Below are 129,949 nucleotides of genomic sequence, written 5' to 3'. Positions count from 1 at the left end.
TGGAGATTTTCAAGAAGAAACAGCGACATCAAGTGGTCACATTTTAGATTGCAGCGCTCTTTCACTGAAGTCCCCAACTGTGTACCTTCCCTCTCCTAAACTTGGCAGTAAACTACGTTGGCCTGCAAGCCTAAATACAAGATGTGCTTGTCAGGCAGCTGGATCGCTCACACTGGGCTTTCTTCGAAATATGGTGGTGCAAGATGGCAGCTAGTTGGGAGCGAGGCCCCAGGTGTTCCCAGGGTAGGGAAACCAAATCAAAAAAAACTATCAAAACTACGAGTATACACTTTTATTTATGTATTTATGGGCTGTATGTTAAGCTTTTCCCAATTTTACACACTGGGTCTTTAAGTGGAAGAGCATTTGAAATCCAATATATCAGCCTGTTCTTGTAAATAGCCCAGTGGATGGAGAGGCGAGCGCTTCCTTGTTTTGGATGTGGGTCTCTGCGGGCGGAAACTCCGACTTGCTCTGTGAGATGTTTCCACAAAGAGCTTTTGTGTCTAATGGGCTCTGGCATCTGCCCGTCAGACGGCGGCCTGACTGGCCTCCTGCTCGGGTGAGTGCGGTTGCATGCGGATGCCGCTGACAGAGAGCTCATCAGCACAGCTTTTATTGATGGCATGTCAGGCAGACCTTTGAAAGAGCACTTGCCACAGTCTTCTTCGCCCGGGGGACACGCCTTTTCCCCACTGAGAGCTGCGGTGCTGCAGGAGCCCACGTGGATCAGAATGCACTCCACACCCTGAAACCTTTGAACTGCCCAGGGCAGGGAATGGGGCGCTTTTAATTAAAATGCTTTTGATTTGAGTCAGGTATGAATGAGGCCTGTGCGTGACGCCCTTTCCTCATCGTGTGTGTTTATTTTGCCGCTGCCTCGGTGGTTGTGTGTGAGTGTTTGCAGGGGCTCCGGCCTGGGTGGGGCCGCGATCGGGAGTGGCGGGATTTGATGGAGGAGGAGGAGGATTAGCGGAGTGAAGTGGGACAAGGTGGAGAGCGGTGAGCGGGCGGAAGACGCGATGATCCACGCACAAATCACCGCCCCCTCACTTGACACACACAAGTGCCGCACGCTAACGCAGCGCGCGGCAACTGCTGATGAATGTGGATTATGAGGTAATAGATGCGATCGTTTCCAACCCACACGCAATGATGGAGAAGGTGTTTTTGATTTTATCCAGATACTATCACTTCAATCAGGAACATTTGCTGCGCACGTGTTTGTATGATAAAGCAAAGCAACACAACAAACCACCAAGTGGCCGTGACAAACTCCAGATTTCTTTTTCTTATTTATGTGCCAGTAATGGCAATGTTTAATCGATTAAAAGTTATTCAGAGAGAAGAGGTTTTTGTCAGCGAATATATAAAACTGAAAATACTGAACCACAGTGGCAGTGTTATTTTTCTGTCACGAAGACTCTAAATGTTGTGTTGTTTTTTTTTAAATAATAATAATTAAAAAAATCTGGAGGCCCTGTCAGCTGAGCAGTCCAGGTTTTACTTGATTACTTGGAATTCCGGCCCTGCTCTCACTTTGACACAAACAACAATAATGAGCTAGAGCAAATCCCTGCGACTTTAAGATTGCATTCAATCAAAACAGAACGCACAAAATGTGTTTTACTCTAATCCATGTGGATGGAATTAAAGACAGACATGCCACAGGACAGACAATAGTGGAAGACAATAGTATTTTCAATCACTTGCTGAGAACGTTCAACTCTCGAGTTTGCACAAAAACATTTGAAATATGTTCTCCTAGTACATTTCACACTGAGCATTATCAAAGGATCACAAGACTTTGTTTGTTTGGCAATTTCATTGTGTCGCTCTTCAAACGCAGATAGTTGATTTAAAAAATTTGATCCAGCTTTTCTGTAGTTTTCTGTAGGTATTTTGTTTTTAATATTCGTTTAGTGTTTTGATTTTTTTTTCTTCACGTGACACCACCCTCTCGTGGCCAGATAGAGTAACAACAGGTGATAAAATAAATCTGGTGACTGTGGGCCATCTCAAGTGGGTAGCTTGATGTTACATTCTTTTAGAAATGCTGACCAATTGCAGATGGAAGCACAGGTGAGACCACCTGCAAGGCATTCCTGCCTGTCGCACTTCCGCCAGTGCCAATGGTCCAGCTGCAGGGTCGTCAGCCGGGAGCCACCCTTCCTTGATGTTTCGCTCCTTCAATCCCGGAACATCTCAGGGTGGTGGAGCAGCGGCAGGGACGTCTCCCTGCCGCCCCCTGCAGCCGGCCCTAGGATCCATCTCTCCCCCAAGCCTTGTCTTTTCTGCGGAGCCAGAGCCAGAAGCTCCCTTTCTCCGCTTCTTCTGCCAGGTCTTTCAGTGCCCTTTCCAGCTTGGCGCCTCTGATGCCAATGGTCTTGAGGAACCGCTGAGTGGAGGTTCCAGTGAAGCCTCTGCAGCCAACTTCTACTGGGTAGATGTATGCTCTCCAACCAGCTTGTGTGCATGCAGCTGCAAGTTCTGCATACTTGTGCTTCTTCCTCTCGAATGCGGCCTCCAACCCATCCTCCCATGGCACAGTCAGTTCCACCATAATGACTGTCCTTTTTTTAAGTGGGAAAAGTGAGATGACAACAAGATTGAAAAAGCTCTTTTTTTACACTCCTGATGTTCTGCTATATAGTTATATAATAGGTCTCACTGCGTATAATTAGCGACTTCCCTTCATAAAAAAATAAATGAACTACAGAATGTGTTATGTTGGCTAGGCATCCGTTTGAACACCCCTTGTGTCCTTGTCCTTTTCCAAACATGTGGACGGTTCAGCAAAGCATCGGTTGGGGATTAAAATAAAAAATGCAACAATGAGTACAATGGCCCTGCGATGAACTGGCGACTTGTCCAGGGTGTCCCCTGCCTTCGCCCTAAGACAGCTGGGATAGGCTCCAGCAGACCCCCGTGACCCTGACCTCGGGACTAAGCGGGTATGGAAAATGAATGAATGAATGAATGAGTATAATATGGGACCTTTAAAGTTGATCCCAACACATGTTCTGAAGACAGGCCTGGGGCAACAAGCGAAAAAACACAATGCTTTTATGTGACAATGTTAAACATTGCCAGATTTCAATGTAATTGTGGAAACCACATCTGATTCGCTAATTGAGTAATTAATTTACTCACGTAGTAACTGGGGTTTTGCCATGCCAACGTGTTTCCTATTTGTTCCTAACAATCATGTTTTGTTTTGTTTTGTTTTGTTTTTTCTGCTGAAGCAGCAGCAGCAGCAGCAGCAGCAGCAGCAGCAGGAGTAGTTTGTATTTCCATGACTCTGGGAGGGAATGAATAGAACGCCTTCTTAGGAAATGAATGAGACAAATGATAAATAAAAGGTACATAAACAAGTTGGAACACCTTCTGAACATTGCTTTTATTTTGACGGCTTCGGCTGTTGACCTAAGCTGCTCAGAGGACGACTTTGACAGATAGTGCTCTTTGTTAGCTGTTGAAACAACACTGCTCCTTTTCCTGCCGAGCATACCGCAAATTCTCCTTTAAGTATTTTCATCACGACCTTCTATCAACCACTCTCCCTGAACTTAATCCACTCTGACATGATGATCCCCCCACAAAATGCCAAAACCAGTCAAGTTGAGCCGCGGCAGCATGACTCATTTACAAGTCCGCCTTTTGTAAACAAGCAATGTCTCTCAGGTGATAACAAGTTTTAAAAATGTGGTGTTTGAGGCAGTAATTTGACTTCCCTTTTTTGCTGCTCTCAAATTGTATGAGGAAAAGGAATTAGTTCTGCATTAGCAGGTGTAATTTGTTCCCCGCCAGGGATACTTTAAAGGAGCGGCTTAAGTAATGACACCACTGGCTCGTTCTGGGCTTCTCGCCGTTTCAAAAAATGCAAATTAGCTGCTTCTCATTCTGACATCATGACATGTGTCAGCTTGAAATTCACCGGAGTGCACCCAAATTCCGGAGTTTGCCATGGTTGAGGGGTTATCACTTTACAACAGCTTCCACCTGGTCTGAAGTAATGCATCCCTACGCTACGCCATTTACACTTCACAGGCAGGAAAACAGGCTGAATATTCATATGACACACAAGCTTTTCCACTGGCTTCATGCAGAAACAGAGAATGGAGAATTCATTTGAGCTACAGGAAACAAACCACTTCCTTTCTTAGTTGAGCTTTTTTGTTGTTGTTTAAATGTAGGGGACTCTGTTTTTGTGTGCGAAGCATACAATCAAGCCTGACACGGAAATAAAGACGTGAAGAAAGAAGAAGTAGAAGAAAGAGAAGAAGAAAGAAACTCAAAGTGAAAAATACTCAAAGACGTGCAAATGTTGTGCAATGAGGAATAAAATGCTTTTAAAGATTGCAAGGCCAAAGTGAATCATCTTGTTGTTCTGGCAAAAATAAATGGATTTTAATTTTTAGTACGTCCTTCTAATACATTTGGGAAATATTCAACTATTAAGTTATCTGACTGAGTTTAGAGCACTGTTTCTCAACTGGTGGGTCGTGACCCAAAAGTGAGTGGCAGAGTTGTTTTGATTTGGTCGCAGCTTTGTTTCCCCTCTTTTCTTTTTTTTCCTTTTTAAAAATATATACATTTATAGAGAACGTTTTGGGGCATTTATTTCGCAGGACACCCAATTCAATTCAATAATTTCAATAATTTATTTACTAGACATAAAAGAATGCGGGTGAGTTATTTTTGTGGAATAAATTTGGGTTGGGACTTCATCATAATCCCCCAGCTGAGAACCACAGGTTTGAGAGGATATATGATGTGAGGGAAATAAGAATGGACTTAGCACGTCTGTCAGTTGGGACCTTCACATAATTCAATTAAAGTTTTCCAGCGACGCCTCAACTTTTGGTCTCACGCCCACACACATTAATCTTGGTTCCGAGATAATAAAGGTCATTGACACAGGAAAATAACTTTAAACGAAGATGTATACCCTTTTTTTTTTCTTTTTTTGTGCAGGTGAGGTCCTGGGCTAGATACAGGATACAGATACAGGATAAATGCAGGATAATAATCTGGATGCTTCACATCCTACATCATACATAATGACACGTAAATCAGACAGATGAATCAGCCTGCTATACGTCCCCTCTGGGCCTCCTGTTGGAGCATTTTTGTTGTAAATCTTCCCTTTTTAATATCAAACGTTAAAATGTGAGGCAAATCACGTCCTGTAAATTACTGACAAATGAACATGTCAGTGCTGGCCTCAGACTGAAGGTGATCCAAACAGCCCATGAAGAGACACATGTGTTACTAATGTTAAACAATTAGCTGGATGGATGGCTGTGGTGAACATTTCCTAATCCATTCCCGGTATGTGGAATACTGTGTTGACAAATATGTTTTGTTCGTTCAGTCATTCCTTACACCCGCTTTCTCTTGCACTCAGGGTTGCTATTTGGTGGTTGCAGGAGCCAATCCCAGCTGTCCACGGGCAAAAGCAGGGTGACGCCCCGGCCGGTTTATCGCAGGGTGACATGAAAAGACAAACAACCATTCACACCCAGACCTACAGCTAATATAGACTTCCCAATTCACCTCACATGCATACTTTTTAAATGTGCCATACTCCACCAAACGGAGTGGATAGCTGAGTGGGTTAAACTGCTGCCTCTGGTCTGAGGGGTCAAGGTTCAAATCCTGGGCTAAAGGGATTCAGGTCTCTGACATGCAGGAGCCACAGATTGAAAAAGAGCTTTATCACTGCATGGCAATCAGAATCTCAAACTCCTCTTTTTAATCACTGCTGGTTTTATGTTATGTTTTCATTTAGTATGCACTTTATAGAGGATGCTGCTGCAATGTCATCATGCACCATGTATGATGGCAATAAATGAAATTCTATTCTGTTACATTCTATTCAGATTACCTCAAATTTATTCCACTGTTTGCCAACGAAAAAGTATTTACACTTACACACTCTACAGTCTTGAGCGTGTTAAACCACTGAGGCCCACGTGAAAAATCCTACTGGACAATGATTGGTAATGTTAGGCCAAGTTCTTTACTTGGAGGCCCAGGGACAAACAGACATCATCAGTTCAGTTTACAGATACAGTATTTATTTACGTCACAGGTAAAGTACAGCAGCGCGGCACTCAGAGTGACAAGCAGGATCAGAGTGAACTCTGATGTTCGTGTGTAATTCACAGTGATCTTCTTGGGCTGAGACTACCTGGACTGAACAGGCCAATCACTGAAGTGTTACCATGTGAGTGTTACCCTCGAGGCGTGTATCTATTGTCACAGTTCAAGCTAACAAACAAGGAAGAGCTTGTGGTTAATGGATCCTGTTTATTAAAGGTCACAGAGTGATGATTTAATGGTGACAACCAGGAATCTAAGAAATGGACCACAGAAAACAGACAATAACTTATTGAGTTGCTTAAAATTTGGGAGAACAATACACATTACACATGATTGTTTTTGTACAAAACACTTTATTGATGTTCAGACAGCAAGTAAATTACACAAAAGACAGTTGAGTGAACCCGATTGTGACACACAACTTAATCAATCAATCAATCAATCAATCAATCAATCAATCAATCAATGATTTCAGCAAGTTCTATTCTTGAAATGCTAAATCACATCCAGGGGCCCTTGGAGCCCAGGAGCTGCTGAGGTGGAGTCTTGGCACGAGGATGTTCAGTCTCGCTGAAAAGACAGTTCAGTTAAAACAACAACTGTGACATGAACAGACGGCTCAAAAACACGAAGAAAAGACAGCTCAACAAGTAAAGACCAATAACTTCCAAACTTAAATATACACCTTAACAAGAGGGTAACTTGTCCTGGGGAAGTACACACAAAATAAAACACAATTCAGTGAGTGAGATTTGAAAAAAGAGAAAAACATTAGGAAAAAATTGAAAGCAAATATAAGAGATAGATAATAGATAAAAAGTCAACAGAGACCTTAAAAAAACGAGATTCAGGACTAATTTGATGGAACATTGTGTTTCTTTAAAAGGAATCCATTTCTGGAAGAATCTGAACAAAGAAACCAAAGAATTCAAATGAAACGCTGCGTTTAAAAGAACCATTAAAGCCAGTTTGTTCAGGAAATACAATGAAAGCTGTTAGTTACATTTGATTGCCATTGTTCCATGATAACTTGGGAAATAAAAAGGAATGTGACTGTCTTGGCAGGCAGCTATTTTCTGATTATTGTGATCTCCTGTTGTGTAGTTTATTATAAAAGTGGATGATGTTTTAGAGGGAGATTAGTTTAGAGTGTCTTGGCTTTGGGGTCACTCTGGTCACTTCAGTCCAAATTATTCTGTCACAACTTTTTCATTCTTTTCAAAATGGCAGAAAAAACATTATTATTATTATTATTATTATTATTATTATTATTGTAATTATTATTTCTATGTTTTACTTAAGTACAATTCAGTACATGTTCTTAGTTGAATCAGTACTTTCACATTTACATACATTTGTGTCTCACCAGGTCAGAGCTGATCCAAACCAGTTGTTTTCTATCAGATGACTCTGTGATGGGGCTGACTGAACTGGGACGGAATGCCTGCTTTTCTTTAAGTAAACCCAGTGTGTGTGCGCAGAGTGTGTGGTCTACTACTGGGCGCACTGCTTGCTGTGGAGTCTGACGGCTGCTGGAAGGAAGGACCTGCGATAGCGTTCCCTCACACACTTCAGGTGAAGCAGTCTGTCGCTGGAGGAGCTCCGCGGTGAAGTTAGAGTGTCCTGCATGGGGTGAGAGTCGTTGTCAATCATGGACGACAGCTTAGCCATCATCCTCCTCTCACATAGTAACTCCACTGAGTCTATGGGATGTCCCAGGACATCCTGATCAGTCTCTCAGGTGTCTTCCTATCAGCTGTCGAGATGATGCTCCCCCAGCAGACCACCCCATAAAAGATGGCTGATGCCACCAAGGTGTCATAAAAGGTCTTCAGGAGTGCCCCCTCAGTCTCCTGAGCAGATAGAGTCTGCTCTGCTCTTTCTTGTACAGTGCAGCTGTGTTGTGGGTCCAGTCCAGTTTAGTGTGTGAGTGAGTCAGATCAGTCCCAACCAGATGTGATGAGCTCCGTCCTGTTTGTTCTAAAGTGTAAACGGAGGGCAACAAAACGCACACTCTCAACTCCTGATTTTCTCTGATGCTATTCTATTGCTTGATAACAGTATATTTGTCAGCAAATGCTTGATATGATTGTTAGTGCCAGGGGAACACAGAGAAAACAACAGCAACAAGCACTTTCAGCCCCTTCATGGTGCACTTTACAAAACCTCTCATTCACCCAAACACACACAAACACACACACACACACACACACACACACACACACACACACACACACACACACACGTACGCATACAAATGGGTGGCTGCTGCCATGCAAGGCGCTGCTCGGCCCATTGGGAGTCTTGCCCAAGGACACTTGCACATGTGGGCATTTGGAGCCGGGACTCCGCTGGCCCAAAGTTAATAATTCTCTCGTCTTGCAAATGTTAGAATGCTAATTGAAGGGGGCAGACGGGAGATACATTCAAAATAATATAACAATATACGCAATTTGTTTTTGTTTTTGCTTGGAAAGAGGATGAGTGGACTTGTAAGTGATGGAGGTAAACTCCAGTCTAACCTTAATCCTAGACTCCTGAAGCTAGGCGAACCTTTACCTGACTCTCTAGTCCTAAGTCTAATGACATGAAAATGAAACTCGGCAATGTTGTGCATACGCAAAACCCAACACCTGTTGGGTTGGGAGTTGAAAAAAAATATATATTTTTTTTTTTCTACAGTGCTGCTTCGTTAATGGTGATGCAAGGCAGCTGGTCTTGTCCTCATATGTTTTAAAATAATATATTTGTCAGGAGGTCGTGATTAGCTCTGAGAGCTTCAGGCAAAAGGCAATATGGCATATTGTCTTTTATGCAATTAGCCACTGCCGGCAAACAACTGGAAGGCGCATAACCGCCACCTTCTGGGATGGATCAGTGCATTCTAGTTTAAAAAATAAATAAATAAAATAAAATAGTCTCCATAACAATAGTCTTCTTGAGATACCTAAATAAATACTTTAACAGACCCAATTTAAATGTAAAATTAATTCCCAGTTAAATTAGCTTCCCAAATTAACTGACATGTTTGTGTGTTTGTTTTTAATTATAGATTTGCCTAAAGCTCTCTCTTGGCATGAAAAGGGGATTTAAAAAAAAAAACGCAAAGTTTTGAAAAAAAAAAAAAAAAAAAAAGTAAAATGAGTGCCACACATATATATATATATATATATATATACATATATATATATACACACACATATGTTTAAAAAAAAAAAAGGAGCATTGGGTCCAATCAAACAGTTTATTATCTATTCATCTACTTATGTACTTACTTACTTGAACAGTGCAGTTGTACGAGGCTGCCGCTAGAGGGGCCTGACAGATAAAGGTGGGTAGGAAATACAAAAACAATGCACCACGTGTGCATAGTAAATATTAACGATAGCATAAAAAAACAACCCCTCATTAAACTTGTGGTGCTTGATGATCACACCTTCTTTTAACACATCAGTCATTTACAAAGAGCTTTGAGGATGAACATGATGACAGTGTTATTCAGCCATTAACAGATTTTAAGACGAGAACTAATTTCCATGTTTAATTAACTTGGATAAATCAGACTATATAGCAAGAATCGCTGTCTAAGAAAAATGGACCATAACTTCCAATTCCTGTTCTGCATCATCACATGTTTTCTATCTGCCTAGTGAACTGTGTGTGTGGAGGACTGAGCCTTGTTTGGATGATCCTTTCACACGAAAACGTCAAACTGTGTGGTTTTTTTTTGTTTTTTGTTTTATGAGTTTTCCATAAAATGTTAGAATTCTTAGAATTGCTTAAATTTCTCCAGCGTCACGTTTACGCGGTAATCTTCAAAGTTTTGGGTCATCAAACTAAGGTGAGGTTGATTTCTTTTTGACTTTCACAGCGGTCATTAATAATTTAGGCGGTAAAGTGGCTGAAAAACAAAAGCAAAAACAAACCACCCCCCCCCCCCCACACACACACACACACACACCACAAACTCCGATAGGGAGCCAGTCAAAGTGGCAGCTATGTGCCTGTAGCTTGATGTATAGCGCTGTATCGGACTATAATGAGAGGTACATGCATCAGATATTCACGACCTTGCCTGGTGCGTGGCATACACAAACAAGTTTCGCTGCGACTCCTGGTCAGGACAGTCGGGGGACGGCATAAATCAACCTTTGGGGCCACAACCGATGCATAAATACCAAACAGATGCTGCGCTCCGTGGCTCCGGCTGCATGATTTAATGCAGCCACAGAAGACAGTGTTAAATTATCCTCCTCCCGGGATGTCTCACTCTGTGCTCTGAATTCGGAACCGGTGCGGGCGATAAGCCTTCAGGAGCAGAATAAAATCCCCCCGGGTGTCAGTCCAAAATGGTTTATTTTGTAAAGAGGGCAGTTGGAGGAGATGAGAAAACATGGTGCGCTACTAAATGATAATATATTCAAATGTACATGGCATTCAAAAGGTATTACAGTTATCACTCAAAATGTTCACACATGAAGTTAAGTTTTCAGTCTGACATGTTTTTTTTTTTCCCCAAACGGATATGGATAAAAACCATAACTTTCAAAAATAATTATAAAAAAAACATAGTAAATCCTTGGGACGCTGAAAGGAAAAAAACAAAACAAAAACCGGTTAAACAAATGTAAACTGCCAGGGTTTTTTTTTTTGGGGGGGGGGGGGGGGATTTTGGGGGAGACAAATAAAAACACAAGGTGAATGACTAACATCTCATTAATTTAGAGAAAATTTAAAGGTGAAGTCTTCTTCTTTTTTTTAACCACCACATAAGCAGATAATGAATTGTTTCAGCCCCTTATTCAGTATACACTATAGGTCAATAAGAAATATAAGAAACTGCTATTAATGACAACTTGAGTGTTGGCTAGCCATTACAAACAGCACAAATGTGTTGAGATGTCTTGTGGGGAAAAAAAAAATAAATTACATTTGCCAAAACCTAACGTGCAGACTTGTTGGAATTGGGGGGCGGAGGAGGGGCAGGGATTGGGAGGAGGCAGGAGGGCTGGACTCAAATTGGGAACACATGACAGATGACTTGTCAAATACACTGTGGATGAAGCTCTGGACGCCGCACATCCAGAGGTTACGACTGTTGAGTGAGTAAAAAGGTCCCAAAGTAGAAACTGCAGTCTTAACATGTGCCATACTTTAAAATGTAGAGGAAAACACCCTTACACTCATCAATATGATGAGCAGAAAAGTCCCAAACCAAAGCTTTGAAGTCTTTATTTTTGCTATCGGGAGAGGAAAAAAATATATTTACTCGAAAACAAAAATAAATCACAAAACAGGAGAGGGAGGAAGAAACGACTCCAGATATTACGCTGAATGCAGAGAAAAATGAACTGCACGAGTTGGGTGAGACACTCCGGCACGAGGGGTTATTTCCTGGAGCTAGACTTCTAATATCCAAAAGTACTGGTCTGGATGACCCACGTTGGTCAAATGGTGTCCATGAAGATGCCTGCATCAACAATGCCGCAACAGTTGGCGTATTAGCAGGCGGTCCAAGAGTGACGCTATGTGCTCCCAGCTGCTTGGCTCTCTCCTCCCTCTGAATGACCTACAGGGGGAGACAGCAAAAGTGGGCTCACGGAGGTTCTTCTGGAATGTAAATATCACAAAAACAAACTGCGGCTGAGGCACCGCGTGCAGAGCAACACAAAAACAAAAAAAACCCACAAGCACTCCATATTCCTTCATGCGTGTGTGGCTTCAGGCTAAACGGGGGGGAATGCTAACCCACGGATGCACCGCCCCCAAAGGGAATTACCACCCAGAGGTTGTGTTGCTCCAACCATCAGTCAAGTTGAGGCCTTAAATGTTTCTGTCTGTCCACACACGTAAGGCAGGCAGTCAAGGTTTGGGAAGAATTTAGTGCGATGTGAGTAAGTGTGTGTGTGTGTGTGTGTGTGTGTGTGTGTGTGTGTGTGTGTGTGTGTGTGCAGTAAACTCATGATGCCATGTACGATATCAAAATATTTTGTGCCAACGTTGCACAAATGACATTTTCTATCAATTGTATTGAAATAAAAAAAACTAACAAAAAAGCAGTGCCACAAATTAGGCTGAAAATGTTGTTGAATGTTAACGCCAGACTGATTTAAACACTAAAAATGTCTTTAAAATGAAAAAAAAAAAAAAAAAAAATCAACTAACTTGTCGCAGGAGTGGAGGCCGAGGCCGAGGCGTCGTCCTCGTCGCTGTCGTCCTCGTTGGACCGCGGTACCTCGGCCTCAGGGATGCTCGTCGGCGGGGTCTCGGACTCTTGCTCGGCCCGGCTCTTCAGGGCCAAGATGCGATGATGCAACGCCGCAGCCAGCTGACCTACGTCCTTCGAGCTACCCTGAAAGTGATGAGACACACAGCGACAGGATGCTCAGCCACACGCCGGCCGTTCAGCATTAGCCAAGTGTGCAATCGGAGAGAAGAGTGCAACTCACTGATATTAAGAACACTTTGACCCCCTGGTCCTCTGTGTCCATGGCAGTGATTCGTACACTCTTCTCGCTGGCCTTGTCCACTTGCATCCGGGGCCAAAGTTTAGTGTTGAGGATCAACCGGAGGCTGCCCTGGGTCCTCATAACTGGAGAGACGTCAAAACACACACGACGGCAATTAGCTACCTGCCCAAGCAAACACTTTATGAAACTGGTCTTGATTTCGCCACATTAAGCTCCTTCCCAACTCGAGTTGGCACGTGAGGTTTGGTTTGCTGCCAGTGATGAGGACAGTTGCGTTATGCTCTTAAGAGAGTTGTCCCCAATAAGAATGATAACAATTTTAAAAGGAGCCACAAACACCATCTCAGTGTACAAAGCACCGGGCTGGGGTATTCAGTTCAATCTGTACTGGGGCTTGGGCTCCTCCTGGTGTTGAAAGTCAGGTAATGCAGTAATAAGAATAGAGGTTCTAAAGTCTAACCATGGCGTGGCAATAGTGAACCACCGCACATTTCTTTCATTGAATGGTGCTGAGATGTGTCACCTGCTGCTTTTTTTTCCTCCTTCCTTGGAGTTTCCTCTAATTCACTCATTGAACAACCGCCCCAGCACAGGCCATTGCTGGATATTGCCACAACGTCCAGTAATGGAATCACAAACTGAACACACTCAGGAAATTGATGGTGTTTGGCAGGTTTGGAGCGTGCGTGCGTGCAGTGAACGCGCACACAAGCGCCATTCTTTTTTTGGCATTTACGCACAGCACTGCTCACAAATGCCTCGTTTTGAGTTGGGTGCAGAAAATGAGTGTTTTTGCAGGAGACTTCAAGCTGAGGGCTGATAAATCTCCAACACTTCTCCACTTCAGTCCAGAATGAAACGCAAAGGAAAAGAGGAAAACCAACTGAAACTCAACACAGGAGGATCCAAGACACGGGGACCTTGGATGAGACTTGGTTCTGCAGTGCAAAGTGTCAAGATTCACATTGTGGGTGGCGTGTGTTTACCTAGACGTGACTGCAGCATGCCGTCATCCGTGGATGCCATGTCGTTGAGTCGCAGCAGCCCTCGCCCCCTCTCTTTCCACGACTGCGCAGTCTTCTCAAACACGTATAACTTGCACTGCATCTGAGGGGAGAGATTGCATGTTGCAGCGCTTTCCTCTTTCTGCAACATTTGTGTGACTCAACTGTGTGTGTGTGTGTGTGTGTGTGTGTGTGTGTGTGTGTGTGTGTGTGTGTGTTTCACGCAGAGAGCGTGTCGTCTACCTGTAAAACATTGCTTTCCGACTCCTCTCCAGTCTTGACGTTGACCTTCTCTAAGATGCACTTCTTGGCTGTGGCTTTGGTGTAGGCTGCTGCAGACTCCTCCAAAGACTCCGACACAGTGTTCCCTGGGAGGATTCAAAGTCATGGGACAGCTTGAGTTGGCGAGTCGGGAAGCTTCGTTTGTTCTCTCTCTGCACTTGACACAACAATGAAGTTGCACCAGCAAGCAGGCGCTGAAGTGCCATCTCAAAACTCCAGGAATGGGTATCAATTCACTCTTGTCAGTGGAAACAGGGACACCTTTTCTGAAGGCGGCTAACTGGGGGATCGACTAGCAAGGCATATTAAAGCCGCTCCAAACAGTCAGTGTGAGAGGGCCTTCTATTCATCAACACACGTGCGTGCATGCTGCAGCAAGACAAGGTTTTCAGAGGACAGTGGACAAGGTCGGTCACTAAAACCTGCGCTTCAACTGCAAAAATATCTGCACAAACTCACATGGAGACAAGTTTTGCAATTTGAGGACACAAAGTATTAAACGCTGAAGGAGAGTTCATTTGGCACAAAGACGGATGTACGAAGCCTAAAATAAACTGAGCGGAGTGGTTTTGAGTCTTTATATTCCGCAGCTGCTAATAGGAACAGCTTTACACACAGCAGGTTACAAAGGACAACGTTTGCCATCCTCGCTGGAGAATATGGATATGGACATTTATTTCTTTTTGAACAGCAGGGTCATAATGAAGTGCTGCTGCACTCGACAGGACCCCTACTAACTACAATAAATGGCATTGTCCTTAAGGTGCTTTCAGTTTGGAAGCAATACATTAAAGTAAGAGAAAAGCTGATGCAGTAACATTAATATTAATTACAGCTTTTATTATTATAGACATGTTAATCGAATCAGGATTACACATTTAGAATCTCTAATGTACATCGTGTCATTCATGGAAAGACAAATGGCCGTTTGATATCGTAATACTGATATTTCTACTGTGTTTTAACCTTAACTTGAAGCGAAGGTAAAAGTGTGTGTGTGTGTGTGTGTGTGGGGGGGGGGGGGTGAATCAATATGCACAACTCTCTCTTACTAGCACTCACTTGCTGCCTACATAGAAATTATATTATGAAGAGACTCATCCCAAAGAGCACCATTTAAAACTTTGGGTGGAGTGAGATATCGGAGTCCTTGCCTTGCTTTTATTTTTCTCTTATCACTGGAGGGCATGCAAGTCACTCCCTGAAAGCTATGGACAGTTCATCAGCCCCTCCTGTGTGCTTACCCTTCTCTTGGGTGCTTTCCTGTGGTGGGGGCTCTGGAGTTGGGGCAGCTGAAACTTCTTTATGTTCCTCACTTGAGCACTCGCCCTTTGGAGGACTCTGAAAGGACAACAAAGCACAACCTTGCTGAATGAATCCAGTCTGTGCACCAGCTTAACAGGCTTCGGGTTTTGTATTTTTTTTTTTTTTTTCACTTACCAAAACTCTTTCAGACATGTTCTGCCCAAAAACAAATTTTGCTTCGCCGGCTGCACTGTTTGCGGCATTTTTTGAACTGAAAGAGCAGCAGCAAAATAAAATAAAAAAATAAATAAGAGAAATTAGTTGATGAGAATGAAGAAGAAATGCTAAAACTGGTCAAAAGAGGAGAATGCTTCATCACCTTGGGGTAGCGATGTACTGTAAGAAATAATTAGTGGCCTCTGATTGAGAGTCCAGTGGTGCACCATCCTTCGACTTGTCTTCTGTACTGTTCTCTTCCACCTGAAGGTAAAAAACAAAAACAGAAGTTAGCTGAAAACTGGGGTTCATTTCGTTGACAAAACTGCTTTGTCAGCAATGACGTTTTCCATGACCACGATGGGACGAAGCAAGAAAGAAATAGATCTCCACTGACACAAACCGTGACAAAATAAACATTGTTTGAGATGTAAATCTAAAATGTAAATAAGAGGTCGTGCAAAACTAAATGTTTTTTCTCTTAAAGTGTGGATCCTGGATGGGTCTTGGGTCGGCGTGCCGTGCTCATGCATGTGGCGTGCGTGCGATGTGTGTGCGATGCTTGATGATCAAGCATCATCTTGATGCCGAGAGTGAGGCGAGGGGTGATGGGCAAGAGTTCAGCCCCGAGCATGACCCAGTCCCAGATCTGAGAGCAGACACTCTACCACTGGACCTCATTTAACAGATAAGCAAAGACTCAGTAGCCAATCGTACGGCAGCATGTTCTGACCAAGCACTGCGATTGGACAGGAGGTGCAGTACTTAAAGAGTTTGGACTGAGGATGACAGCCCTGGGACTTCTACCTTCAGAGGTTTCCGATCACGCTCACACCCAAGGGTACCAGTGCTGAACTCAATCTCCAGACAGTTGGGGTCCCCCAGCATAATCAACATGACAGGAGCCATTGTGCGACGCTCAGTTATGTAGTCCACCGTGTCTGTGTTGGTGTCCAATTACTGGCAGACATGACTGACAGCCACAGCTACACTCAGAACTACGGCAAGAGTTGAACAGCCCCAAATTCAGGCTCAGGTCTCCAACACGGACATTAGAAAGAGAAGCAGTCTGCAGCCACTGCCGTTGCTGACTGCAGTGCCTCTTCACCAAGAACGCCACTTATTATCAGATCTATTCACCTGAGTGAAAGAACTGCAGGCAAAGCACAATCTGCTTGTTTGCTTGAGTTTCTTCATCCTTTCACAAATCTCTTTCACCGTTGTGCGCTCGACGTTGAGCTCTGCCAACTCGAGGGCCGCTCTGCAATTCACTTGGCCCTTTAGACTCGGCGCCTCAAAATCTGCCTGGATTCTTTCATTGGCAAATACAGAACGAAAGCTTCACGCTCCAATTTGGTCAGTGCAAGAAAAATAAATAAAAAAAATCAATCAGCACAGTTCATTCGTGGAACCTCATGAGTAGAGACAAACGCAAGGCCCTAATTGGCCCAGAGTGAAGTTTGTACAACTGTGTAAAATCACCATCAGTGACCATTCACTGCGATCAGTCACCTTGAGCTTGTGCGGCCAGAGTAAATACCAAGTGTTCTGATCTTTGCCACGTATGCACCCATATGCCAACAACCTTATCAAACCTGTGGTGATTTTCAGTACATCAGCACTACTTTCAAACTTACATGGCACTGATATTGCCCGATGACCACAGCCAGAAAGAAGGTCAAATGTAAAAACCCCAACTTCATGTTTCTGAGGCTAACGGGACGTGAGGATGTGAAAGTCGCTAAGCTAACAGGGTTTATGTGAATAATGTGTCTCAGACTGTGGTGAGGACCATGGCGAGGGTTGCAACGGTCTGCCATCCCAGAATGAACGGCGGAGGGAACACATCTGATTGCATCTGTGAAGCTTGCAAATTCACTGCGACTCCACAAAGAAGAAGAATACAACAAACCTTTGCTCTCTCTTTGATATTCTGGCCAAATACAAAAGATTGCGCTACATCCGTCTCCTTTTCTCTTCCGTTTCCGTCTTTGTTCCCGCCGGCTCCATCCTCCTGATTCTCAGGTTGCTGAAATGATAAGAGAGACTCAGGGCCAACCCAAAATCTATCTATTTTTAAATAGCGACAGTTCTATGACAATACTTTGAACAAGGCCCTAAATAGAATGAAAATACTTTACGAAGAAAAGTAATGTTATCTGACATAATATATCCTTTCTTACAAAACAATATAAAAATAACCACAAATCTGACTTTCCATTTAATTTAATGTAAACCTAAAAACTATGAGAACCACTGTATCATCTTATATAAATTCAATTAAGGGATTATTTACCACCTTGTTGCATTATTTTTATTTATTTATTTTTTTTTTACAATTTTGAATCAGTAGCGATGCCGTAAAGCCAAATATTGCTATCGTTGAGTTTATGAGTGTTACTTTTCTCATTTGTAAGCTTATTTGTTAAGTTGCTTTGTCAAAATATAGCCTATATGAAATGTTTGCACCGGAAATCACGCTTGCATCATCGCCCATGGCCGAATTGTTTGTGTGCGTATATGTCAAGAAATAGGTGTGCATTACATACAGTGCAAGCGAGTTGGGGAGCAGGGATGTTGCATTATAGGTTCAGCAGAGTCTTTTTTTTCTGCGCTACTCTTCAATAATTGGTTGAAACTTGTTCACCACACCGGTGCATCGTGCTGGGTACTGCACGAGTGCATTTTCCACAGAATTTGCACGTCTGCAGCTTTTTTGCATAGTTTAGAGAGGCGACTTGTACCAGTGTACTGCCAAGATACTAAACTGCGCACAGCTTGACGGGTCTGGAAAACACAAAAGGAGGTTGTTGGTTTTTTGCCTGCTCTTACCTGTGACTTGGCCAGGGGTGTCGAGTGCTCTGTGTTGTTCAGAAACAGGGATTGGGCACCAGGTGTTTCATCTGATGATGATTTTTTTACACCATTGGTTCCACAAGTGGAATCTAAATGAATGAAAGGGACAGCAAGGGATGGAGAAAAATGAAAAACAAACAAAAAAAACGATTGCACAGGTTTTACATGCGAGTGGCTAATTGGGCAAAATACACTCTTGACAGTAAACGGTAATTGATAATAGTTTCTCTTATAATCTTATTCTACTACTTATTCCTGCTAGACAGAGATTTGAGTTGCTTACTAGATTCTAAATGTGATTTTGAGGGTGGCGCCTGCAGAACAGCTGGGCGGAGGACACTGCGTTGCTGCTCCTTGGGCTTTTGACTCGGGATGCCTGAAACAGACATCAGCCGCATGTTGTCAAATAAAAAATGGGTTGAAGCCAATGTTTAAAACAAAAAACAATGAAGTCAGTCACAAAGACTTTTTCTACACTGACCTGAACTTGGTGCTTGACCATGTATGAGAGTTGGTGGCTTTAAACGGAATCCCACAGGCTTTTCCTCTGAGCAGAAAAATGAGAGTAGAGAGAGAGTTACAGTGAAAACTTTCCCTTCAGTTGTTAGAGTCTTCCAAACCAAAGCAATGTTTCTAGAGTCCAAGAGCTCAAATTCAAATACTGCACAGCAACATTGGGGGGGTTGAAGTAAGTGTCGTCTAGGATCTATTTCTATCACGAACTCTCCACCTCAGTGGTTTTATTAGCTTTACATGACCTGGCTCTGATCACTGCTAAAACAAAAGACCTTTTCACACTGCCCAGCCTCGTTTTTGCCCCTGCAACATTTAAAATAATAAAGACTTTGGACAGCCATTCTCTATACAGATGACTACACAATAAATGACTTGTGCCATGTTTTCTCAAAACCACATTATTTCCTCTCCATGTGACATCAACAGTTTGCACGACAACCTCCTTACAACACATTCATTGCTTTTCAAGTCCCGTTACACGACACGTTAACGACCAAACAAAACCGGGAGACTGCGGATTCTTTGAGCAATAGGAACACACTGTTGTTTCTAATCATAACCGATCTTCTCCTTCATTGCCATGCGTAAAATTGGAAGTTGCTTCCAAACGAAAGCTACCAAATCATCATATACAGCCGTGCTAGCAGCTCTGTCTGTTGTCTGTTCAACTTAGAAGTCAAGCAATGTAATGCTTGTCATTGCAGGAACTGGAATGCCTGTATTTTGTATGACAGCAGCAGTTCAGTTTATTGGGGTTGAGCCCGATGAGAAGCAGGTTTCCAGCGTGCTCCGTGCCACTTGTGGCAAAAGACCCATTGTTTTCAAATGTTTATTATTACTATTATCATTATTACTACTGTTGTTATTGCTGCTGCCCTAACGTGTCTTTCCACCCAATTTTGACCCCTTTCAACCTCATTCAATTTTGACGAAATTGGGCAAACAGGTCAGTTGCATTAAAGATCAGTTTAACATTCAAGTTAAAGAGTTCCCACTGAAGCCGTTTACTCAAGGTTCTTTAAACTTCAGTATATGACAAGAAATACTTTGATGAACTAAAGTCTCCTTAGGGTAATTTCACCAAAACACAGTTTCCATTTCACAGCTCATCAAGGTCCAGACAGCAGAATTTGAGCCCGTTAAGACACAGTCCCACTCCGAAGCTGTTTACTCAGTTTTACTCAAAAGAAGAAGTCTGTGCGTGTGGCACACACCTGCACATGCATGTGGGGGCATGCGCGGGGACTGCTTTTGGCCCGGGGAGGTGGTGGCGAACGCGGGCTCAGCCCCATCAGCCCTGCTTGCAGGTTCAATTGTTTTTCCCCCTTTTTTTTTTTACACACACACTGCGAGATACGACACCTGAGACACAGTTCAGACCAGCAAAACTTTTTGTTTCTCTGTTTGTTTTTTCTGTAAATAAAAGCAAAACTACCTGGGTTGTGGCGCGATCGTGCGATCCTCACGTGAACCGATGGCACTGAACGCCCCGCTCGGAAATGCGTTTGGTGTGAGAGGGTACAAAGCGGTTTGCACCCCGCAGCGCCCACGCACTGCAGATGCTTTTGGTGTGAATTGGGGGGTAAACCTTGTCAAACGGTGCCATGTTACTCTGACGGCCTGTCGTGCCAACAGCTCAATGGCTAGAAATACGTCAAGTTGACTCGAGAGGTTTGTCCTCCTTTTCCCGGACCATCACCGCTTCAGTTTAGACTCTTCACGCCAACCTCTGTCTGACCAATGAGCAGTCGGAATGACTAGCGGTTCCTGTAGCAAGCTAACGTTCATGCATCAGCTGGAAACTGACTGGTGACACTTGTTTTACTTGCCTGCATTTGTCGAGCCTGAACTGCACAACAATCACAGCTGTCACTCACACTGAATAATATTTCACCATATCTATGGTTGTTCAATAAATACCTGTGTCTACAGTTGGTCCTGGGGCTACTGCTTCATCATTTACTTACTTCATTTAAATGTTATTGGTATAAAACTGGCTTTAGAGAGTAAGAGTGTCGGCTTATAATTACACTGCTCGTTCATTAAGCCAGTTGATGTCACAGGCCCTGATCTTCAGCCTGGTGAAAGATCTCCCCTTGCTGAACAATCCATCTAGTTTTAACAAATGAGCTGAACAAATATATGACGGGAATTTTGAAACTTGAATGCTATTATTCATCCTCAACGTGCAGTTTATCTTAGTGTTCTAACATTAAAAAAAAAAAAACTACTTTTATGGGCTTTAAACAAGAATGTATTTTAGGCAAAAGCATACATTTAAAGAGTTTTGTGTTTTCCTATTGTTTTTTTTGTTTCACCATTTCAACATCTCAGGGACATTTGAAACAATGGCATGTCGTGGCACAGAACATTTCAAATCATTCATGAATGTTTTAAGTGCTTTGGTAAACACTGATCCGTCAACTAATTAAAAAAAAGTGGACAGATTAGTCAGTTATGAAAATAATCCTCAGTGACAGCTGATAAACCACACATATGTGACTTTTTATCAAATTTGCCCAGCAGTAATGTTGGCTATTTTAAACATTTGAAGTATTAAAATCATTGATCTTAACCCGAGCAACGCAAGGGGCCTTGAAGTCATGAGTGCAAAACAATGGAGAAGAGATCTCACCTGGCTCAGAGTCAGAGTTCCCAGTCGGAGACTGGCAGAAACTTGAGGGCATGAACACATTGTTCTTGGGAACTGCAAAGGAGCAAAAATGTGTATTGCGTTCAGCATACCAATCAATGTGTACACTACAAGCATGAGAACAGAGAGGAACCAATGCACTGCTACGTCAACAAGTGACCTTACCTGAATGTGGGGGTGGAAATGATGAGGTTCTTTCCCTTTTGACTGGAGGGCAATAGGTTCCTTCTTCTTTATCTGAATCTAAAGGATGTACAAAGAGCTTGAATATCACAGTAGATGGGTTAGATGGACAATAGCATTAAATGCAGGTCGTTTACCTTCTCCATCCTCTGCACTTGAGCCCTCCGCAGATCGCTGCAATAGAATGCAACATAATAATTAGTCCTTGCAAATCAATCATAAATGCTTAGAAAATGCATGCAATGTGCTTTACATAAAACATGTAATGCAAGGAGCTGAGCAACAGTTGCAACTTCCTTCACATCAGTCCTATCCAGGCAAGGAATTAACAATGTGGAAAGACCCACAAAGTATGTAAATGACATTAGATAATTTAATATGGACAGACTTTATGTTTGAAGGGTTATGGCTAGACACTGTTCTAAAGTCTTATCAATAAAGTCCAGACTGAACCAACATCAGCCAAGTCTACAAATTCAGCTTACCTTCTGTGCTTTATCCTTTTGAAAAACAAACACAGGAGGTGCTATGGCAGGCTTGTCTATTCGGGGGAGGGAAAAAAAAGAGTCTGGTCAGTCAAGCATGCAATAGGTGGAGTGATTGGTTTGTTTTATGTTTGACAGTAGGCAATGACAGTTTCTGCTAGGACACACACACACACACACACACACACACACACACACACACACACACACACACACACACACACACACACACACACACACACTTAACTCTATTGTGCACAAAGTGCCCTTAAAACAGAAATAAACATTCAGATGCATGCTAATATATTTCACAGCCAGCAAGACAGTCTTAACAATTTTGTAAGAGTCTCTACATGTCAAAGCTATCTTTTGTAGTTGTCACAACTTGAGAAGATGCATTTGCGGATGATTAATTCCCATCAATTTCAGCCGTTCACAAGACACAACTTCTTCATCTGACTGCACTTAATCTGAAGAACCCATTAAGAGGAGAATGAGATTTATGAGGAGGCCTTGTTTGACACTTCTCACATACTGAAAAAATAAGAAATTACATATAAAACTGGCTACAACACCGCCTGGGTCCCAAAACCATTACCAATAAAAGTAAATATGATATGTTTATATGCCCTGCAATTCAATGTGATGTAAATAAATAATAATAATAAAAAACCAAACATCCCTTTTAGATGGCGTTGCAGCTGAAAACTGCTGTCACAACCAATCATCAATTGCCTGGCCAGTTAGTAATTGATTTGGCCTCACCAGTTAATGAGTCCACCTTCACACTGTCCTCCATAAGTGTAATCCTATAATGTAGCAGACAAAGGTTTTTCTCCGTCTGGGTTGGGCCTATCTCACTGAGCAGGTGTAGGATCACTGGGTCTTGTCAGAGCACCAATGCATGCGGTGGAAGCCAAAAAAGCTGGCAGCACACAAAAAGGATCGCCCAGACATTGACAGACGTTCGTCATCCCCAACCCGACCCCCTCACTGCTAAAATTAGCCAGTTGTCTGTAAACCACAAATAAGTCCGAAAATATTAAAATGCTCTGTGACCTACATTCAACGTCCGGTTTTGCAGCTCTAATCGTCTTGTAGCCGGCAATCTGGCCAAAGTGATGTGAGAATTCTGCCATGCAGCAGTCATTGATGAGATTCAAACAACCACAGACGTTCCCGGTTTATGTGTAACCCACTAGCACTTGCACTACAGAAGCCCTTCCAGCATGTAGTCGGCGCCGCCGGCAGTTCTCAAAAACGTAGCTTAGCTTGCTGGCTAAAGTTAGCTTTGCGATGCAGAACATCCCGCATGAGTCATCTCATCTAAGACGCAATGACACAAGGCTTTTTCCTTTATTCTCGCACAATTAAATGCTCAACATAAAGAAGAGCAAATCCACATTAAACACAAGCAGCAACTACAAGATAAGCTTTGTCTTTTGACAAACGTTTCTCTGCGCGCCTAAATGCACGTCAAGCTACCGTACATCCACTACGTTAAACACCACGGAGGATGTCATACTGCAAACCTTTTACAACACTGAAAACATGCTGTCAATTTGAAACTACACACGTATGCACAGTCTAACGTTGTAATGCCTCGTAAAATTCGTCTTAGAAACCCACTCCAATAGGCTAATACGATGTGTTTATGCCGATAAGGATAGGTTCAACCTATAAATAGCAAGCTGCTAGCGTCGGGCGCTACACGAGCTAACAGCAAGCTACATTGGAGGGCGTTCCGTGGCATTTCAGATATTACCCACATCCCAATCCTTAGCATTGTTAGCAACTTTGCTAATGTTTTAGTAACGGAAACGCCACAGAGCCACCAAACAACCGAACTAAGGCGCTAAGCGCGGCCACGCAGCCTGACTTTAATTTGTTAAATGTTGTGACAGCGTAATGAAGCTCTTTGAACAGACACAGCGACGGTATTGTTTTTTTTCTTACTACCACTTACTCACCTTCGTTTGCCAAGTCCGCCATTTTACTTCGACGCTCACACACCCACAACCCACCGCGCAGATAATACAAGTTGTGGCAAAGATGTTTTCACTGGCGAGGGGAGGGCGACACACCGCCTCTGTTTACTGTGGAAGAGAGCGACACTCTATAATCTCTGTTGCCCTTTCACAAGGCAAAAACATGCAGTCTGTGCGCGTTTGCCATTAAGCATGGGACTTTAAAGTTAGTCCCAAGCTCGATCAGGTCGCTCCTTGACGCTGATGTGATGCTAGCGCCAAAGATTTAAGCAATGCTTCTTAATACACAAAAGCCCCAACACTGTTTTGTTTTTTTTGTCTTGTTAGCTGTTTTTGTTGTCATGGGAACAAAGTATATGATATAAAATGAAGTAAGAAAAAACCCTTAAAGCTCCACTTTATATATTTTAAATGTAAATCTATGACTTTAATCCGTTTCTCTCTGAGCGGTGTCATAGAGAATGCTTAGTATGCTAAACTGGCCATGAAAATAAAAGTGTTTAAATTCTGCTTCAAATAAGTAACGGTTAAATGCTGTTAGATGGTGAGCGTATATATATATATATATATATATATATATATATATATATATATATATATATATATATATATATATATATATATATATATATATATATACATACATACATATATATATATATATATATATATATATATATATATATATATATATATACACTGGCGGCTCAAGATCTGAAGGTAAACAAAAGTGGCACAGTTGCAGTGTCATGGATTCAGGCTGTTGCCGCCTTAATCAGCTTGTTGTCATTTAAACACCTAGTGGTGAATTTCTGCCTCGTATGAGAGCGATGAGAAACACGTTTTTACGACAAAGATTCATCATTTAGATAAGATAACTATGCGTTTGTATTTTATTCAGACAGTGGACAATAAAACAGGTCCATTCTTTGGCAGTGTTTGGCCAGCGGCCAACAGAAATGGTCAAGAATGAGTAATTATAGCAAGCAAACTTAAAGTAAGCCTGTAGTCTTTGCTCAGGGGCAGTTCCTACCAAAACACTTAGATTTTATTTTATTTTATTTTATTTTTTTAGGTCCTTCACACCTGTGGAATACATTTCCGTCCTCATAAACTCTTTCCTAAGCCCTCATGTGAATTACTGGGGGGGGAAGCATTTTTCATCCCATCTTGTTCTCTCCGTCTTTTAGGTGAGTTAGAAAGCAGTGAGTATGCCAAGGGACTGTCCTGCAGAAACTCATTGAATATCAGAACTACTAACAATGGCGCTGCTACCCTGATCTATAGCAACATCTTTTGGCAGAGGCTTTTGGTTAGACCCAGAGCATGAACAAATTTCCACTTCATTTAGTCTCCCCCGCCCCCCGCCCCCCCCACACACACACACCATCACCACCACCGACCCAACCTCACCCCCGACTTCCTCCGGATAGCATTGCCTGGTATTATGTACTATATGCCTGGTTGTTTACTTTTATGTTTTGAGCTGCCAGGCAGATTTTGTAAAGCAATAAAGTCTACTTACCACTAGAGGGAAACCTTTAAACCAGAGAACTGCTTGCTATGTTGCACAACTGCGACATCTAGCGGTAATAGAATTTTGCTAAAAAAAGAAAATACACAAAACAAAAGAAGGGGAAACAAAAGGGAATTGTTGAGAAACTCAACGACTGGCAAAGGTTGTAATGCATCTAAAATAAAAAGTGTGTGTGTTGTGTGTGTTTGAATTACTATGTAAACGTAAAAAAAATAATAACTTTGTGAAAACATCACAATTTTAAACAAATGCACAAGTGATTTGTGTTGCTAATTCACATATGGCCAAAGAGGACTCAGAGGAAGAGGAGAATGTGAATTTCACAATAACAACCCAAAGTTGTTGTTTTTTTTCTTTTTTCTTGTTTTAAAGAAACGCACTGCCAGTTTTGCTCCAGGCTTTTCTCAAACAAGTCACTGCTTGTGTGTGATGCTGTTTGCCACAGGCTCTCATCTGTCAAGAAAGCTTGGCTTGTGCTCCCACTCAAAACACTTTCACTTCTTCTTCAATCAATCAGTGTGGCCCCGTTTAAAATCCTCTGAAAAACTGCGAGTCAACGTTTTTATTAGTAGCCAGCTGGGGCAACTCACACCATATCGTAATTATGCTACATCTAAAGGTTAGCACATTTAGTTGTGCCTTACAATATTGCCAAAGATTCCACGCAGTTTAATGATGAGAGGGATCACAACAACGGCAAAGAAACGTTAGACTTTTGTTCAACTCTTCACATTACATTTGTTCAGCTCTATTGCTAATGTCTGGGACACAAGATGAATTTTTGGCTCAAAAACAGACGTCTGTGGTTGCAACTTGAATCTTGAGCTAAGTGTGACATGTATTCATCCACCAGCACAAACTGGACCCCTTCCCAGAACACTTTGCTTCTTACGTGATCAGGGTGTTATTTATTCTATGTTTATAAGATATATTTTGTTGCCAATTTTGTTCTATACAATTTTGTACTCCAAAGACATCTTATATTGCAGTCTTCATTAAGAGGTTCAAGTAAAAAAGATCTTGTTTATCTTGTATGTATCTGCTTTACCACCTTGTCCCTTTAAGGCAGCTTCTTGTGTCACTCTCGAAGAGCTTTAATGCAATGCAGACATAGGGTACACACACACACACACACACACACACATTTTGTGTGTGTGTGTGTGTGTGTGTGTGTGTGTGTGTGTGTGAATTCTTTCATCCTTTTTGTCCTCTCCTCTTTACCATATTCTAAAGGTGACTGGGGTGTCTCCAAAAATCTGATAAAATTAAATCAAATATAATAAAATAGAATATAAAAATAAACTGATTATTCACTCCATCTTCAAGTTTTTTTTCTTCACTTTTACCTTTTACAGCTGACTGCACTTTTATTAGTGGTTCCTCTGAACACAGCCTTTGAATTCTTTAAAAGACTAAAAGAGCTACAAGTCACATTAAAAAGAAAAGGTTTCTCTATAAATAATGACAATAATACAACAAATTACTCCTACAACTTCTACTACTACCACCACAACTGCTACTACTTAGCACTTACATAATAATAATAATAATGATAATAATAAATAATAATAATAATAATAATAATAATAATAATAATAATAATAATAATAATAATAATAATAATAATAACAACAATGAAAGACATTATTATTATAATTGTGTTTTTATTAATGGTAGTAGAGGTGTTGGTGGTAATATGTATTTTTCTTTACTGTAGCCTTTTTTTCATTTCCTCCAAAGTCCAACATCAATTCATTTGCAATCACCATTTCTCTTGTACTCAACGTTGCAAGGTTGCTGGATCCAATCCCACTTGTCTTGGGGCAACAGCCTGGACAAGTCACCACTTCATTTCCTGTCTGCTTTTATAGACACGCAAAGTGATTGCAGCGGTAAATGGATAACAAAACTCAACATGTCATTCATGGTCTGCTAAAGACAACACACTGTGTCATCACTTGACAGTTGACCATCATCATGACATGCATTCAGTGCCATTAATCCTGCAGGATATTGTTTATTCTTTTCCACTGTCAGCTGTCTTGCTCTTAAACATCTATTTCGTAATAATAATAGAAGAAAAAAACTCTCAACAGTTGTTGATAAAGCCCAGTGATTTGAAGTGCTTTCTACAACTCACCAGTATCCCGCAGGCAAAGGAACTTGGAATTGCAGGAGCATGAAATACCTCACTGAACATCATCAGAGTGTTTGGACATGTACCCGAGTGAGACCATAAACAGTGAACAGTGATCTCAGATGTCCACTCAGGCACTCCAAGCTCGTTAATATCTGTCAAAAAGTGCTCAACAAAAAGCTGTGTGAACACGGTGGCCTGTTTTCAGGAAATCAGAGAAAGCCCGTTGGCTGGATAAGCGATATGGCAAAGCTGACATGTGTTTTTACTGCGAGGCCTTTTAACGGTAAGGTTACAAGACTGAGTCTGAAACGAGTGAAAGGCAGAGTCCATATTTGTTCTTCAAAAAGGTGTAATTTCATGGGAGTCGAACAAAGTGACTCTCTTTATCCATCAATTATTTTTCACCACTTAATCCTGCATTGCTGGAGTCATTTCCAGGAGTTTGAAGTTGAAAGCAGGGTTACACCCTGGACAAATCTCCAGTTTATCACGGGGTAGCACAGAGAGACGAACGACCAGTCAAACTTACAGTCAAAGCCAATTCAGAGAAAAAAAAAACAACATATTTTGGTTTACTTTAGCTCCAAGGGTGTGTGACGGAAATTCATATACTAGAAATGATGTTCGGTGCTAGTGCAAACAGCCATGTTTCAATAAAGTCAATAAATAAATAAAACTAGTAGAATATTTGCAAATGGAATTTGGCTAAATTGAAATACACTTACTTACTTCTGTCCTGGATTTGGGACATTGCAACACCAGCTTCAACACCTGAACACAATAGGTTTGTTGTCTATGTTCCCATCTTTTGTTGTGCCACTTACCGGCAAAGGCTTTTTTTTCTGCCACCTTCTGGCAAAGAGTTGACAAGACATTATGTAAGATTAATGGCACTGAACAACTTCATTCATGCTGGTATTATGGTTGATGGACTATTTCTCAAGATGTAACTGTCAGTGTGAGGGAATGTTAAAACTTGTATGGGCTCTAAAAGGATAGATTCAAATTACAAGATCTTGATCGCAACAGTCAGAAATTTCACAATCAATATATGGAGGGGCAAAGGGATGTCACTCAACTATCAAAAACATTGAAGGAATTTCAAGTTGTTGATGAGTTGTAATTGGCTCAAGATTGGAGGAAGTCCAATTTGCACATGGAACTGGGAATACTCTTCTTGAAACACAACTAAACCAGCGACCTCCAAAATGTCCAAGTCGAACCTCATGACACATTTGACATCTCACATCTGTTTTGAGTGCTGCTGGAAGCTTAACACTGTCAGGTCTAAACAGCTGAGAACATTTATTGAAACTTTAGAAAAGTAATCAAAATGTAACCAAATGGAATCAGTTAGAATTCCTTTGATAAAGTAATTAAAACTGTTTCACCCACAATCAATGTACTAAAGAAAAATAAAAACATGTGACTTTACTGCCTTCTCTCATTTCATTGGCTGTGGAGCTCTTCCGGTGCATGACAATCTTTATAAGTGTGCCTCACCCCACCTGCACAGACACAAGCAGAGAGGGAAGCATCAGGAGCTTTACAGGTGAGTTCCTTTAAGATCTTTCCATTTCCTTTGTTTGTATTCTTCTCAACTCAACTACTCAACTATTTTCTTCAAATATTTTTAAGAAACTTTTTTTCCGCTTTAGTTTCTTTCTTGAAGTCAGGTATAACTTGTACTTACACCCGTTAAACTTGTGTCACTCTTACTCACAATGCTTTATTTTTAAAACGTTTCTGATATATTTAGCCTAAAGGCAACATTTAAATTGTTATCCGTGGGAAGATTTGTGTCCATAGTCAAAGTCAAAAACCTTTTTTTTCTGAGATCAAGGTTAGAGCAGATCAAAAGTTCCTGACAAAGTATAAAATTGATTTATTGCCAACAGTATAAAAGGTAACATTTCTAACATTTTTCCATTTAATGTTTAACATTTAAAGACACTAAAAGAGACAGATTTTATGGTAGAACTGATGGCGCAGGACTGAAGTTTTCTTTCAAAGCAGCTGGATACAAAGAGACTTGCTTTCGCTTTGGTCTAAGTTAAAAAATAACCTGAAGTTAAATGAGGAGCTGACCTGAGCGATAAGATTGATTGCTGGTGATAAACTTTTATTTATTTTCCAGAACTGCAACTACAGACGACACGATGAGCTTCAACACGCTGTTTGCCCTGCTGGTCTTGCTGTTTGTTTGTCTGGCAACAGCACAAGGTAGAACTCAATTTACAAAAAGTCTGATTGCGTCAATTGTAAAAGGAAATTGTTGAAGGTTTATTGAGGCTGTGTACCTCCTGTTTATACATTAGAATTAGTAAGTATCCTCACTGAGTATTTTTTTTAAACAAATTGAATCACCTTCTCAACAATCTTTTAATGTTGTGATGAATTAAATAACTTCTGACTGTGGATTTCTGCTCCTTCAGTGCCATTAGAAGACTGCTGTTTGAGTTACAATAAAGGAATTGAAAACAGAGTGAGGAGACATGCAGTGAGCTACAGAGTGCAGGTCACTGATGGAGGCTGCAACATCCCTGCTGTCATGTATGTACAAGAGTAAAAAAAAACAATAAAAAAAACAAGACTCCAAATCCAATCTGGAACATGGATCCACGGTTTTCTTCTGTTTATATTGTTATTCTCTAGTTTCAAAATGAGAAGAGGACGCATATTATGTGTCGACCCCAACGCAAAGTGGTCTAGAGAGGTGATGAAGATGCTGGATGCCTGCGTGGCTCCCAAGGGCACTGGGAAAAATTTCAAAAAGGTTGGTGGTGAAATTAGAACTTCCATAAAATGATCATGGTAATATAGCAATGATAAAATTGTAAGGCCTTAGAATGTTGAATGTTAAGCTTAAATGAAAATGAAGAGAACAAATGCTCAGAGCTATCCTGAGTTTGGGCTCAAGGCCTGTTTGGGTAGATTTAAAATGTATGGAATAATTTCATACTCTTTATTGACGATACATAATGTATTGATAATACTTCCATGGCTTCCAATGACAACTTCATCATTTATATCCCACTACCCTTCACTGCACCTAACTAACCCCATAAACCTGCAGAAATTGTTAATCCATAAGCTGGTCAAGGAACAGTGTCTTCAATTCAGATCAACGACAATGACTTGTATTTCAATGAAGTATTTTGCTTTCGGTTAAACAGTCTTAACCTGATAGCATCCTGAAATTGGAATCCAGACAAACTAACTAAATTTTTTTGACAGAGTTTAAATACAAATAAAGATCGTGCTGCATGTTTTGTGACAATTATGTCACTATTATAGTTATGATACTTTTTCAAACCTTAAAAATTAAAGTATTGTATCATATTCAATATTTTTAATGATGCATTCCACATGATGCACGCCCTCATTGACACATGCACATCAAGACCCCCTTTATTTTACTTACTAGGTAGAAAAATGGCTCTACAACTTGAGTCCCTGATTCTTTGTAAAATTACGTTCAACAGTTTGTGATGTGATGAATTGAAATGTGGCTGTTTTTCTTTGTTCCTTGCAGCTCTGCAGAACACGTTCCTGAAGGCAACCGCCTGTGACGAAAGGCTGGGTTTATCATATTTTCCCTTTTCCAAATTTATACACTTGGCAAGACGCAGTTTTATGACTGGCAGGACTATCAGCTGGCCAGAAATTTCTTGTAGCATTACTTATGCTTTTATGGCGCTGAAACAAAGGTCAAAAGCTTAAGTGAATTACTGGCAGCCCTTTGTTTCTGGCGGTTGGGCGGCTCAAGGCCAACTCAAAGAACACATAAATGTTCTCAGACACATCTGTGGTCATCTCCTTGTCTTTTCTTTGAATAAAACGTTCAGATTGTGGTGATGGAATGTATATATTTTGTAACTGTTCTTATCAACAAATGTCTTTTTGAGACTTGTGTCATTGAAAAGAGTTCCTCTCACGGGTTTCTGTCATTTTCTTTTCAGCATTATCTCTTTGTTCATTGCATCATAATATCCTGAAGCTCTCATACAATAAAATTGCTTATCAATCCCTGAGTCCTCCTCTTTGTTCTTCTTATCTTCTTCGAGCATATTATTGTTTAATTTGACCAGGCATACAGAAGAAAAGAAAAAGTGGGACACCCGTTTCCTGTCCTCACACATGCAAAATCAGTAACGCTATCAAAGTTAGACCGTTGGGTTGTCCTTCCTCATTCTAGCAGCATTTTACGACGGTAAACGGTTTTGAGACGGTCACCTTGAGTGCATCAGTAATCCATGCGCAGACATATGAACATGCCTCTCTGAAAGCTCTCAACACCTCACATCTTAAAAAAAAAGGAAATGAAACCTTTGAAATGACGGGCACAAATTCATGGGACATGACTTGATGTTAGCGACCGTTATCTGACTCTTTTTTTTTTTTTACCTCCCCCTCTCAAAGTAAACAACCACCATATATAACTGTACCTTGTCACAGTTCTCTTCCTTAAGATATGAGAACATGAAAACGTATTACTCTAAACTTTTGCAACACATATATTTTCTTTAAAAAAAAAAATTAGTTTCATTTATTAATTATCACCGTCATGACAGTGTCTGCAGAGGATGCAGAAAATAATGCAATTGTAATACAGTATGTTCATTATTGTTACTTTATGTAACATTTGGCATTTGTGACCAAATAAAAATGCCCAGCATGCATAAGCAAAGCAAAACACCATTACCTTCAGCCCATTAATGAATGGTTTTGATTTGCAGCCATCCGATGTGACTCATTGACAGTATTTTCCATCTCCCGGGATTTACCGAAACTGCTGGGACTTGATGCTGATAGAAATTGTATGCTTGTCAATCATCATGAATGAAAAGATCGCCTGTGTTAGTGTGCAAGTGATTGAAGGGTGTGGAGCCTTGTGCTCTTATCAACAAAAAAAATAGAGCAATCCTTTCAAGGAAATAAAATCTAACCTTCACACATGGAGGTAACAGATGTGTTTGAATAGGCGGATGACTCTGCCCAAAGGCAAGTATGACACACAACTTGACAAATACTTAATAATTGCTGGTGCGTTGCAGTCAAAGTGAAATATTGTCAAGCAAAAAATTACACGTGTCTGATAAATGCCTCACAATAGGTGGTTGATGAATGGGATCTAAGCATGACTGAAATAAGGTGCAGAGCAATAGCTGTCTGGCAAAAGAAGTTGCATCATCTTTTTTTAATTGAAGGTATTAAGAAGTACTTCAAAGACAAATAGCAGACAAAGAAATGTGTAAGCACCAATGTATGATTATAACGAAAGGGATAACTTACAGTAATCAAGATTATTCAACCAATAAAGTTGAGCAAGGAGGAAAAGATGGCGCGTGCAACCTGCTAAATTTGCAACTTTTCAGTTGCTCCATGTTCGTCGGCCCCTACAAAAACAATTCTTGACAAGTACATTTAGTGTTCACCACCTTTGTGCGCAAAACTGCAACATTTGAATGACTGTGACTTTTAGGTAAGCGGGAAACATAAAAAGTAAAGACAGCTATAAAACATTGCACAACACAAATTTATCTGAAAGTTTCACTTTACAAGGTGCCATAATTTAGCGTCTGATCTTACTTCAAACATTTCTCTTATCATGGATTTCTTCATTGTGCCTGCCTGAACACACACAGGTTCATGCTTGCACTTCTTGGAATAAGTTGGCTGAAAAAAGAAAACAGGGGTCCAAACCAGTTTAGGAGGACATAATGTTGGATCGGTGGTTCTAAGAAATTAAAAGCAGTAAAGAAAAAATAAATCCTTGTGTGTTTTAACACACAAGAAAGCAAAGTGGAAAACCAATCAACTCCCACTCCACCAATCTTGTTCAGACGCTGCAAGTTTATATTTCCACACAGCACACAAATAAGAAAGAAACAAAGAGTGTAAAAGCTTTAAAGTAAATTTTTCATTTTCTCACTACCTCTATCCCAGGCTCCATAAGTAATCAAATGCATATGTGTTGCCTGGCATCATGTGTCAATAAGCGTCAGCAACTGAAAGCTTCTCGTTGTTTTCCCCATGCTGTTTGTGATGCCTCATTATCAGCAGAGAAGAGAAACAAAGCGGGAACAAAACTACATGATGACGCAGACGACGGAGTGTTGCGTCTTTGGCAGGTGAGTGGAGTCGGCCCTCCATGACAAACTGTTCTTGGACTCTCTGTTGCACTCGTTGCCGTAGCCAACGGTTTCTATGCACCTCCTCTTTTGGATGCGGTGGAGCAAAATCCGGTAAACCCCGGTGATGGGGCTCCTCAAGTCTGGGCTGGTGTTCAGGAGATGGATCCCGCTGATTCCAAGGTCCTCGAGCGCCTCCTTAGCAGCCAGCTCATCCGAGCTCAACACGTGAGACGGGTCGCGCAGGCGGCCCGGCGTGGGGCTGCTGGGTGGGTAGCCCTCCGCGTAGTGGACACCTCTCATCCAGCGGCTCTCCATGATCTGCGGCACAGAGAGGCGATCCACGGGAACCTGCCTCAGGAGGCCCTTGATGATCTCTTGGCACGGCGCGGGTACATAGGTGGGGATGATGTAAGAACCCTGCAGGATGTGAAAGCTGAGCCTGCCCATGTTTGCCGATTTGAACGGCATCGTGGCCGTCACCATGAAGTAGAGCAAGATACCCAGAGCCCAAACGTCTGCGTACTGCCCTACATATCCCTTTCCTTTGAACAGTTCAGGGGCCGCATAGGGCAGGGAGCCGCAGAATGTGTGAAGCACGTCGGCGGGAGAGCACGACGTGCTGAAACCAAAATCCCCCACCTTAACGCAGTAGGTGCTGGTGTAGAAGATGTTCTCAGCCTTCAAGTCCCTGTGCACAATGTTGACGTCATGCTGAAAGAAAAAATGAAAATAGGAGCGACCGTTGATTTGAAAAAAGACAAAGACAGTTGGCAGTTTGAAGACTTGTCATTTCACAATCGACTCATTTCCACAAAGACCTGCCCTCTCATTTCACAGAGACAGACAGCTCGCCGTGTTGACTCATCAGTGGACTCACCATGTGCTTGACTGCAGACAGAACCTGGGTGAACACGAGCTTGCTCTCTAGATCTGACAGGCGCCCCCCTGTGGCTATACGGGAGAACAGCTCTCCTCCGCCAGCGTACTCCATGACCAGGTAGAGGCGCTTGAAGGTCTCCACCACCTCAAACAGGCGCACAATGTTTGGGTGAGCCAGCTTCACCATGCATGAGATCTCCGACGCCAGCGGTGCGTGTGACCGCTCGTCCAGGTGCGCTTTGTCCAGGATTTTCACTGCCACCCTTTCTAAGAGAAAGGGAGAGAAACAATTAATGACATTTTTCTAACTTTTGTTGTTGTTTTTTTTTCTGTGCCTTGTCTGTCAATTAACACAATATTTGTCTCATCAGAAGCCAATCAATGTTGCACATTCAGGCCAAGGGCTGAGCACAGCATGGATTAGTAGATCGCTGCTTGATGAGATTACATTTGTGTTCTGATATCTGGATTGACCCAGACTGTTGCGAACTGATGCTGGTGACTCGCCTGATCGGCACACATTGTCTAAAATAAAATGATTTGACTAATAATTTGTGAATTTCAGTTACATTAGCCCCGACATGTCGGCTATACTGAACAAGACTGAAACGCTCATTCTATAATGCAGGACACTGTAGTTTAACACAAAACAAATAATGCAAAGTGATCATGGTTAGAGTGGTGAGTTGTGTCTGTAATGAAGGACTCACTAACCTTTGGTCAGGTCATGTATCCCGTATCTCACCCTGGAGAAATTTCCGGAGCCTATCTCTCCCCTCAGCTCATAAAGGCCCACCCGTCGTCCAAATGTCAGGTCATCCATCACCCTCTCTGAATGAGTCAGGTCATAGCAGACCTTCCCAAACGCTGTGAGTGGCATCACTCCCTGCTCCTCTGCCGCGTCGTCTTTTGTCTTCACATTTTTGCCCGAGTTTGTGGACGCCAGCAGAGAGACGTCTCTCTGATGTGGAGCTGACTTCAGGTGACAGGCCCCTGAAAGAGACAGTAGGATGGTTCGCTTACTGTTTAATGAATCCCATTCATCAATAAAAAAGAACAATCAATTGACAATTTGGTGTATACTCACTTGCTTTGCCTTTTACCTTCCTCTTACACCTTTCTGTGGTGATGCCATTCTTTTTGTTGTTGTTTTGTTGTAAATACATTTTTTTGGAAATCCCAGACAATAGAAGGTGTCTTGCTCTTCCCCAGTAATTGGTCACTTCATTAATCTTCTAATTCAAAAAAGGGAAAGTGATAAATTGCAAAGAAAACAAATTCCCCTGCATGAAGAAAAAAAAAAGTGCCTTCAGACTTCCAGGTGCTGCTGCAGAATTTCCTTCTGTATGATAATGCAGCACCATGTATGACAGTCTGTAATCCCAGAGTTGGACTCCTCCCACAGAGGCAGACAACAGACAGGCTTTACAGAGGCCCCTTTAACCCCTAGACACGAATAACGTCTGATAGAGGTGCTTTAGCAGAACACTGATGGGATTACCCCTACCATGTAGAACTATTAGTGCTGTGCTGAGGACAATTAGCTTTCTAAGTGGTTACTGTATAGCTTAACTTATTTTACATGAAACCAGAAACATTAATATATAAATAGGAAAACAGATTGAAAACTTTTTCTAGCAAAGTCTGTCAAGACAGATGAATAAGACATTAGAGCTCAGCTATATAGCAGCGATCTACCTAGCAGTGCCAGGTTACAGAACAAGTAAAAGGATTTTATTTTAGAATCATGTTGGATATCCCTAGCAAATAATCAGGAAGCAAGGAGAAAGTGACCACGAGCCAAGCACAGACACACTGCAGTTTGGTCACTCAGGGCCTCAGATCTGGATGAGCTCAGGTACATTACAATAAAAGTAATTGCACTGGAATTCTTGAGTGTTGCTCTTGAGTTCATGAAAAATGAATGTAAACATAATAGATTATTGCATAGTCAAGAAAACGCACTGAAGGACTTTGATTGTGGAAAATGGTTTTGTTACACAATGGCGCATCACAACCTTTTCAGCCACGCACAAATAGGTTTCAGGAAACCCCAAACTGTAGATTTGACCAAGGCCGGCCGAAACTTTCAGTACAAAACGTGATGGTCAACATGCATGATAGACAAGAGGTTTGTCAAGTCATATCAATCAATCACATTTTTCCACCTCCACCTACTCATTTCCAAATGAATACGCAAGATAAATTCTGAGGATTTAGGAATTTCCCATCTGGAATGTCAGCTTTGTTTTTGTTGCTGAAGTCCTCCAATGTTCATAAAAGTAAAGACAGTATATTTCTTAAGACAGGTCCTCATCCTCCATTTCAAATCTTCATGGAGCAGAGACATAGCGTCCCAGTGGGGTCATCCGACTGGACCAGATAACATGACCTTGAGACGGACCTTAACACCAGACGGACACTTGGCTAGACATTGTGCAGACAGACTGATGGACTGTCAGTGTTTACCCCCACCCACCGGAGCCTGGACTCAAGGGCCTGAACAGTCACGCTCCATAAGCTGCGGATTTACGCTGCGAGTGTGTCTCTGTAATCCAGTCGTTATAACACGTGCTGTGTTGAAACAATGGCAGGAATGTCTTGAGGGCTGGTTCAGAGGTGTTACTACCAGTATCAGGGTGATATGATGCCGAATTAAACAAAAAAAAAAACAACAAATCAAGACGACTCCGTTACATCTTATCATACAAATGGGAACCCGGTGACTTGGGTGGGAATACACGTGTATGTATAGTAAGGCTGAAACAGGCTCAGAGAAGCAGTTTCACCCCACCTGATTTTCTTCCGGACTTGACGACACATAATGATTATCTAGATAATTTAATCAGGTAATTACCAGGTCATGGGAGTTTTGGCTGTATTATGGCATCATGTCGCTGAGATTCACTGTTGCTGTGTGAAAGGAATTACACCACTGAAACTGGTTGTGGGCGTCATCCTAATCAAGGTGTCTGAGTGGCGAGAACGATGATCCGCTGATCCCGCTGAAAATGAGGGGATCATATCAGCACTTCAAAGAAAGACTAACACCTTATTAGGATCTGAATCATCATAGAGCCAGTCAACTGCCAAAAACTATGCCATAGATTACCTTTGGTTTCCTCTTATCAAAATATTTAGTCAGAACGTCTCAGAAATATTACATGCCATGCATTATGCTATACACATAAAGCAGCATTGTGCTTTCTTCTTTCCTCTAAAGACAAACTGAGATTTAAGGGCATCACAGAAGGGTCTGGCCATTTGGTGTCATGTTGAATAAACACAAAGGTGCTGAGGCTTTCTGAAGGGGCGGCCCAGGACCCCATGCTGATCCTGTTTGTGTGTTTGGGCCGCGTTTTGTTTAAAGTCAGAGGTGTTTAACGCCTTCCCCCTGAGATAAAAGATGATTGATGCCTTAGAATGAGGGACACTTTAATGGCTCAGGGCTACTTAAGCACTTCATTAGGGTGAGCTCAGGCCTGTCGAAAACACTTGAGCCGCTGTGTCTTGGTCAGTAGAAGTGCTTTGAAGTGCTTGTTGGGCCGACGTCCTACAAAGCACTCGGCATGGAAATTTGATTAGCTCTCACTTCTTTTTTTTGAACCCACACTGCTTTGAGATCTCGTCTTTTGGTCACATTTGTGGCTAAAGCTTGAATCCGTATAAATATCAGAGGCACCAGAGAGCAGAGGGACATTCAGGATCTGGCAGCTGAGGAGCAGATTGGGACTGGAGCCATGGATGCACCCCAACTATTACTTCTTCTCCTGTCTGCCCTCCATGTGACCTGTAAGTATTGTTTGCTCTGCTCTTTTTGACGAATATCATAATGTGTGCGCAAGTTTGGGAAAATGTAGAAAGTATTTACTTTGTGGACTGCCAACAACCTGCTCGTGCGTATTTGCTTAACCGTTTTGATACTGTTGAACTGTGTGTGTGGGATGTGTTCATCCTCTCCTGTTCAGCAAGATCGGTTAAATTTGCTGTTGTTGTTGGAAGCAGTTATAACAAAAAAGAAAATCATGACTAGCTATGTAGTTTTACAACAACAAAGAAACATCTGCCATTGGTATTCCTTTGAATTACATAAAGATAAGAATATTATTATATTGTTTTTATCATACAGCATTTTGGCACTTATAAGAACTGCTTAATGCTCATGACATATACGTGAAAGAAAAAGAGAAGTTCCAGAATTTGTGAAGCTTTGAAAATGTGAAGTTTCTTTTTTGTTGAATCTAAAAATGTATGCGTTTTTCATTTTATGTGAGAGGTTAACTGTGTCAGCTGTGCTTGTTCATCATTTTCTAGTGAGTGGAGTATTCACAAAGCACATCACAGATCACAGAAACCTGTTTGCGCAGAGGCTGTGCTGTAAAAGACAGAGTCACTTCGTCTACATCGGACAAGGTAAAGCAAACAGCCGTTGTTTACAACAATCATTTAATCAACAAGGAAATATTGTGATGTTCTACTATGCACATGTTTCCAAGAAAAATAAATGATCATTTAACATGAAGCAACTTGAAGGAAAAAGCATTGGCTAATAATAAATAATAACACTCTTTCCATGTGAACTCTCATTTCTTCACAGACATCTCTGGGGGTCCTGTCAGTGTTGATGTGGGCATGTGCAGGTCGCACTGTGGGGGCACAGCCAGGACTCCACATCATGCAGGACAGCAGGAATACGCCAAACACTCATCCATGCTGGAATTTCTGAGGAGCAAAAAAGTAGGTGGAGTTTCCTTACTTCGGCCACAAGGGCGCGCTGTTACTTTGAAAAAACTAAATGATTCTGAAACGGCAACAAGATTAATGTTATACGAAATGAATGTTGCAACAATTGTAAGAGAGCACTATAGCTGCTAATTGTCATTATTATGATGCAATTATAATGTAATACAAACATAACAGACTTGCCGCTCTGCCATAGAGTGCCATGATGCTTGCACACACCAAACAATTAAGTCACCGATGTAACGCATGAACGGAATTAAAATCCCTGAATAAAATTACAATACAATACATAACATGTTGGACATGTCTGAACTAACAAAAGCAGAAAAGCCGCGGAACCGCAGCCCCGGAGAATCCGCAGCCGAACCACCAGCAGCACCCTTGCGGCGTGAACCGAGTGTGCGAACCCACCGGGATGCGTGTGGACCGCGTGCTGCTGTTCGAGGGGCCCCGGGAGGTGGAGGTGATCGAGGAGTGCCACTGTGAGACCAGGCTGAGCCAGTGCGTCCGCGCACCCGCACTGAGGACCTACTACTCCGAGACGCCCTATGAGACAGTCATCGACGTTGGCGGATGCTCCGGGTCCAAGGGCTCGCCAGGTGTGTGTGGTTCGGGTGAAGTCAACAACAACAATTAAGAAAAATCACAAGAATCAAAATTTATATTAAACAAAAACTATGAAAGTAACTTTCTTCATTCATTTATTTAGCATTTCTAAAACAAACAAAACAAAGCTTTTGATTATGGATATTTTCAACAATCATTGAGAATTCCAACTCAAAAAAGTTGTTTTGGAGAGCTAAAGATTTTTTTTTCACTACAATCATAATTTCCGTGTTTCGTTAATATTAAGGAACACATCTTCCTGAGTCATTAGTCGTCTATATTCTAAGTAAACGCAACAGCACAACAACTATAAACCCAAAACAAGCTACACTCACAGAAGACCCATTGCACAATCACCACAATTCACTTAGATTAACAGTCGAACACAAATCTTTCATTTGACTTATTCTTGTATTTGTGTAAATTATTCTAAGATATTGTGCACAGGGAATTGCTGTTAAAGACTCCATAGTGATGTTACGGAGCGATGGCTAGGCAAGGCTTGTAATCGAGATTTAACATTTATTGTCTTCCACAGATGGTTTTTCCTGTGTCCCCACCAAATTTGACTCAGCCTTGGTTGAGACACCCAACAAGGTTGATCTTATTCAGACTGTGGTGGCATGCGAGCTGAAAGAAAGCTGCTACAGAATCCCATACAAGGAATATTACTATGAAAGTGTCCACACTGCTGATGGAATCAAAGAAGAGAGACTCAAAGTAGGTGAACACATGAACTTTTCTTTCTTTCTTTTTTCCCTACCATGCATAATTCCAATGTGACCTTTAATCAAGCTTGGCTGAGGGGGCCCCCACTGTGCACGGCATACTTCACACCAGCAGGATGATTCATTTGAGATGCAGGTCTCACACTGTTTTTTATAATCGAGAGGAAGTAGTTATCTTGCAGGGTGCCAGACAGCATCTTTTGTTCATGTGTGAGCGACGGCACTTAATCAAGCTAATCCACAGTCCCACGGCTGGCACCGAACGTCCTGCCGTCGAGTGCTTCAGAGTTTCTTATTCATAGACAACCTTTGGCAATACACATTACAGTCTAGATTTCACTACAAGCTTCCCTCGGTCATTGAAAGTGTTGCAAAAATAAGATTTTATATATATTTTATTTGTGGTAAAATACTTGCTTTTACTTTATTGTCAGAATCAATTCATGCAGCAATTGTCAAAAAACAAATCCCCTGAATCTTGAAAATGTTGATGAAAAAAACATAGTCTCTGTAATTTCACACTAAGCAGCAAACTGAGTTTTCAGACGCAGTTGCCCGTCTGCAGCTCAGCACTAAAGGTGCGAAGGCAGCGCAAACACAAATGGCTCCAGCAGGTGTTGAATCAAGGCATTTAGGATGCTAAAGAGTCGTGACCCCCCACAATCTCAACCAGCTCAATATTTGTGAGCAGCTGTGAGCTGAGTGCTCTCTCTCTGTGTTGCTAATTTTCTGCAGGAAATAGATGTGGGCAGATGTTTGGGGGGCTGCACCACAGGAAACCGGTGTCTTCTCAGGTACGTACGAACACAGCTGCTACACACACACACACACACACACACACACACACACACACATACACACAAAACACACATCCCATCACACCCGCTTGTGAGCTCTGACACTTTTTTCACTTAAAAAGTGTGGTAATTTCTTTATTAATCCTGACACCAAATGTTCTGCTCTATTTTGAAAGCTTAAAATGCCAAAGGTTAATATATGTGGTATTTAATGCACTTAAAATGATCACGTTCTGCTGTTTAACTGCTTATGGCGAGGACGGAAACGCTGCAAAATAAAACATGCAGGTCTCTTGGTATGAGTGTTTTACCATCCGTCTGTGTTGACCCTGTTTGAAATCTGTCCTGCACGAATACCAACAAGAAGTAATGTCACACAACCAAAGTAGTGAGGTTCTTTCCTGATGTTCACGTCAAGCGTCGTTGTGCCAAACTGATGTTCTCACATCCTTGCAGGAGTCCCGCCGATCCAGAAATCTGCCACCTTTGGGCTGAAAGTCCATCTAGCTCCTGTGTTCCTCAGGGCCATGAGAGCCACAGCTTCCTTAACCAGCATGGACAGATGCGCACCGTCCACTCCATCACCTCCTGCCACTGCCAGAACTGAACTTTGCATGTGCTCCTACTTCATCGGAATCAGAAAACTTTATTAATGCCTAGAGGGAAATTGAATATTTCAGATCCCTCCTGAGAAGCTGCAAAGCATGAGGCTCAACAACAGCTGCAGCTCATGGATCACATAAATCAAATATAATATTTGTTGCTAACGAAAAGCATTGTTGTATCATATGTAATATATGTAAAAAACTATCATTTTTGTAAATAAAATTAATAGCAGAATGACTGTGTACCCTCTCCCATTTGGATCATATAGCCTGTGAATTGAAATGTGATTTAAAATGTTTATTTGAACACAAACATCACATGTTCCATACTGAAAAGGGAAAGGAAAGAAAAGGAAAGGTAAAAAGTGAAAACAATATTAAAAACAACATCAACAACAACAACATATTATTACAAGCTTGAATGACATTACGGAGAGCTGTGAGGATGTCCTCTCAGTTAGTGGCTGTGAATTTTGATGTCAACATGTGAAACAACAAGTTTTCTCTGTCATCCAAGAGAAGGCTTTATGGCTCACTTTTAAGGTGTCATGCCATGGAGGAGACTTTGATCTCTTGGGGGTATACTGCCTCGTGGAAAACAAACTTTGGGCTCAATCACCCCAGTGTTACTGTGCGTAAAGATCAAACTAACCAAATGGTACCGCGCACAACTGGTGGTTTCCAAAGGAAAGGGAAATAGGACTGGTGAAAATCACTCAAATTAGACACTGTGGCTGGGTTTTGTGACTTCTGGTCAAGCAAATGAATTTGAAATCAATATATTAAAATATGAAGACAGTTTACCCAGCAACTGGGTTGTATTTGAGGGTAACACACTCGGGAGGCCTACATTTCAGAGGGAAATTCTTTTACTAAAGACACACAGCCATAATAAACAAACAATTGTGAATTACGAAATTACATATATATATATATATACACACACACACACACACACACACACACACACACACACACACACACACACATATGGTTTAAAAGGGTGAAACATTCAGAAGCTGTGAGTTGCACACAAATCAATCAAATGTGGAGACAGTTGTGGATCTGGAGGTTATGCCTGGAACAAATAAAAAAATAAATAAAAACAAAACAAAGAAAACAGGGGAAACTAATTAAATTGCATTTTGCTTGCGCCCGCCGTGGCTGTCACTGGATATGTTAATCCCGCGACGTGTAGCCAGCGACACCCGGCCCTTTATGAAAGTAATTGGTTCTCACCTAAAGACACCGTGGCCATTGTTCCACAGTAATGGGTTCACCGGGGCGCCCTGAACCTCACGCAGTCGTTACATTTCCTCGGGAGGTTGGCTGCAACTAAACTCTGGCCAAAGCTGTCGCATTTATCGCGCAGAAACGCATATTTTGCACGAAAAAAAGAAAAAAAAAGAAGAAGAATCTCAAGGCAATACACGTTTTTAAACTCAGTGGTAAATGTGCAGATTCTCTAGGAGGGTGGGTTGAGTTTATTTGAGCGTTTGCTGCCAGACGTGAAAACAATAGGCCCTGAATGAAATCTCCACTCGGGTTCACACCTTGTTAACGCCGACATTAGTCTTCCTTTACATTGGCTGATGGGTGATTTACATTTTTGCGAACAAATAGCATCTTTACAGTTGTTTACCGACGCCCCTGAAAGGCACCGCCGACCGACCGCCGGCATTTGATATAAAAAGTGGAGCGTTCAGGACCAGGCAGTCACTTCAGCCCCACTAGGCGGATCGAGGAGACAGAGCCATCAGGAATCTACACCCTTAGAAGCTCGGAGATGCTGGCGCTCGTCATCAGCCTCTTGGCCGCGTTTTGCTGCGCGGCCTCGGCGCGGCCTTCGCCTACCTACCCGCTCAACACTTTCTTCGGCGAGGACGACTCGCCGGAAGTCCGCTCCGCAGCCATCAAGAGGCTCCTGGAGGTCTTTGGGATGGAGGAACCCCCTCACATCCAAGGGCGCAAGCAGCCGCCTCAGTACATGCTCGACCTGTACAACACGGTGGCTGACGTCGACGGCGTGACCAAGGACCCGGACCTGCTGGAGGGCAACATCGTGCGCAGCTTCTTTGACAAATGTAAGATACGTTTGTTTGGTTGGGTTTTTTTTTGTCTGAGTGTTCCAGAATCTTCCACTTCTCTCATCTGCCAAAAAAAACAAAACAAAACAACCTCTATCTATCTATCTATCTATCTATCTATCTATCTATCTATCTGGAAAATAAAACAAAATAAAATACCTTGTTCAATAATCTACAATGAAAGGGAGCAGAAAGAATAATGATCTTGTCCAATCTATTCCAGTGCGCAGTGAACAGGTGGAGTACAAGTTCAATTTGTCCACGGTGGCCACCACTGAGAAGGTCCTCACCGCTGAGCTGCATCTGTTCAAGCTGAGGCCGCAGGCCACCCTGGCATTCAACAGGCACCACTTCTGCCAGGTATGTGTTGCTAATGAGCTAAAACCCTTCATTGAGATGAAATAAATCCAATCAACCGCAAATCTCATCAGAGCATCACTAAAATGTTTTATTTTTATTTTCTCTTGTTGCGTTCAGGTTAGCGTTTACCAGCTGCTTGACACAAGCAGGGTGAACAACACAAAAGAAAGGAAGCTGCTGTCTTCCAGACTCATCCCAGTCCACTCAACCGGGTGGGAAGTGTTCACCATCACACAAGCGGTGAGTTAAATGCACCTTCCTCTCAGACCTCCATCCACGTCTGCGTGAGGGACCTTGAGACTGATCGTTCGTATTCCTTCACAAAGGTCCGCTCTTGGATGTCAGACGAAAGCAGCAACCTGGGTCTCCAGGTGGTGGTGCGGACCCTGGGCGGGAACCAGGTGGACATGAAGCTCATCCGTTTTGCCTCTGGACGCAACCACCACCAGAGCAAACAGCCCATGCTGGTGCTCTTCACTGATGATGGACGGCAGTCGACTGCTCTTGAAAGCCAAGGTAGGTCGCAAAGTACAGTCATTCTGCTTATGTGTGGGGATGAAAGGGAAAAAGCTTTAGGCAACCCTGGGAGCCCTAGCCCCCTTCATTTATTTAACAGTCATTCTTTATTAACAGTACGTCATAACTCTCAGTTATCAAATGAAACTTGACTGATGAAAATAAAAAAGCTGACTTGTTAGGGAGTTAAAACGTTGATGTTGTTTAAATAACTTTTAGTGTGACAGCATTTTTCTTTTTACTTTTTGTTTAGGAGTTTTCTTTTTGTTTTCACTTTTTGCAGAATACCAAGACAAATACAACCCTTAGTTGATAGCTTTCGAACGACTATACATGAAATCAGTTTCATTATTTAAAGGAAAGCTCTCATAAAATGACTCTTTTCCTTCAGATCCTAGTGATTCCATCGCCACTGCCAGCCTGCTTGAGGCCGTCATGTCAGGTTCGCCGTCCCGCAGTGCTCGCTCATTGGACAATGGCGAGGAAGATGACGAGTCGTCTTCATCTTGCCAGCGTTTACCCCTTTACGTGGACTTTGAGGAGATTGGCTGGTCGGGCTGGATCGTGTCTCCCAGGGGCTACAATGCCTACCACTGCAAGGGCTCCTGCCCCTTCCCTCTGGGTCAGAGCATGAGGGCGACCAACCACGCCACCGTGCAGTCCATCATCAACGCCCTGAAGCTGATCAAAAGCGTCGAGACACCGTGCTGCGTCCCAGACAAGCTCTTCTCCATCAACCTGCTCTACTTTGATGACGAGGAGAATGTGGTGTTGAAACAGTACAACGACATGGTGGCTGGAAGCTGCGGTTGCCACTGACGTCAACCAGTCACAAGTGTAGCGTCCAACACGTCCGTCAGTCGTTTTTTAAGCCATCGCCATTACCAGTTGAATTCAAGTGCAACTCATTTTTGTACAAGTCCCACATGTGGCATTGTAATATATGTATATATCCAGAAATTATAATATATGGCAGGGATGGAAATTATATCTTGTGAAAGATGTAAATATGTAAATTTTATGTGATGTGAATATTTACACAATGAAAATAAATGTGAAAAAATGATGTAAAATATTTTTTAAACTTCAAGATACAGAGATTGCAATATTTAAAAAAAAAAAAAAAAAGGTTTCAAAGGGGGACAAAATTAACCTTCTAGGCAGGAATTGACTAATTTAACAGTGATTATTGGTTAAGAAGGTACGCCCAATTTCTTTAGTATATATAAGTCTTAATTACTGACCTGACGTAGCCTGAGCCAAGAGCATGACTCAAATACAGAGTTATACTTCTGTACTTTAATAACAAAGTTCAAGTTATCACTCTGGAAGAGGTAAATTTAACTGGAGAAATAACCAAAACTTCCATTACAAAACATTATCAAAATAACAAATTACCCTAGAGCAAAGGAAGAACATTCACGTAAATACAAAACATGCCTTACAAACGGCCTGGTGTGAAGGTTGCTTCTCTGACAAAAGCAGATTAAAAATTATCTGACATGAGGGGAGGGATACGTTTTCAAATAAAACAGGAAGTCACACAACAATATGGTCAAAAACTAAACAAAACTTAAAGGTCCAATGTGTAAAATTTGACCTGATTTATGATTTTTATATTGATATAAGCTTAACATTCTGTCCACACAGAAAAGCCCGAGGCCGGAACCCACAACTTTCACACTGTGAGGCAACAGTGCTGACCACAGCACCACCGTGTCATTCTCCATCCTAATTATCATAGAAAAGTATAATAGTACTTGAATGTTCTTGAAATGCTGACTACTTTTAGCATCTTCTTAATCATCATTGGACAAACAATTGCTGCCTCTGGTAGAAGGTGACTCTTTGTCCTCTTCCACCAAGTGCTGTTCAATAGGTCCGCAGGCCTCAAGCTCACTTCTACACAGATGGTGCACCACGGCCACGCCGACGCTGTCACTGATCACGTTGGTTACAGTCCTCAGTCGATCTCTATCAGCCAATTGAAAGACATTGCCATTGTTGACATTTCGTGGAAACACATGCAAGCTGCAGTTACATATGAAAAGTGTGTCAATGTCCTGACCACAATTGTACTGGCATAAACTCACAAAATCCAGTCGACTGCAATGACATAGGTGATGCCTTCAAGGGGCAGCCCGACTGAAGACAACACCAGCGTTGCAGTGACCATCCCTCCATTTGGGATACCTGCACCGCCAATAGCTGCAACTGTGGCCGTGATGCTGGAATTGTAAAATTCAGAGACACAAGTGGGAAAGCACATAAAATATTCAAAGCAATGGGTGGTTGGATTAAAAAAAAAAAGAAAACTACTGAACTGTATATGTTTTGAGATAAATTCAAAATAAAATAAATTCAAATTGCAAACAACCAAGAAAAGAATTATTGTGAATTAATTTCTTAAATCACAATTATCATTATTATTATTATTTCTCCCAGACGGGATGGAAAGTTTTCTATCAGGAACAAATCTTCCAAATTTAGCTTGGTAAATTGTTAAAGTATGTTTTTCAAAGTTAAAGTCCCAGTGATTGTCACATCCCAAAGGATGTGAAATTTCTCCTCCCCATTTGAGCCATCCCCTGAGGGAGCAGTGGGCAGCTGCAGTGCTACGCCCGGGAATCATTGGGTGATCTAACCCCCCCAATTCCAACCCCGAATACTGAGTGCCAAGCAAGGAGGCAATAGGTACCATTTTTACAGTCTTTGGTATGACTCGGCTGGTGCTTATTACTGGTGTTTACCAGTAATACGCATTCTCTTATTACTGGTATTTATTTAGTAATTTTTAGTAATTTAATGTAAGCATATTTTTGCTTGCATAGCTTCCCCTGGGAGTGATATCCGCAAACCAGCTCACGAGCTTTCCTCCAAAAATTCCAATAAGCCCCAGACTTTACCCAGAATATGACAACGATGCATGACTTCCTGACATCATACCTGATGATGACAATTTCAGCAGCATCAAGATGCACACTATAAATTTGTGCAATGAATATGGCTGCTACTGCCTCATAAAGAGCAGTGCCTTCCAAGGTCAGTGCGGACGATATAGGCAGAATGACACGTGTCACCCGTTGATCCAAGTTGAGATTGTCTTCCAGGCAGCGGATTGTGACTGGTAGGGTGACGAGACTGGGAAGAGAAACAGTCACATTGGTCAAATGAAGAGTTGCTGTTATAAAACATTCAAGATTTTAAGATGTTTTCCTTCAGTCTGGTAACCTCTGACTTTTCATTTGTGTACGACTAATTTAACAAATATCAACAAATATATACTTATTTAAGTACATAGTAATAATGGTATCCATGAATGTAAGAAACAAAACCAAACCCTGAGAGGCCTAACGGTTAGAATCAGTAAGTGTTGTAATGGTAAGTTGGAATCATGTGTTGTGTTGTAGGCTGAAAGTTGGACTCACCTGGATGAGGTCCCCAAGGCTGTGGTGAGAGCATTGACTATCCCAACAAAAAGCCTGAGGGGATTCTTCCGTGTGACAACAATGTAGATGATGGGAATGGTGACCAAGCTGTGGATAGCTAAGCCCACAATCACAGTGACGAAATACATTACAAGCTGCCGACCCACTCCTCCGACGTCATTGATTATCAGAATCTGTCCACCAACCAAGAAGAAGATTCCCACCGGTGTAAACCTGTGAAAGGAGGATCAAAACATCACAAGCAAGAGCCGGAATATCACTAAGGTTAACATGACACTCGAGAAAACCGAATTATTGCCATAGTCCCATTATGATCGGACAACTTAAGTGCATGTAAACGCACAGTTACAGTCACAGTCTGATTATTCTTGTTCTCACCAGATGGCCACACTGATCAGGTGCATGGTGGCCTGATTTAAGCACTTGAAAAAGTCCCTCAAAGGTTTCCCATCATCCTCCATTCTGCCCAGGACAAGGCCAAAAGCGATGCAGAGGGTGATTAAACCTAAAATATTAACGCCGCTGATGGCGCCTGGAATCGGTGCCTTGTTATCTGTGGAGTCCCAGTGTTAATGTTGCAAATGAGGTTTTCCAAACAACATAAACCAGGTAGGTGACAGGTCAGGTCGTGATCAGACTCACTTGATTCCGTTGCTTGAGTCAAATAAATACCCTCAACAGTTGCGTTTTTAGAATAAGCTGTTTTGTACTGAAAAACGGGGAGAAGGAAAAAAAAAACATCATTGAGTTATGCCTTAACGTAAATGAAAAAAAAAAAAAGATAACAAGAGTCTCACCTGCTCAAAACAAGCCGTCACCACATTTGAGGGAAACATGTTCCTGGAAAACAAAAGCACTAGAGTACAACATTCTCCAGTTTAAAACAACAAGAACTGATCAATGATCTTTTTGATGGATACCTGATCAGATCCAGGAAGGCATCCACGGTTGGCATGGGTTTCCTTTCACCACTGGAGGGCGCTGCGGTTACCCTGGGTGTTCTCCCTGGCTGAATGAGGACGACTATAACAATGCCAGTCAACACAGCAATGACGGAGGTGGTTGCAAAATAGCAAAGTGCCCAGGGCCCGAGTCGCCCAGGGGTTCTTGACTTGACAGACGACAAACCTGTTAATTGCAGCATATAAACTGCATTTAAAATCTTTCCATCATACACCAGCAGCAGTCCAGCATATTTCCTGACAAGTGCATTTAGGAATGTGTCAAATAAGGGCTGTTGTACCATGTTCATGACATTAAAAGAGACACATCTTACACTATTAACACATATTGCAGAGGAGTTTTAGGTACATATCTAGACGTAATCATTCTTATTTGGAAGGTAAAAGTTTGTTTCCTTTGCGGTTGAAATGTAGATATTTTTTTGACCATGTGACCACATTGTCGACTCTTCTGTAGAAAACTTAAGGAAGACATTTACTTTTGTCTGTTGAGTCTAACAGTCTGAGGACTGAAAGAAGGAACCAGAAATGTGAAGAAAATAATCTACGGCAATAACGCAATCAAACAATGACAAGAGGCCTGAAAAAACATAAAAACTCAGCTGAGGGTCTGACCTGTGATCACACTGGAGGTGATGAGAGGAAGGATCAAGCACTGCAGCATCCGCAAAAGCAGCTCTCCAGGAAAGGTGAAATATTTCTTATCTGTGAGGGTCATGCTGCTGGATCGCAGTGCAATGCCCACGCCAACGCCTTGGAGGAACATAACAAAGGTCAGTGATCACAGTGTGCCCAAAGTATGTATATATACATATATATATATATATATGTATATATATATATATATATATATATATATATATATATATATATGTATATACATATATATGTGTGTGTGTATACATACGCTTCTCTTAGACTTACCAGTGGCTATGGCTCCTACAGTTAGAAGAACAAATGTGTTTCTCTTGAGAAAACTTTTAATATCCCATTTTTTCTGCCATGAAGACTCCAAATGTAAAGGCTCCTGGGATGATTTGATACCATGAGTGTCTGTCATGTCATCTGCGTTCTGAGTTGATTGGCTCACAGTTTGGTGCACCATTTTTACCGCGATGCTTCCAGTCCACAGGACAGAACTTTAAAACCTGCCACCAGGATCAAATACAAAAGATAAACAGAGAGCAGTATGACAAATGCGCTGGTAAATTTGTAACATGCAACAACTTCAGGATGATGGTGCAAGTAAATAAGTCAAATGTAAGCAAGTCAAACCTTTTAAGTTGTGTAAAGTCCCAGATATTGCCCTTTTTCTGTGTGCCCTGAAACTGACGCCGTCCTTAAAACTCAAAAACTGTTTTTCTTCTCAGTTTTCTCTCCCCTACTACCAGAGATGTGTTATAATGAAACTTTAAATAATCTGCTCCCAAACTTGATGCATGCTGTTTCACCTGTCCGGCTGGTTCTGCTGCTTCCCAAGAGCAAGCCTCATCTTCGAAAACAAATAAGAAAAAAAAAAGAACTTGTGCTGAGGAAGAAGGAGAATCCTGGATGCGAACAAGTTTGCATTATTGCCAAGCTTAAAACTTAAACGAAATCTGGAGTCATCTGAGGTTATCTACAATGATTCACTCACAGATTAGAGAGAGGATGTGAGATACGTTGTTAGTGATTTTTTTTTCTCCTGGTTTCTGTCGCTATTGCAAGATGCAATAGGAATAATGAATAAATGACTGGAAAAAGTAAATATTTGAACAGTTTCCAGTCGCCTGGAGAGTCTTAAACTCGAAGGATAACTAACAGAATGGACAGAAATGAACTTGTTTTACAAAACCACATGGATGCATCCTTTACTGACTCATGCATGAAAACATGGGAAGTAGGTGATAGTTAAAACATTTGTTTTGCAAAGCAAAACAAATGTTTTAACTATCACCTACTTGAATGGTGTTTTAGGTTTACACCATTCAAACACTACACTAATAAAAGATTCTGCTTGTAGTTTGCATAAAGGCTGTTGTTTATTTTATACAACACTTGGTTTGCTTTGTATCTCTGACTGTGGGGCACACATTTGGCTGACTCTGATGTCATCATATGAGGAGGGTAAAAATTACACATTTCACAAAATGGACACGTTGTATTGTTGGAAAGGCAGACATTTTTAAAATGTTTGTCTGAAGGTCCTCAGTCACCCAGGTCATCATAGTGAAGGTTGAGTCAAGGATGCGAGGCGAAATATCTTCAAGCTTCCAAAGAAAAGAAAACCCCCAAACACAGGCCAGTTGCCTGAGCTCATCCTTTAAGACCATTTTTAAAATATAGCATGTGTCGGTGTGTAACCCACAGAAAGTTCTCCATGTAGGATGTATTGATTTGGCATTACTAAGAATATTTAGTGTTAATATTTACATTCATATAGCTTGATTTTTATTCATGTAAATGTCTTGCCTGCGACATGATGCACCAATCGCCACTTAATTATATTTATTTGAAGTTGAGCTGCCCATTGCTGAACCTCAGTTTTATCACTTCACAGTGATAAAACAACAGAGCCCTCAGCTGGGCCTAAACTTGTCCCACATCAAAACATCTATTTGTCCATGACAAAAACTCTCCTCGCACAGTGTAACCTGAGCGCCGACTGAGGCGTTGGCCATAGAGTGGCACTAAAGGGGGTTGATACGGCTTGGCATGATGCTGGACGCCAGCCCTGACCCATTGTCGGAGCGGCTGCCGTTCACAATGGAGAAAACGATGAAATGCCGCCATTATAATGGGGACCAAAGGGCCCCGTGGCAGCCCGACACCTGATCTCCTCTTTGGCTTGGCCATCCTATTGTGCCAGTATTTCATATCTGGCATATGCAAAAGGTGCTGGATGCTGGAGTAGCAATGGACCTGAGGCTTGGTGCTTTGTGCATTCAGACATGGGGAATAAACAGACCATCTTCACAACGCAGCAGCTTGAGGCATATCAGGCAAGTCAGTCCTTTCTCTCTCTGAACTCAACTGGTTTATTGCTGATCACTTCCTGTATATAGGATGCTCGAAAGTCTACGCTCTATAGGTAATCCACCTCCTCAGGCTTTTTTTTTTGTAGGTACTGTAAATAAATGTTTAATGATTTGAATGTTTTTCTGAGTTATTCAGTGCTTACAGCCAGTGTAGCATGAGTCAAAGCTTTTCAGTTGTGCAGTTTGTTGATTCTTGCATGTGGTCGAATATACTACAAAGTTTAATCAAAATTTAATATGCCAATACTCCATACTAATTCAGGTGTAGTATATAAGGCACCTTTTAAAACATTTTAGATAATTATACACATTTTCATGTAGGTAATTTCATAGGTAACTGTCAATTTCAATATCAATTTGCTAAACGCCATGATCATGATTGACCTAAGTCTGATGAATGTATTAGGTGGGAGAAAGTGTGATATCAACTCCTATTAGACAATAAGATGCCCAAATTGATGTCACACCTCTTTAAAATGAACATTGCAATACAATTACAAGAAACTCCATCACAGTGCCTCTGTTGATAAATCCACTCCTGTGACTGCCTTGCAGGACTGTACATATTTCACAAGAAAAGAAATTCTCAGGTGAGCAAATGTCAGGAAGGATCGAAATGTTCTCCAGTCATTGTTTTGTTTTGTTATGACCTATTACTGGAATGTAACTCTAAACTCCAGAATCCAGCAGACCTGTCTGACTTACTTACATTTATAAATGAGCATAAACTAAAACTTGATTCCGATATAGCATTTTTATTACCTAAGTAACACTGCTACATGAGATTTTGTACTGAAAGTTATTCCCATGAATATTTCCTAGACTCTTCTACCGCTATCGGGATTTGGCTCCGCAGCTCGTTCCTCTTGACTACACCAACCACCCAGATGTGAAGTTACCATATGAGCTGATTGGCAGCATGCCAGAGCTGAAGGTAGACCCACCGGTCTCTCCCTGTGTTCCCAATCCATAATTAATAGGCAACTAATCGACAGAATTCTTTGAAAGGTTAGATGTTACCCGACTCCTTTAAACTTGAAGAATGCCGGTGAGTCCCTCATGGCACACTTGTTGGAAATGGATCAATTATGAATATGGCCCCCTTTGCACAGCCACGCGTTAAAGTGGCCATCACTGGCGTGTCAAGGGAAAAGGGAGTTGGGACAAAAACAATGTAAATGAGCTGAGCTGCATACTCGAAAAGGCCTTCAAATCCAGTTTGTAGCAACAGAATATTGAGTGTTTGGAGGAGTTCTGTTACCCTAATGTCCTGGTTGCAGGACAATCCATTTCGCCAGAGGATTGCCGAGGTGTTCTCTGAGGACGGACAGGGCAACATGACGTTGGACGACTTTTTGGACATGTTCTCAGTCCTGAGCGAGATGGCTCCACGGGACCTTAAGGCCTACTATGCCTTTAAAATCTATGGTAAAGTCAGTATTTCTGTTATCTGTATTTTATCACAAACATTTAATCACACTGAATAATGAGTTGGCATGCTGCAGGCCTTTAATGATAAGATGGAGCTCTGTTTTAAAGAAGCAGGAATGCGTAATACCATATTCAGTCATTGCTCCAGTGATACTAAAAATTCATTAAACACAGTTTATCAAAAGCAGAAATAATGTCCAATTATACAACAACCATCCTGTCCAATCGCAGATTTCAAGTCATTTTGTGACCTTGTTTTGCCAAATTTTCACATTGCTATGGCCCAAGTTAGCGCTTTAGGTCTTACAATGACCAAAAAACGTGGCAAGATGATTTTATTTGCTAATGGCATCCTTTGAAACAAATGCAAACTAATGGTAAAATAAAGGCAAACAGCACCTGTTTCATTTGAATATGATACGCATGAAGAGGAGGCATGGAGAAGGGATCTGGAAATGTAAGCATGACGAAGGATGCATAGGATGTTATAAATGATTAAGCGGGCCATTATTGAGCCAAAGACTTTGTCAAAGCCCAGTTTGCACTGTGCGCCAGGGTCCCCCCTAATTAACAAATGCTGACAGATGAGGAAGTTATGTACACATGACTGCGGTCATGGGTCAGATACTTTTCATCCTTTATTTAGAGCAGCAGGGGAGGAAAACCCAGGAAGGAGAAGCACTGTGAAAACAGATGGCGATCAAGACAACACTGAGATGACAATGCAAAAATGATCAGTTTTCATATACTGTCAATAACACGAGTGGCAAAACTATGTGAATCTGCGATGAATAAGCACAATTACAGGGTGTATCAATGTATAAATACAGGGGAAGTAGGGCAGAAAATGCGTCAATGTTTAACTATTTTACATTATTTCCCCTTTTTTGGTAAGATTTTAACAATGATGACTTCATATGCAAGTCAGACCTGGAGAAGACCCTCAACAAACTGACACGGAACGAGCTGACCGAGGAAGAGGTGAGGATGGTGTGCGAGAAAGTAATAGATGAGGCTGACCTGGACAATGACGGACGTCTGTCACTTGAGGATTTCCAGCACATGATTGTTCGAGCACCCGACTTCCTCAGGTGGGCAAAGACGTGAAAACCTTTCAGTTTGAGATTTTGCATTAAAAAAAGTAAAAAGGAACACCTTTTCACATTGTAGCCTCTAATACTCTTTTCTTTTGCTTTTTGAAGAAGAAACTAACAAAGAGCATTTCTGATTCCATCCACAGCACTTTCCATATAAGGATATAAAGAACTCAAGCAACTTTGTCAACATTGAGAATTCTTAAGAGGTTTGGGAGAACACGGACGTCGCAAGCAAAAACACAATTTATCACAGAAACATCTTCTGCATTTTGTATGATAAAACGCTGTAACCACAAACACTGGTCCACTTCAGTGCACAAAAGTAAACACTGGGAAGGGTTATGAACTGTGTCATGATGCATTTCTTTTGATTTTGCATTCACAGTGCAGCTGCTGCTTATCGAGTGGCATGCAAACTGTCAGAACAAGGCCCATTGGTTCCAAGCATCATTAGCAGATTTGTGCTTTGTTCTAAAAAGGCTTCGGCGACAGTGGAAACGTGAGAGAATGTTCCGGTGGGCCGTGGCAGGACAATCCTTTGTCGTCACATCGGTCAAGCTGCTTCAGGGGAAGGCAGACGATCAGTTTCCTCCAAGCAATGACAACTCAAAAGTTTCATATTCTTATTTTATTTAATGAAAAGTACACTCATCTACAAATTGTAGATATATTTTCATATGGGTTTAAAAAGTACAGTACAATTGAAGTATAACTCTAGCTTAACGTGATATGTACAATGCCTTTTTTCCCCCTCAAAATGTTTAATTCTTTCTGTGCACGCCACGGCCGACGGGGTGAAAACATGGCCGTAAAAAAAAGGGGATGTACACAATGTTATTACAATGTTATGATGATATTTGACAGGGGTCTTAAAGACGTGACAACAAACTTGAGTGGGTGGGAGGGTGGGCTTCACTTGACCTAAAAATGACAACAGTGGAACGCCATGAACACCTGCTTCATTACTCCCGTTCAGGACTTAAAGCTACGACATGACACCGAGTCCAGGCACAGACTCCTCGCTCAGTCTACCACTGTCCCGAGTCTCACCTGCACCCCAACAACCTCCTGTTTATGGCTCAGTGAATGCCACTTAACAAGTAAAAGAACGGGGCCATACACTTCACTGCATGGCTCTGCGGGCATTTCAGAAAAGTGACATCACGCGTGTGGTATGCACAGGTCCAAGATTCTCACAATGCATAGCTCACCTTTTCAAAATCTAGTGGTTAAGACAAGTGGGCGGGAAGGACATGAGGTCTCAAAAAAAAAAAAATGAAAAAACATAAAAATGAAAAACAAAAAAGGTGCAGGCAAGCAAAAGCAGATTCAATCGCTGTGCATTTAGGAGTTCTGTCTCATTTACAGACTAGTAACATTTTTTTAAGACGGTAATACTTTTATTTATTTTTTTAATCAAGACTCAACATGGCTAGCTAAGAACCAACACGTTTCAAATCTCACAAGTCTAGTTCACTGTGGCATGAGTTCCTTATAAAATACTGGTTAAAATCCTCTACAATGTTGGATGCGTTTGTGGCGCCACCTGGCCCTCAAACTCAGAAAGTACAATGAGACAAAGCAAACTGGCTATGCTGGTGATTTAAAAAGAAAATGGGCGGAGTGGAAAGAAAAAAACAAGTTGATAATAAAAAAAAAAGGGGGGGGGAAGGGCAGAAACACAAACTAGAGGTTAGCAAACAATCTGTTTTCTCAAAAGGGCTTGCCACTCGTGAGAGCCACATAACCACAACTCCCGGTGAGGAGGCCACTTTGACTCAAACTCAAGATGGAAAAGTGGATTAGACACCGTCAGTCGAGGCTCCACCCACACTGAGGATGTGAGGAGTAAATTGGCAGGGGGAAAAAAACTCAGTTTAGAGAGAAATATTCCTTTCAGACCATTGTTCTCAGTAAACTGACACGATTGAGAATTTAGCAGTGAGACAGCAAAGGAGGTCAAGTCATTTACAAGTATGCATTATGAAATTTTGAAAGTGTGTCTATTACAGTGGTGAGATTAGAATAGATGGTTTAAAACGCTCCTATCTCTCCGTATTGCAAAACTATCACTTGGCACAGGCTACGCACGAAACACAAGTTAAACTGGTAAAGTGCAAGGAGAGCTGCATGGATTGGAAGAGGAAGGACCAAAATGAAACAGGGGGAGAAACTTTGGAAATGACTTCAAATAACCAGAGACGTCATTTAGCTATGCTGTGAATCAGAGCTGCAGCAACACAAAGGCAAGAGGCGTCCTCGAGGTCCTACTCATGACAGGGAGTTGACTTCATTACAGTTGGGAGGCAAGAAAAAAAAGAGCTCCCGAGAAAAAGGGCATGTGGTTCTTTGAAATACTTTCAGATTTTTTTAGATTGTTGTTCCTTAGGGATGTCAATTCGGAAAAAATGAATGATGCAGAAACCAGAAGAGTAAAAACTGCTGATAGTCGTGCTTAATGCCGTTGCAAGGATAATCAACAATGCTTTCAAACCTGGAGATAAAGACAGCAACAGTAACTGCAGAGTTGCAGAGAGTGCTTGTTTTGTGCTCGCAACACCAGTAGAGCTGAACAGCTGAATGACGTTTAGCTGCAGCAGAACTAACCACCATGGGCAGTTATTGAAAAAAATTAATTGAAGGACTAAAATTACAGTCCGTTTAACAAAAGTCTAAAGCAGATAGAAAGAACAGGTGAACAAGTCGCCTGGGATGATTGTCTTGACAAATGCGGCAAACCAAAGAGAAGAAAAAAAAAAAACTCCAGAAAAATACTTCTCAATCTACTCTGGAAATGGGGTCTTTGGCTGCCTTTTCATTCTTATCAAATCAAAATGAGGGCAATTCTGGTTCACTTGGGCTTAAGCCTTTCAGTCTCTGGTTGGTACTTTTAGGAGAAAAAAGGGAATGACCACTTAAAAAAAATAGATTCTAACATAACATTTGTCTTTTTGCGATCCCAAAACCATGACATCGGTGAGTTTTCACGGTCAGGTTTGATGCGAACTGAGAGGAACAGAAGTGAGTAACAGTGGAAGTTAAGAACCTGCCTTTGGAACAGTGATGGAACGTCAGGAAGATGCTACTGGGAAAGTCCTTGACCAGTCAAGCACTCAGACCTACAAAAACACCAGATCTCCTTAAAACGGAAGAGGCGCATCAGTGGAAGCTTTCAGAAGAAGAAAGGAGGAGATCCCTCCACCAGGTTGGAACACAATGTGGTTTTGTGGAAAAGTGTGAGAGGGTATGACTCACAAAAAAACCTTGGTACTTCACTCAGGTGTGCTAGTTTCTCTCAGGAAGAGCATGAAAAGCTTTGCCGGTGCCTGACCTACCTTGATATGACATTTTTCTTAATATACATTTTGAATGACAACATGATGGTGGAACTTTTTAGGGGCTTCTCTGAATCTGAATGATTTCACAGCAGATCCAAATCTGTCAAATATCTGCGTCAAACTGCTGGCAAATGAAAAAAATATATACTTCCAAAAGGTTCTTCTTCTTTTTTAGCTTTTTAGAGAAACATTAAAATTTAAATTATCTTTTAGAAACTTAATGCCATGGCAAGCTGTAAGGTGTGGCACTGGGTGAAACACCAAGGTTTTAGGGAGTTGCCCTGGAGGACAAGGATATGGTAAAGTGAAACAAGGGAGGGGAAAGAAATGCTGAGAGCAAGCACAGTCCATTTTTTGTCCAGCCAGCTGGCAGCCAGTGTGGAAGGCCTCAGTCCTCAGACTAGGGTGCAACGGAAGAAGCTGGTCTTTTTTTGAGGCTCTGAGATCTTGACTCCATGACTGCTCCCTTGTGGCGTGTTGCCCTCCTGGAAACACAACAAATTATTACAGTTGGTTTCGTAAGCTTTCAAAGTTAAAGAACACATTGTTACAAAGACACGTTTACATTAACTCCACTAAGCTCATTTTTAATGAGGTTGCATGAGTTTCAATACCAATTTTGTATCCATTTTCGTTTTGATGTCTCTGGCAAGCGTCAGAAATGCCTGCAAACAAGGTCAAGTACCAGTCACACAGATGAAATGTGATAAGATGGACAAGCAGCGTTGAAGTACAGAGTGAAATGGCCACGTACATTTTCCACATTGATGTTTGCTTTTGCGCTGGTTTCCATGAACTTTATCCCATACTCTAATGCAAGCTGAAAGAAAGTGAGTAGGTGGAAAAAAACACAGATTACACATTTACAACACAATATACTTGTACACAATATTTATGGCCACAATATTAGATATAAATATTTAAAAGATGTGTACAGAGGCCCTTACATTTTTTAATGAAAAGTAAACACACATTCCAGTACTCATGTGATTACATCAGAACTATCAGTATATCCTTTTAAGAATTACATCAATATGTTGCATCAGATTGTGTGCATAGCCAGAACACGTCTAGAAACTCTTGTGGGCGAGGGGGTGCTGGTGTTTGATCTTGTACATGCTCAACAGTATTTTACTTTGTTATTCATTATTATCATGAAACAATCCAAGTTCAACTTTGAGCGTCTCACCTTCTCCCCTCTGTCTTTGGAAACCTGCCGCTTGTCATTGATGTCACACTTGTTGCCAAGCACCATCTTTTCAACATCAGCTGAAGCATGCTGAGCACACAAAAAAGGACAAATGATATCAACTTGGAAAAGTTACAGTTTCCATTTTGTAGCTATCAGAGGTAAAGAAGAAGTTTCCATCAGTGATGATATAGTACAAACCTCTTCTATGTTTCTTATCCAGTTCTTGATGTTTTCAAACGATTTCTCATTTGTGATGTCGTAGACAAGCATGATGCCCTTAAAAAGAAGAGTACATCAGAAGAATTAATACAGTTCAACAGCAAGAACAGTTCTGGCACCCAAAGCAGATAAATGTCACATTTATCTTTTTTCAATTCATTTTATAAAAGAACTCACCATGGCTCCTCTGTAATAGGCTGTTGTGATTGTTCGAAAGCGCTCCTGGCCAGCTGTGTCCCTGAGTAAGAAGATAAACATGAGAAAAACTAGCACACAATATCTAAATGGAAAAATAAAATAAAATAATAAATCATTAAAACATACACTCCAAAACTTGGATGTAGGAAAGTTAAAGAGGCTTTAAAGAGTGGAATTTGGACACTTTGCCATCATTTTAATAACAATAATTATAAAAAGAAAAGCATTTCAGAAACATTGTGATGATGGTTTGTTGCGTTGCAATTATTTTAGAGCAAAAAAATTAACATTGACAGAAATGAACGTTCTGTCATTTTGTCATATGTGAACAAACTTACCATATCTGTAATTTTATCTTCTTGCCGTCGAGCTCTATTGTCCTTATCTTAAAATCAATGCCTGAGGGGGATAAAGGATCATCTACGTCAATCATGTCGCTAGCTTGCTAGCAAAGAATTCATGTAAATCATAAAGATGTCACCACCGCCAAATGACTGCACTTGTACACCAAGAATACGATGCGACTAGTATTCTTTTGACAATGCAACAGCAAGAGCCTTGCCTCGACGAACAGCGGTCGGTTTATTTAATTCGAGCAATCGGTTAGAATGTGCTAAAATATGGGGTTTTCCGGTGTCACACCAGGATGTAGACGGGGCCTCGGAGCTGAACGCTTGGCTAGCCGGGGAGTCACCCGGCATGTCTTTAATTTTAATTCTCTCTCATTTCAACGTGTACGACAACTTTAGTCAAAACGTGTAAATAGCGGAGTTCCCACTGACTGAATTAATTACATCAAATGGGATAAAAATATAATAGTAACGTTTTAGTGGTGACAAATCGAAACTAACTCCAGCCGTCAACATTTGCGGCAGCAAATACCATGAGCCAGGAAAACACAGCGCACTTCACCAAAAACGTACCTATTGTCGAGATAAATGTGGAGTTGAAGGCGTCTTCTGAAAACCTGAAGAGAACGCAGGTCTTCCCAACCCCAGAGTCGCCGATTAAGAGTAATTTAAACAAATAGTCATACGTCTTCGCCATACTTGATGTTATTGCGGAAATCCCGCCTGGTGAGGCAGTGTTGAAATGAGAAGAAATAGCGCCCTCTGTTGGCGCGGAATTCATCGCCAGTTTACAGAGCAGGGACACACAGGGCTGCGGGGGCCGCTTAGCGTTCCCCCTCTAAATTCCAAAATTGTACATACAGTATATATATTCACTTATTAATTCAACAGCGATTGTTTTACTACATCCAATTAAACAATAAAGACCCATATCATCTTAATTATGCTGGTTTACACTGATGTTTGATAACCTGGTGGTTCTGTAACACTGGAAAACAAAATCGAAGAAGAATCACACTGATTAGGACTCAAAAAAATAAATAAATAAAATGAAAACTTGCGTCGCTGAAAATAAATAAATAAATAAATACATAAATAAAAATTGCAGGGCCAAAACAATTTTTGGCACTTTTGTGATTTATAAAGTGGGCCCTGAAATACAGGGTATTTAACAGTAATGTTGCAGACACAATGGTGACAACACCATTTACTTACATTTAGTGTAAATTTAAATTAGCACCCCCACCATGCAGAATTTGTTAAAGAGGAATCATTTATTGGGCATTTCGAGGTTCTCTGCAACTGCCAAAGGTAGGACAGAGAGCAGGGTCATTCTAAAATAAGAAATACAAAAGAACTAGCAGTGCTGGAGTTCTTGTTGTACCAAGGATGCAGAAATTATATAAACATTTGAAAAATTAGTATCAGACAAAGGCTTTTCATGTTGCAACATACAAGCTTGACTGCAGTAGAGATTTTCAACGACATTTTACATGAACATACAGTTACAGTACGTGTTCACCTATATTCAAAATATTACCCATTTGCAACTTACGGCTTTGTCAATAAGTTCTGTTGACATTTTCTAATCCTCACAAATGTTTTCGAGTTTCACAGATGGAAAGAACTGCACCATGTTCCCCAACATCAAGAACACCAAAAATAAACCTGTGTCCACACAACGCAATCCATACTGTGCCATACCATACCATACTACGTCTCCAGCAGATGCAGCAGTCCAACATGACTGAAACTAATGGCGCTGTTTTTTGACGAAGTTTCTGCCGCAGCCTCCCAGCGAGAACATTCTGCTGTGTTCTTACACTTAAGAGTACTGCAGCATTGGAAATAACTTTACACAAGTATTGTTCTTCCTCTCTCTACCTGAGGCAGTTTGTACAATGCAACTTCCTGTTGCACACAAACAGACAAATGTGTTGCTGGTGTCGTGGATGCCAATATGAATGGAGCTTCATACAAGGATGTTTTATTAAATTGTAAATTGAATTAAATGTACATTGTTAAATGTTTTGAGACAAATTGAGCTGCTGTGTTCTCTGGACTCTTGGGTGACACCACATATTGTTCTTCTGTTGGCCAGTTAGTGTGTAATTATAGTCGTTGTACATTGTTTGAGAACAGTTGTGGATAATCTCACCAGTCTCCATCAATGAAGAGGCGAGGAACAAGAGTGTGATGTTTAAATTTTGTCTGAATTATTCCTTTAAAGAGAAGACAAATGCTTTCACCATAACACATTAAATACACTCAAAAAGACAGTCATAAGGATCACCATCAGTTTTTATTTGTGCGCTGAGCTTGATCTTCTGAGCACCAAAACTGAATTTTACATGGACCCAACACCATTTGTTATAAAAAGGGGGAAAGAACTATAAATATATAAAAGGGTGTCCACTTGTTTCAGTGACCCAGGGGAAAGAATGGAATGTCAGGAAATGGATGGAATGTAGAAAACATCTTTGTGTTTGACATTCTTGGCTTTTTACAAGCTACTGAGCTCCTGCATTGTTGTCTCCAGGCATTGCTTCATCTCTTCACTTTTCTCTTTAGTTTCCGCAAGGGCGTCTGCAATAAGAACGGGCAGACATGAATAAGTAACAGACAATTCACATAGTGTGATGGCATCCACAAAAGGGCACCACATACATTCAAAGCAGATATCACAAAACAAAACCCAATGGACTAATGTAAATTAGCATAAATTTAAAGTATTCTGTTCACGAAGAACCGGAATCTGGTGCAATGCAGAAAGAATTGAAACAAGAGAGGGCAAGAAAAAGAGAATAAAACCTTTATTGTGGTTTATTTAAGGATGAAGGGGAGCAGAGGGATAAGGTCAGAGGAGAGCAAAGAAGAGGGAAAATAGTCTGAAAGAGAGAGACCCCAAAGAGCTGATTTACAATGTGTTCATGTCATTGAGGGCATGATCCAGCTCCTCGCTGGTAGCCTTGTATTTCAGCTTCTGATTGTACAGTTCGTCTGCACATCATTGAGCAGAGGCAGCAGGTGGAGGAAGACGGAGATAGGAAAGGGGAATACGGAAGGAAAAAGAGGGAAAGTAAAAGAATATAAAAGATTAGAATAGATGAGCAAAGTCAAAATGAAGACAGAGCAGATCAAGAGAAGGTGTATGAAGCGATGAAAACCAGACGTACCTTCTAGGTCATCTATGGTCTTCTCCAGCTTGGCCACAGACCTTTCTGCAAATTCTGCACGAGTTTCAGCCTTTAAAAGAAAGAAAGAAAGAAAGAGAGAGAGGGAAAGAAAAAGAAAAATGAAAGAGAAAAAGTAAAAGTGATTACAAACTCATCAGCTAGCTACGTTCAGCTCTTCAGATCACCCAGCTCAACTTACCTCCTTCAGTCTGTCATTGAGACATTTAATCTCATCCTCATATTTGTCCTCTTTTGAAGAGTACTAAAAAAACAAAAACAAAAGACATGTCAAAAAACTATGTAGCAGCAATGTTAATCAGTGCTAATAAATGCTTTTCTCCACCTCCTCACTCTAGGTAGACTGGTTTGAACACAAAAAGTCATATCAGTCAGGATGTAATATATGGCAAAGGCTCTTGAAGAGGTTCACCTTGTCAGCCTGGGCCTCCAGTGACTTCAGGTTGTTGGTGACGTTCTTCAGCTCCTCCTCCAAGTCACCACACTTCCTGTATTTATGGAAAGAGGTAAGTTTTCTGGTTTTCTACTCTTTCTTTGATTTTCATTTTATATGTGTAAATATCACTATAACTGTTAATAATAATACCAGTAACCATGTTGACGGAAGCCAAAAGCAGCAGTTTGCTCTCACTTGCATTAAAGTCACATACACATGCACCGCACCAATACCCATGTACAACCTTCCCACCAAACGGTTCTGTCAATTGATGCACTTAATTAATTTCTCTCTTGAGTTTGCCTTCATGGCTCATAAACATCTGCTGCTGTGTCACTTAAGTATGTATTTTTGAGGTTGACTTCTTTTTGATTGGACTGATTAAATGACGGCTGCGTCCATAATTTTTTTCCCATGTAATAACACTCACAGCTCAGCAACCTCAGCCCGCTCCTCGGCTCTCTCCAGGTCTGTCTCGAGGATCACCAGTTTGCGTGCAACCTTAATTTACAAAAAAAATAAATAACGCATGAGCATAAACGACCAAGAAATGAATGAATGAATGAATGAATGAATGAATGTCAGCCGAACTGCGACCTCCTTCTTTCACACACCTCCTCGTATTTGCGATCTGCCTCCTCTGCAATGTGTTTGGCTTCTTTGAGCTGCAGCTCCTGGATCTCCATCTTCTCCTCGTCTTTCATCGCTCTGTTCTCAATCACTTTCATGCCTCTGTTGAGCAGAAGCGAGAAGAGGTGTTAAGTTCCAACAAAACCATAATCAACAATTTCTGGACAACTTTGTTCAAAGGGTGAAATGTATTTTTAAAAAAAGTATGTGAGAGTGTAGAAAATCAGTATCCATCCATCCATTTTCTATAGTTGCTTCCTCCTATGCTAAGGGCCAACAGGGTAAGCTAGGGCCTATCCCAGCTGCCATAGGGCATTCACCAGTTCAAAATTCATTATATTATTTTTTAACACTTTATCAACCCCTGTGTACCCCTGTATGTTCTTGCCTAAGAAAGTAGGAAACAAGAAAGTACACAGATCCTGGATATTTGATATATTATGAAATGTTTTGTATTTTAACCATTTCGATTCTGGCCTTTGTACTGATCAGCTAATAGCTAGTTTTACTAACCATCTATTTTCAAACTCATTTCATTTCATATACCCAGAATTAGGCTCAACACGTCTCATTTTAACATCTTAATCTGCTCATCCTAAAAATGTTATTGTGAATGTATTGGTGAACCTTGTTTTAAGGACTGAGGAGTGAGAGAGAGGCGTGTTTGGCAGTGAAATCCCTCATGTGATGCTGCCGACTCTCACCTCTCGCTCTCGTCGGCCGTCTTCTCAGCCTCCTCCAGTTTCTGCAGGGCGGTGGCCAGCCTCTCCTGAGCACGGTCCAGCTCCTCCTCCACCAGCTGGATCCTACGGTTCAAAGATGCCACCTCGCCCTCGGCCTGCAGGAGCACACAGAGGAAGAGGGGGAGATAGAGGGAGGGAATGGAGAGGGTGGGGTGGGATGGGGGGTGAGGAACGGGTCAAAGATCAGGTTACAGTCAGGAAACACACTGCTGACACAAAAGGAAAGATAGTGTTCGGGATGGCCAAGGCTTTATCCTGGAAAACAGCGGCACCAAACCAATAATTCATATGTTTGCTGGTTTTTGATTTTGTCTATGTGTCAAACAGTTTTGGAAATACAAACAGTCACTCCCCCGCCTCTGTTTGCACTATTCTAGCCTTCCAACGTGACCAGTTTACAAACATGGCGATCTGTGGACTTTGGAGCTATAACTTTTGAAAACTGCTGATGTAAAACAGCCGAGCGGGAAATATTTTTTAACCCTGACATGTCTAACAAGGCCAGTGTAGCTAAATGGAGTGTGTGTTTGGAGGCCATAGTGCTTGTTTCTCCCAATCCTATTTCCTGTGAGCCTGATATCAGAGATGACCACACAGCTTTCCTCTTCCTATGTGAGGCCTTTAGAGTAGGAGAGCACTCATTCGAATACCAAATATCCCCAACACTTGATTCAATCGTGTAAAAGTTTAAACTTGGTCAGAAGGTCTCTGATACAGAATTAGGGCCTTTTTTTTTTTTTTCTAAGTAAAAGTTAAAGTGCTTCTACCACAGGAGGCTGTGTGACCAAAATAGCGAAAACTATTATAATCACAGTGACATAATAGTTTGTAATTACTGAGCTATTTGCTAAATTCCCAAATGGATTACGTCAGTTTGATTGATAATTCAAATATTTCATCCAAATATGCATGATGACCGGGATTTATAAAAAAAAAAAAAAAAGAAAAGAAAAAGAAAAAAAATCCACAAGCTCCATCAGTATTTTAGTTTTAGGAAATGATTCAAATGAACTGTACTCCTGCAACTGTGACCTACTTCTTTACTTCCTTTCTACCACTGGGGGCGTGTTTTCCAGTTAGATAACTGAGCGAACAAAAGTTTTCTAAGGAGTGTCCCTATGGCGATGCCTAACTCCCCCATAACCTCTACAATCGACTGATTTGAAACAAAAATATATAGAGACGATATATTTACCAACGCGATACGCTAGACAGGTTTAAAAACTTAATTTCTGCATTTTTAAGAGTTGCCTGCAGCCCGATGACGAGGGCTTAAGTGTTAAATCCAATTAGTCCTCGACGTAAACAAAGCTACAGGTTAGAGGGGATTCAAGTTTGGTAAAACAATAATGGGAAATCATTTCTCACAACTTCACGCAGGCCACGTTCAGTTTCGAACTCCTTCTGAACGTTCAGCTCTCGGTCCTCAGCCTCATCCAGCTGCTGCTGGAGAATCTGGATCTTCTTCCTCACCATCTCCATGATTCCGATCGCTTTGTTTCGTCAAATCCAAGAAAGAACCGCGAGTTGTTGGGTTTTTTTTTCTTTTCTTTGTAAAAGAGTCGGAATGTAGATCGAGTGGCTTTTGTCCCGGTGTTTGACGTTACTGGTGGAGGAGAAACTTTTTTTCCTTGCAGCAGGAAGTCCACCACGGGGCGGCTAATGTTGGGAGGAAGGGGGAGTTTTCAGGAAATTTATGGCGAGTTCCTCCAATCCTGTGAGGAACGCTGGTCATAGATGACATCACAGGATTTAGAAGGGGAAGGCGCTGCCCTTTTCCCTCCCCACAAAAGAGGTGTCCGAAGCAGGGATTTTTTTTTCTTTCTTTTTTTTCTTTTTTTATTGTGGACTTATAAGGCAATGTTGCTCAGACTGCCAAGTTGTGTTGTAATGACGGGAAGCAGGAAGAACATCAAGTGAACAGTGACCTCATCTGAATTATTATTCATAGTTTGGTTCAGATTAATTATGTCTGACACCCTTGAGTCAGGGAAAGAAAAAGCCAAAGTGTGTGAGAGTGCATTAGAAAGTCAGTGATTTTCTTGGTGGAGTGGGAGGTTACATGGTTTGCATTTTTTACTGAAGTTGTTCACTTGCTGTTACTAGACTTGAAATTCTTGCAGGCAGTTGCCAAGTCAGGCTGCTTCAGACAGAAGGTAACATGCAGGCTTCCACTACGCACTCCCGTCTTTCCCTGCTCGCTCATTGTATCACATTTACGTGAATCAGCCTTCAGCTGCGACGAACAATCCTGCTGAAAGCACGTCTGTGGTTGTCAGGCCACTTATCTGTGAAAGGAATGATCGCTGTTGTGACCTTTAACCCAATGCTTTCTAATCTCCCCAGCGTTTAAATGGTGGTTTTGAACTGCGTTGCTGCAGGGCTGATGTCAAGGGTTGACATATCAGATAGCATTAGGTGGTACTTAATCTGTCTCAAGCATCGTTGTCATCAGGTTTTTGGACAAAATCTAAAAAGTTTATAACCGAACCAAGAAAATGGTAGAATTTGCAAAATTATATTACAGGTTAAATTACACGCACAAATGTTTCACTTTCAAAATATCAGTAATACTGTCCATCGCCGCCAAAATAATGAAATAATCAGATATCTTGTTTTAAGATAAATCTGGAGCATTTTAGATCATGTCTTAAGCATTAGTTTAGACCAAATTCTGCATGAACTGTTGCTCTCCTATTATGACTCCCATTATGCACTGTAAGGTCAGACAGAGCGGACTGCAGTATCCCCGCCCAAAAAAGGCCAGAGCATTGATTTCATTAGACACTGCAGTATGGGTTTCTCTGTTTGCTTAGGCCGCATTCCTGGGATTCCTGGTCGGCTACGGACTGTGCTGCTAACGCTTTGTCTTTACTCAGAGGAAAAAAAATGCTACAGACCTCGTTGAGACACCAAAAACCCACTGATTCAGAACACCATCTGGGTTACAATAAACAGCAGTCATGGAAGAGTCTTGCGGAATTTCAAGAAGTTTAGATTGAAAGAAAAAAAAAAGCTGCACTGATGCGTTAACTTTTCTTATTTGTTTAACCTTTATTTTATTTTGGTAAGACTTTCTATGAAGGTCTAGTCTATATAATGCATTATGAGAACATTCATAAGACATTATAAAGCATTTATAAGGCTTTATAAAAGTTGTTACAAACTTTTATAATCATGTATGGCAACTTATAACAAGGTTCATAAAGTATTATAAGTGGTGTACATAATGCATTATAAACTTATACTTCCACACCAAAGTGTATGAAAGAAGAACAGGCTGGTATATTTTTGAAAAAATAAAGTTTCATTGCTAATAACCTTACATGGTGTTGTCACTTTACTTAGAGCTCTTAAAGTCATCCTATATCATATCATTGATGTTTATAAGGAATTATTCCATTTCACAAACTAAGCATTTATTATATGTCAGAGCAGTTCTTTGACTCTTTATAACTGGCTGAAGTTATAATGTGCTATGTAACTTCACATTCTTCTTTCATACACTTTGGTGTGGAAGTATAAGTTTATGATGCATTATGTACACCACTAATAATACTTTATGAACCTTGTTATAAGTTGCCATACATGATTATAAAAGTTTATAGCAACTTCTATAAAACCTTATAAATGCTTTATAATGTCTTATGAATGCTCTCATAATACATTATAGACTAGACCTTCATATACAGTGTTTTATTTTATTTCAATATGCTTATATTACTTATATGTGCCCTATTAATGTTTTTGTCTTAATCACAGTGGAGTGTTGCGCTTTAAAATTCCAGAAACGTAGAGAACAGGTCTAGGAATGGTCAGTTGGGCGGGGAGGTAAATTTATTGTACTGATTGTGAGAGGTGCTTGTCTCAACAGACCCTGAATTCCAGTCTGTTCCCACAGAAAATGGAGTGCTGTTACATCTGACTCTGAGAGACTAGGTACTGATAGTAACCATAGGCTAAACCAAGGAACTATTGCTTTCCTATGTAATGTAGATGAAGTGCTTTGTTTCTGGTTTTGGCATCTGTTTAACTCACATCAGCAGCCTTCTTCTCTGACAGCTCCAGTTTCTCCTGAGCATCCTTCAAGGCCTCCGAGTATTTATCAAGCTCGTCCTCCGTCCCCTTAAGTTTCTTCTGCAGTGCCAACAGCTCATCCTCCAGCTGAAGGAGCGAAAAGAGAAGAGCAAGAGAATGTTCAGACATAGAGTAACCTGATTTCTATTTCCTATTATGAACTACAAGTAATACTTATTGTATCTTTTGGCTGTATTAAAAATCTCTGGCTTTCTTTTGAGCAGTTGTTGATAAGCGTGGTCCTTTTAGTTTAGTCAATATAATCATATAATGTGCAGAATTATACAGCATATTACTGTTTTATTTTTATTTGTTTGCATTTTGCAAAACTGGCAATTCCCAACAAAAAATAAAATAAACACATTTTCTTAAACCAATAGCGTGAGCTAAAGAAATAGTCAGATTTCATCTTTTTCTGGTAAATTATACCACTTAAAAGTGGCTGTCCCTCAACGTCTGTACATTAACATGTCAGTCATCTAAAACCTGTTCATTCTGAAGATGTGTCACTTAAATGACCAATATCACCCTCCTGGCTGGGCTGGAAGAGTTAGAATGAAGTACATAAAGAGCATTTGCTGATAGAAAACTTCCTAGAAATAATTGATTGAAAGTACTGTGAGGGTTAAAATTGTTGACCGGAGTGGTGCTGAATACCAATGACTTGTTAGCAAAAGTAGCTCAAGCTAAACTCTTTTTTTCATTTTGTTTTAACGCATAGCCTCAGTCTAATTCCTCTGGATAAAGCCTTTGAAACCGCAAGAGCAGCTGTTTCAGAGTTTCAAGTTATTTTGTCTCGAGGTCTTAAAGTGGCAAACTGTCAAGGCCTTCCATGAGCCCAACTCATCTTGCCCAGAATAACAAGGAAAGCCTCTCCTATTGCTGCTTGTATCGCAGCCATCCAAACAAACCAAAGAGCTCTGCATATTCTTCTAGGATTTCATGCTGACTGCTCCTTGACATGGGAGACATGCTGCAGGTCCATGTGTGCAGTGCCAAGTGACAGCTGTCACTCTGTGTGCCCTCTGAGGGTGTAATTAGAGCATCAGCCAACAACTTTCTTTTTTTCTTTTTTGACCACGCTCCTCCACCTCCCCAGAGGCATTCCTCTCGTATCATCATTAGGACAGAGGAGCATTTGCCTTTATTTATAAACCTATGATATCCAGTTTCATCTCCAGATTCTACTTTGCTAGTATCAAGCTGTACAGGTGACCAGAAAGCCACAGGCTCTCAGCACCAATTATGGATGTGCCGATTTGAAGATTTCTCTGGCAAATGACGGGAAAAGATAGAGTCTTATGCTCATATTTGGTTCAGCTCCTAGAGTAACACTTCATGTCATAAAATCTTCTATCTTCACGGCAAATATCTAGCAGTGGTCCCTCAGTCATTCTGTTTCTGCTCTGTCCCTCAGGACATCTTCGTCCACCGCCCACCACTACACAAGCCCCAAGGGCTTACCCTCGCTCAGCTGCTTCCTGTGATTCAGCCGTTGGTGCTGCTTGAACTTTTACTTTGAGTCTTCTTGATAAGTCCCTTTAAGGATGGCACAGTGCTTTATCTATTTTTGTATATTAGTTGTTAACTAAATTATCTCAATAATGTTTTTTGGGGAAAGTGAAATTCAATCATATTTAAAATGCTCTAATTAAATGAGAAAATAAACAGTAGTTTATCAGTGGTCGACACTTTCATCTACACATAAAAGGAGAATAGATAGTGTATAAATAGAAGATAATGGTTGTAAATCGCAGGGTTTTCAGAGAACAACATTCCTAAATGCAGTTGCTTCATCTGAATATTTAATTTGAAGCAGTATAAATGAAATTTCTCTGTTCCTATATTTTCGACCTAGCAATATTATAATAGATTTAGGTTTTTCTTATTTTTCTTCTTTCCTCAAGGGCTGAAATGAAGAGTTAGACATTTCAGAAAGGCAAGCACACCGACACAACTCAAATGCTCCTTGCCTACTTGTTTTTAGCTTCCCTGGGATCTTCTTACATTTTCATCAGAACATATTTAATGTACATGTGTAAAAGGTTATTCACAGTAAACAATTCAAAGTTGTCGTTGCGTATGAGGACAGTCTGTTATGTCTGTCCTGGTTTCCAAATAAATCTCATCAGACACATCCTCACCTGCTTGCATTTATCCTCTGCTGACTTCTGGTCAGTCTCGGCCTGCTCCGCCCGGTCCATGGCGTTCTCCTTGTCCAGCTTCAGCATCTGCATCTTCTTCTTGATGGCCTCCATGGCGACGGTGGAGTTTCAGTGATTTACAAACTTGCAAGAAAGAAATTAGAAAATTTGAAAGAGTTACAGATGTTCCAAAGACGGTGAGTCCCGAAACAGCGGAGGAAGACGTGGAGAGGAAAGTGGCAGGCGGGCTCAGGGTGAGTGAGCAGAGGAGGAGACGAGGATGCAAAGCGTGTGCCGGAGGAGCTCTGTGTGATTTAAACTTGACCGAAGCTTTGGAGACAGCCCTAGTCTCTGGTCACAGCCCTTTCCCACCGTTTACCCTTTCTGCCACTCCCTGTCTGAGTGAGCTTCTCTCGAACTTACTATGCCCCCTCCCTCTCTAATCTAAACTATACCTAGTGAAAACTCTCTGGAGGAACAAAGTAGTTCAGATGTGCTCGCCAAGTCCTGCCTATCTCCTTATTTGGATCGTGGCTGTTTTGTTTTGGATAGAGCTACAGAGCAAAATGGGATAAGAAGCAGCAATATGATCTAGAGGTCAGGCATCAAAGGGATGATGTTTACACCGATATGAGCTACTGCTGCACAAGCCTCCACGTCCTTTCTGTGCTGCATATCTGTATTTTTATGCTCTTACTGAGGAATGTTTGAACTGATGTTAATACCAGAGTCGGTATGAAACGGACATAGTTTTGACTGCACCACTGAATGAAAAATAGCCGCACGGAAAATGATCCAGCCAAAGAAAATCTGGGGAAGGAGCCGTCTGTGTGTGATCTACACCCTGGCAGCTGGAGCTCCACAGTTCAGCTGCGCTGACATAAACCACAGATCTACTGCAATTAAGGCCCTGACAATTACTACTGGTCTGACAGAACTGTATTTAGATGTTTTTTTTTTCTCCTTCTAGTTTCAATGGAATGCAATATAAAACGTTAGCTTTGCAGCTTGTGTTTCTGCAGTACAGATCACAGACATCTATTTGTGCTCCACCAAGCAATGGCGGGTCGTCCCTCTGTTATATTGTCACTGTCTATATTGTGATCATTTATGTGTGTCAAAATGTTGTTGTTTTTTTTGCAAACTGCTGTTGTGTGGCACAACAGGTATAACTTGTGTCAATCCCTTTTTTGAGTGTGGGCTAAAGCTAACGCACCAGACTGCTCGCTTTCAACTCCTCTGTGCCAGCTGCACTGGCTAAAAATAAAGATCACAAGGAAACTTATAAGAGGCCTACTGAGACCATTGCAGTGGCGTTAGAAGATATCCTTGGTCCAGTACATCTTCTTGTTCTCGTGCTACATCCAAGAGAAACAGAAACCACATCTGTGCATTTCAATTTGAAGTTCTGGGTAGCCCACCGTTTCTGTTTGGCCATTGTGAAGATTTGAAGGCTTGCGAGGTAAGACTGTGACAGGAAAGTCTGACTCGTTTTGAGGAGACTGCCTTCTTTACTGTTGATGCAGCACAACCAAAGGCTTGTCATCACATGTCAGACTGGCTTAATCATTCGTTGTGGGGCTGGGACAGGTTGTTTCCTATCCCAACATATATGCAGCTATTAAGTTACTCTGAACATTGGAATGAACATTGTTGGCAAATCATGTGATAAATCTCCGAGCCTATTCTTTATGTGAGATTTGCACACATTGGCTTTTTTGAGTTAAGATTATGAAGCTTTGATCGCTTTTAAACCATCAGCATCAGGCAGCAAAACAGTGGTGGCTGCAGGCATTATTTGGTCAGGCTTCTCACAGTGTCTTTGTAGCAGACTGCTTAGTCAAAAACAGTGATTTACAAAGTGTTTTGGCCACCGTTTTTCTTTGAATATAAGTGCTTTGAGTTGTTCAGGTTGCACAGGCAGCATTGAAGGAAGTTGGAAGAGATCCAGCAGACTAAGAGCAGAGGTATGGGAGACGGAGAACGAAATAGAGACAGAGTGAATCAGACAAGGAGTGAGAGAAATCAGAACCCTCCCACAGGAAGCTGGGCTAAACTCCTCTTCTCCTTGTATGGTAAAAACTCCTCCAAAAGCCACAGGATCGTCTTGGGAGTACAGTCAAAGTCCTGCTAAGTATAAATCTCACAGCCATGGGAATAGCGGAACAGATCAGAGTGTGTACGAACGCAAACTGGTTAAAGTCGTCTGAAGTGCTTGATGTCATACAAACACTATGCGAAGGCAGATGCTGCAGCTCGGTCTGAAATTCTGTGGCAGACTTACCAATGTTGGACGTAGTCATGTTGAAGATGCACAACCATAAGCGGTCTCAGGGGCCAACAACGGACGTGTAATGTTGCAGGGATGTGGCAACACCGGCACAAGTTGAAGAGTCGTGCAATGTGTTGACTCAGAGTTTGCTCAAACAGCCCCATCTGGCAAGAGAGCTAAACATACGTTAGTACAAACATGCCCATTAACCAGGCAACACCCCTCAACTATCAACAACGTGTCTATCCGTCCACCCCCAACACTGCACAGAGGGACGGGGTGGTCTGTTATATTTGGCCCTGTAGGTCAGTCCCTACATATGTACGACTTCTGATAATGTCTTGACTCCATCTTCCCAGCCAAGGGATCAGAGTTCTGCCTCTGCTGGGACACAGTTTCTGTGCTACAAGTGTTTGCTGTCTCAAAAGGATCTGGTGTACCTGAAGTGAAACAAATGAAATTGCTGTACTTTTTCTTTTCCACTGGATTTCATTTTTGTTTCTTCCTCCCACTGACTTGATAAACTATTGAAAGAGATCTTTCTTTTCTCCGCAAACAGGCCATGCTATTTATTGAAGTTCTCCAGTATCTTTTTAATCCCCATCACCCCACACACCCCTCAGCTCACTTTATCCAGCGTATACTTGAGCAAGGCATTTTAATGGGTGGCCAATACCTCTTCTGGGCTCAGTGACTACTGCATTAGCTTTGTGTATTATAATACGCTGACACATTAAAAAGTGGAGTATTTTTGGATGTGTTGAACAACAGTGATTCCATCCTGGGTTCAAGGGTCTTTTCACCCCTGTGTTGTTGCTTGTGCCCTTTTTAAAGACTTAAATTCACGCTCGTTATCAGGGAACCAAAAAAAAAAACGTTATTCTGAAAAATCGTATTATTATTAACATGTTATTGTTATTCAAAAAAAATTTCAGTGCAGCACAATCATTTGAAAATCTAAATTAAAGGCAAACAATATTACGACAATCATAAGTTCCTCTTTACCACATGAACAAAAGAGCCCATTCTTTCATTCTTTGCTCACACCACCTTTCAGAGAATGTTGTCATTACGACAACATCCCCAACTGGTTCTGCCACCTGGTTTTGTCCCCTTTGAAAAATGTAGAGGGACAAAGTATCAATTTCAGCACTTAAACTGTGCTTTTCTGTGTGAGGCAGCAAACAAAGGGGAGAACAGTCTATATTTTCTTCTGAAAAACTAGAATTTTGGATAACAATAATTCTTGCTCCGCCAGAGTTCTGAATGATTATTCAGGCATATAGAAATGAAAAGAAAACATAGGAATGGGCGAGTCAAGAGTTTTGTGTTTTATGCATAATGATAGTCTTGACTTTACGTTTTTATAGTTAATCCTATAGTTGATTTCCATATTTGTCAGACAAACATGATGCTTCTGATCTCTGCCACACATATACCATGCGAAATTCAAAGCAAGATACATTTGCAGCTCATTAACAAGAGTTAGTGCACAACCAAAAGAACAAAGAACAAATGAAAAATAAACCATCGTAATAAACAATTAATGACATATGACTTCAGTATGACATGAGTTAGTCTGGTTAATGCCTGATGTAATGCAGTGTCTCAGTTCAGTCACGATTGGTACGTAATACAATGCAAGTACTTTACTTTACATATTATAATATAATGCACTTTAACATGTCATGCTCAGGCTCCTATTTGACTGTTATTAGTTGTATTATTATTTCTATTTATTTTTGTTACATTCAAAAATAATATTGTCTGTTGCTTATTGTGACTCTGATCAGGGCAGCTAGAATTAAATATTAAAAAAGTAATAGAAGCTACACAAAAGAATTGCCAAGTAATTTTGAAACTTGACTTGAACACCTAAATATAATGATTATAATCATAAATTGAGAAACTCCGGCGTGTGACCCAATTAAATTCCAGCAGGTGGTGCTATACAAAAGATATTACGATGGGAGGTTATTTGTTACATTTTAACTTTACCCTAATTCAAAAAACAAAACAAAACAAAACAAAAAAACACCCCTAATTTAGAAGGGTAGGATTACAGGATTTTCTTTTCATCCCCGATCTTTTTTCTTTATCTTTCTGCTTATTTTAATGGCATACTACGATTTCAGGAAATCCATCGTTTACCATGCTTTTAAGAGCATATCTCGATGATAAAGCAAAACAAATAGTTTAAATTAAGATGCTCAAAGTTGGTTAGTCAATTTTTAGCAATGAAATCTATTAATTTATAATCTAATCTCTGCGTTACTACACGGTTCCGTGTCACTACACCCTCCAGATACATAGAGGGCGATCATCAGGGAAACGAGCACTGTGACAAATAGGGAAGGGTGTCTTTCCTCTCTTCAGTATTATGAATGGATGCTTGTTCTTAAAATTTAGCCTTAAACCATCAGTAATCAAGCTCAATCCATAAACTGTCAGCGAAGAGCTGCTCGGAGCTCACATTGATTTCACCACGATGTCTGCGAGTGCGGTGTATGTGTTGGATCTTAAAGGAAAGGTAAGCTAATGGAACTGCTGCTACGTTGCTAAGCTAATGTTAGCCTAGCCTGCATTCCTGGTTGACAGATTATGATGTGGCTCAGGAAAGCTAACGTGTCGGCCAGTGGCTTCAGACGCTATTGGTGACGTGCATGTTTCTTAATTAAACGTTTAGGATGCTTCGGAGCGCGGAGTCAAGTTCAATAGGCGCAGTGAAAATGAAAGCACAAGCGGAAGGCCAGTTTCATCACAAAACAACGTTTTAAACAACTATGAGCAGCTTGAAAGAGCAGGAAACATACCGAGGATGTCAGACTACTTACATGTCTTACATCCCATGTCTTTTATTTTTGGGACTGTACACTGCCTATGTTATTGTTTTGTAAGAGTACAACCTTATTTTATTTAGTTTTGTTTTAAATAATCTATCTTAAAGAGTTTCTAACCCAATGCAATGAATATGGTCCGCAAAACCAAGGCAAGTAGACTGATTTTGACCTTTTCCTTATTTCAAACCCTTACAAGCTCTAATGGCGTTAATCATTAATGTAACAATTGTTGAAAGGGTCATCGTCATTATTAATTGACTAATTTATGTTGTGTCTCCATTGAAAGGAAAGTTAATGCAGACTCTCAATATTAAGGCCTCATTTTAAGAATTAAAAAACAATCTTCAAATAAAGATTATGAAGAAAACACACACACAATAATTAGTCATTTATAATTGTGATGACAAAATTTTGTAAGCAGCAATGTCATTACTGTTATAGCCCACATAACCTCTGCGTGGTCTTGTTGTATTCTGTGTTCTATTCTCTGCAGGTCCTGGTGTGTAGAAATTACCGCGGAGATGTGGACATGTCAGAAATTGAGCACTTCATGACTCTCCTGATGGACAAGGAAGAGGAAGGGACGCTGTCTCCCATCCTGGCGCACGGAGGAGTCCGCTTCATGTGGATCAAACACAATAACCTCTACTGTATCCTTGTTCACCACAGTACATCTGTAATAGTGCTTATTTTGAATTGCTGTGTTTATTTAGTGTTTAGACTTGTATACTATAAATATTTAATTTGTTATAGTATTCTTAACACAGAAAACATCAGTGGTTGCAACATCCAAGAAAAATGCCAGCGTCTCGCTGGTCTTTTCTTTCTTGTATAAAATTGTCCAGGTAGGATCGCAACCTTTTCCCCCCTACCTTTGATCTGCTTTAGATCACTGAGTCTGTCGAAACAATAAACTCTCAAGTATCTTGGCAGTGACAACTAATTGTTGTTGTCTTCAGGTTTTTTCAGAATACTTCAAAGAACTGGAGGAGGAGAGCATTAGAGACAACTTTGTTATCATATATGAGCTGATGGATGAGCTGATGGACTTTGGCTATCCCCAGACCACTGACAGCAAGATCCTGCAAGAGTGAGTACCTGGTACATTTTTCTCTGGTATTCACAAACTAGCATGAAGTAACTTCCGCTATTATTGACTAAACTTTAGCTGTTTCGTCTTTACACAGCCCATATGATACCAAATTACCAGTTGTAGTTACTTTTTCTTTATTAATAATTCAGACGGAGAAGCCGCACAATGTCAATCTTTCAAAACTCTTGTGATCTAGGAATAGGGTGTGTAACCCTCCGTTTACAGCCTTCTGCAAAATCAGTCTGTTTTATCTTTCTGCTACAATTTCTTTTATAATTATTCATGATCCACATATTGACGCAGCTTGTCTTCTGTGTCCCTCTATAACAAACACGATGTGCTAGAGTGGCTAGTGCACCAACAGTAGCAGAATGTGCAAGAATGTGTGATTACGTACAGCTCGAAATCTTTTGTGTGAGGATCTTGTTGCAGCCAAGTTTTTGCTGATAATTTCTTTCCACTTCTGTGCTACTGTCAGTTACTGTTTAAAAGTACAGTGTGATTGACACAGAGTCAACTGTGGATTTCCCCCTCTGGGTACAGAATCGTGTCAGACGATCCTCCCTGATTAACATCGAGACTCTCTGTTCGCCTTTGTTGTTTTGTGAGAACTCGTCTCTGCCCAAAGTTGTTTTCCCCCACCCGCTGTGTTTCGCCTCACTGTCTACATTTTTTCAAATCTCAGATACATAACCCAGGAGGGCCACAAGCTGGACACTGGCGCCCCGAGACCGCCCGCTACAGTCACCAACGCTGTCTCCTGGAGGTCAGAGGGCATCAAGTACAGGAAGAACGAGGTCTTCCTGGACGTCATTGAGTCGGTCAACCTCCTGGTAGGAACTGCTTGTTTTAGAACCGCCGTGTTGCCAGTCAGGCTTTTTATAAACTTCCTCCCTGTGTGCGTCACAGCATCAGCTCGCTGCACGGTCTTTAGCCCGCAGTGCGTTTTCCCTGCCGACTCTTGAAACCCACCTGTGTTCCAGGTCAGTGCCAACGGCAACGTCCTGCGCAGTGAGATTGTTGGCTCCATCAAGATGCGCGTCTTCCTCTCTGGGATGCCTGAGTTGCGCTTGGGCCTCAACGACAAGGTTCTGTTTGAAAACACTGGACGTGAGTTCTCTGCTGCGTCAGACACCATATCGTGTCTCACTTCTCTTTACACACCCAATGATGAGGCAGACTACTTTTTAATGCTTCCTTGCCTGAGCAGTATCCATGTATCCTGTACTGCTGCCTTCAGCTTGGCCTGATTCATGATTCATTGTACAAGTGTTGTCCTGTCTCGTGCATTTCTCCCTTTTTAAAATGCAAACTCTTTCCATCTAGGCGGAAAGAGTAAATCAGTTGAGCTGGAGGACGTCAAGTTTCACCAGTGCGTTCGTCTGTCTCGCTTCGAGAACGACCGCACCATCTCCTTCATTCCTCCTGATGGAGAGTTCGAGCTCATGTCCTACCGACTTAACACTCATGTGAGTATTGTGGATCAGTGTCGGTGCTCAGGCGGTACGAATGTCTAAGTGTCACAATCATAAAAAGAAAAAGTATCAGAAAAATAACACTGACATTAGTTTTATTTTTAAACTGTAGTATCAATCTTTGTTTAATGTTTAAACTTTATGCTTTTTTTTTTTTTTTTTTACCTCCACATCATTGCCCCTATTTATTTTTATTCAAAATTAATCTCATATTACACCTGGCCCATATTAAGTTGGCTGCTGTGATGTTACAAACGCACTGAATACATCACTTACCAGAAGGAAGAAAAAAAACGGCAATATAAATAAACTGAAATGAAGAAATGCATAATTAAATTATTTCAAAAGTACCAAAATACAGGCACTGGTTTTGATGCATTTCAAAGCCAGTTGTTGACGAGCCTGACAGGAACGATCAGTTTGGTTTGCAGTCTGCCCTGTGATCAAGATTTTAACCTTCATCAAAATCGCTGTTCTTTAATGCCATGTCAAGTGTCACACTCCTTGTGAAACATTGGTGAACATTGCCAGAAAAACTCCTGCCATGAATCCAGTCCCAGCATAGTCTTAAATGGTAATGTTTTAAGGTTTTGGGTGGTAATAATTAAAATCAACTATAAATTGAAACTATTGCTTTTATGAGTTTCCTTTGTAAGTTTTACATTATTTGTTTAAAAAAAATTGAATGTTTGATCAAGATGAGATAATCATTAAATCTCTCTCTGTTCATTCACTGTTGTTATGTAAAGTTTAAGCATTAATCATATAAATGCCCACAACAGAATTAATGCTCAGTATCTATTCTTAGCCTTACAATAATCTGGTTTAATCCATGTGGTTTATGTTTATGCTGCTGTAGGAGAACACAGTAATACATTAAGCAGTTACATATTGTGTCAGTAGTACACACCTTAAGAACAGCAGAACCTTTTATTCCCTGGCAACAATGAAACCATCCAAGTCACTCAATACAATGCAAGCACAAGCAAACAACCTGTGACACATTTAGTTGCCGCTAGTTACAGCCTGGCAACCGCATCTCAACAACACATCTGCTATTGCTTTAGGTGGTAGCAACATCCTTTGGCCACTAGGTGGCGACTGTGTCATATGTTGCTTTTTGCTCTATTTCATTCATTCAGACTTAGCGTTTTAAAGTATTTCAATCCCAGGCTGTTTGACGAAGGCATATCTTGTTTTGTGGTATAAATTAAATGGCTTTTTATTTTGTAATGTCATAGGTAAAGCCTTTGATCTGGATTGAATCTGTCATTGAGAAGCACTCCCACAGCAGGATCGAGTACATGATCAAGGTAGGCCACACGTTGGTGTATAGCATTATCTCTCACGATGTCTCACGATGGAATCAAAATGCAAACCCACGCTGAGATATGAAGGTGATGATTTTAAGGGTTAAGCCTCTCCGTTGCATATTGGGCCTTTGTGCGGGACAATCCCTGCTTAATTCCTCCCTATAACTGTCGCTAAGCGCCGCTTCAATGCCCCGCTCAGGTGGACTGTCGTGTTAAACTAGACCGGCTTGTTTCTCGCCCCAGGCGAAAAGCCAGTTCAAAAGACGTTCCACGGCCAACAACGTGGAGATCCACATTCCAGTGCCAACGGACGCGGACTCGCCCAAATTCAAAACTACAGTGGGCAGCGTCAAGTGGGTGCCCGAGAACAGCGAGATCGTCTGGTCAATCAAGTCCTTCCCGGTGAGCTGACGCCATCACTCTCCACCATGGTCAAATAGGACCCATGTTTACACTTCACTGTGTTGTGGCTTTTGTCTAATTTAAAGAGGCAAAGAAGCGTGCACGCTAATCCACAGTTTGCGTCCTGACAGGGTGGGAAGGAGTACTTGATGCGAGCCCACTTCGGCCTGCCGAGCGTCGAGGCTGAAGACAAGGAGGGGAAGCCGCCCATCAGTGTCAAGTTTGAGATTCCATATTTCACCACCTCAGGCATCCAGGTACATCCTGCCCTCTCTCGCGCTGGCTTCTGTCAGGACGTGTTAACAGCCTGTGTGAGGCGTCTGCGCCTCTGTGCATGCAAAATAAGCCTGAGGACTGGACTCAGTGTGGGCCAGACAGCCTCCCCAAACACACGTTGCTGTTTAGTCGCACAAGTATGAAGAGTCCAGAAGTCTCACACATTTCTGTTGCTTCCCTGTCATCCTTAATTTAGAACTGTGTCTTACACATGCACTTCCTCTCCAGAGCAGGAATTTAAACAATTCATATTGTTCTATCCTGGTGTACCACTTGGCCAGAGGGGGCACCAGAGGAGCACTGTTCAACTGTGAGCCTCCTCTACATTTCTGCTGCTCAATTAGGGAGGGGGAAGCTGCTGGTTGGCTCAGACTTTGTACCGTTGCCTTGTGTGTTAATCACACAAACAAAAATGTTTTTTCACATTTACAGGTCAGTGAATTCAGCGCAGTTTGATCGTGATGGGAGCAGACGCTAATGTTTTTCCTTTGCATCGAAATGAGAACTTGTCGGCCACAGATTTGTGCTTACTGTATAATCACCACCGTCCTGTCATTATACGTGAGGGGCCGCAATACATGAAATAAAGTTTTCCCATGTCTGTGACGTGAGCAAACAATGGCAGCTTCACAATGGCAGCTTCACAAAATTTGAAAATGGAAATAATAAAGCATAATGATGTAAAGGTATTATCTTCCAAAAGTGACAGAAATAGTTTTCCTCAGTCACATGAACAAACCTTTTGGTGCAACAATGTTTTACGTCAGTTACAGGTTTCAACATAAACATCCACCTGTAAGACCAAAAATGATCAAATACACAGGAAAAAGGCATATTAAAGGTCAGGGCAACTTTTCGGCACAACACGGTGTAGTAATAATTGAAAGGAAAAAGGCATCTGTATTTTGAATTCCCATTACATTTCATGCATAAATGTCAGCATAAACCCCACACTTATCTCACTTTGAAGCCATTTTTGATTCTTAGCCTGCATAACTGAACAGACAGCCAACCTATCTATCAGCAGCACCCGTAGATTAGCCTGTTCCTCTCAGTATGCAGTGGACTGTAATCAGGCCGTAATTCCATGCTACTCGCATGCGTCCTTGCAACAGATCAAAGTAAATAATGGTTAATGCTGGAAGTCAAGCATTCATAATGGATAAGACCTAATGCTATTTAATGACGATGTGCGCGTGTCCGCTAATGAGAAAGGAAGCTGGCACAGGAGTGTGTGAGAATAGCAGAAGAATCTTCTGAAGACTCCCTTCCTAACTTTTTGGCTTCCTCAAGTGTACGCATCACTGACAAATACCAGTGCAATTTAAAAGAAACAAATAGTATGCTCTCCTTTTTTTGATCGACGCCTGAATCTCTACTTCTAACACACAATTTCAACGTTTTCTACGCGCATCAAAATGAGAACGAATCTCAAAAATGAGAGAGCGCCATAAGTTCATTTGCTGTTGCTGCTTCTCCACATTTCCTATCGGCAAGACCTCATCAATTTGAATGAACATTATGCGGCCCACTCAGGAGTAAAAGAAGCTCCGACCCAAGTTAATTAAAAATCCATGATATTTTTTTAATCAGGGCGTTCTTGGCAGATTAAGAATGATTCTCATTTTCAAAGTAATTGGGCAGCTGAACAAAATCATGTCCTCTTCCTTCCTTCCTCTCCAAATTTGCGGCAGTAACAGTAAATAAGCAGATGCTTGCGTATAAACAAGTATTCCAACTTGTACAGTAGATGTGGGTTTGGTTTGCACATTATAGTTAAAATTTGACTTGTTTTTAACAAAAAGCTAAGGGTCCTAATTATTATTATTATTATTATTATTATTATTATTATTATTATTATTATTATTTGTATAAATACAGAAATGAAAGAATGAAGCATTTTGCTTATGACAACAGTACAGGCTTATGCAGTGCTTCATCTTACTCGATTTGGTACAACCTAAATGTCAGCGTTATATCTTTTCCTTAACAGTAAATGTAATTAAGGGTGAATAAGAATAAAGAATAGAAACTCACAATGAATTCCTTGAATGTGTGATGCACAGCCTAATTTTAGTCGCACGGATCATCGAGACACAATGCGTATTTCCCGTTCATTGTAGTCCCAATACACTCGTGGGGGTGGTGGGTGGTGGGGGGTCGAACTTCTCGTCATTTTGGTCTGCAAGTAGGAAATTGTTTCCCTCAATTTCTCTGATGGGTTACTTTAACAAAAACTGCAAATGTTGAAAATGAAAAACACAAATAATATCAACAAGTATAAGGTTGAAACCAGAAAAACAACAATCTTCCTCAGCTCCTGTGCCACGATGCAGCAACATCTTAATTGATTGCTAGAGCAGGTCTCTTTTGTGTTTTCTGACACTTTTACTCACTGTCTGACTGCAAAGAGTTCTGTCAGACAGCCCTTTTATTAAAAATACGTTAAAACGCATAAAACCACAAACAAGCTATTGTCAAGAAGAATTACTCTGCTGTTTAATCTGTGACTTCCTGGAAGGAAGCCACCTGAAAAAGGTCTGCTTCTGAAAACCTCCGCACACTCTGGGGACTTTTTTTTCTTTTTCGGCCTGATGCACGAGACGTCACAATCAGGCTGAAATAAGAGCAACAAGCGTTTTCAATAAGATGGCATTGCAAAATGTAAAGGTTACGTCCTAATTTTCGTGTACACATTTAACCTCTTTTTGAAAGTCATTCTGAGGGACTTTTTCTTTTTTTAAATACTACTTTCATTGGCTTTTCATTTTCTTTTCTTTTTTCTGTTTAAGATTTTTGATGAGGAGCATTGAAGCAGTGCTGTAACTTCCAAGCATTGTAACTAATGTGAGATGTCAGAAAGATTTCTCCCCCACGCCCTTGATTTAAAAAGTAGTTTTTTTTGTTGACTACTTCTCCCAGATGGACATTGAGAAAATATCCTATGGATCTATGAAACGTTCCATCTGGTGTGTCAAGTTAATTAAGAACCTCATTCTCATAAAGCCCTTACCAGTCCAGTAACCATTCCCTTATTACAGGGCAACAGCAGACTGGGTCTCAGACTCTAATGCAGCTGGTTGTGCCACTCTGTACATGTGAGAAGAGCTTAATTAGACACATGTTAATATCAAAGCCTGAGAAAGTCACTCTTAACTCTGCCACTAAGTGCAGGGGACGGCGCACCGGGAGTGTATATGATGCGCGTAAATGCACCTTTTAAATTTAACTGGAAATGGAGTAACCCAGCATTTTGGCCGAGCGGCAGTCAGTGCAAAACTACAGTTACATCTAAGTTACGGTAGTTAGTCCCGTCTCTAAAGTCGGTAAATACGCTTCGGGTCGCAGCTTCTGCCAAAAACCTGATAAAGCCAGGCCACACATGTAGTCTGTAGTTACCACACGAGATACAACAAACATCCTCCTTTGCACTTCTCATCTTACAAGCCATAATGATATTTTGCGGATCATGGCTTTTGATGGCGTTTTGCTGACTGCGTGCCCACGGTCGGGCCAACTGTATGTTTGGCTGCCGGCTTCAGGCAGAAGTGCTGCGCCGGCAAACTCGGTGATCCTGCGTCTATGTGTTTGTCGTCATGCGTCTGCCGGCCGTGGCAGCTCCCACTCGCTGACCTCACTGCGTAGTGGAAGGTAATAACAAGGCAGCCGGTGCCGAGGCCTTACCAGAAGGCCCGCCGCACAAATTCCTGCCCCGTCCGTCCCCTCGCTCTCAGCTGAGAACCGTCGCGATGGCCGTCATCTCCTGGCGATGGGTCGTGCCAGCGTCCCTGTCGAGTGCGAGAGCACACGTCTGGTGACGCGTGTGAAAGTTCATAGCGCAAAGTGACACCGGCATGACTTGTCTAATTATTAACACGCACATTTGAAATAAATCCAACGTTTTAGTTGTGCTTAAAAAGCGGCTTACGTGGCCAAAATGTTCCAATAACATGAATTCAGAATTTGGTTTCTTCACCTCTTCTGGCAAAAACAGTGTGCAATCATCATGATGGCAGAGTATTTTTAGAGTGTGTTCTCGAAATGCACCTCTGTGGTAACATCACTCTGGCGAAATATCAGTTAATGGCTTGGGAAAGTTGTCTTTATTATGCTGATATGCTTTTCTTTCCTCCACCCAAACCTTGAAAAACACTCAGTGTTAACAGTTATGTAAATCCGCCCTGTGTGTCCCTTGAAAGCTGCTCTCAGTCTAGTTCCCCCTTCTCGGGATGAATCACGCTACTGCTTTCTATACCATTTTACTACAACTTTCATCATTCGCGAGGTCCAAAGTAGTACACAGCATGGGTTTTTTGGGGAAGAAACTGGATGCTCTCCAGTTTCCTCTACTCGGCACTTTTAGAACACAGATTTTTTTTTTTTCCAATCATTTGTTTTCAAAATGACCCACTTTACTCTGCAGTCAGTGTTCGCTAGTTCAAACGGTAGCATTCAGTGTGCAGATAATGACAGAATGCCAAAAACAATCCCATTTGCATTCTGATGAAAAAATTCAATCAATAAAAATTGATTCTTTTTTTTGTTGTTGCACAATTTCATTGTAAGAGTGAGCTTTTGCATGAATGCACCTGTACCTGTACAAGTCCTAACCTCTTGACATGTAGTGTTGATGTTACCGATGCTAATTATTCGCACCGCCACAGTTTTACTTGGCAACTACTGGAATGGTGACACTTATCAAGGCCACTCCACAAAAACCTCACAACTGTTGTCGCGTCACACTTCACCAAGCTGAACTTTTAATCTGAGAATTGCCGAGTTGAAAAATCCACAGTTTAGATTTCCTAAACAGCAGTTCTCTGAAAACTGAATGTAAAATTAAAAAACAAAACAAAAATAAAAACATGGTCAAATGTTTACAGAGCTTCGAGAGTGACCGCGGGTGGAGACCGTTTTGCTGAAGCACCTGCTGAGTTTGCTGATGAAGCAGACGAAACGTTACACTGACAGACACACCGCTGCCTCTGAGTCACACGGAGCGCCCACTCTCCCCTCAGAGTTGAAAAGCAGGTGGAATTGATTTACGCTACTCACTCACAACCCCCCTCTCCTTTTCCCCTCCCCCTACAACAGGTGCGTTACCTGAAGATCATTGAGAAGAGCGGCTACCAGGCCCTGCCGTGGGTGCGCTACATCACCCAGAACGGAGGTAAGGTCACGACTCGGAGGATGGTTGTGCACAGTGCCCCGATGTGCAGTTATTGGGCAACAGTTGGGCAATGCCGTGCAATATGGTGGGAACGGGCCTTGTTCTGATGCAGTTCCATGAAAAGGGGATACAATGTAGAACATGAGGCAATGTGGCAAGGTCCTGCGAAATGCATGAAAGTTGAGACTCTTTCTCTCTCTCACTCTCTCTGTTTTTTTCTTTTTTTTTTGTTTTACACATTGCACTTCCCCAACCTTGAATGCTGAGAAAACCCAGGTTGCACATGTTGATCTTTTCACGGATGTTTCCAGTAATTGCCGAGCATCCTCCTCCCATTTCCTTTTGCTCCATTCACTCTAAGCATCAGCTGCCTACACACTTGCACTTTTCTCTGTAATTCCCTCTTTCTTTTGTCCATCTGATTAAGATTTATCCATTTCCTCCTCAGATTATCAGCTCCGGACCCAGTAAGTCTCAGCCGACTGCAGGCAGGTGGAAGCCAGAGGGGGCGCTGTCGAGCCACTAATCTGCCATCGGCGGCAGGTGTCGTCATGAGACGAGGAGGATCTTCAGTTTCCTCTTTAAGTTTTCTTCTTTTTTTTTTAATTTGTCATCGTTTTCTTCACCTCTGATCAATGCAATTATTAGCGGAGCCTCTGATAAGAGAATGTTTATTAGCAAAAGTAATTATGTATATTTTACTACTGTGGGGCTCCCAACCTGAGTGAATGCCAAGACAAGCAGGGGCAGTGTTTACATCCAACCCTTACCGTGTAGAAATGTACGCAATCTTTCGCCACAGATCCAAGAGACCGTGTTACAATCCCAACGCAATGTTACTGTAGTCACAACGCCTACTCCCGTTGGTCTGAGTATATTTTATATGAAGCTGCTTTGTTCTGCCACAGTTTCCCTTTGTTAATTATCTGTATATCTGTATATTTGTGAGATGTCGAACCTCAGTGTTATTTGTTTGAAAGCTGTAAATTTGACGAAGGAAAGCTCTCCATTTTGCTTTGTGTCATCACCTCCACAGGACACCATTGACTTGTGCCAGAACGATGCCTTCCCGCATGACTCTCGTGCTTTTTATTCATCTGTTACGCTCCTCTGACACTCATTCTTTGCAGAAGCAAACTGGGCGGTCAGTGGAAGTTACATGGTAAATGATAATAATTAACAAACCAAACAAAAAACAACTGTTACAACCCACCCCCCCTACTTTCCATCCTGACACCTGTTTCCCGTCTCCCAGTTTGTAACCACATTACTTTGAATCATTAAATGTCTATGTAGTGAAAGATGGTCTCATTGCATCATTTCACACGTGATGTCACCACTGTGAGCTGTCGCCGTGCCATTCGCTGTCTCCTCTCCCACGGGCCAATGCAGAATGCTGAAAGGAGGGGAAGAAAACTGTAGGGTGGAGGGGGGGGGGTTTCCTGTGTCCAAACCAGAGATGATGTTTTTCCACCTCGTCCTGGATGTCTTTTCAAACAGTGCAACCTTTAATACCCAGGGCCTGTGATATCATAGGCAACTGAGCGCCAGCGCTCCGTAAACATGCAGACGAGTTGGGAAGGATGTGACTCAAACTGCGGTCAGCTTGTCGCAGACGTGCCAGAGAGAAACGTGTGATGGACGGACACAGGGAGGCTATTGTTCAGGCCAAGTCTCACTGCTGTGGCCCTGCATGAGGTCACCCCTTAGGTTTGTCTCCTAACAAGACTGCGATGTCCCGAATTTGTCCGAGTCGAGGCAGGTGCTGGGAGTTGACTTGTCCCTGGATCGAGATTAAACAAGGCCCTTTTTTAATTTAGAGCACCTGCAATGGCAGGTGATTCTCGTCTAGAAGCACGTTGTTGTTCATTTCTCAGGAAACTGTGTCATTCATTCTTCCGTCTATCGGATAGCTATCAAGATCAAGTTAAGCGTTAACCCGCCTGTAACCGTAACTGGCATGTTGACAATGCTTTGGTTGTATCTTAACCTTTATCTTTATTATTGTCTCCAGACGGCATTCCTGAGATAGTGCTTCAAATATTTCTGCATAACATGATCAGTTTTCCAGTCATAACTGCTTAAAAGCAGGTCTGGTGGAGACATCAAAGTGGAGTTAGAGGTTTCCTTCGTCCAACATGCATGTTTCTCTGGTTTGCGAACCATATCTCTTGCCGTGTAAATTCTTGTCTTATCCTGCAGTGATCCCAGACAGAGATAGGGTTCAAATTTACCTCGACCTTGGGTTACAGTGTGGTGTCCAGTGGTGTTACAGGTCTGTCTCCTCACATGGACACTTTTAAAACTGCTGGTTGAACCTTTAAGTTCCAATTTGGGGCAGGGTGGGCACACTGTGTGGTGCACGTTTCTCTACCTCACTGGGGATTCATGTCAGTGATACTTGGCTGGGTATGCATCCACCGTATTTGGCATGAGTAGAAGGTGGTATATATCTTGGAAGATTGCTTGAAGAGGCCTTGGCCACAGCAAAAACATTAACTACCCTCCTATACCTTCACTAATACACTGGCCACTTCAAGTCTGGAACGCTTGTCGAAAGTGGGATTCTATTTTTGGCTTGAAAACTTAATGGCTTTGGCATGGATTTAAAAAGGTGCTTAAAAAGAATTCTCAGCGTTTACAGTTCATATTGACATGTCACATCATGCAGTTGCGGAAATTTTGTTAGCTGTATTCATAATGCCAGTGAGTGTATTTTAAGATCCACTCTTATCTATGATTGCTTCTGGGTTGTCACATCATGTTTCTCAAACACTGGTTCCCCATTTATGTGTTCTGTACAATGTGTTCAGAAAGCAGAAGTATTAGATTCTTAAGGCAAAGCCCTTATGATGAGCCCTTCCTAGTAGTATTGCCTTTCAATATCCACTGCTTATTAGATTTTCTAAAATATAAGCAACTTCTTTCGTGATTAAACTTCTTGATAGTTTTGTTAGTTGGAATCCTACCAAATTTCCCTCCATTATTGTTTCCCAGCAATGCTGTGTCCTGCCTGTCAGTGAACTTGTCTAAAATGAGAAAAGTCCAGTATTTATGTCTTTGGCTTGCACTGCATTTAAATCATGTAGCTCTCTTAGTTGACCACACAACCCACCACCATGGGTTCTTTCCACCTTTTGGCGAACGTGTTTTTGTCCCCTTCCAAACATGTGCAAGAAATGACGCAGGTGTCAGATTTGGCAGGAAGTTACACCCCAACATTTTTGTAGGAAGGCTGTGAACGGAGGGCTAGGAATTCTGTTTTCTGAAATTCTATAAAGTTTAATTGATTGGAATCCAGGACCCCAAAAAAAAGAGATCCGCTAACAGGAATGGTATTAAACATTTGACATGACAAACTATCAGGATGCGACACGCATACATAAACTATCAAACACATGGATGAGGCGTAAAAAGAAAAAAAAGTTTTCTTTTTCTTTGAATCTGGATTTGGAAAAAAAAATTTAGTGCACGAGTTTATACAAGACAATAACTCAATATACCTGAATGTTGTACTTTTTGAATGAGAATACTTGTCAATAGTTAATCAAAGTATGAATGCAGGATTTAGTGGCCTCTAGTGGTAAGGTTTAGACAATGCACTGAAAACAATGCAACGCAAGCAGATTGCGTGTGTGTCAATTAAAGCATAACATGTCGAAACATGAGTGATTGACCCCTACATTTTCAAGTTTAAACAGACGCCTTACAAACACAAATAAAACGTAACACTTCTTAACACCCACACAACAGCTGCAGTAACAGCCATTCAACATATTCAAATAAACTGCAACTGCTGACGAAGAACGAAGACTAACTCCAATCCCTTTGGTGACGGCGCTGCAAAGAGTGATATCCACTCTTGTCTGTGATGATAAGAACTTGTGAAATGTATTTACATATTTAATGCCTTTGTACAAGTTGGGATGGACGCATGCAGCGACGTCAGTTTTATGCTAACATTTATTTCAACTTGATAACACATTAGCGAATGTAACTTTGACATTTAAAATAAGTGTTAAAACTTACCATAAGTGAATCGGTAGTGCTCTGTGGTTTGATGAAGGGTTTGCCATGGACTTTTTTTTTTTCACTAGGCCAGTTCATTTTATGAAGCTATTAGCATTAGCTTTAAAGGCTAAGGGCGAGTGAGTGTGGCAAAGCAGGGCCAATGCTCGTTCACGTCATCAGTGCGGCAATATGTATAATGTCTGGTAATTAGTGCACGGAAAGTTTTAGCTCAACTTTTGGCCTCTGGAACAAGATTTACGATTGCATTCATGGCTAAATCAGAGGCCTAATGGCTCGTGGGCCTTGGTCATTTCCGACGCTGACTGGCAGCATACCTTGGTACCTAGAATACTGCAGAAAGGAGAGAACCTCTGAACGTGTCAGCTTCTTTGAAGCAATGAAATACACAACCATCAAAACAGGAATCAAAATCCCATTGTCGCTTTGAGTTACATTGCTGCTTTTATGCAACTCGCTATTGAGAAAGTGTGAATAGACCCATGCATTTTGCAACACACACAGGTTGAAAAGCTGCTTTCATTTGATCAAATGCTCAAAAGAGAATTCCCTGATCAGCACAGCGGTTTGAGGCAAACAGGTGGACAAATTAAAAACTTCACCTTTCACCCTCCAGCAGTTTACGCAGTTGCCACGGCAATGCTATACTATTGACACTTTTATGGCTTTGTTCCATTGTTACTATCAGTGGAAAATAACTACGGTTACTCAACAGTGTGATGAAGCAACAGGTGGAAAGGTCTGACAGCGTGGCAGTGTCAAACGCAGGTGTGTCACGAGTGTTTATGCACACACGGAACCCCGGTGCCTGGCAATAACGAGGGAATCCTCTCGTGTCATCAGAACTGATCCCCTGCGTGACGTCAAGACAGGTCATTCCCCGCTCAGGCACGCAAAAAGTGCCCCTATAATTGTCGCTCCCTTCGGTTGTGAAATACAAAGAGCTGATGAGTCACTTTGAGACAGCAAATGGGGAAAAGGTTTTTCGCTACCAAGGTGAAGCCGAGGAACGCGAGGGACTTCCTCCCCCACTGGAAGTTCTGAAAATGGTTTTATTTTTACACTGTTTGAGCTGGCTCAGTGTGTGGTCCGTGGCTTTTACAGCAGGGTATCCCTCAAGTGCAGGAGAGTTTCCATCCTTCCAGCATAGACTAAAGAACAATATTGGTTTAAAAAGCGTATAGCTGAGTGTTCAACCTTGTCGGGCCGGAAGCGATTTCGCAACCCCGTCAGCCCACACACAGTTCACGGTTAGTGTAGATAGAGTACAGCGCAGTAGGTGACAGTAGGTCTCACGTCCAGAAGCAGTGGCCTCACATGACACAGGACAAAGTGCACATCAGGGAAACATTTGGCACCGTTGCTATATTTACTTCCCGATTAGAGATCCTAAATGTAACTTTTGTTGCGTCCTTTCGTTGGAAAATTCACTCGTGAGCAGTTGAGTTTAAATGGTCAGCAAAATTAGGGAGACCTCGCACAACCTTACTAACAACCATGTTTCTTGTTACCTATAAGAGCATGGGATCAATAGGGACGCAGGAGGACTCAAAATCAGCCTGTTTGATTTATTTATTTATATATTTATTTTTCTTGCTCTTTTGTAATAAAACAACCCACAGTATAATTCAGTCAGAGCAGATTTTGCATAAGCGCCAGCATCTCCAAATTTCAACAAGTAACAGACACAAACTGAAAGAAAAAAAAAAAGATGTACCGAGGGTTATGTGCCAGACTATTTCTTGGACAGAGTCTTCATACTTCCTGGATTCCCTGCACTGCCCGTTCCAGTCTTTGCTGGCTACAGCTCGGAATTGTTACACGCAGGCATTAAACTGGTGCCCGTCTTCCTCCTAAACTCGCCAGCAGGCATTGAAAAGCATTTACCAAAAGGTCAAAATGTTCCAGGATGAGTAAGATGAGCTCAGTAAAATAAATAAATACTTATTCTCACTTGTGTTCCCCTCACATTTCTGGATGGAATGTCTGATAATGCATCCAAAGAATTTTGTAAGAAGGGGGGGGGGGGGGGGCTATCATTTCTTTGGAATTATGAAGGCCAGAGGTCATGTTCGTGGGAGATAGTTTCAAGGCAAATCAAACTATTTTTATTTCTGTTATTTTTGTGTTGACATGAAGACATTCAGTGAAATACCATTGAAGTTGCATGAGAGTTTAAAATCACTGAGTTTTGGAGGTTTTTACTCCAGTATATTTCAGACTTTCAAGGGAAAGGGAGGGTAGTTAAAATGTTTCTCAAGACTCTCATGTATTATCATTTATAGAAGTAGAAACGTTGAGTTTGTTGCCTGGCTAGAGGGATGTTTGTGACAAGGACTCCACTTTTCATGTACTTTTCATCAGCTCATCTAAGGTGATTTTGCATATCAATGTCACATGTAGGGACTCCAAACGAAGGCGTGGTTGAAACTGGTCAACTGAATGAGGTTCCTGCAAATCTGACATGATACTAAAAAGGCTGTATGATTCAACACATCCTGCGTTGCTAACTTCAAAGTGGGCATTTCCTTTGTGAAGGTCTAATTATGTCTATGGGAACACACATGAAGTCATCAGAGGAGGCAGCGCGAGGGGGTGATCCAGTGCAACTCACATTTTGAATGTGTGTTTTACGCAAATACATGTTCCCACCAGAGAGGTCGCTATTTCCCCAAACCTAGATGACGCACAAATGTTGTGTGCCTAGTAAACGCACGTACAGCATGTTATGGTGTGCACCCCAATAGTACTTTTTCTTCATCATCAAGAAACTTCAGCCACTGTTGCAGTGAAGGATGCTGATTTATAATTTCAGTCCATTAACACCAACAATCCTTCAGGCTAATTTGAAGCATCCTGTTTCTTCTGATCTTCATAAGATTCTGTCTCATTCTGTCTTTGCCATCACGGCAGCTAAAACGGTGCGAAAAATGTGCGTGTCTGCTGTGTTTCTTAGTTCACTTGTCTCCTCAATGCGCTCATTCAAACTGAGTGTCAACACAAGTGGAAGAGCTTGACAAATATGCCCACGGTGGTTATTTGCCTCTTCTTATATGTTTGCCTTTCCGCTCTGCTGTGGAGATAAGGGTGTCATGTCATGTCCTGCACTTGAGGATTATGCAAAAATGTGTTATTATACCTCAGGCTCTTGGCCACCTGAGGCAAAACCTATGGGGCAGTTTGAAGAATGTTTTCCTGCAGGAACACTCTGTATACACTGACACTGGTCTTAAGAAAATAAACAACGCCCCAGTAAACAAATAGAGCTCCGGGTGTCCAATATGGAGACGTTGTCTTTTACATATAAGTAAGGAGATGTAGTCAGAAAAAAAATGTCCCGTTGAAATACACCCCAAGATGGTGTAGAAAGAAGAAAACGATAATAGAGGTAATTTATGTGTTATTACAGAGAGGCAAGTCTTTTACTCTCCCTGTCACAGACTAAATGAAGGTAAAGTGGCGTTGCTTTAGGCAGCGTGCTAGTTGTGTGGTCTTGCCTCGTTGCACAATGAAGGGTGAAATCTTTGTGCTCACTCAGAAAACTCGGGACACCTGGCTGTTAGATGTAAGTTCAAAGGCCCTGGGAGCTTTTTGGTCACCTCCTGTTCTTATTTTTCTTCTTTTCTTTTTTATATACTTAAATAAAAGGAGGGAAGTGATGCAGGACACCTTGCGCTCACTGCATTGCACTTGCATGATGAGAATTGCAGCTTAGACCTCGACTGCCTGTCCCGCAAAAAGCTTATTTAAAGCGGCAACAAATCCCTCAAATCTCCATCTGGATATTATCTGGAGGGGAACAGATGTAATAAACGTTGACGCACTCGAGAGAAACCCCTAATTCACTTTGACTGTCCACAGAGCGAGTTTTGGTTTTTCTAACCCGCTACTGAAAATATTTGTGTTTTCTCATCTCTCGCTGCTCTGGACATTTGATAGCCCTTGGACACTGTCCGACATACTTTCTGCTGTCTTAATGCCGGCCGCTTTGCACCAAATGATATTTTAGCACAAGTGCATGGCAACAGCAAAACAAAGAGGCACAGGATGAATTCTTTCTCCGACCACTTTTTGAATTACTGATCATGTAAAAACCCGCTGTGGCTCCCAGATTGCAAACATCAGTCCTTGGAGCCTGCATGCAAACCGTTGCTCTAAATAGGCTTGTCTATTTCTGTTGGGCTGCGGGGGGAAACATGTGTTTGACATCAGTGTCACTCGCTAGGCGCTTTGCAACGGGGCTTCATTGTCCCATCGGCTGACAATGGCTGATTTCAAAGCGTACCGGTAATTACAGTCCCATCAATGAGCTCACGTTTGAGGACGGCCCGGCTCACTCCAGGGCCAAATGCTTTCGTGCTTCGTCATTTGTCTCGTCTAGAATCTTGTTTGTGCTGCTGTTTATTTGAGGCCTTTGAAAAGGGCTCTGGATAGATCACAGCAAAGTAAACACGCAGGCACAAAAGTGTAGCGTGTCCCACGCCACGCCAAACTCTCCAGGTCTGTCAAGTCGGCGCAGGGCGAAGTCACGAGTGAGTTCCGGCCCCCGGAAGGACTCAGAAACCTGACTTGAAGTGACGTTTTTGGTCAGGCGAGCAGCTCCGTCCTACTTTGACAGCTACTGCTCAGAGCTTTGTAATCAAAACACAAGCAGGCAGCTGTGCTACTGGTAAAAAAAAAAAAAAAAAAGGGAAAAAAAACCCTTCATTGACTTCACTCTCATTGAGCTGCATCTATTGGCTACTAATTATTATGAGGTAACTTTGAGTCTTATGAAATCTTTTGAAATGACATTATGATTCAGCCAGAGCAGTAAAAGTCTGAAAGACTTTTTCCTACAGCATCAAAGGATTAGGTGAAGCAGACATAAAAAGAGGACTTTTAAGTGTGCGGACTTTAAAGGGATTTGCCTCTAAATCTGTCAGACTGTTGCTTTAGCAGCGGGGGGGAAGTCTTCAGTCCGTTATTCCATAACAGAGCCGTTGCCATTAAACGCAACATGGACGGGACGGTCTCATTGTTTTGTGGAGCTGACAGGCCCACATCACAGCGTGGATGGGACTGAGCGTCTGAAGAACAAAGACTGAGATGGAGAGAAAGAAAGAGAGAGAGAGAGAGAGAGAGAGACGGAGAGAGAGAGAGACGGAGAGAGAGAGAGAGAGAGAGAGAGAGAGAGAGAGGAGATGGAGAGAGAGCTCGTTGTCAGAGGCAGGTGATGCATGCGGAGCGTCCCAGTGAACCCCCCCCTCCCCCAGCCCCCCTTCCATGTATTTATCCAATCAGCTCGTGGAGAGGAAGAGGAATGAGAGGTCTGTGTGACACCAGCACGCTCCCTCTATAATTTCCGTCCCCATTTTCCACAAAGACCACTCAATCTTACAGCCATATGGTGGTTTTCTGCCCTAACCGTTCACAGCTGAGTAAAAATAAACCTTCCTGGACACATCTTTGGGGACGGGGGTTTGAGGACGCACTCGCTACCACTTCTTGCGCCTGACTTTGTGCTGGTTAAGATAACCTCTCTGTGATTCATCCTATCTGCGGACGATACCCCTCATATAATTTGTGCAGGGAGCACGGTCAGGGTATACAATATCATTCAGTATAAACTGGAGGGCGAGGCAAAAATAGACATTCAACCACATGAAGAGAGTTGGGACCAGAAATAGCCTGTTTGATGGGTATATATTTTGCCGGCGCAATGATGGGGTCTCTCCGGGAGCACTTTGAAAGCTGCCCCCATTTATGATTTTGGGTAGGGTGGTTGCACACGTGGTTTGATTACTGCGTGCTGCTGCGCAACAAACGGGAAGGTTGGAGAACTCAAACACCCCAATGGCTTTTGTGTGTGTGTGTACGTATGTGTGTGTTTTCTTTTTCATTGCTTGCTCCCAAACGAAATAATGTCTCTGAATGCAAATGTGACACATGTGCGCCTCCAAAGCACACACGCAGCGTCTCCAGAATTCCACTTACCCTTAATCTCAGGCGGGATTAATTAGATTAACTGATGCTCTTTCTTCAGCGTTCTGAGCAAACACAGAGTGTCTTCACGCCGCGCCGGTGTAGAAACCACCGTGCATTAGGAGGCGTGGCTGTCACCTCCCGCCTCCCACGTCGATCCGCCTGTAAATGTGGTGTGGTATGAGGTGTGCAGACAGCAGACATAACCTGCGCCCACCTCAGGGCTATTAAAGAGATTACTGTCTCCGTAATTATTGTGCCTGATTTATTGCCTGCGTAGGCATTGTAACATTTAATATTTCACAAGACACCGCATTCGTTCATACATGAATTAGCAGTGGAAATGTTTTTGTGCTTGAGATGTCCTGAGCCGAGTTAGGTTTATCCACCTAAGCCCCTTAAACTTTAGGTACAACGTTGTGTCATTTACTAAACACCATAAGCACTCTCGAGATTCTCGGCAAGCTTGATGAAGCCTTATGTTGTTTTCCTTTTGTGTGTGTGTGTGTGTGTGTGTGTGTGTGTGTGTGTGTGTGTGTGTGTGTGTGTGCGTGGGTGTGTGTGTGTGTGTTTGAACCAGCTGGTCAGTCTGCCACTGACTTTGTTTCAGAAATAGCATCCCTGTTTTTCAAGTGATGAATTGTGGACTTAATGTGACTGACTCAGTCCTGCGGTTCCAAGTCCAATATGCGCTCCACTACCAGATGGATTAGTGTGACATTTATGTCCCCCACATAAATTGTGAGCAGACAGAAGGGGGCACCTTCTAATTCTTCCATTTAACAAGTTTCCCTTTGCACTTAGCCGACACACTTGTGGCTCTCTGTCGGCCCATGGCTGCAGGTTCTCTCAAGTATTTTACAAGCCAAGCCTGCCTAACTGTGCACTGTTTACAGGCAGCTGTAAATATTCATCACTAGCGCTGTGTGTTTGGAGGTACCTGGCTGCTCCACCAGCAAACACATGTTGTCAGAGGCACATTTCAGAGTCATTACTGAGATCGCTGCATGATAGATCTAAAAGATATGACAAAAGACCCGCTGGCCAGAATTGACAGCTTGGTGGTGTTGATTAAAGCTCCTCCCTTAACAACATCAAGCTAAAACACTCAAGCCGTCACTTCTTTTCAGTCTGTTAAGGTGTTTGCTTTCTTTTAATGGTTCAATTAAAGCGTGATTTATCGGTGATCCCTGCTCACGGCTTAGGATATAGCTAGAAGGTGAGGACACAGGCTCCATTTTCATTTATTTTAGTGTCTCTTTTGTTGAACAGATGATGATGGAGTGCTCACTGACAATCCTCCATGGCCGCGTAAAGCCGCACTGAGCTTCCAGCCTTTCATCATGATGAGGACATATGCAGGCCTTAGATTCAAAGGCAGGAAAAGTTTCCCCTTCACAAGCACTCTGGTAATTCTTTTTAAAAGGTGTTAAATGGTCGCATTTATTGTTCTATCCGCCTGGCAGCGTTGACCGTCAAGAAGAAAGTTGACCTTTTTTCCCCCTTAGCTGACCTTACTCTCTGCACTTAAAAGTATCTCAAAGCCTCATCTGCCACCTGTCAGCGCACCAACTGAACTGAGCTTGTACTGCTGTGATCACTATCTCAACATCTACAATTTACTCCCATGCCCACAGTAGATCATAAGGCACTGCAGCAATAAATTACACGTCTGAAACTAATTCCGCAGCTCCAAGTGTGCGAACAGGAAACATTTGCTAAATAATGTTCTGTTTCAGCAGCGTGGACTTTTTTTTTTCTTCTCTGCTGTTGCACCATTGTGTTACTGGCACACTACGATGGGCCACACTAAACCACTAAAGAGCTGATTGTTTTTCTGTCTGTTTTTTGTTTTTACAACAATACTTGAGGAATGCCTTATTTTAATAATCTCTGGCATTTTGTTTTAATAAGTAGAGAGGAAATTGTGGTGGCATGTCATGCAAATCACCTGGCTGCTACTGCTCGGCCTGTGGGACACATAGATGAGTCACAGCTCGGGGCAGCATGCCTTTGTCTTGTGTCATCTGCGAAGGAAATCCTACTCTGCTTTCATAATACAACATGCGCTCTGACTATGAATGTGTGCATATCTTTTTAATGTGGAAAACTTTTACACATGAAAATAATAAATGGAACGTGATCATATTGACTTCACTGGAAGTCGTTTGAGAGTGATGAGATTTACTTGATAAGTTTATTGAATGGGCTACTATGGTTGTGCCTACAATGAGCACATTGTTAGAACCAAGGGGTTTTACTAAGGACGTGCTGTTGCTGCATGGCAATATACCTGCGAGCGTAATCCATGGAGACATGTCTGACTATGTAAACTTCAGAGATTTTCGTCTGTATTAAATAGCAGCCAATTACAGATGCGACAGCATGTATGTGGGATGAAGAAAGGGGGATGTCAAGGGGATTTCACGGTTGCGAGAAGGGACTCTTTGGGAAAAACTCTTTGCTCATGTGAGAAGAGTGAGATCCATTGACAAACACGGAGGGTTTGAAAGGGATGAGGTGGATGCCTTACGTAAAAGCATTGCTGTTTGGTTGCCAAATGGCTTCGGCTGTCGGAGCGTCTTTAAAAAAAGTGTCAACAGGAGGTTTCCAAAACACTGATAGCTTCAAGCTATGTTAACGACACGCAAAGGTGATCTAAGTTTGCTTTGTGAGAGGCAAGATATTTGGTAAGTAACTAGGAATAAGCGTTCAGTCTGTGGTGTTTGGGAGTCCTGGGCAGCTGGACAGAAAGGTCACTGCAGTTTCATTGCTCTGGAATCCCCACCTCTTCTTCTGTCTCTGCCACTTGTATACACACCTGATTGGCCAGGCGATGCAGGGTGAGTAACGGCGAGAGACAGCGGCGTCCCTCAGGGCTCACTCCTCTTCCCCTTTGATCCCCCACAGCAGATATGATCACTGACAGTACCTGACTGCCCCTTCAACCCCCCAAAAAGCCTTTCACACTCAACTCTCTCAATTCAAGCCGTGTTAATCTGAGTGATCTCTATCTCCAAACTTCAAAAAAGGGTGTGGGGGGAGGTCAAAGGAGCAAAACGAAAAGAAAGAAAAATATCAATCCTTTCAAGAAACCCTAATGAGGAGTTTTTTGCAAAGACGAGATAAATCACCTCAGCTCTGCCACCTGTTTGCATGCTATTATGTGTAAGCTTCCTCAAAGGAGGCCCAGCGCGAGCCAGACTTCCCAGTTTCTGCGTCAAGCCTCTAGCTTTTAACCAGATGCTTGATCAGCCATGGCCAAACCAGCCTCACTTTTAGTGTTGACCCATGTGGTAATCCTATTTCGCTCCGCACAGACCCTATTAAATTTACCCGAATGACTCTGGCCAAATATATCAAGCAATTTCGGTTTATGTGCAGACAACTTTTTTCGTGAGTAGCTTTTAGTTTTGCTCTTGTGTACAGGTTGGTTTGAAGCCATCCTCCTGGGAGGATGATTTAAAAGTTTAACTCACTCGTCACCTGCGAAAGACGCGTTAAAGTGTTTCAGTCGTATTGTTAGACACTTGTGTGGGAAAGTCTTCAAACATGCGTTCCCTGCGAATGAAAAGTAAGTATGCCGTTTGTTGACTTGCGTTGCCAAACAATGTGCCACATCCACTCCCTCTGCGTCTGACAGATGCATTTCAGGCACAGGAGGGACTCAGCGCGGCAGTAGGCGTGTGGGCGTGGGAGGGGAAGGAATTAGTCAAAATGTGTCGACTGTCCTGAACTAATTTTGCGGGGCATCCTGACAAACTCATTTGCGCTGCTTGTTAATCGCTGTACAAACCCTCCTGCACTGACGGACAACAAAAAGCCCATCTCCCTCGCACTGGTTCGCTTGCGATGGTTTTATAATGACTTGCACGTTGAAATGTCCCTTATTTTTAAAGGAAGAAGGAAAAATAATAACAGCAACATTCCTGAGGGGCTGTAATTTTCTTCCGGCGGGTAAAAGTTGTCCATTATGGTCAGGGTCAAGGAACACATGCAACCCCTCATCAGGGCCGCGTGGTCGGCCACATCAGAACCGCCCGCCATGACCAGTGGAAAGGCCTTGTCTGTTAGCACAACACACAGCCACTCACCAGCCAGAGGCCCCAGTGTCTCGGTGCATTTGACCCCCCTCCCCACCTCACTAACCACGCCGCGCTCTAATTTAAGCACACATATTCCATTGAAATTACAGCATACGTACCCACCCTTCCCTGCAATTTACATGATTTGCACGGCGATGGGGTGACAATGCTGATGCAGAGCATGTGTGCAAGTTCTTTCCACGATTCCCTGATCACACCTTACCCAATTCAGATGAATTTCACAGCATTTTGTTCTTCAAAATTGCCCACCCAAACAAAACAAGCTGAGAGAGACAAGTCTAAAGACTCCTTGCTTTACCTTCATTAATGTATGTCACTGGCCATCCTGGCTTCAGATATGAGTTTCAGCAGTCATTTCTGTAAATGAACCAGTCTTTGTTTTTATTCTAATCAGGGCTTCACAGGTAGCATTGAAAGAAATGCAATAATCTCAATATGTACATAAAAAAGATTGAGAATCGTATTTGCCTCTAAAGGATTTCCGTTCAAATTTGGAACACATACCAACATACCAGGCACCAAATGAGCTGAAAAGTTTTGTTGGCCCACACTGATAGAAGATATCGTTGCTAAAAGTTTCCAAAACCCCTTTCATAGCGTGCACATGTCAGACTGCTGTGTGGTAATGGTTGTTTGGGTGGTTGCAAAACAGTGGCAATACCTGGGTACATCTACAAACAGACTTACCAGTTTGAGAAGTGATATGAGGTGTGCACAACATGTTTGCTAACCACTTGTTTCATGAACAAATCTGATAACAGGCAGAAAAGCCACAGTGGCCACAGGTTTTGAGTGTGTGTACAGTACAATGTTATTAATAACGGGCATAACGTGCCAGACAAACGAGTGATAAGGACTTCAAAGTCATTTACATGTCAACAAGTACATGACCAAATGTATTATCTCCATATTTTATTTATGTGCATAAATATATTGCCCATTGTGGGTTTTTGGTCATGCAAGAGTACACCTTTTATCAGGAGCCTGTGCTTGTGTGTGTGTGTGTGTGTGTGCATGCTTGTGTGTGTGTGTGATGCGCGGGATGTCGCTCAACTGCATTGGCCAGACAATCTACCGTGGAATTTTCCAAGCTGTGGGAATGCGAGGCACTCGGCTGGCAAAACAAACAAGAAAACACAACTTCACACCTGTAAGGCCTCGCGCACGTTGTTGTTGGACGTGAAGTTATACGTTTCTCTGAGGCGTTGAGAGAACAGTGTCAGGATCTCACGCGGCTGTCTGTGCGTAACAAGCTCAGTGAAAGACATGACAGCAATTTTCACACACACACACACACACACACACACACACACACACACACACACACAGCTCACCTGGGAATGCCTCAGAGAGAGAGAGAGCAAAACATTGCAGCCAGTAATGCATGCTGGGATAGACTCTGGCAGCGGTGAGTCATTGAGGTGAGCCGGGAACCCGCAGGGTGAATCGTGCTGAGGCGTCTTGGTAATGTGACTATCAGATCCAGACGCCGTCAATGGCTTTGGACTTTATTTTTAGGACGCCTGTCTGCAGTTCTTTTCAGGTGCTTGGGGTTTCAGATGAGGATTCCATAAGCGTGTGTCGCGCAGACGCCTTTTACCGCCGCACTTTGATGCCAGCCAAGACGTCAACACCTGCTCCCGAGCAGTTGGCTGGATCTCCATGCAGGGGCGTATTTCCATGGAGACAGATATTTAAAATAATAACATGGAATCCAAGTTGCAGTAAATGAAACCCAGAGGACAGGAAGGAAGTTCAACAAAATCTGATGCAAATTAATACAACTAAGTTAAATAAAATTGGCATGAGAAAGTATACAACACGACATGATTACATGACTGGGTAGCTTGTTAGCATGAGTCACTTGTTATACTTAAGAGATTAGTAAGCAAGAGAGCAGTGAGCTAAAAATAAATAACAGATTAATGAATCAACAGTAGAGCTTGATATAATGTAATAACAATTGAAGGTATTTTAGTGATGGGAATAGAGTGTAAATACTAAATGGACCTCTGTCAGGAATGATCTCAAAGGCTGAAATGTGCAGGTCTCTTTGAGGTGCAAATCGATTTGAAGGTTCCACGTGAGGGTTAGAATTCCTCTTTACCAGTGTTGGAAAGATTACTTTGCAAATGTAATTAAAAAGTCACCCTATTGAAAATGTAATAGTAGTATAACTATTTCAATTACTTTAGGAAGACTCAATTAGAAGTATCGGAAAAGTGTCAAACTTTCATGTGTGGAGGGAAACAGAAAAGGACGGTGCTCGTGCCAAGCCAGTGTATGAGAAAACCAAGCAAAGCAAGAAACAGTCATTTAATTAAAAAATAAAAATAAAAAAAAATCCAGTAATGTAACTAATTTCAATTATCTTTATTTTGTAAAGATATGATCTTGATGTTTTGTTATAATAATCCTGAATTTGTCAGTCTACCTCTTTTGCATGCTCCAGTATTTAGAAATTTGCTTTGATGCTTTGATGTCACAAAGGGCACTTATGGCCCACTGATTCCTCTCTGTTGGTGACGGCACCCTTTTCCACCCTGTCCTGCCCTCTTCAAGTTTAAACTAAAGTTCAGAACAATGGGTGTAAGACCTTTATGACTGACAACTCATCATTAAGAGCATTTTAGAATGTTTGTTTTGTTACTATTTTGTTTCAATTTTTTTGTCTGTAAATGAAGAGGGAATCAGTTCATCATATTTGGGCAGGTGGGTGTCAGGGTAAACAAAAACAAAACAATGGAAACCAATGATCTGGGCAACTCTTTATGAACAATTCATTTCGGGAGCATATTTAAGCTTGGTCAATGGCAACGTGTCACGTTTCAGATTGATGAAGCCTGGCGTCGGTCCAGCACGCGTAGATCACAGGTGTCACATTTACAGCTCAGGTAAGCTCTGGACGTGCCTTGCTCAACGGCGACGCGGCTCATTCATTTACCCAGGTGTGTAGAGGGCACCACAATGCTACGCCATCGAACAGTAAGCGCTTTTGAATCGGAATTTGTTCATTGTCACACAAGATGGAGAGCCGAGGGGGCCTCGGCGTTTGAAAAGGGGCCTCCTCCTCCGCCAGTGTTTACCTTGGAGGACAAATGAAGCCATTGAGTCGCCGAGAGCTGTGAATGAGCTCCTTCTGCACACACGAGGCTCTCTGAATGCACATCAAAACAACCTCAGCAAACCCAGGGACGCATTCCTCAGGTGTTTAATGGGAGGGCAAATAGGCAACCACTTCAATAAAATACCTCTTAGATTGAATTGCATAAGTCAAGAAGACCAGAGCAGAGCGGGGTGAAACCGGAGGCAACAGCAACGGCTGAACCTTTACCTGCCGTCTCGGAGCGCTCTGAAGAGAGGGTATTTATTGCGTCGACAGGTTTACAGCGGACGTACAAGCCGCTGGAATGCGCGAGTACAAAAACTCGATTGTGGGAATGCTGAGGCGGGCAGTTCGCTAGATACCAGGATGTTGGTCAGTGGGAGCAGAGTTTGTTCCTCAAGTCTTTGTGAAGTTCATCGAAGGAGGAAGACTGGAAGCTCCATCTGCTCGGCTATTTTTACGTGCTATTTTTTTGCGGTTCAAAAGACAATAACAAGCCGAGCCCGGCGAAGGCCATTCTATTTTAATTATATTGTACCAGCACTCAAACCCACCGCCCCATCTCCCGCCCCTTTCCACAACCCCTTCCCTTCACAAACACACACACACACACATGCGCGCACACCAAACGGCATCACACTACACACTCAACATCCCCTCTCCTCACACCATGTAATTATACAATAGGCAGACAACATTTATTTTTAGGGTCAGTAAATGTTTGACTTCTGCTCATGTGGATGAGGCTAAGCGAACAAGCAGCGGCATTTCACTATAAAATCTTTTTAACAAGTTCAGTTTCATTGTCCAGTTTGGGGCTTTTATGACGTGTAGGCGTTCACTCTGGTTAAAAGCGTTTCCACTTCCAGCATCTTCCAAGAAAAGGCTTATGGCAAACAGGTGTAAATACTTAAGCCAGCTTTCCTGATGCAAGAGCACAGTGTCACAAACACAAACGTTTGCATGAATGAGGAAAAAAGGGGATGCAATGCACTGCAATCGAAGCTTTTAAAATCTGCATGGGACTCAGGTTAGAAAAAGTATTAAAATATGTAGAAAACCGTTAACATTGAATTTGAATTGAATGCTGTTTTAAAAAAAAAATAATTCAGACTTTGTTAAAATACCTAGTCTGGCAGCTTAGGATCTCTTGTGAGATCTTCTCTGTATAACATTCTGAACAGGGTTTAGCCCGAGTGAGTTCCTTGTCTGGCTTTAGAAAGCCTGCTCTTAAGCGGGCACGTTCATTTGTGACTCAGTGCAACTGGTTGACAGCTCTTTTTAATCCCTAAGTATTTACTGTGGCCAAGATGTTCTGTGCCTTCAGAAAGCAAATTCCTCTCAGAGCATCGTTAAACTCCGCATTTAGTGGAACAGTTGGGACAATGTATCAAACCATTTTGCGATCCAATCAGCTGCCGCCGTGCGCTAAAGTACGACTGCTTTTGTTTTTGAAAACCGCAAAAGTGCACAGTGTACAATTGGATTGTGCAAACAGCAAGCACCCCGAAGATTTTCTTTTCTTGGATAAACACAGTCAAATTGAACATATTGAATCATTGGCTTTGTCTCTTTTTCTGTGTTTTCCCTTTTAGCACATGTTAAATTGTGTACACCTCTTGCCGTCTCGCAGCAAGAAGGTTCGATCCGCGGGCCCGGGGCCTTTCTGTGTGGGTACTCTGGCTTCCTCCCATCTTCCAAAAACATGCATGAGGCGTATTGCAAAGTAAGTGTGAGTGCAAGCGGTTGTTTATCTTGCTATGTGACTAAATTTGTCCAGGTTGGTCCCTGTCTTTGCACAATAGCAGCTTGGATTGGTCCCAGCAATCCCTGCGACCTTGAGTGCAAAATGGAAAATGGATGGATGGACTTCATCTAGCGAAAAGATACACACACAGTTTCCGTTCCATTTCACCCCCAATAGACTCCTGCCACTGTTTGGATGCATGAGCCTCCCAGTGAGAACAAATGAAGGTTTCCGTCAACGATTTCAACATTTCGCATACAGACAGTATTTAGTCGTAATAGTAATTCTTCCCACCTTCTGCGGAGCCGGTCCTCATGCGTCCTAAGCCTGCTTCCTTTTCCAAATACACATCCATGAGCCACGCTGTCCCACTTTTTGCCCCTCCATTGAACATGTCCACTGTCATTTACTTTGAGTCATTCCCGCAGACTGGAAGCTCTCCTTCCCAACACATCTGTATTTACTCTACAACACATGTACCCTATTTGCACGTCTCTGTGGAATATTGCCTATTTTTAACAGCCAAAAGTGGCACATGTAGGGAAATGTGTGATCAGTGAATTATATATATATATATAAAAAAAAATATATATATATATATATATATATATATATATATACATTGTTCCAGGTTCATGTTTGTTTAATTTGGAAGAGACAGATAGGACATAAGTTGAGAACTGTTTTGTACACATTCGCGTTTGAGCTTTTTTGTTACAAATCTAACATTTGTATATTACATGTATTAAATCTAACGCTCCTTTTTTCACATGCTATTTCATCCGAGATGCATACACGTTATACACGCTACACACGTTGCATGCTATATGTGGTGCTGTTATCCTGCATCACGTGCATGAGTTTCTTTGCCTTCGACACAAAGTCTGCAGGAACAGCAACTTTGGGAGTCATTCTGCTCTTCAGAACTGCTTCCTTAGCAAAAAGAACAAGACTGCACATGGTCCTCTCCATTATTCATTACTCATCCCAATCACACAGGTATGTTTATAAGGAACAAACAAAGAGGGGCACGGTGCCGCTGCTGTGACTTGTCTGACTATTGTCTCGCTGTCCATCATGTGTTCTGCTCACGTTATGGCTAATCGCTGCAGTTGGGATGAGACACGATGACCACAACGCCGGCGGCATGAGCTGCAACTTTGAGTTTCATGTGACTCGCGCGCACGCCGTCGTTCCTCCGCCAAGCATGCGTCAAGAAAACCTTACAGCGGACCGTTTGCAAAAAACCGAGGCCTTATCTCAGGTCTTGAGTAAATAAAACATGCCAAGAGTTGAAGGGAAGTAAAGCAGAGGTTTCCTCTTGTGGCTTATCTTATCAGTCAATACATGCTCATTTTTAATGGAACATGAGAATGACAGCGCTGGGCTAGTGTCAAGTCATGTTTTCCGCCCTTTCACTTCACTCTTCGCCAAATTAAAATTGATCGCACAGAGATTCCGACAGATTGAACAGGTCTTCGCCTTGAAATTAGAGACGTTACGAGGAGCCGAGGTGACAAATCAGGTAGGGACAAAGGGTTTATTTTGTGTCAGCCAGGTTGTATGAGTGACCTATTAAAAGCACCTTTTGGTATGAAGAAAGACATCTGATTATACAAGACACAACCGCATATCTCGGTCAAATTCTTTTATCTTGGCTTTGATGGCAGAGACGATAAATGGCACACCCCTGGTTGCACTTCCAGTGAAGACAACTCCCGTGTCATGCATTTACACCCCGCAGGCCTGGGCCAGTATTCAGATTATTCCAATGTAGTCCGAGCCGTAGCAAAAATTATTTGCTGCTTGTTATATCAATGACTACAGCAGAAGAGTATAAACAGTCCGTCAACGTGAAAAGTTGCGTGATTTTTTAGATTTGTACAATAAACCAACAAAAACAAATGAATATGTCCGTAATATATTTGGAGTGGGAGGATGAAATCAATCAGTGAGCTTGAACCGCTGTTGCAATTTTAGTTTTGTAATATTTTCAAAAGACATCTTCATCTCATTAGGCTAGTGGTACAAATATCAAAGTGTGTTTTTGGAACCTCGGTACAAACAACCAGTCACCATGGCTGCAAATTGTTAACAGACGCACACATGACACAATGCTACTCAGATCATCAAAGTATGAATTAATGCTTCGGCAAAGTCACCAATGTGGACGCAGAATAAAGAATCTGAGAGTGTGATTTAATGACCACCTCATCAGTCAAGTGAGCTACGAGGCAGCAGAGCCAGTCATTGTAGTCATACAAGCAAACTATACATGGAAAAAATGCAACAGAACTCCAAGTCATCTGTGGGACTTTTTAAGAATTAATGATTTTTCCCAGTGTTTTGAATTTGCATTGCAAAACTGAATTTATCTCCCTGCTTCATGTGACACATCCTTTGACAAGTTTTCTTCCTGGTCCGTTCATTGCTTCAAGGAAGTTGTTTCTGAATTTCTGACTGTTCATCATTCGAGGTTTAAACTGACGTTCATCTGAGTTCTGGCTCTGGAAGGACATGCATCACATCACAAAGCCTGCTGGGCTTTAACGTTTTTATCTTAAGCTGTTCAATTGTTTGTGAGACATTTTTACATTGTGTTAAATATTACAGCGCAGACCTGTAAACCAGCCTCAGCGTTACATTTAATTGCAGCTAATCAAAGGATTGAGGAGTGAGTCAAGCTGCACGTGCGATTCTATGTCTGAGAGTCGGCAGGATGTTAATCATCCTCAGACGAGAGGGCATCATGTTTGAGCAAGTGACTGTTCAAACATTTGTCGGCATATCTGGCATGACGGATACACAATTATCTGACATGTTTCTGATATTTGACTCATGGAATTACAGGAATCACAAAATGCTACTTAGCTCCAGTATTGGTCAGTGAATTCAGTTTCAATTCTACATGTGTATTCCCAGACTACAAAGCAAAGCAGCCTCACATGATTAATTAAGTTAAAAAAAAAAAAAACAAACACAATCATTTATTCAGCCCCCTGTTTATAGCCTCCTTCATACACCTTTGGTTCAAGCTTCCTGCTGAATCTGACTCTTACCTGCTGCATGTTTGGAAGGGGAGACAAACAAGGGCAAAACTGGCTGGAGGTCACGTACATGGTAGACAGGTCCTAGGGAGGCACCTACTATTGGTGGATTTTGCATGATATGGGACCTTTAAGATGTAATTATGCTAATTATGAAATGTTTGAATATGTGTTTGTTTTGTGACAGACGAGTTTAAAAGTTACATTGTGACTCAGGTGGGTTGATAGTCATGGACATTTTGTCCCTGCCCTAATGGACCAGAGCAGCTGCTTTTATTTCTAATGATTTTCTTTAGACCTGCAGGCTACGTCTTTTCGACGCGCTCCCTTTGTTAAAGTTGAAGGGCTGCTACATCACCCAAGACTGCATCAGACGACCGTAGTTACGTCCATTTGTGTTTTCTGTAATTAAAGAGTTTGCCTTTACTAAATGCTGCGACCACTAATTACTTCAACAACCGCTGTCCCCCGGTGACCTCTCACGCTCGCGTCGGCAACCCCCACCGAGCAGACGCAGTGCGGGCAGCAACTTTGACACGAGCATTCAAATATGAAACTTTCAGATCGTCTCTCCGCCCCTAATTACACAATGACTTTGCCGTCCCGAAACTAATGTGTCCTGGAAAGCGTCTTTGAAATATGAGACGCCTCTGTGTCTGAATCTGCAGCCCACGGGATCGCCGTCCCCGAAGGAAACTGCTCGTGACTGTGTTAAGCTTGACAGCTTATCTACAACACATCTCCAGGGCTGCTTAAAAAGTCTGCAATTATAGGTTGTCACACAGAAAAGAGAGATGATGAGTTAAGCTGGGCTCCTGAGGTAGGAGCTCATTTTTAAAGCTGCAATTATACATCAAACAATGTTTTAGCGGTTTATCTCCTCCAATCCCTGACCGAAGATTCATGAAGTAGGTTCTGACAACACAGTGCATGTCAACAATGTGGACAATGAAACAAGACGATCAAGTCTTCTGGTGGTGGGTTTTATTTTGTTTCATTTTTCTGAAATGAGATCAAAACACGCAAATTGTGAGATCTGACTTGGTTTAACATTAATATTTGAGCAACCTGCTGTAAAAATGTTCAATATTTTGTACGAATATGGACTCGAGATGTCTAAAAATGTTTTGTAAGACTGGATATTTTGGTTGAGGTCAGCATTAAGTTCCAAAGTTTTCAATCAAATGTGACGAAGTGTGACGAGCAGCAGGAGCCAGCGGTCGGCATGAATCCTGCAGAGCAGTGCGTTGAGAGGAGTTTATAAAAATGGTCTCTGTCCCCTTTGGGACGCTGATATCTGGCGACACGACGCGATGCGATATCGCCATGCAAAGCCAAGTGATGTCATTTCCTCTGATGGTATAATTTGGCCTGCTTGTGGGAGATTAAAGGTCCTTCCGATGTGCTTCCTCTCCTTCTGAAGAAGCGCCTGTGCTCCCCTTCTAATTTACCTCCTCCTGCCATTTTCTTTGTGCACAGATTGAAGCCTTTGAAGTGGCGAAGCTCCTGTGCACGTGATGCAAGTTGGCGTGCGTGCGTGCGTGTGTGTGCGCGCGCCTAAGTGTCACACAAGCACTGCCAAGACTTCTGGCCATCCTCCTGCCCTTGAATCACAATGCATGCCGACAATAGGTGCCATCCACTGAGCTTCAGTCACATGAGTCCATCTCATTCCCCGAGACGCTTGGCCCTTAATACAAGGCTGCACATGGAGCATCAGGCTTCCTGAATTGTCCTGCAGCTTTGCTGTTTGTAAATATAAATTCTTGGTGGTGCACAAGATGTCGCGGCACACAGCTAAAAAAGATGTTAAGATCATGTTAGAGAACTTCCAACAGCATTACTTCTGAGAAAAGTAACTGAAACTTTTCAAATCAAACTCATCCGTTACTTTTCCTTCTCACTTTTGTTTTTTTGGGGGCTTTTGTTTTTTTTGGTTCTATACATCCAATCGGGCGGCGGAGGAGAGGCCGCTTGCAGGCCCTCGGCCGCTCCGGCCTGCTGACAGACGCTGGAAAACGTTTGGCCGATCTGATAGCAGCCAAAGGCTTTGATTAGCTGAGCGGAACACTGGCTCCACAAAGGCAGAAATCACAACACGGGGGAACAGAGGGAGGGAGTGCAGATATTGATACGAGTGGCTTGATTACAGCATCCTGCAGGAGCACCGCGGCGTCCAAACACCAGCATTCCTTTTGCGTGCATGAGCGGACAAACAATGTTTTTTGTGTGTTTCGCCGCAGCCATTTTTGCTGTTGCAAGTTACAGTTTAACTAAGCAAGTTGAAAAAAGTCTTTACCAGGAACTTATTGCGACGCAACGCTGCCCTGTATCAGACACACAACTTAATTAGGGCAATTTCCATTTCATGCGACGTTTGAGTTCCACAAACAGCCGCGGCTGCCACATTATTCTGTGCCGTGGCTCCAGTCAACTCTCAGGTGACTCCATTCATCGGCTGAATGAGACCTCAGCCGCCCCGGTGCCCACACCACGCCGCTGCTCCTCTGGCACTTAGCAGGAAAATATTACAAGAGGGCCCCCTCACAATGAAGGCCGGCGTGTCGGGGGAGAGGTGGGGGGTGTGTGTGTGTGTGTGTGTGGGGGGGGGGGTGATCACACAATGAAGCCCTCCTGTTAACAAAGAGGGGGGGGACTAAAGCAGCAATCACAGTGCAGGACTCCCAATGCGACAGACTAGAGTCGTGCAGACGTCTGGGCTGGGGATTTAACCAACAGGCCTCGGGGCCGTCATACCTGACTGCAGGCAACCTGACACGCAGAGCTGGAAGGGGAGGGGAGGGGGAGCGGCTGGCCGAGAGGCTTGCGAGTTTGGAAAAAAAAAAAAAAAAAGAAGCTGGTGAGCCCTGGCTTCATTTTGGTGTTTGTCTGCATTTTGAACGTCCCTGGAAAATAACCCAGCATCAAACAACGACTCCTAATGTTTTCTACATCCAACCACCACCAGCAGCAGGGTATTTATTGTTGGGCTGAGTTGGTTTTTAGGCCTTTTTTGGCTTTGGTAACTTTTTTTCAAAGCATCAGTGCTCAGTCCCACATCAAGACAAAACTGGAGCCCACAAAGCTCCATCGCTGCAAGTCTGTAATGTTACTGAGGGCATGGACGGATTAATGGGCACTGAGCAGGGGGCCCAAAGAGTCTAAGAGTGGAAGAGAGAGAGAGAGAGCGTGTGTGCGTGTGCGTGTGCGTGTGTGTGTGTGTGTGTGTGTGTGTGGGTGTGTGTGGGTGTGTGTGTGTGTGTGTGTGTGGGTGTGTGTGGGTGTGTGGGCCAGGTGGGCCAGGAGTTCTTCTGTTCAGAATAACTATTATAAGCCCCACCCTTAATTAGGTTGTTTATTTCAAAAAGCTGTCATGAAATGTAATAAGACACGGAAAACAATTCATGACGTCAACTTCCTCTAATGGCTAATAATAATAGGATTTTGAAGTCACATCAAGGGCAGGTCCATTAAGGAGGACACATATGGACAGTTTTCCACAACGCCGAGATCGAATCCTGCATGCAATGCATTTTATTCCCACTTCACAGCTGCTGTAGGGAAGATGTTGAAATCAAGCAGAACACTTGAAAACTAGAAGAAACATCAACACTGGATTCTTCTGAATCTTTCGCAGTGGCCCTCCAATCTGAGGCGCAGTGAGCAACATGAAATGCATCTGTGAATTTTCCTGGTTGACGAAAAAGAAATCCCTCAAAACTGTCAAAGTTTGAAAAAAAAAAAAAAGTTGCAGTGTTTGTGAGCAAACACAACGTATCCAGAGATTTTGGCTTTCCCAGTTTCTGTCGCTCTTTAATCTGTGTCAGCGTTTCTAAACAGCGATCAAGTGCCTGTGGCCTATGAACATGGCTGTGTCTGCGACAAGCGTGCGTCCGTGTACACACTCACCTGTCAACTGGGATCGGCTCGAGTCGGCATGTGGAAACATGGAGAGGCACTGGGGCAAAGCAACGCAGCACTTCCTCAGCAGTGAGTCGAGGCCTCCAACATTCAGCCAAGATGAACTGATCAAAGCTGCTCTGAATGGAGAAAGGAAGGAAAGGGCAAACGTGTGCACGCAAGGGTGCCTGTTTGCCTGCCAGTGCCCTTGTGTGTGTGTGTGTGTGTGTGTGTGTGTGTGTGTGTGTGTGTTTGTGACAGGCCGCATAAATATTTACCACCTCTAACCAAACTAGTGTACTGATGTGGATTCAAAAGGCAACACTACGACGGATGGAATAATGAGCGTGTGGTTTGAGGGAAACGCACTCGGACAAATGGGGGCTAGCGAATAAATGGCGCCTTTGTCGGGCTCTGCGATCCTCCTCGTGCTGCGCAAACACAGAGGAGGGTGTCGGAGGTAATTAGGAAAACAAATGTCAAGTTCTTTCCCTCTGCTATCAGCTTTTTTGCAGCGCAGGTGCTCGGCATGTGTGCGCGTGTGTAGCGGCGAGCGAGCGCATGTGTGTGGGTTTGTGGGCTGTGCTGTAGGCACTGCAGCTCCACCGTTGCCGCAGGTAGTCGAAATCCTAAAAGCTTTTTTTCTTTTTTTTCTTTTTTAACTTGAAAAGCGAGAAGAGGAGAGCCGATAAAAGGCTCTCTAGAGATAAGACGCGTGTGTGCCCGACGCAGGGTCGACGGGCAAACAAACGGCTGCAGCTTCTCGAGCTCCAAACAGGTCGAGTCAGGAGCCGCATTAAAATCAAGCATCACATGCGCGCCGAGGAGTTAACGGCCCGTGAGCTCATTTCATTTGCCCGTCCGTGAGAAGCTCAAACTGACAACTGGCCCTACCTGCACAACTTGACGAGCCTCGTAAAGGGTGAATAATTACAACGTAATGGAGCAAAACAGAAAGTGATCCGACAAAAGGCGCAGTCGGCGCCCTTTGTGTGCTGTCCGTCCACAGAAGTGCATATTGAGTTTATGATGTTCTCATTAAAATATTTCAGGTCTTAAGTAGCATTTTACAGGGAGGTCACACTCGCGTAGGGCCCTCTGCAGATCGTTTTATTACGGTTCTCATTTTACGGCTCTCAGATGTAAACAAAACCGGGGGAGGAAACACTCTGGAAATGGTTTGCAGCAGTTTTCTCTCCCTGCTGGAAATGTTCGCGTCTCCGGGAGGCAGAGCTGTAACACGGAGGCCCATTTTGTACAACACCTCCGAGTTCACCACATCAAACTGCACCCTTCCACCCACCTAGTTGAAAGGATGTGATATTTCAGACTGTAAAAATGTGCAACAACAACAACAACGTGTTTTTTTTTACGTATAAAAAAATTGTTTTCGCAACAGCTAAAGTGTAATTTGCGTTTCCCAAGCAATGAAATGAGACTAAAGCCGTGCAGATGTTTGGAGATGTTGGAAGTGTTTCCCCAGGCTTGGCAAGTGTAACCGAGTTGCATTATCCAAAAGCTGGGCTACTATGAAAACACAATGAGGGTGTGGCCAGAGATGAGACCTGAGCAGACAGGTAAACACTCATATGGAATGTTGTAATAGTTTTATAAGCCTGTTGAACACAAAACACACCTACAGCACAGTCTGACGGCGAAAAACCCCGAAAAAACAAGCTGTCAGTTACTTATAGAGTATAGCGTGTACACGCACATATCCTTTATACATCAGTCACGGTGAAGAATGAAAACCGGAGAGAACAGGTTGACGGCCTCAGCCCTGATCAATCAACTTATCCACGGGAATAAAGATAAGTTGTAAGTGTGTGTGTGTGTGTGAGTGTGTGTGTGTGCGCGCGCGCGTGCGTGCATGCGCGCGTGCGTGCGTGTGTGCAAAGCCAATGTGAATGGCCAGAGCTCTGCAAACAGTCCTGACATCCTTTGAACTCAGCATTTACCTTGAACGATAGTGCGGTTACTATCAGATGGAGGAAAAGACTGAAGAAAAGCCTGCTCGAAATACACCAGAAGATAAGAAAAGAGCAAGTTGATAAATAACAGGCTCGATGCGGGTCCAACTCTGGTGGGTTTCACGTTTTCTGCAAGGCGGAGAGGAGGTTGGGGGCAGTGTTGGCGAGTAATCTATTACTAATCCAATACTGTAATTAAAGTACTTTTTTAGTAACTGAGTAATGTAATGGGATTACTGTGGCAAAACTGGTAATTATGTCAGAATTACTTTATTAAGTAATGATTCAAATACTTTTCTGCAAGCTAAAAATGTCTGATTATCCAGACAAAAAAAAATCAACCAAAAAAAACAATGTTGCAGATTGATGATGCAGCCGCGCATGCAACGTCATTGATATGCGACGACGCACCAAAACAAGCACGGCTGCGGCAAAACAAAAGAGTTTGTAGCTGGAAATACAAACATTATTTTGAGTTCATCTCGTTTAAATCAAAGAATATCGTGGCTCGTTGTGCATTATGTGCAGGAAACCAGACGCTCTCAACTATTACTTTATATTTTCTTAACTAAAGTAATTAGTAATTAGTAATTGATTACTTACGAAAGAAAGTAGTTAAAGAAGTAATTACATTATTTTTAAAGAAGTAATCAGTAGTTGGATTACTTTTATGGAATAATCCCAACAACACTGGTTGGGGGTCCCCTTCATTTCATCTACAGTCAACAATCTTTACTTTCTTTCATTCTTTCTTTCTTTTTACCTTTCCCCCCACATGCCAGTGCAGCTTTTTGTGTTTGGAAGCTCCAGGTTGGGGCTAAAGCGCCGTCGACACCAAATAATGAGATCCAAACGTGTACGGAACATGCCATCTGGAAGCTGTCTGCGCGTCCATGACAGAAGACAATCTCGGCCTTTCATCACCGCGCTTGGCAGAGCCGCCATTGGCGTGAAGCAACGCAAGACACGGCGATGCAACCGCGGCCAAGTTGACAAACACTTGGACGGACGCCACGGTTCTGTCAGATATGGGGAGAAAAAGTTACGAGACGCAAAATCTTTGAGAGTCAATCACAGAGCGAAAACACCTGAGGGAAAAATTTACATTTTCAAAGAATTTGATTGATGCTAATTACATAATAAGTCAAGTTCATCATGATAGAGTGCACTTGATAAATCATATATGAAACAAACTGTATTACGAGACTCGGCTGCCTTTTATCCGAGCAAATTGCAACAACTATTGCATAGTGAGCACTTGATTGTATTAATACAGTCTTTATTTTCATTTTTGAACAAATAGAAAATAATTTAAGACAATTTTTCATCTTGAGGAACCCTAAGAACAGTCTTGCAGTATAGCATACAGCATTTCTGGTTCTCTTCTTTTGTTTGGATTCACAGAATCACTGAAGTAAATCATGTTTTGGCCCAGTCCTACTCCCCAAGTGAAACAAGCTTATCTGCAGCAAAAATAATAATAACAAAAAAAAACTTGATATGCACTGTAGAGCAAGACCTTTGACCTTTAAGTTTCACTCTGGTTCAGTTTTTCTAACAGCTCTCAACTTTGACAGTGCAGAACATTTTCATAGCACAATTAATGAACAATGAAGTTAAACGATTTAGATATCAGCAGATAGCAACATTTATACTCACTCACGTTTGACCCGGGCGACCATACGTAACAACCTGACTGCAAAATGTCAAATTGGCAGTCATTACTTTTGCAGATAAATAAGTGCAGCTAATGCTCCAGCATTGGAAGAGGATAATCTTTACGGCCTCTCATGCTTTCCTCCACTTCTGACTCAGCCTCTCTCACAGTAAAGTTGCCAGGTCAAGTCTGCCGTCAGCGTGGGGTCAGGCCTCGTCAGCGGGCCAGAGGGGAATCCTCCCTGTGCTGGTGTTTGCCACTGCAGCGCCGAGGGGCTGCTGAGTGAGATCAGTGTAAACCCAGATTAACCCCTTCCACTCTCTGCTTGACCAGCGGGTCTGGGGGGGGCAGGGAAGGTGAGGCTGGGGCGCTCACCTGCCCCTCACTCAAGAGGCTTGTTTATACGCCTTTTGTCTGAGGGAGCATCTCAAACATTTCAATCATTTAAAGAGCTCTTCTTTCCCGAGTGGTTGTGCTGAGCCGCCACAGGCCGCAGCTGACTGGGCTGAGAGGGCCAGGGAGCAGGTGAAACAGGAGATTCATGAGCGAGACGCCTGAGGAATTCCTTTCATTGATTACCTGCTTTAAAAAGGAAGACTTGATATTTCTGAAATGCTTTTTTCAGAGTTAAAAAACAGACTCACAGTGTGAAAACTATTGTCGGTCTGCAGAAATCACAACCACACCCATAACTCCATATTTTTCAGTTGTGCTATATGTGATGCAACTACGTGCAATTTGGAAAAATCCCTGCCAGTAAGAATAAAAATATACATGTTGGCTAAGAATGCCAGTAGTGATTAAGTTTCTGCTTCTTTTTTTTTTCTTTTTTTTTTCTAAGCAAGTCTAGTATGAGTAATACAGGGGTGTGGAAATATTTCAGCCAGTTGTAGATATATTTTTTTTTGGTCTTTTTATTATTTCTTAGCTTCATCCTTCAGCTGCCAAAGGAAAAAAACAAAGAAAAACAATTCTAAACATGACTTTTTTTTGGGTGGTAGTCAGAAGAACATGAACCAGTTGAGGTTTTGCCACGTCATCCTGCCGCGTGCACTCGTCTTCACCGAAAGAGGAACTTTTCAGAGAAGCTGGACATATTTGCTGTGTCAGGCTGCCGATTGATCCATTTGTCAGGCTGTCACCCTGCCGCTGAAATGGAACGGGTGCAGAGCGCCGACCGCAAGGCTTCCGATGTAATACCTTGAACTTGCTGTGAGGACACCCCACTCTGACCTCCCAGGCAGCGTTCGCTCTCTCGCGCAGCTTGAACATGTTTCGCTGTGGCTCCTGGGCTCATGAAACACCCTAATTATAGGGCATCCTTCAGCCAAGTGCTGCTATCAGTCAGTCATTTCATGTTTATGGCCGTCTCACCCCCTGCCAGTCCTATAAAATTCCCTCGCCGGAGAGTGTATAGGAGCCGGTCCTGAGGAGCCAGCAGCAGAGATAAGATGTTTATAATGTCTCTGAATCAGCGGTAAGAGTTAACGCTGTCTCCATCTGGGCTGTAACCCCTGATTAATCACTGATACATCCTTCTGACGCTCGCCCACGCGCATTTTCAAATGCAGGAGCGGCACCTGCGTCCACGCAGCCTCCTTTTGAAGGAATAGCGTGAAAAGCAGAGTCCGGGTGATGGATTTGAGACACAAGAACCCGCCTCGCGTATTCACGGGTTGCACACGAGGTGCATAATTATTGATCCGTTTACGTTGGAGCTCTCTGGCTGGACTGATTACGTAAGGAAAAAAACTCCACAAATAAGATCGAAATGCTGAAGCCCGGCCTTTGCTGAACTTTTACCGCAATAAAATAAAATCAAGGCAGGCAGCGATGTGCCTCCAATGGGAAGAATGAATGGCCGGCTGCTGGTGTTGCTGCTCACCTCCGCTTTGGGACACTGCTAAGGTCTGGTTTCAGAATCGTGTGTTTCAGGTTTGTGACGCGCAACTGTTAGAAAACATTGTTCAAGTGAGCGTCACATGACACGGGAGGTTTGCAGTCACCACAGTGGCTTTATTGTCTTTGAGATACATGTGATCATATTACACACACACACACACACACACACACACACACACACACACACACACACACACACACACACACACAGGAGTGTTCTTCAATCGGAGTTCGAGCCAATCAGACACTCCAGCCAAGGCATGAGAAAAGATCGACAGTCCAGGTCCCATTCAGCAAGTGCACGGTGACTCACGGCTCCTTGGCCAAACAAGGTTGTCTAGCATGACTCATCGCCACTCAAACATGGGCATCCAGAGCACGTGGATGGGCAGAGCGCCGGCGTGTCTGGGCAGAGGGCCTCATCCAGTCTGACAACCATCTACACCTGGATTAATTCTCTGAGCATCAGGCCAGCCACCCGTCACACTTTGTGTGTGTGTGTGGGTGTGAGTATGTGTGCGCGCGTGTGTGTATGTGTGTGTGTGTGTGTGTGTGTGTGTGTGTGTGTACACATGAACGTAGATGTTTTCCTCAAAGGACGCTTCGAGTCTGGATTGGTCCGTCCGAATCCCTCTGCAGCAGGATCTTCTCCTCTCACACCCACACTCACATGGACATACATGCTGCAGGTTAAAAGACACACACACACCCTCTCTCTCTCTCTCTCTCTCTCTCCCACACACACAGTGCAGTGAGTCACTAAGTCAACACGCCAGTTGTCTCCTTGTCTTCGCCCTTAAGTCTGCGTTCGACCTGGGAACCAGTGTCTCTGTGCATATGCGCCGTTTATACAGTCTGGCATGTAACATGCGAACATAAATGTATGGACCGCGAGTGTTGCTGCTCCTTGTTTTGTATTTGACTCACAGTTTCAAGTTGAGTTTTCACGCATACACACCTGTCACCCTGGCAGTTAATGCACGCTTTGCATATCCGCTGGTCCTTTCGAGACAGGATATATAGAATGGTACACTCACAAAAGGGAGCGAGGCGCACACATTGCACAGCACAGTCGATAACGACTTTCCAGGAAGCAGCTAGCGGCATCACCAGCGAATGCAGGCGCGAGGACATTACAGGGTTGCGGCAGCAAGTTATTAGAGGCTGAGCTGAGAGTGTCACACTGCAAACTTTCTCACACTAAGTGTGACTGTGTGTGCCAGCGGTTGGTCGAATGCGGAACATTTGGTTCTTTGAGCTCAAGCTAATTGTCGCGTAAAGTGTGCCAGTACTGCAGGTAATTGTGCTGGTGGAATGTGGATGTTCCTGCTGGTGCCTCTCAGAGACGTAAAACATTAAATACAACTGTTTACCTGTCTCCAAAGTCCACACCGTGCTCGATTCAAACCAGTTCTCTCAGCTGCGTTCATTTGACCGGCGGTTTTGTTATTCGGGTTGAGCCAAAGAAGCTAAACCAAAAAAAGGCAACTGCTTTTTTTTTTTCTGTAACATGGGTTTCAGTGACACATGGTTTCACACCTTCGTTCACACCACGTCACAAGATGATATGTGAGCACTCAAGAGACGGACCTTTTCTCATCAGCCACATTGAAGAATCATTTCATAGTTTAGTGAAGACGAAAAAAGAGGAATAGGAATGTGACGGGCGGGGGGGAAAAGAAAGAAAAAACATTGTATGATGTCATGCAACATGTTGATTCTTTTTGGTACAAAACTTAAACTGAGTCATGCTGAAACCTATTTATTGTTGTGCCCAATGTTCAATGCACAAATTAACTGATTCGACAATAACAGGGAATCTTTATGAAACAGTGACTTATTCCAAGATTGTGACTCACTGGTCCTGCGTGTTGCTCCTCTTGGGCCTCGTCTTCAAAACCTGCTAAAAAAGAATTTGGATAAACTCACTTTGTAGTCGAAGCAGCGTTGCTGTGTCACTTTGTTGATTTGATTTAAAAAGATTCAACGCAGCACTTAACGGTGGATTAAACACTCACCTACAGGTAGGCAGCTGTGTTACAGGCCATCTCTAGGCCAGCTAATGCTATTTGCTTTTGATGGGACTGTTATGATGAGTTTGTTATTGTAGCATCGGCGAGTACAACACTTGCAGCTTCAGTGACCGTGTCATCTTAAAAACACATGCGAAAAAAATCACCACAGGCAGGCAAAACCAAACTGTCAGCACTGAGTAAATACAGAGGGAGTCGGGGAAGGAGAGGGTGGGTCAGAGGCACAAATCTTTAATCCAAGACAACAACAACAACAACAACAGCATGTGGGAGCAGCTTCAAGAGTCACTGACAACATGAAAAACAGAGTTGGGAAGCGACAACATCTCTGAATATGTTGTAGCACAAAACATTCATTCAAGGTCCATTGAAATCTTGATAGGCTTCATTCTATGTTGCTGTGTGTGTCTATCTATCTATCTATCTATCTATCTATCTATCTATCTGTCTATCTATCTGTCTATATATCTATCCCAGAAGTTCAGAAGGAAAGTTCATTGTCTTGAGTTTCAAATATCCTTTTAAATATAATTCTGGATTTCAAATGACAGTCCAGTCAGCGCGATTCAGTTAATTTTTGTAGTCAATCGGAATACAAGGAAACAGCTGTCAGGTATTCGTGTTGATTTCCTTTCTATACATCGTGCTGCACATTTGCAAGCTTTATGTCCAGACTGGATTTTTCTACCAGACATTGAAAGAATTATAAGATTTAAAAAAAAAAGAAAGAAAGAAATTGTATTTTCTAATTCCCTTCACCAGCATTGGGCCAATAAATCAGTCACCCTTTTTAGTCCAAAAAAGATAGTGTGTAATTAAAGTGTCACAGATTGAGCAATACATTTAAAATGCATTTTAATAAATAAATTTTAATAAGTTCTAGCCACTTCCACGGCAAACCATAATTAAGCGATTCCATGCGATTCCAGATTGAAAGGTTACACGGCAAACTGTGGATGTTTCGCATGTCGAGTTATCGCTGGTTGCAGTGACGGAATACAGACGCAGCAAGTTCAAGAGTATTTAAGTGGTGACGCGCACGGCACAGCTGCTCTGTCTCAAAGCCAATCCTGGAAAATAAAATATCAGCTCCGTAGCGCCAAGCAGCTGCTATAATGTACTTATGACATTTCTGAGGATGATAAGGTGAAGATTTCTGCACTGAGGACTCAGGACCCACAGGGAAGCGACAGGTTAATTGCAAATGTTTCTTTTTTGGGGGTCTATTTTAATCAGACGTGTGCGTGCAGTCTCCCCTCTGCTTAAAATCGCAGGGTCAAACAGTCGGAGTGGTCCTGATGTGGCGGGACTGCACTGGTCACCACGGGTCAGAATCCGAGGTCTTCAACTGCAAATCATAATTTTTTTTTTATTTTTCTTTTTTCCCCCCCCAGGGTCGCATAAACACCAGCGCCAGACCTGAGTGGGATCAAAGTGCTCATTAAAGAAGCCCACAACCCTGAGAAATGGCAGACCAAATAGCAGCCCATGGTGGCGGGCAAAAAACTAAATTTGGAACAAGGGCACGCATTCATTTCCCAGGAATCGGGTGTCTTAGGCAATTGCCATTGAGCAACGACAGTGTTTGAAACAGGACTGTTTTTTTTTTTTACGCGAGGCACAGTCACAAACAGCTGAGTTTTGACGCGGCTAACACAAAAACATAGATAGATAGATAGATAGATAGATAGATAGATAGATAGACACGATGCAATAAAAGTGAAATCCTTGGATGGCTGAACTTAGACTGACCCCCGCTGCTAAATGTGTCACATGCTGCAGAGATTCACTAAATATGCAGACAAACAGGGAAGAATCATGCGACGTATTTTCTCAGGCATTACTGTCACATTTCGTCTAAACCGGCTGCCTTACGCAAAGGAAATGAAAAGATTTATTTCAGAATGTGTCATTAAGAAAAGCGAAATGGTCCAAATAAAGGGGACCAGCCCGGCAGCTATTCATTAGGGTCAGAGCAGCCCATGCGTGATCAACAAGTCCATAAACAGGTGAGCTGAAACAACGCGCACCTTCATGGAATGAAAAGTTTGTGCTGCGCTTGGTTTCAAGTCGTGGAGGTGTCGCAGTTTCTGCTCGTTTAACGGTTTCCGCCATCTGAGCTGCAACAGTGGAAACGCAGTGACTGTGTGTGTGTGTGTGTGTGTGTGTGTGTGTGTGTGTGTGTGTGTACAACGGCAGAAACACAGCGGGGCATCGACTGGGGTCAGGTGAAGGCAGCAGTGTGATTCACAGCAGGCCCCATTGAAGTCAACGTGATTTTTCTGTGATCAAACTGCACGTTCGACCAGCTGGTAAAAACTTAAAACAATAACAACAACAACAACAACAACAACAACAACAACAACAACAACAACAACAATAGCAAGAAAACACCATTGATGTGGCTTGTGAGTGAGAGCAAAAAGGAAAAAGAAACTGAAAATCTCGGGCTCATATGTTGGCCTCCTCCAGGGCTCGGTGGGAGAAACGTTCTGGTCCGCACGAGGGACAATAGGGTTTCCAGTTGGTAGCGTAAATCAAGACGGCCCTGTGTAAACAGAGGCAACGAGTCAATCTGGAATCATCTGTTGATTCAGATTTCTATTTGAGTCTTTGTGATTATGGCTTTCCCACCAGCGCTCTGTAATTATAGGGCCGCTCTGCTCGGCAGCAAGGTTCACATTACAAGTGCGGTTATCAACATGTGTGTGTGAGAGCGAGGGAGAACGTGTGAGAGTGGGTGTACATGTCGCGCAGCAGTGGACTCACGGAGCACACTGAGCGTGCCTGCGGTTGACCTGCTCCTCTTAATGTCCACTTTGGAGGCTTAATTATCAGAGATAATGTGTGTCTACGCACAGCACACTGTGTGTGTACGTGTGTGTGTGTGTGTGTGTGTGTGTGTGTGTGTGTGTGTGCGTACGTGTGTGTGTGTGTGTGTGTGTGTGTATGTGACAGGGTCAGGAAATAGTCCACTTAAGTCCAAATTTGAGGTGCTTGTTTACTTGTGTTTTTATTTAGCACTTGGCTTTTCCAGTACACTTTGGAGGGAGGTTCTCAAAACTGAGAGGGAAAAAAAAAAAGCATTTCAGAGACAGAATCTCATCTGAGCGAAAAATGTTCTTCTGCTATCTTATCTGACAAGTGTTTCCCAAACGTCCCAAATGTCAACAATTTGTAGCTGTGTTGCAGTTTGAAGGCCTCGTATTATGCAAGACACATGTTACCACGTAAGAGTCAGTGTTTCCTCTCGCCAGACTATGAACTCATAAGAAGTCATGAAGCGGTCCATCCTTTGCTTCCTTTCCTGGTACAACTTTTTTGAAGGTGTGTACTAAAACGTAAAGTGATTGTAAGCTTCCCATTGTACCGACACCTCACACAAAACTCTTCAGCCAGCAGGTCCTTTCGCAGGTTTAGTAGGGTTTTTTTTTGATTATGGTCATTCTTATTTTAGAGCAGTTTTTGTTTCGTATGAAGGTGGGTGCTATGGAAAGTCAATCCAATCCAAGCCATTAGTATTATTATGAGGGACTGAGCCCCAGCTGGAATTGGCAGCTGAAAAACTGGAGACAAAAACCTACGTGTTTGTCTCATAAAGCCCCACATTTCATACACTCTGACCTTTGACCCCTGAATAACTGGAAATGCGCTATTTCCATAGATTGGACAGCAAATTGGAGCTTTTTAAAACACAGAGCCTGAGATTCTCTCACTACGCTTACACCATTGTTCTGAGTTGGGCAAATGTTACATAGTTAGATTCTTGACAACCTCAGCTAAACAAAGATATCAGCAGCGGCATCAATGGGAGGCGTCGGAAGGGCTCAGCAGGCCAAAGCAGGCTCAGTCCTTTGAATGCTGGTTGCAGCAATATTCTTCTTCTTCTTCTTCTTCTTCTTCTTCTTCTTCTTCTTCTTCTTCTTCTTCTTCTCAATAGTATTATTATTATTGCTTTTATTATTGTCATCATTATAGCTATCATTTGTAGTAGAAGTGGTATTAAAATGAAATTTTAAAATGAAAACACATCGGTTGAAAGAAAACAAAAACCGAAGGATGAGGCAAAACAATGATGCCTCTCTCGAAGCCAAACGTAAGAGGAGAAACTTTGGCTCGCAGCTTTTTGGGCAAAACCACATTTCAGCTGTGGAATTTTGATTCTCCAGAGAAGTCATCAGTCAAAGGTAGGACAAGACTGAGTTGTAGTTTCTTTAAGCTCGAGAGACAGCGGCAACAGTCCCACTTTTAATGCGTAGATAGAGATATTCCCAGATGAAGCTCAGACAGGCCTAACCCCGGCATGATGAATTAGGCTATTCACCTCGGCCCAATCCACACTGGCCCCTGTGTGTTTTGTCACATGAAAACACAAGGTTGCCTCTTGTACCACAGGCCACGTATGTAAAAACAGAGGAAATAGCTGCAAGAAAAGGTGTCATTTTTCTCCATCTGAAAGAATGTGCGTGTGTGTGTTGGCGCATGCACGAAGCCAGAGAGGGCGAGTGTGTGGATGTGTGTTTCTGCATGCGTGAGAAGCACACAGAGGGAAAGTGAGAGTGCACAGGGAGAAAAAGAGACTGGCCTCTAATTCGCTGATCTCAGCTGATTACATTTTCCCGTCCAGACGGTAGACATTCCTACAACCTGTGCCCACAACTATTGGGCCCCTCGGTTTAAACTACGCAGAGTCCCATCGGCGTAGATGTAAACAAGCCAAAGTGCACGCAGGCCACAGAAACAGGTGGCTGAGACCGGAGAGTATATTCGTTTCGGTTTCTGTTTCTGTTTGTTTGGATGACATCGGGGGGAAAAGAAATGTGCATGCCACAAAGGTTAAACATCAAATTTGTTTGCTGCTGTAAATCAAAGCACGAAATGCGATCTGTGATCACAGTGCTGCTGTCATTCCCGCAGGCAGTAAACTGTTCCTCTTCTCCCAACTGGCCTCGTTCAGCACCACATGGGAGGACATGACAAGGCAGAATTTCAACGCATTTTTAGCCTTTGTGTTGCACATGGTTGTTAAATCACAGCGTGTTTCGCCAGCAAACACCGTACAGAAGAAGCATCCAGAGAGAACAGAGCCCCAGACATTGTTTTTTTTATTTTTTTACACACAGCGCTGGTCCTTGAACTTGTGATGGTGCAAGTTGCTGCATTTCTGGGAGAAACGTCTGCCTTTATGTTTTTTGTTTTTTTTTCTTGAATATAATTAGAGCAGCCGCCCCTTGGCTTGTGCTCCTCGGAAGAACTGTTTTCCCCTCCACGTTGCCAAGTTTGATTCCTGTGTTTACACAGTGATCAGAGCCGATGAGGCTAACCAAGGTAGCTTAGCCGGCTAACATTCCATCACAGCTAAGGGTACATCCTGCCCTGCACACAGCGTGAGTGAGTGTTTTGTCGCCAGTACAGCGGCACGTCTCCCGCCTGTGCATTCAGAATGCAGGAGCCCAACTGCAAGGAAACTTTGCTTTGTTGCTGACTTGGCATAAAGGGATGTACGTTTGAGCACAACAAGTCACGTGACATCCAGCCCTCTGTAGCATTACTCTATACCTATAGCACAGTGACAACAGTGCAAAAGCTTGCTAACACTCCCTAGATACTGGATATATGCGTGTGTGTGCGCATGTGAGTAGTTATGAGTTAGTTATAAAACTGACTGATCATCATATACATGCTGGAAAATATGCCTTAAAGTAAACTGCTGCGTGAAATACTCCAGCGACAAACTAATAGCTACACATTAACTTTATCATTGCCATCATGCTCAGCATAAATGTATGATAATTGTGTATTATGTGAAGTATCTTGAAAGTTAGTACGACACCTAAAAGTAGTTTAGATATTTTTTTTATGATGAAACCAAAAACAATATTTACATTCCATGCAATTCTCAATTGCTTTGGTCTTTCAGCAAAAAAATAAATAAAAAAAAATCTTTCATTTAACATTTCTAACGTGGGTTGGGCTGTTTCTGTTTCACTCAAAAAGAATAGTACAAGTTTCACATCCACCTCGCAATGTGGAGGAGGAAGAAGACAAGATCCAGTTTTCTATCTTTTGGGTGGATTTTGTCTTTTTGGACCGTAACAGTACATTTTTCACATTTTTACATGCGAAACATTATCCCCGGGCTGCCTGAAATGGAAACATCAGGTCATGTGCCTCCAAACTGGACGTGTAGAGACGTTCTTTCCACGCAGCGGCAAACGCACAGACGCAGTCAAAACATTGCGAGTTCGCCCCCGACAAACGGCATCAGTTTTTCTGCCGCAGAGGGCACAAAGGTCAGGAAAACACTGGCGGCGTTTCAACAAGACCCCCCCCCCCCACCACCACCACCACCACCACCACCTCCAACCCCCCCTCCTATGTTCCTCAGCAGGCCGCACGTTTACTATCAACAGGAAACATCTTTCACGGCAAAGGAAGTGTTACTCTCTAATTGGCCTGATGTGATTCAATGACCGGGCTGCGCTCGGCCAATGGGACGGGGCTTATTTTAAGGGGAGGTATAAAAGGGAAGCGCCGGGCCGAGCTCAGTCAGAGTTCTCACGCGGGGGCTACATGGCGGCACGCTGGCAGGCTCCTACTTCTGCAAAGAAGAGCACGCGGGCAGACGCATTACTAAGCACATCTGGTTTCATTGTTGTTTCACGGATCCCGTAACACATCACGAAACCACAGTCTAAGCAAAAGAAAGACAGAGTTAGGGGGAAACCCAGAGCGCGCATGAAAAAAAAAAAAATTAAAGATCTGATTCGCCAAGTCTTGGTAGCACAGGGTTTTTTTTTTTTTTATATGAAGAGAGAAACAAACGAGGAGCCGTTCGTCTCTCCGCCTGCGATCCGCTGACACGGCGAATCACTGCGGCGGCCAAACAGGCTGGAGGTGAGAGGAAGGTCCCGCTGAGAGAGATTCACCGTTCGCCTCAGGACGAAGAACCCCCCCTCCAACACCCCCAACACACACACACACACACACACACACACACACACAAACCCCACCCCTCCGCGTCACCCCATCCACCACCACCGCCACAACCCCCCCTTTTTTTTGCCTGCACATTCCTAATATTTATTGTTCTTGCCAGTTTCCCCCCACCAACACACTACTCACACACACACACACACACACTTCACTTTTTTTTTCACATGTTTCAGTGGATTGTGCGAGGCAGTGACAGCAGAGCCAAAAATACCATTACAGAGAGGGTGACATTAGAGCAGCGCGGCCTGGCGACGGGGAGCTATGACGGAGTTCCCTGATTAGTGAGTTACCATGGCGAGACAAAGGGCCTCTGAAATCACAGGAAACAGAACAATCAAAGAGCCGGCGCACATTCCAAGAAAAGCAGCGCGCCGCAGAAACACAACATGATCCAGGACGTTGCTGCGTCTGAACATCTGATAAAGGCTTTAAAGCCAGCGCTGTGAATTATGAGCGAGGAACGCTGGCAGGCATTGGAAGACGGAGCTGGAATCTGAACATGACTAATAGGCCTCTGTCTCTTTTCATGAGCTGGCTGTTATCTTTACGTCCTTTTTCATTTCCTGTAATGAGACATAAATCACAAATGTTTTTGATTTCTTTTCTTCCTTTTTGGTAACTTAAGGTCACAATTATTTTGTATTTAATTCTTACTCACTGCAAAAAAAAAAAAAAAGGCTTAGAAACCTCAACAGTGTGAGGTCCACACACACACACACACACACACACACACACACACACACACACACACACACACACACACGCTGATCTCCTCCAGGCTCCATCAGACCTCGGCATAGACTGGGTAAATAATTGGTTCCCCTTCCCCAAAACGGCAACCCAGGCATTGGTCGGCATTGGTTAGCTGGATTAAAACAATACGCCAGCAGCCCATAATTTGAGGGGAGTCTCGTGGCACGGCACACCCTCCCCTTACATTTCCATAATAACCCCGTTTTGTTGTCTGAGGGGGGTTTATTTCGGGATGAGGGCAGGACACTGGGGTTTGTCGGTGAACGAGGACCCTCGGTTAATGCGGGGGTTGGTGGTTGGGGAGGGGGGCTGCTCCCGGGGTCAGGGGCCTTTGCACGATTAGCTCCTCACCGCTAGGGTCTCGGGTTTCCTGCAGCCCCCCCCCCCACGCCACCCCGCCCCGATTGTTCAGCAGCAGGTAACAGCAGGGTTGGGCTGGCGGTGAGCCCCAATGTGGGCGCACAAAATTCTAGGTCACGTTTAGATGAAGGAGGTCTATTTTAGGCAAAATGCGCTGTTTATGTTGAGTGTGTAAAACCAATGGGGAACCTCTTCCCCACAAGTCAGGCCCAACTTCTCAAACTTGTGGTGCGCGTGGCTACCTGTGTGATGCGGTCGCTAGATTATCTGTTTTCTCTTTCCCCGCTCCAAGATGGGGTTTTTTTTCTTTTTTTTCTTTTACTTTCTTGTTTGTCAGGTTTTTTTTGATACAAGCTTTCTCCTCAAGATTAGGAACACATTAGGAACACATTTTTCCCCTCTCTCTGTCATGCAGTGCCTGCATGACAGAGAGAGGGGAAAAAAAGACAGAGACACCGTGAGCACAGTTGGCCTCAAGTCTAGCAGGAAGATACAGGTGGCACAACGGTGGGTGAAATGCATCAGTTTCATCCTGAGCAAAAACACACACACACACACACACACACACACACACATCATAAAGCTACACACGCAGCTGCATGCATGCACAAACAAAATAATGTTGCGAATGCACCCTGTGCGTCCATTATTGCGGTCTTTCAACTCACTTTTCAGCGTACTAGGGTGTGCAGTGAGTAGAGAAGAACTGTGATTGTTCGCTGCAAACAGCGAGCCACCTCAACTTTGCGTTAACCCACAACACACACGAACGCCTGCGCCTTGCACACACGAAACACGCTTCAGGAAATTCTGGCCAAACTGTGAGAAGATTCACTGTTCAAAAAAACAGGAAGTGGTTACCGCAGCTGCATTAACCTCGCTTGTACCTCTCCAATGTGAACGCTCAGCACAGCGTAAACCGACACGCTGCAATATCTCAACCTTTAAAAGAAAAAAAAGAAAAAAAACTAAAGCAGAAGTGAGAGATAAAAAAAGTTCTCTGTGTTTTTTAAAAAAGAAATAAATTCAAGTTCTCGTGTCAATTATTCAAGTGCACGTTCAGATTATTCAATTGTGGCTTTTACGCACTTGCACAAAGCAGCAGCCCCTCGTCGTTAGAAAGTTGCACTCGTGCATGCAGGGCTTTTTTTGTCGAGCATAATCTCTACGCCTTTAACAAAAGAATGTGTGAATTGCATAATGTGCCAAGCAGGTGGATTAGCAAAGTCTTTTTTTCTCTCTCTCCTTCTCCTGCACCTGCGCCCCAGGTGAAAGAGAGAAGCAGCTGCACCTTGAGAATGTCACCCGGCGCTGCGGGGGCCTCCTCCAAAGTGAGCACAAAAAAAGGCATCATCTCCTCGGATCAGGGCTTCTTATCCCCGTCGGCCCGCCGCAGGTTGAAGTCCACGACCTGCCCCTGTGGGAGGAGGTGTCTCGGCACGCCGACAATGCGCGGGGGGCTTTTGGATGAACAAAAACGCTCCGCCGAGGCCAGCAGTGATTATCCCAGCAGGTAAAGGGGGGGCAACGCATTTTGACAGTTGAGCCGCGATGCACAAGCAGGACGGGCTTGACGAAGCCCTAGAGGGTGAGCTGCTGGGACTTAAAGTGGTCAGTCAAGGTTGAGAGGGTGAAGACCCCCCCGCCCCCAACCCTCAGGGGTGCTCCTCCAAAGTGGCCGGCTCCACCTTTGAACCCCTCAAAGAGCCCCCGAGAGATGCTGCTGTCGCCAGGCGGCTTTTCCCTCTCAGCCGCTGGGTCTTCAGCGCTCGCTGTTGCCAAGCGCTCCGGTTTGTTGCACATGTGTGTCACGCTCTCCGCTTACAGCTGATGATGGCCGCGTATTTTCGGGAAGCGCCGGCCGATGAATGAGACAGTTGGTCATGTTCCGCTGTTGTGAGACGACGTCACCAGCACTCC

At 42.5% G+C, this 129,949-nt stretch overlaps 10 protein-coding genes across 20 annotated transcripts; 5 read left to right on the top strand and 5 right to left on the bottom strand.

Annotated features, from left to right (window-relative positions):
* Positions 1 to 10,774: 10,774 nt before the first annotated feature.
* Positions 10,775 to 24,225, bottom strand: ranbp3b (RAN binding protein 3b). 4 transcript variants are annotated; one of them, XM_076021905.1, is made up of 17 exons: positions 23,989 to 24,224; positions 22,019 to 22,074; positions 21,671 to 21,707; positions 21,516 to 21,593; positions 21,333 to 21,404; positions 18,663 to 18,728; positions 18,465 to 18,557; positions 18,158 to 18,270; positions 17,238 to 17,354; positions 15,489 to 15,589; positions 15,305 to 15,380; positions 15,109 to 15,205; positions 13,826 to 13,950; positions 13,565 to 13,685; positions 12,558 to 12,700; positions 12,274 to 12,460; positions 10,775 to 11,718 (listed from the first exon to the last, which is right to left on the bottom strand). In XM_076021905.1, the coding sequence occupies exons 1-17, from the start codon at positions 24,008 to 24,010 to the stop codon at positions 11,705 to 11,707; spliced, it is 1,518 nt and encodes a 505-aa protein (XP_075878020.1). In that variant the 5' UTR covers positions 24,011 to 24,224; the 3' UTR covers positions 10,775 to 11,704. The 4 variants fall into 4 exon arrangements, with proteins under 4 accessions (XP_075878020.1, XP_075878021.1, XP_075878019.1 ...); XM_076021906.1 differs by having other exon boundaries at positions 10,775 to 11,715; XM_076021904.1 differs by having other exon boundaries at positions 10,775 to 11,677; positions 23,989 to 24,221.
* Positions 24,226 to 29,091: 4,866 nt separating this feature from the next.
* ccl25a (chemokine (C-C motif) ligand 25a) lies at positions 29,092 to 31,712 on the top strand. The gene is made up of 5 exons (XM_076021903.1): positions 29,092 to 29,235; positions 29,821 to 29,906; positions 30,119 to 30,236; positions 30,339 to 30,459; positions 31,219 to 31,712. Exons 2-5 carry the CDS (start codon positions 29,843 to 29,845, stop codon positions 31,237 to 31,239), a joined length of 324 nt encoding a protein of 107 aa, XP_075878018.1. The 5' UTR covers positions 29,092 to 29,235; positions 29,821 to 29,842; the 3' UTR covers positions 31,240 to 31,712.
* A 2,056-nt stretch (positions 31,713 to 33,768) lies between these two features.
* Positions 33,769 to 36,031, bottom strand: LOC142884240 (serine/threonine-protein kinase NIM1-like). The gene is made up of 4 exons (XM_076019754.1): positions 35,787 to 36,031; positions 35,414 to 35,692; positions 34,698 to 34,966; positions 33,769 to 34,531 (listed from the first exon to the last, which is right to left on the bottom strand). The coding sequence occupies exons 1-4, from the start codon at positions 35,863 to 35,865 to the stop codon at positions 33,776 to 33,778; spliced, it is 1,383 nt and encodes a 460-aa protein (XP_075875869.1). The 5' UTR covers positions 35,866 to 36,031; the 3' UTR covers positions 33,769 to 33,775.
* A 2,105-nt stretch (positions 36,032 to 38,136) lies between these two features.
* Positions 38,137 to 42,442, top strand: pnhd (pinhead). 2 transcript variants are annotated; one of them, XM_076021908.1, is made up of 7 exons: positions 38,137 to 38,491; positions 39,014 to 39,112; positions 39,297 to 39,436; positions 39,765 to 40,041; positions 40,587 to 40,768; positions 41,512 to 41,570; positions 42,030 to 42,442. In XM_076021908.1, the coding sequence occupies exons 1-7, from the start codon at positions 38,440 to 38,442 to the stop codon at positions 42,178 to 42,180; spliced, it is 960 nt and encodes a 319-aa protein (XP_075878023.1). In that variant the 5' UTR covers positions 38,137 to 38,439; the 3' UTR covers positions 42,181 to 42,442. The 2 variants fall into 2 exon arrangements, with proteins under 2 accessions (XP_075878023.1, XP_075878024.1); XM_076021909.1 differs by having other exon boundaries at positions 38,139 to 38,491; positions 39,768 to 40,041; positions 42,030 to 42,440.
* A 1,199-nt stretch (positions 42,443 to 43,641) lies between these two features.
* admp (anti-dorsalizing morphogenic protein) lies at positions 43,642 to 45,960 on the top strand. Its single transcript, XM_076019753.1, has 5 exons — positions 43,642 to 44,262; positions 44,489 to 44,625; positions 44,743 to 44,865; positions 44,952 to 45,141; positions 45,533 to 45,960. Exons 1-5 carry the CDS (start codon positions 43,965 to 43,967, stop codon positions 45,958 to 45,960), a joined length of 1,176 nt encoding a protein of 391 aa, XP_075875868.1. The 5' UTR covers positions 43,642 to 43,964.
* A 775-nt stretch (positions 45,961 to 46,735) lies between these two features.
* On the bottom strand, positions 46,736 to 62,530 carry LOC142885452 (excitatory amino acid transporter 1-like). 3 transcript variants are annotated; one of them, XM_076021893.1, is made up of 11 exons: positions 50,828 to 50,957; positions 50,477 to 50,700; positions 50,168 to 50,305; positions 49,511 to 49,718; positions 49,388 to 49,430; positions 49,233 to 49,299; positions 48,969 to 49,143; positions 48,570 to 48,803; positions 48,088 to 48,282; positions 47,235 to 47,369; positions 46,736 to 47,115 (listed from the first exon to the last, which is right to left on the bottom strand). In XM_076021893.1, exons 2-11 carry the CDS (start codon positions 50,655 to 50,657, stop codon positions 46,941 to 46,943), a joined length of 1,551 nt encoding a protein of 516 aa, XP_075878008.1. In that variant the 5' UTR covers positions 50,658 to 50,700; positions 50,828 to 50,957; the 3' UTR covers positions 46,736 to 46,940. The 3 variants fall into 3 exon arrangements, with proteins under 3 accessions (XP_075878008.1, XP_075878009.1, XP_075878010.1); XM_076021894.1 differs by having other exon boundaries at positions 49,511 to 49,613; XM_076021895.1 differs by lacking the exons at positions 50,477 to 50,700; positions 50,828 to 50,957 and adding an exon at positions 62,104 to 62,530.
* On the top strand, positions 52,483 to 55,212 carry cib3 (calcium and integrin binding family member 3). The gene is made up of 6 exons (XM_076019820.1): positions 52,483 to 52,533; positions 53,071 to 53,159; positions 53,392 to 53,503; positions 53,850 to 53,997; positions 54,896 to 55,091; positions 55,203 to 55,212. The coding sequence occupies exons 1-6, from the start codon at positions 52,483 to 52,485 to the stop codon at positions 55,210 to 55,212; spliced, it is 606 nt and encodes a 201-aa protein (XP_075875935.1).
* Positions 55,711 to 61,411, bottom strand: LOC142885454 (ras-related protein Rab-8A). The gene is made up of 8 exons (XM_076021902.1): positions 60,968 to 61,411; positions 60,383 to 60,443; positions 60,024 to 60,084; positions 59,826 to 59,903; positions 59,625 to 59,714; positions 59,190 to 59,255; positions 59,050 to 59,100; positions 55,711 to 58,920 (listed from the first exon to the last, which is right to left on the bottom strand). Exons 1-8 carry the CDS (start codon positions 61,173 to 61,175, stop codon positions 58,831 to 58,833), a joined length of 705 nt encoding a protein of 234 aa, XP_075878017.1. The 5' UTR covers positions 61,176 to 61,411; the 3' UTR covers positions 55,711 to 58,830.
* Positions 62,531 to 62,677: 147 nt separating the features above from the next.
* On the bottom strand, positions 62,678 to 71,992 carry tpm4b (tropomyosin 4b). Of its 4 annotated transcripts, none has more exons than XM_076021897.1 (9): positions 71,619 to 71,985; positions 69,436 to 69,561; positions 65,359 to 65,492; positions 64,639 to 64,756; positions 64,455 to 64,525; positions 64,001 to 64,076; positions 63,770 to 63,832; positions 63,571 to 63,640; positions 62,678 to 62,980 (listed from the first exon to the last, which is right to left on the bottom strand). In XM_076021897.1, the coding sequence occupies exons 1-9, from the start codon at positions 71,730 to 71,732 to the stop codon at positions 62,898 to 62,900; spliced, it is 855 nt and encodes a 284-aa protein (XP_075878012.1). In that variant the 5' UTR covers positions 71,733 to 71,985; the 3' UTR covers positions 62,678 to 62,897. The 4 variants fall into 4 exon arrangements, with proteins under 4 accessions (XP_075878012.1, XP_075878014.1, XP_075878013.1 ...); XM_076021898.1 differs by lacking the exon at positions 62,678 to 62,980 and adding an exon at positions 63,190 to 63,394 and having other exon boundaries at positions 71,619 to 71,992; XM_076021899.1 differs by lacking the exons at positions 69,436 to 69,561; positions 71,619 to 71,985 and adding an exon at positions 66,766 to 67,063.
* A 4,231-nt stretch (positions 71,993 to 76,223) lies between these two features.
* ap1m1 (adaptor related protein complex 1 subunit mu 1) lies at positions 76,224 to 87,633 on the top strand. Of its 2 annotated transcripts, XM_076021891.1 has the most exons (12): positions 76,224 to 76,420; positions 77,224 to 77,380; positions 77,508 to 77,575; positions 77,690 to 77,820; positions 78,509 to 78,656; positions 78,807 to 78,933; positions 79,150 to 79,292; positions 80,540 to 80,611; positions 80,855 to 81,013; positions 81,145 to 81,270; positions 86,384 to 86,459; positions 86,908 to 87,633. In XM_076021891.1, the coding sequence occupies exons 1-12, from the start codon at positions 76,379 to 76,381 to the stop codon at positions 86,928 to 86,930; spliced, it is 1,272 nt and encodes a 423-aa protein (XP_075878006.1). In that variant the 5' UTR covers positions 76,224 to 76,378; the 3' UTR covers positions 86,931 to 87,633. The 2 variants fall into 2 exon arrangements, with proteins under 2 accessions (XP_075878006.1, XP_075878007.1); XM_076021892.1 differs by lacking the exon at positions 76,224 to 76,420 and having other exon boundaries at positions 77,317 to 77,380; positions 77,508 to 77,577; positions 77,691 to 77,820.
* The last annotated feature ends 42,316 nt before the right edge of the window (positions 87,634 to 129,949 follow it).

Source organism: Nelusetta ayraudi, unplaced genomic scaffold, assembly GCF_046127955.1.
Source record: "Nelusetta ayraudi isolate G7.1 ecotype Tasmania unplaced genomic scaffold, CSIRO-AGI_Nayr_v1 ptg000011l, whole genome shotgun sequence".
NCBI classification, from domain to species: domain Eukaryota; kingdom Metazoa; phylum Chordata; class Actinopteri; order Tetraodontiformes; family Monacanthidae; genus Nelusetta; species Nelusetta ayraudi.
Note: the sequence above shows the minus strand (reverse complement) of the source record. Positions and strands in the feature narration are given on the sequence as shown.

Excerpts from the sequence above, each read along its gene's own strand:
- cib3 (XM_076019820.1), top strand. The coding sequence starts at position 52,483 with ATGGGGAATAAACAGACCATCTTCACAACGCAGCAGCTTGAGGCATAT. Across the intron at positions 52,534-53,070 it reads AGCAGCTTGAGGCATATCAG|AAACTCCATCACAGTGCCTC; the intron begins GCAAGTCAGTCC and ends TACAATTACAAG. Across the intron at positions 53,504-53,849 it reads GCAGCATGCCAGAGCTGAAG|GACAATCCATTTCGCCAGAG; the intron begins GTAGACCCACCG and ends TCCTGGTTGCAG.
- ap1m1 (XM_076021891.1), top strand. The coding sequence starts at position 76,379 with ATGTCTGCGAGTGCGGTGTATGTGTTGGATCTTAAAGGAAAG. Across the intron at positions 78,934-79,149 it reads TCTGTTTGAAAACACTGGAC|GCGGAAAGAGTAAATCAGTT; the intron begins GTGAGTTCTCTG and ends CTTTCCATCTAG. Across the intron at positions 79,293-80,539 it reads CCTACCGACTTAACACTCAT|GTAAAGCCTTTGATCTGGAT; the intron begins GTGAGTATTGTG and ends GTAATGTCATAG.
- admp (XM_076019753.1), top strand. The coding sequence starts at position 43,965 with ATGCTGGCGCTCGTCATCAGCCTCTTGGCCGCGTTTTGCTGCGCGGCC. Across the intron at positions 44,263-44,488 it reads GCGCAGCTTCTTTGACAAAT|TGCGCAGTGAACAGGTGGAG; the intron begins GTAAGATACGTT and ends AATCTATTCCAG. Across the intron at positions 44,626-44,742 it reads ACAGGCACCACTTCTGCCAG|GTTAGCGTTTACCAGCTGCT; the intron begins GTATGTGTTGCT and ends TGTTGCGTTCAG.
- LOC142884240 (XM_076019754.1), bottom strand. The coding sequence starts at position 35,865 with ATGTATTTACAACAAAACAACAACAAAAAGAATGGCATCACCACAGAA. Across the intron at positions 35,693-35,786 it reads GAAGGTAAAAGGCAAAGCAA|GGGCCTGTCACCTGAAGTCA; the intron begins GTGAGTATACAC and ends TGTCTCTTTCAG. Across the intron at positions 34,532-34,697 it reads TGTCTGCAGTCAAGCACATG|CATGACGTCAACATTGTGCA; the intron begins GTGAGTCCACTG and ends TTTTTCTTTCAG.
- LOC142885454 (XM_076021902.1), bottom strand. The coding sequence starts at position 61,175 with ATGAATTCCGCGCCAACAGAGGGCGCTATTTCTTCTCATTTCAACACT. Across the intron at positions 59,904-60,023 it reads CCTATTACAGAGGAGCCATG|GGCATCATGCTTGTCTACGA; the intron begins GTGAGTTCTTTT and ends CTTCTTTTTAAG. Across the intron at positions 59,715-59,825 it reads GGATAAGAAACATAGAAGAG|CATGCTTCAGCTGATGTTGA; the intron begins GTTTGTACTATA and ends TTGTGTGCTCAG.
- tpm4b (XM_076021898.1), bottom strand. The coding sequence starts at position 71,732 with ATGGAGGCCATCAAGAAGAAGATGCAGATGCTGAAGCTGGACAAGGAG. Across the intron at positions 64,526-64,638 it reads CAGATCGCAAATACGAGGAG|GTTGCACGCAAACTGGTGAT; the intron begins GTGTGTGAAAGA and ends TTGTAAATTAAG. Across the intron at positions 64,077-64,454 it reads CGGGCTGAGGTTGCTGAGCT|GAAGTGTGGTGACTTGGAGG; the intron begins GTGAGTGTTATT and ends CCATAAATACAG.
- ranbp3b (XM_076021904.1), bottom strand. The coding sequence starts at position 24,010 with ATGGCGGACTTGGCAAACGAAG. Across the intron at positions 18,271-18,464 it reads AAAATCACATTTAGAATCTA|ATTCCACTTGTGGAACCAAT; the intron begins GTAAGCAACTCA and ends TCATTCATTTAG. Across the intron at positions 13,686-13,825 it reads CGGAAAGCAATGTTTTACAG|ATGCAGTGCAAGTTATACGT; the intron begins GTAGACGACACG and ends CTCTCCCCTCAG.
- ccl25a (XM_076021903.1), top strand. The coding sequence starts at position 29,843 with ATGAGCTTCAACACGCTGTTTGCCCTGCTGGTCTTGCTGTTTGTTTGT. Across the intron at positions 30,237-30,338 it reads TGCAACATCCCTGCTGTCAT|TTTCAAAATGAGAAGAGGAC; the intron begins GTATGTACAAGA and ends GTTATTCTCTAG. Across the intron at positions 30,460-31,218 it reads CTGGGAAAAATTTCAAAAAG|CTCTGCAGAACACGTTCCTG; the intron begins GTTGGTGGTGAA and ends TGTTCCTTGCAG.
- pnhd (XM_076021908.1), top strand. The coding sequence starts at position 38,440 with ATGGATGCACCCCAACTATTACTTCTTCTCCTGTCTGCCCTCCATGTG. Across the intron at positions 39,113-39,296 it reads CTTCGTCTACATCGGACAAG|ACATCTCTGGGGGTCCTGTC; the intron begins GTAAAGCAAACA and ends ATTTCTTCACAG. Across the intron at positions 40,769-41,511 it reads TCAAAGAAGAGAGACTCAAA|GAAATAGATGTGGGCAGATG; the intron begins GTAGGTGAACAC and ends AATTTTCTGCAG.
- LOC142885452 (XM_076021893.1), bottom strand. The coding sequence starts at position 50,657 with ATGGTGCACCAAACTGTGAGCCAATCAACTCAGAACGCAGATGACATG. Across the intron at positions 48,804-48,968 it reads CTGATCAGTGTGGCCATCTG|GTTTACACCGGTGGGAATCT; the intron begins GTGAGAACAAGA and ends CTCCTTTCACAG. Across the intron at positions 47,116-47,234 it reads ATTGCAGTCGACTGGATTTT|AGATCGACTGAGGACTGTAA; the intron begins GTGAGTTTATGC and ends ATTGGCTGATAG.